This window comes from Augochlora pura, chromosome 4 (genome assembly GCF_028453695.1).
Source record: "Augochlora pura isolate Apur16 chromosome 4, APUR_v2.2.1, whole genome shotgun sequence".
Lineage (NCBI taxonomy): Eukaryota > Metazoa > Arthropoda > Insecta > Hymenoptera > Halictidae > Augochlora > Augochlora pura.
Genome location: NC_135775.1, coordinates 16,115,449 through 16,250,535, shown reverse-complemented (window position 1 = coordinate 16,250,535; position 135,087 = coordinate 16,115,449). Strand labels below are relative to the sequence as shown.

General features: G+C 30.9%; 10 protein-coding genes across 37 annotated transcripts; 9 read left to right on the top strand and 1 right to left on the bottom strand.

The window, feature by feature from the left end:
- Positions 1-9,273: 9,273 nt before the first annotated feature.
- Positions 9,274-10,857, top strand: LOC144468447 (dynein axonemal heavy chain 17-like). The gene is made up of 3 exons (XM_078177912.1): positions 9,274-9,399; positions 10,320-10,616; positions 10,693-10,857. The coding sequence occupies exons 1-3, from the start codon at positions 9,274-9,276 to the stop codon at positions 10,855-10,857; spliced, it is 588 nt and encodes a 195-aa protein (XP_078034038.1).
- A 3,304-nt stretch (positions 10,858-14,161) lies between these two features.
- LOC144468446 (dynein beta chain, ciliary-like) lies at positions 14,162-22,149 on the top strand. Its single transcript, XM_078177911.1, has 7 exons — positions 14,162-14,314; positions 15,259-15,366; positions 15,661-15,874; positions 17,785-17,937; positions 19,322-19,530; positions 21,241-21,549; positions 21,885-22,149. The coding sequence occupies exons 1-7, from the start codon at positions 14,162-14,164 to the stop codon at positions 22,122-22,124; spliced, it is 1,386 nt and encodes a 461-aa protein (XP_078034037.1). The 3' UTR covers positions 22,125-22,149.
- A 2,640-nt stretch (positions 22,150-24,789) lies between these two features.
- On the top strand, positions 24,790-26,924 carry LOC144468445 (dynein beta chain, ciliary-like). The gene is made up of 3 exons (XM_078177910.1): positions 24,790-24,947; positions 25,914-26,126; positions 26,646-26,924. The coding sequence occupies exons 1-3, from the start codon at positions 24,921-24,923 to the stop codon at positions 26,922-26,924; spliced, it is 519 nt and encodes a 172-aa protein (XP_078034036.1). The 5' UTR covers positions 24,790-24,920.
- A 6-nt stretch (positions 26,925-26,930) lies between these two features.
- LOC144469315 (dynein beta chain, ciliary-like) lies at positions 26,931-78,236 on the top strand. Of its 13 annotated transcripts, XM_078179423.1 has the most exons (58): positions 26,933-27,067; positions 27,539-27,657; positions 28,076-28,393; positions 28,842-28,896; positions 29,607-29,777; positions 31,043-31,118; positions 31,444-31,596; positions 32,182-32,277; positions 32,709-33,055; positions 34,684-34,840; positions 36,510-36,742; positions 37,013-37,302; positions 38,388-38,536; positions 42,734-42,979; positions 43,532-43,756; positions 44,646-44,847; positions 45,061-45,227; positions 46,178-46,590; positions 47,896-48,166; positions 48,582-48,844; positions 49,468-49,778; positions 50,329-50,444; positions 51,069-51,280; positions 51,918-52,121; positions 52,740-52,811; positions 53,026-53,241; positions 53,660-53,897; positions 58,011-58,203; positions 58,656-58,833; positions 59,059-59,187; positions 59,460-59,679; positions 60,116-60,277; positions 60,982-61,128; positions 61,350-61,511; positions 62,465-62,701; positions 62,879-63,100; positions 63,978-64,229; positions 64,811-64,937; positions 65,049-65,182; positions 66,050-66,287; positions 67,130-67,317; positions 67,798-67,967; positions 68,409-68,629; positions 69,102-69,378; positions 69,646-69,921; positions 70,429-70,834; positions 71,659-71,975; positions 72,350-72,482; positions 73,083-73,364; positions 73,715-73,921; positions 74,184-74,385; positions 74,741-74,872; positions 75,451-75,623; positions 76,424-76,534; positions 76,627-76,800; positions 76,960-77,108; positions 77,415-77,741; positions 78,143-78,236. In XM_078179423.1, the coding sequence occupies exons 1-57, from the start codon at positions 27,057-27,059 to the stop codon at positions 77,707-77,709; spliced, it is 11,445 nt and encodes a 3,814-aa protein (XP_078035549.1). In that variant the 5' UTR covers positions 26,933-27,056; the 3' UTR covers positions 77,710-77,741; positions 78,143-78,236. The 13 variants fall into 13 exon arrangements, with proteins under 13 accessions (XP_078035558.1, XP_078035549.1, XP_078035550.1 ...); XM_078179432.1 differs by lacking the exon at positions 78,143-78,236 and having other exon boundaries at positions 26,931-27,007; positions 77,415-77,845; XM_078179424.1 differs by lacking the exon at positions 78,143-78,236 and having other exon boundaries at positions 51,141-51,280; positions 77,415-77,845.
- A 121-nt stretch (positions 78,237-78,357) lies between these two features.
- LOC144469317 (tether containing UBX domain for GLUT4) lies at positions 78,358-82,816 on the top strand. Of its 2 annotated transcripts, XM_078179442.1 has the most exons (8): positions 78,358-78,454; positions 78,699-78,846; positions 78,934-78,989; positions 79,076-79,325; positions 80,457-80,801; positions 81,557-81,914; positions 82,357-82,522; positions 82,589-82,816. In XM_078179442.1, exons 2-8 carry the CDS (start codon positions 78,763-78,765, stop codon positions 82,737-82,739), a joined length of 1,410 nt encoding a protein of 469 aa, XP_078035568.1. In that variant the 5' UTR covers positions 78,358-78,454; positions 78,699-78,762; the 3' UTR covers positions 82,740-82,816. The 2 variants fall into 2 exon arrangements, with proteins under 2 accessions (XP_078035568.1, XP_078035567.1); XM_078179441.1 differs by lacking the exon at positions 78,358-78,454 and having other exon boundaries at positions 78,485-78,846.
- Positions 82,817-82,870: 54 nt separating this feature from the next.
- Positions 82,871-86,282, bottom strand: Ecd (ecdysoneless cell cycle regulator). Of its 4 annotated transcripts, none has more exons than XM_078179440.1 (6): positions 86,146-86,282; positions 85,095-85,361; positions 84,520-85,013; positions 83,948-84,446; positions 83,673-83,871; positions 82,872-83,599 (listed from the first exon to the last, which is right to left on the bottom strand). In XM_078179440.1, exons 2-6 carry the CDS (start codon positions 85,348-85,350, stop codon positions 83,185-83,187), a joined length of 1,863 nt encoding a protein of 620 aa, XP_078035566.1. In that variant the 5' UTR covers positions 85,351-85,361; positions 86,146-86,282; the 3' UTR covers positions 82,872-83,184. The 4 variants fall into 4 exon arrangements, with proteins under 4 accessions (XP_078035562.1, XP_078035566.1, XP_078035564.1 ...); XM_078179438.1 differs by lacking the exon at positions 86,146-86,282 and adding an exon at positions 85,586-85,805 and having other exon boundaries at positions 85,095-85,357; XM_078179437.1 differs by lacking the exon at positions 86,146-86,282 and adding an exon at positions 85,591-85,805.
- LOC144469318 (uncharacterized) lies at positions 85,819-90,412 on the top strand. Of its 3 annotated transcripts, none has more exons than XM_078179443.1 (3): positions 85,819-85,901; positions 87,780-88,108; positions 88,809-90,412. In XM_078179443.1, the coding sequence occupies exons 2-3, from the start codon at positions 88,031-88,033 to the stop codon at positions 89,880-89,882; spliced, it is 1,152 nt and encodes a 383-aa protein (XP_078035569.1). In that variant the 5' UTR covers positions 85,819-85,901; positions 87,780-88,030; the 3' UTR covers positions 89,883-90,412. The 3 variants fall into 3 exon arrangements, with proteins under 3 accessions (XP_078035569.1, XP_078035570.1, XP_078035571.1); XM_078179444.1 differs by having other exon boundaries at positions 85,877-86,003; XM_078179445.1 differs by lacking the exon at positions 85,819-85,901 and having other exon boundaries at positions 87,767-88,108.
- Positions 90,413-90,758: 346 nt separating this feature from the next.
- L(3)72ab (U5 small nuclear ribonucleoprotein l(3)72Ab) lies at positions 90,759-98,823 on the top strand. 2 transcript variants are annotated; one of them, XM_078178498.1, is made up of 7 exons: positions 90,759-90,905; positions 90,981-91,034; positions 91,198-91,361; positions 92,124-92,643; positions 92,728-92,974; positions 93,070-93,397; positions 93,491-98,823. In XM_078178498.1, the coding sequence occupies exons 2-7, from the start codon at positions 90,990-90,992 to the stop codon at positions 98,589-98,591; spliced, it is 6,405 nt and encodes a 2,134-aa protein (XP_078034624.1). In that variant the 5' UTR covers positions 90,759-90,905; positions 90,981-90,989; the 3' UTR covers positions 98,592-98,823. The 2 variants fall into 2 exon arrangements, with proteins under 2 accessions (XP_078034624.1, XP_078034625.1); XM_078178499.1 differs by lacking the exons at positions 90,759-90,905; positions 90,981-91,034; positions 91,198-91,361 and having other exon boundaries at positions 92,124-92,205; positions 92,282-92,643.
- A 4,389-nt stretch (positions 98,824-103,212) lies between these two features.
- LOC144468867 (uncharacterized) lies at positions 103,213-113,058 on the top strand. Of its 6 annotated transcripts, none has more exons than XM_078178645.1 (5): positions 103,213-103,605; positions 103,718-103,911; positions 107,524-108,358; positions 109,216-109,698; positions 112,739-113,058. In XM_078178645.1, exons 3-5 carry the CDS (start codon positions 108,063-108,065, stop codon positions 113,031-113,033), a joined length of 1,074 nt encoding a protein of 357 aa, XP_078034771.1. In that variant the 5' UTR covers positions 103,213-103,605; positions 103,718-103,911; positions 107,524-108,062; the 3' UTR covers positions 113,034-113,058. The 6 variants fall into 6 exon arrangements, with proteins under 6 accessions (XP_078034771.1, XP_078034774.1, XP_078034772.1 ...); XM_078178648.1 differs by lacking the exon at positions 103,213-103,605 and adding an exon at positions 104,840-104,892 and having other exon boundaries at positions 103,643-103,889; XM_078178646.1 differs by lacking the exon at positions 103,213-103,605 and adding an exon at positions 104,837-104,892 and having other exon boundaries at positions 103,643-103,911.
- Positions 113,059-119,364: 6,306 nt separating this feature from the next.
- LOC144468821 (uncharacterized) lies at positions 119,365-131,216 on the top strand. Of its 4 annotated transcripts, none has more exons than XM_078178571.1 (14): positions 119,365-119,455; positions 120,329-120,444; positions 121,079-121,194; positions 121,266-121,389; positions 121,457-121,673; positions 121,748-122,026; positions 122,114-122,364; positions 122,451-122,579; positions 123,460-124,550; positions 125,191-125,526; positions 125,599-125,730; positions 125,918-126,106; positions 126,183-126,328; positions 127,037-131,216. In XM_078178571.1, exons 2-14 carry the CDS (start codon positions 120,376-120,378, stop codon positions 127,150-127,152), a joined length of 3,195 nt encoding a protein of 1,064 aa, XP_078034697.1. In that variant the 5' UTR covers positions 119,365-119,455; positions 120,329-120,375; the 3' UTR covers positions 127,153-131,216. The 4 variants fall into 4 exon arrangements, with proteins under 4 accessions (XP_078034697.1, XP_078034699.1, XP_078034698.1 ...); XM_078178573.1 differs by lacking the exon at positions 119,365-119,455 and adding an exon at positions 119,757-119,778; XM_078178572.1 differs by lacking the exon at positions 119,365-119,455 and adding an exon at positions 119,818-120,036.
- The last annotated feature ends 3,871 nt before the right edge of the window (positions 131,217-135,087 follow it).

Sequence of the window (135,087 nt, the reverse complement as noted above, 5' to 3'; positions counted from 1 at the left end):
GGAAAACGATACGTAAATTTTAAGTGCACCTACCATTCAATCAATCTTTCGGAAGATCTTTCTGGTAAATTTTGTCTTTGACAAAAATTGTGACTTTCCTGTACGAAATAATTTAGGAAATGCTAAACGGAATGATTTTGTGCTTTTATTTACGAATAAAGATGATAATTAAAAAAAAATTCCACTTTTTTTTTAATCCATTCCATGATTGTTCAATTTAACAAAATGGGCGCAACAAAAGTTCATCACTATTAACATTTCATTTTAACAAGATATTCCAATATATTATAATATTCTAGAAATTTAAAATATTTCAGAAACGTAATCTCAATTAAAAATATTTCGAAAGCGCAATTTCAATACAAAATATTTCAGAAATTTTCAAGAAATTTCCGACAGAATCGTTTTTATAGAAAATTGAGGTGCTCTCGATTTTTTAATACACATTTTCTATTTAAAAATATTATAGAGAGTACTCAGACGAATTCAGTGACCTAGTGTACTATAACTTTGTACTTTGTGATAACGCTGAATTAATTTTGGGCACAATAAACAGGATTTGAAAAATCTATTTGTCAAGTTCAATATATATTTAAACATTTCTTTTGCTATAAAACGGTAATACTTCAATGACATCAAATCCGAAAGATTATTCGTTTTGGACGATTCTGTGATTCCATACGATGTTCTGAAGACAAAATTAGAAATTAAACGTTTCACACACCAATTATAGAATATTAGAAAACAAGTTTTAACAATGCCTTCTTATAGTAGTAATGTTACTTGAAGTATACTCGAAATATTTGATCTAGTTTCAAGTATGTTTTAGTCCCTACACAAATACTATACAATTTTAAACAATTCAAAGTTTAAGAACTGGAAAGGCTATAAAGTGTCATAAACATCTCACCTTTTTTTATATGGAAGTTTAAAAAATGTCTAGGAGGAACATATAAATTTTAAGTACAATTTTTGCATGTACAAACATTTAAATTATTTTAACTACTAATATTTAAAATATTTGAAATTATTATAATAAACATCATATAAATTCATTGTATTACGATAAAAATCGCAAAATATCAAAATAAATACATACTTTTGATTTTTACGAAGTAATATAAAAATTACTGCTTCTGGTGGTCTGTGAAAACAGTATAAACAAATAAATGACGATAGTATTTCGACGACTGGGGCAGCAGTTACGCTGGAATGTTGAACGATTGCTCGAATTCATATATTTTCACTGTGTAAATCTAACTCCCTCCAACATGATATAATTGCTTTTCATAAACAATAGATACCGGTTGAGTTAAAATAGATTCGTCTTGACCACATAAATTTGCACATGTTATACTGCATATTGCTAGTAATTATATTTCGGATTTATACGCAGAATAATAATTGACTACATAAATTGTAGAAAAACAGAGTTAAATAAAAATGTGTTATTTCCTTCAACAGTTTGAATAAATGAAAAATAATGCAACAACGTTCAGAAATTCTTTCTATGCAGTCACTGTTTTGTATTTCTTTTGCCTATAGTCACATATAAATGTGTACAAACAACAGTTACAAAACACCGATAAGCGTCCCTCATAATTTTGATGAAGAAGGGACGCTCTTCGGACCACTGTTCTTTGCGTGGACACGGTTCCACCGGTCCTGTCGGTTCCATCGATACATGAAAAGAGACTAGAACGAAAGAAAAGGAAAGACAAGGGACGTATCGCAACAGATCGTTCCGAGATTACAAGAAATCTCGATTACATCAAAGCTCGTTGGGTAAGCGGGCACGGATGCGCCGGTCAGAAATTCTCGCGATGGTTTCGAGTCGGTGTACCTGACTACCTGAGTCACGAGGGCGGTTGGCTCTCGTCTCGAGGATCACCGAATCGACGGGAACATGGTAAGGCCGCAACGACGACGACGACGACGACGACGACGACGACGACGACGACGACGACGACGACGACGACAACGACAAAGACAACGACGACGACGACGAAGACAACGACATCGGCGCGACGTTCCGAATCTGGTAAGGTTACGAGAGGACGTCCTTGATATCGGCCTGAATTCTTCCGGACGCATTCAAGCATTTTCTCCGTAACGTAATTCCAGAGGCGGGCAGGTAAGGCAGGCGAGCGAGAGAGCGAAAGAGCGAGCGACGTGAACAGAAGAGACAGGTAAAATGAAGACGAGCGAAAGTGTGCCCGGTAAGGTGGCCCTCACGGTGAAAGTCAAACTAATTACGAGACGGGCATGGGCACGTAAGGTGCCCGGAGAGCTAGCGTTGCAAAACAATCCTCTTCGCTACGAATATTAACCCGGAACACCTGCCGCTTTCCACTACCGCCTCGCTTCTGGCCGAATACCATCGCATCCTCGCTCTTCTTCGTTTTCCTCGACATCCTCTGCCGATGAATCTTCGCCCTAAATTGCCGCGCGTTTATCTTCCACCGCCGGTAACACGACTGCCACCGGCCGAACCAACGTATTCTAGCTTCTCTGGTTGCTGCGTGTCCAGTTACGCTGCGGGAGAATGTCCGCACAGTGGACGAAAACGCGAATAGGCTGACCAACCATTAGAAACGCTACACAAGCATTAACCTTTCGCACTCGAGACGAAACTCCAAGGAGTCATTAATCTAATGCGAAGCACGTGGAGTGTTAACTTTATTAGGGATTCCTTTGCAAAGATATTATTATACTTTTCGCAGTTTTTGAGATACCAAGGGCACTGTTCTGAAAAACATAGCTTTGAGGTAACAATTATATCGACAATAATATAAAGTCATTGCATCTATCAAATAACCATAATTTCGTTAATATTAGGAGTTCGCATATAAATTTTCAGGGATAAATTTTTAAAGCTATATCCTTCAAGAATACGCCAGAAAAGAAAATTGATTTTTTCAAAAGTTCACGCTAGAATATCTCCTTAGTAATTGCTATATCTTGTGTGAAAATAATTCTTATATTATCAAATTTATATGTACGGAAAATTTACATTTTACCCCTCTAATAAAGCTAACAATTAAGGGAAACTATTTAATAACTTCCCCAAGAGTTAATCATGAAATTAAAGCATTAACACATTACCAGTAAGGTATGCACACATGGGGTGACTGTTGTAATTATTAAAGAAATTCTTTTCCTTTAAATGTTGAAAAACTATCTCGAAGTAAAGTTAAAAAATAATTCAAAAATATAAATTGTTGTTTACTTGTACCTATCAGTTCGTACTATATTGAATTACTGAGAACTTCCTTCTATGGAAAATCTCTCCGCGTGGTCGTCATTCTTACAAATACCGTTTTATAGTCATTTGGTAGATTGTGCACGTTTAGTTTCTAACATTCTTGGTGCCATTTCGTCACGACGAATTACATCGAACGCTATGGAGATATTGTGTGTGCTTTTTTTTCAGTCGCACACAAGGTTAAGTAGACTTAAAGGACAGACGTGACAGTTAGGAGCGTGTTCTACCAGTTTCCGTGGATGGAAATGACTTAAATAGTACTTCATTAAATTCGTCTAGAAACACGCTATCGTGCTATGTGAACAAAAATGTATTCTAAAAATATAGCGTCGCGAGGTATTTGTGCAAAAATATTCGTCCGGAACGGCCAAATTAGAGTAAAGATGGACGTAAATCATATTTTCGTGATCATGAGAGACAAAGAGTGTTCTTGTTTAATAACCTATATATTGTTTACCGACCAAATTTATTTTTGAAGTAATTTACGGATAAGTTAATTTATAGAAACTTTATATATTATTTTACATGTCTTTTTAATATTAATTTATCTATTAATATTATTAATACATAAAGTAATTGGATAAGTGGCGAAAACTTATACGTTAATATATATTAACGACGATGTTTACATTTTGATATATTACATCCCCCTTTTGGAGAGGGTTGCACCACGATAATGCTTCGTCGTTCACTTCAATAATCGTTTAAACAGTTCACATTTACTTTGAGAAAGAGTTGTATAACTCAGATCATTTATGATAACATAAACTAATAAAATGACTCTGCACATATGAAGAAAAATTTTAGACGTTGATTCTATTTTTATCTCGAGAGATAAACTGACTGAAGAGGAGAGTATAGATTACACACTTGCGTACGTCCATCGACCTTGATTATATTCACGTTCTTGACATAAGAACATCAATGGCCTTGAAGAACCTTTCATATAAATCATAGTTTCCCAATCTTTTTGGCTCACAAGCCCCTTTCTAAAGCTTTTGTTCTCTGATCGATTATTCAACGCTACCTTTGAATAAATTATCTTCATTGTCAAAATATCTGAACATACCTAGTTTCATATTTTAATTTTTGAAAGTTAATAAAACATATTCATTAGTGTACATAGTTATGGATTCAAAGTAACTTTTACACTTGTACTGATATTTAAAGGACGACCAAAAATAATTATATTCGTATATTTCTATTCGCTGTTATTAATAATATTCTTGCTCAAATATCAAAAACAAAATATTAAATATGTAAAAGTATTCACATAAAAAAAATCATCGTCGCATTATTTACATCAAAGTATTCAGATTGGAAAATTAGTTTCAATCAAACTTAGTTATTCCAACGATCAATTTCATTAATTTGTTAATTTTAATCAGTTTGTATAATAAAGTTTACCGCAAATGTAAGATTAATTAATAAATTTTGTCATAATTCCCATGTATTTTTTAAAAGTAATTACAGAAATGATTCCAAAATTCTTCACACTTTGCTATTTTGTACTTTACATAACCAAATTGATGCTTATTTATAATCATATAATTTCAAAAGATGCATCTTTTTATAGCATCTAAAACCAGAAAATAAGAGCATTTTCAATCTGAAAAAGGAGACAAAAAGTAGGGTTACGTTAGGGTCGAAACGATGAGAAATAAATTGTGGTCCTTTATTTGAAAAGTATATTGTTTTCATGAAATAACAAACGTCTAATTTTGTTAGAAATAAAGTATTAATTCTGTTTGGTATTGCCATTAATTAATCAATAACTGTTAGGTATTACATGCATGAATTGCATATTAAAATTAAAGAGTAAAATATACGTTTCATACTTAATGACCTAATATATTTTTAAAATTTTATCTAAATAAGACTCATTTTCAAAAACTTTTTTTTATCTGTTCTTATTAGAAAGTATAATATGAGGACGTGTCTCAAAATAGTTGTACATAACTAAAAATAAAAAATTACATAACTTTTTCGAATCTACCTCTACCTCGCTATAAAAGTATTTTGTGGAAGTCTACTCAACAGCTGTCCATCTGTATCTATAATATGGCATAAGATAATTAAATTATCGATAAATGCGTGTTTATAAATTACACAATCAAGCCGTGATCGAATCCATTCACCTTGACCGTTTGCTACTACTTCTGATGGTAATAAAGGACAGCCGCGCAGAAATTCCCGATACTTTCGTCGTCGTTTGACTGTTTGCCTAGTCATTGATGTGATGTCTACGCTTCGAAAAGTGGTGATCCCCAAAAAGAATTTGACAACCATCTCTATGACTATATTAGCAAATATTGTTTCTCTTCAATTCTACCCGGGCGCCATTTTTACATTTTCAGAACATTCGAAGATCAATGTGTGCACTCTTATCAATCCTTCGCCGTAGATGTTGCTCCTGGTCTTTCGAGATCCATTATACCGTACATCGTCATTTATTTTCAGCACTCGCCTAGCTACTTAGAAAATTATTTTATATGGCAATTGCCCAGAACTTCTGATACTGTGGACCGAACAGTATTTAATTATACTCAAGTTTTTCTGACACGTAAAATTATGTTCACGGAAAAAGAATAAATATTAACAAAATAATGTTTAACATCTGTTTCTCCAATTCGTTTCTTAATTCTTAATATTTGTGTTATTGCGATATTAATGTAAGTAACAGAATGATTACTTGCAAAGCATTATTATGACAAAAATGAGTAATTCAAATTTAAAACGATGAACTTAAGATATCTATGTATTTTCAATTCGCTTAAGTCGTTAAAGAAAAGTATTTCTATCTGACTCCTCTTTCTTGCAATTGTCGAAAACCAGTTCTATTTTAGAGTACATTTTATGCATTTATGACAAAACTGAGTAGATTAAATGCAAAACAGTGAAACAATATAAGGAATTTGGAATTAATGTTTTAGTTTTTCTAATTTATTTAAATCAGTACAGGTAATTTTTTTATTATAATTTTGTTGTCTACTTATAGTAAGCAACAGTAGTAAAATTATCTTCAATCTTTAACTGGTACACTGGGATTATGGATGTGCCAAACATTGTTATTCTATTTTATATGGTAATGAAAGTTTAATTGTCCATGTTTTTACATTGTATATACTAGCTAAGAGTAAAATATAATTAACTGTTTATCTAATATTAGATTAACTCATTGTTTTGCACTTTGTGTCAAGTGGCAAAGTGTTTTAACTCTTTGCACTCGAATGGTGACTCTGAGGCACCACAAAAATTGTTCAATCACCTTTTAAAATAATTTTCATACTAACAAAGCGTAAGTTTAAAAAATTGTTAAAAGTGGAGCCATTGATATGAATCGCAAGAATCAATTTGATACGCATAAAAGTTTATTTCGTTAAATAGAATAGAAATAATATCAACCAGGAAAATGATTTCATATTTTCAGTAAAAATGGCTTCGAGTGCGAAGGGTTAAGTTATCTATAACTCCAGATATGGCAAGGCTTTTGCTTTTGTTTAATCCCGCCGCATCTTGTATTTTCAAAAACATTCTACGTTCTAACTGCGTAAACGGCAATCCACATCCGATAAGGATACTAAGAGCTATTACATAATTTAACGTTAGTCTTGCTGTCGGATCCTTTTCTTCCATTGCTGTTCGTAGTTGTAAGGAAGTACAGATGTACATTTTAGCGTATAGTCGTAAATGCTCTTACAAATGAGAATGGTTGACAGGTTGAGTGGTCTTTGTTGTATAGAGAAAGTATCGGTAGTACGCTGGCTATGTTAAGTATTTTAGCGTCAATTGATTACTTAATTTTCGGCTGCTTAAATCTCGAATACGCTAACACATTCTAATTATTTATTTACACCGTTGTTGAGTATTGAATCAAATATTAGTAAACGTAACATCGAACAGTTATGTATAAGTAGTTATTATAGAATAGCTATATTATAAAATTGTATAGAATATAATAATTATATTAGAAAAGAATAGTACAGAATATACTAGATAATTAGAATAGAATAGTATAGAAAATAATAGTTATATTAAACACCGGTGCGAATAACTATAGGCTCGAAGTAACTTCCATATTTTCTGTCATATGAAAACTAAAACTTAATAAGGCATTATTTTTATATATTTCTATATTACGATTAATAGATAATAGAAATATACGAATATAGCTTGTTTGGTGTCTGTTTAAATATCAATAGAAATGTGGAAATTACTTTATGATTATAATTATTCACAGCACCGTAGGTGATCTCCTTTAATTGAATCACTCTATTTATTTGGGAAGACCTGAACGAAACATTATATTTGTATATTTATACATTAGAAGTAATAGAAAATAAAAATATACAAATACAGTATTTTGTTAAGTTTTCGTCTAGATATCAGTAATAACGTAGATGGGATTAAACAATATATTATGAGTTTATAATTATGTCCACCGCTGTATAAGTTTGTTTAACTTATTATGTGACGCTATAAACGGTAATCTATCGCAGGAGAAGCCTAATATAGTAATACCATAATAAATTCATTATAACATTCTAGTCAGGTGTTCGGAAACTTTTTTTGATCCAGTGTACGTCGCACGCTGCATGCCATGTGCCGGATACAAATAGCTGCATTAACTGTGCACTTTCCATGCCGCGTGCCGGCGCGTCGACGTGTGAGGGCCGTATACAGGCAATTGCATTCGGCATCAATGTGTAGAAATAAAAAAAATGCTGCACCATTATGTGACATTATATAATCAAGATCAGTTCGATTATTACTCCATATTCAACATAATTAATTTTATAGCAGTGTAAGAAATCTATTCTTTTTCAGATTTAAAAAAAAAAACAAATTCATGAAAATGAGAACTTGCATAAAGATTCTCAGTCTATTTATAACGTAAAATATACATAGCGACAATGGAGAATATTGATACTAACTTTTGTAAACAATGGGTATATATTTGTGTCACTTGTGAAGTTAACAAGGAAGGACAAAAAATTGTATGCAGAATTTATTTTTATATCATAAAATATTACAATACATAGCTATAACAAATTGTTAATTAATACATTGTGAGATATCTTTTCGATTTTCTAACTGTTACTTATTATAAACAAGTTATGAGCTTGCATAAAATTAAAAACTTCCAGATTACAAGAAATAGTTGAAATTAATTATTAATTAATATATTGTACGATATGTTTTTGACTTTATAGTCGTCTATTACCATAACCAAGTAATATTTATTCATAGAGTTAAGATATCCCTATCGTGTCCTCAATTTCAAAGCATTCATATCACAATAAATAATTAAATGAAATAATTAAGTAATATTTTCTATTCTTACAAATAACGAAGCAAATACATAACTATCTTAAAAAATTATTTAAATGTTGACAAATTACTGAGGATTGTATTTTGAAAAATGCATGTAATATAAATGTAGTGTACAAGATGTGAATGTAGTCGATTATATATTATGAAATTGTAAACTGTTCTTTATCTATTCAGTATTTCGAAATTAATACGCCAATTAAGAGTGGGATAGTAATAATCGATATTAAAATAATAAATATTTAATATATAAGGAACGACGAGTATTTTTAATGGGACATATATGTATGGATTATGTGGACGTTGTAATTATATAAGTAGCGCTCGTAAGATCAATTAATTATCAGATTTTTTTGTAACATACATAGTTTCGAAAGAAGACATCATAAACACACATAAACATTTCTACAATAATAAAAATTAAGTTTGATAAAAAAAGCGGTCACGAATCGAATGACTATACATACATAGGTGCTATACATTCGATAAATATCATCTCAATTATGTCTCTGAACGTATCTGAGATCCTACGTATTGTATCGTCATTTTTTTCCGTAAATATATTTTATATATAAGTATATATAACATATATATAAATATATATGCAACATAGATTTAATCCCAAATGAATTTAAATGAAATAATAAATATTAATAAAGGAGGGACATGATATAAAAATGGCTGATAAAGATGAAAAGAAGGAGGAAGATGATCGGTTTGACTACATTTATAATTATCTTACGCTGTCAAGGAAATTGAAGGCTGACAAATGGCTGAAAATGCTATCAAACGTAGACTTTAAGGTATTTAACATGTTTCATGTAATTGTAGTAAATTATTACAAAACGAGAAAATATTTTTTTATATCTAATACTCCATAGCATCTTGCCTTTTATTACACACATACGTTGATTACGTTTACTAACCTTGAAAGTTCAAACAGCAATAGATAATTTTAAATCTTTTTCATAAAATATAAAAATGTTGTACCTATATATTTTACAAGTATTTTCTACATCCAATTATTTAAAAACAAATTGCAATTTCTTACTTGAATTGAAAACGTAGGATGTACATATACTTATTAAAATAAACTAGTCGTTGCTAGTCGTTATTAGTTGTTACATAATAACTGATGTTAATTCAATAACAGTAATTGTGAAAATGGAGATACTAAAAATCTGCGACATTAACCTCTCTCGATCATCTTATAGTTAGGTACAATTTTTAACATATGTTATCTACTGTACATATATTATGAATACAAAATTTAGCTTTTTCGTAAAGTATCGAGACATTTTTAATTCATTAAACTGTTTAAACAATCCCCCTAATTGAAGGTTTCGAACAGAATGCGTGTAATTCTTCTTAAACCAAAATTAAAATCTATTGCCACGTTATTAAAATTTTGTTATCAGATATTAAATTTTCTTCGAGAATTTCACGAACGACAATGAAATATTTGTCATAGTAGTTGTGAGAGAAATTGCAGAACGAAGACAATTACTTGTATCAATTTAAAATTTATACACGAGATTAAATATTTCGTTGATGAAATAGTATTCGATAACGTTTGGCTAAAAAATCATTTTGAATTTTGAGGAGCAACGCGTGAATAACAGGGACGCTATGGTTGTTATCTCACCGCGTTAGAATCACAAAAAATGTCGGTTCAAACGGATCTAGAATTGATCAGGTTCCTTTTACGGCCCCATTTACGTAGGATCTCATTAGCAAGTTTTTTGGTACACCGACGGAGATGATCCTTGTATTGCAAGTCACACCAGCTGGCCTCTTGACACCTTATCTAGAAATAACGCAATCCAAGAGAAAGCTAACGTACTTCTTAAAGAGGAAACCACAGCTAGTTACCGAGAATAATTATAAGGACTTGCTGATTCCGGGTGACATGGCTCCGAATCCGATCGAAGAATTGGCAGTTCTTGTGGAGGATGTTAGTAGCTTTTCATTCTTTACCCTAAGGCTGAATTTAATGTATTATGATCCGGGAATACAGCCAGTACGAAAAGTATTCGTATCTTTAACTTTTAACAAGTTGTCGATATTTAATACTGTTATCATTTTATTTTATTTAGAGATGGTATAATTTTGTAAAAAAGTGTCATACGATCATAAATGTGGACTCGCTTCAAAGTTTAAAAACCCTGTCTTTACAATCCGTTGTGATTTACTCGAAAATATTACAAATTGAATCATCTCCAAAAACATTGAGAAAACGTATGAATCATCCACAGATTTAAAAATTGAAACATCCCCCACATAACGTACCCTCGGAACTTAAAACACGATTTTTTTCGTCAAAGGGGTTGTTGTGAAGGGGAGACTTTGGTCTTCAAGTCTATGTTGAAATCAATCGCAAACAAATTTTGTCAATGCATTTACAGATGTTTCAATTCATTATATTTTCGAGAAGGGTTACACCCCCAGTTTCCCAACTGCTATATCATACAAGCACGTGTTACAAGAAAATAAATAGTGGCTGGCAAAAGTAAGAGCCTCAAGCTTTAAAATGAGTTCATTCTATTTTTTGCGAAATTATAGCAACCCTAAATGTCGATAATTTATCGAGAATAAAAAATTCAATGTACACGAGTACTTTTTACTCCGACTGTATGTCAAGCATTTATGGTGGTACAGTAGCATCGAGACTTTAAAAAATCTGGTTTTTTATTATCTATTTAAATAGATTATATCTAATTATTTCTAAATATTTTGAAATATTTTAAAGCTTTTTATACTAACATTACGCTTTTAAGAACAGTTTATATCATAACATTGAAACAGATTAATATTGTTACTCTAACGTGGAATATTACTCCTTATAAAGTTTACTTTTGATATTAATATTCAATTATTATAAAATTATTACAGAATTGGGAAACTTAACTATTCCAAAACTATGAAACAAAATTATTTCATGTGTAATTATAATAATTTTAGTTATATAAATTTGGTTATTTAGATTTGTGTTACATACATTCCTTAATGAAAAGCAGTTTGCTTTGGAACAATTGGTTTCCTTTATCGCTTCATAATGTCAATAATTACCAATATATACTGTAATTGCTACTGTAATAATTGCTGTCTTAATTAAATCGTAAATAGTTTTAAAGTTAGCTGGAAAAAGTATCGGTCCGTTCATAAAATCGAATGGAAGTAATCCAGTTCAGATAACATGATTGAATTTAGCTCTCCCGTACTACTGTACACCTTAATGAAAACTTAATTCTTTTAATTTTACTTTCATTAAACTTCGTACGTGTTAACGAGAGGTTAATTAACCCGAGGTTTGTTCGATTAAAATAAAACTACCGTTAAATGCGACACAGCTGATTAGCATACAAGGATAATCGCATAAAAACATAAATGGCGATCGTGAGAACAGTTATACTAATTAACGCGACATGATAACTTTTATTTCACTTTCTACGTAAAAATGTTGAAATGTGAAAACGTTTCGACAAGACTACCAGTTCTCTTTATAAATATCTATCTTGAAATCTACTTTTTATTATCTATTCTAATTTCGTTTTCAGATGTTTTCTAAAGATTTTATCCAACGCTTACCTGCAACAATGTCTCTCAGTGTTTATTTTTTAATTTTGTCTGCTTATTATTTTCGTCGTAGTATGAAAGTAATGTAAACCATTCCACAATCACTGACTACATTCGCGTTCGGTTGCACAGTTCAAATCGTGCAGGTTCATAAATTTTGACGCGCGAATTACAATTTTACTGTTCGATTATTCAATGTTATTTAACTTCGCGAATTACGAAAGAAAAAATATAGCACTGCCAAGTATAGTAACACTAGGTTTGTGTTGCATGCGTAAAATATGTATAATTTTAATGTTGATACGAAATTTTTCAGATTATTCAGTCGCTAATATAACTTAGTCTTTAATACAATTATTAACGATACTTCGTGGATATCTAACTATTTTTACAAAATTAATTTTGAACGTAGAAAACGTTAGAAATACAAGTTTGAATAGAATGGAAGTCATGCTATGTACATACGCGTGTCACTCACACATTTATCCACAAACGTCGTGAATATTTTACAATTTTTAATTTTATTGGATTGTTATTCGGTTTACGAAACGAGTACTTTGAACAATTCCTTTCTACAATTTATCTTTACTGCCGGAAAAAATGAAGCATTTCGCATGGGGGAAAGTAGCCAAATACGTGATTTTATGCCTAATACGGAATAATGCGATCCAAGAACCTGACAAATAAATATCTGTCAACCGGCTACAGACTCTTGCACTCTCTTCATTTGGCATCTCGCATATGTTGTAACTGACACGAGCGTGTTATTTCACTGCAGTTCGAATGCTTTTTCTGATACAAACTTTGACACGCGGACGCGTGATTTTAGACTGCGGGTCTTTATGCAAGATAGAAATGATCAAAGTCAATTCTAACCTGACAAAAATTAAATAAAATTATATTGTTTCTTTTAATAACTTTGATAACTTGAAAATAGCGTAATTTTTCGTACGTCTTTCCATTTTTCTATTTCAGCTATTCATCTCTACCATAAATGCATAAAATCTGCAATCTAGTGATTACTATAAACAGCTGTTTCTTCATTAATTTTGTCTCAATAATTACTTTTCTTTCCTAGTTTCTTTTATAAAATAAAAATACTATTGGACAGTGTGTTAATTTCTACGTCTTCTTGCATTTTAAAAATCTGCATACGTCATAAATGCACAAATATCCGCAGTCTAACCGTAACGTTTGCCTCTTCGAATAACAAATTATATGTCAGTAGAGTATTCAAAGGGGGCAAATTACTTTTTGTCCACCCAGTATAAGCATGGTGGCCTTTTTCCATAATGACTCTTTCGAAAACTGTCTTTGCCAGTTACGTTTTGCCAAGTCTGTTCGCGAAAGAGTCATTATGAATAAAGGCCGCTATGGAAAGGCGCATGGGAGAACCAGGTCTCAGAGATTTGCGCGACTAGTAGACCTGCTAATTGCTATGACGTGTTTCCACGTTTATAACATGTTAATTGCTATTAAGCACCGGAGTTAGAATGTTACAAGCCTACGCGTTTAACCATAACTCCGCAATAATAGAGCAACTTACAAAATCTTAATTTCGAGACTTAAAATTGAGAAAGTTGCAGCTGGTTGATCATTCATAATATGAACGATCAGTATTGCAATCATTAAAACTTGGAATTTGTTATTCCCGAAAATATGTTTTTCGAAACGATGCACCAATGATATCTCAAAGTCTAGGTTAACCAATTGCCTTCAACATTTAGGATCATATTCGGTACACTTATGCCTACAGCCTGCATTAAAAGCTACGCAAACTTTTGAATTTTTGACATCTTTTAAGCTCCCAATATCGGAAAATCAATAAAAAAGATCGATGATTAAATTTAGAAACTTTTTTATTTTATTTATTTTAGATATTTTAAATTAACCTTTTTTTCTTTTACTCCCCGGACGAGAGACGACCTTGCATCTCTCCGACAATTTCTGCCAGACCCAGCTGTAGTCGTCGAACTTCCTAACGGTGAAATGTCGGCCACCAGCGGAATCACTCAGATTACGTGCAAAACAAGCGGAGCTTGGGCAGCGCACCTTGAGCCCTGGGGGAGTGAAAACTACCCCTCGGGTGGTGCTAACAGGTCCGTGTGGAATTCGGTCGATATAAGAATCGGTTCTGGTATCGTAAAAAGTATTCTCGAGTTTGGAGCGTTCTTGTGCTTTATTTTAACGACAAATGCACAGTATCGCTCATCTCCTTTACTGCCTCGTATTGGTTGGTGAGCAATACTCAATTTATTTTGAAAAATGTTTCCCAGAGATTACAATGTTTTCCCGGGGGTATTTTCGAAACCTGAACTTATAGCTGCTAGAGATCCATTCGTTGAGCGCCGCGCGACCCAAATATGAGTGACACTAATTTCTGGCCAATCTTGAAAATTCATTTTTACTATAATATATTCGAACAAATTGAATTTGATTAGAATGTTTCGGATGCGAAAGAGTTCTAATGCCACCCTCTATGAAAAATATTAACATTCTAGTTTCGCTTTAATTATGTGAGGATTTTAGTGGTCGATTATCGGCACTGAACGTGTTAAGCACAAATAGAAATAATATAAATGGTTTCACTTGCAGGTTATGTAAACCATGTCCATTTCTGGGCCTAAGGGTTGAAATTAATAAATCTATCCATCTATATAAATTATTCTAAACACTAATAGATGTTGAAAGTAAATGAACAAGGGGAAAGTTCTTCATATTTTCAACACGCTCGCAATTTGTTACTAAACTATAAAGGAGTTTAAGACAGAACAAGTCGTTCTGAATTCTCTAATTGAAACAAGAATTCTCACATTTCTTGGGGAAACTCTCCTGTTGTATTGTGGCATCATAACACCAGAATACAGTCACGGTCTTCAAATTAGTCAAATTATGTACTAACAAGTTCTTACCCTAAGTACATATATACATAGTTCCATATGATATTTATCTATATTAGCTGATAACTTATGATAATTTCCTAACCCTCCATCGCGGACACTGCAGAATTCTAAATATTTTGTAAAATGTAGCAGGAAAAAGTAAATTCCGAAAGCTCTTAATTTTAAATTCTTTCATTCTTCCAGGCATATGTTCCTATTCTATCCAATCCAAAAAACCACATTGGCTGGCCAGAGGTTGCTCGAACAGACGTAAAAAAACAAATTTATAATCTACGAACTCTAATCTGGCAGGTAAATAAATTTTAATTGGTAGACGTCTTCGTGATATCGTATAGTAATTTCAAACGGTATTGTTCATTTGTCTACTTTCGTATGAATAAATACAGTTCCGTTACATTAAAACACATATTGGAATTGCATAAAGATATAATTACAATAAACGTTAAATTCCTTTATACGAGTTTCTTTTTTTGGAACAATTATAATGTACATAGAACACGATAATAAATTTTTATTCTTCTAACATCTTTTCGCTAAAACAAAACTGTTATTTTTCATTATTAAATAACGAAATGAATTATTCAGGTGAAAGGAAAAATAACAGGCCAGACCTTGCTTCCTATGCCAATGGGTATCGAGGATATTCTTCAACCAGAAAATTTATCTCCAACTAATCCTAAAACACTGGAGTTGAAAAGTAATATTGAAAAGATAGTAATTAAATGGGCGACTCAAATTAACGAGATCTTAAATGAGGAGTTCACCAAGAAGACGGGACCTCCTATACCAGAACAATCTGGTAATTATACTGATCCTTTTAAGATAATTGATCGTGAAAACGTACTAAACTTTCTCCGAGCAAATACAGAATGGCTCATAAATCACAAACTAACCGAAAACTGTTTGCGACTTAACCATTAAAATATGTAAGAAATAAAAAATTGATAACCGCCTTAAAATTGTTAGAACACGTTCGTTTCTTAAATTCGTATTCGTGTTAATTAGTTGACTATCGTGTGATTTTTCGACCCTTTTACATTTTATAGAGTCTACTACAGTATAGCAAAGAGTTTATAATACAAATGAAATTTTTAATATAAAAAGATTGTATCAGTCGTCTTTAACCCCTTAAGTCCAAATGACGAGTCTTAGCTGAAAACATTTTTTGTGTCAAATTCAAATTTAACGAACATATTGAATTATTTAAAGAGCATATTCTTCTAAACGTTAAAGGAAATTATTGCAGTATTTTAATATATTTTTAAATTTCGTTTTAAAACCGAATTCATATAGTTCGTAAATCAAAATAATTGTAATTATGTTAAGATTATTTTCCCCAATTTGATTCTAACTTAAAAAGGATATTTTCCAATTTTTATTTAATATTAGCATCGATTTATTAATCTTTTCTATTACAAATTAAATAATGCCCACATTTATAGAAATATATTTAAAAAAAAGGCAGAAATATTTTAGTTTTATTTTGTGACAAATTCTCGCATAGCGTCACGTTAAATTTAATTATCTGTACACGCAAGGGGTTAATTTACATGATTTAATTTGCACGATCATTTAAATTCTTATTTATACTAATAAGATTTTTTTTAAATCTTTTTTTATTTCCATTTCAATGTGGCCTTCGCTTGAAAAAAAAACGTGTCTCGTATGCAACAGCAGCAATGCGTTCTTCTTCCTGCGGAGAAAGGAAGGACCCATTCGTTTAACGTTCTGATTGAATTATTGTATAAATGGAACGTAACCCAGGCAGTGGCTCGCTACGAACATTTCACTGTTGCAACGCGACACGAAGAATACGAAAACATCCCAATCAATCAAGAAAAACTTTCTAATGATATCGTCACTGCTACATATTCACGGTGAATAGTACGAGAAACGACGTTCGAGTTCAGATTTGACGAAAATTGTGACACGCACCTTGACGGTCAATAATCGTTGACGTGAACGGAATATCCGACGTCAGTTCTCAACGCGTCAAAAAATTACTTAACGTCATAAAAGAATATAGGATGGGTTACTTAAGATTTTCACCTAAAGTATGCCCATCATTTTTAATGATCTGAGGAAATATGTAAGGAAAGAGATGTCTGACTTAAAGTGGCGATTATTACGATAGAAAAGATTTTTTGCTCGTCTGAATCGAACATTTCTTTTTTTACACATTTTCTGAGATCAATTAAAAAATAGCTCGGATATTTCAGGTGAGAATCTTTGATGACTTACTCTCTATTCTCATTTGTAATAGTTGTTAGACTGCGGATTTTATGTATTTAAAGTAAAAATATAGTAACGAAAGACAGGAAAAAAATTCTAAAATACTGTAGCACTGTTTTCACTGTACTAATATCCTTAAAAGAATAAACACATTTGTAATTAATTTCTGTTTGATAGAAGAGGTAATGGTAACTCTTACTGTGTATAAAGATCCGCAATCTAGTAATAGTAACTTTAAATATAATCCAGAATATGTATTCTATACAATAAGATGTAACAATTTTCACTAATTTAGAGGAATTTATTTATGTTCGATGAAAATGTCCTATGTCTTCTATTAATCGTAACAAGTTCAAAATCGTGAAACGATATCCTTAGTTCTTCGAGTGTCCTTATAGTTCTGTATCACGTCTGTTCGTATTAATAATGAATGCACAGTAATCGTTTTGATTTTGTTGAGTCAATCGATTGTTTCAGAGTTGAATTATTGGAGCATGAGACTGAATAATATGGAGTCGCTTTATCAACAATTGAAAGATCCGAGAGTGACCAGTATGCGCACATTTTTGGAAGAAATGGAAAGTCCTTATTCGGAGTATTTTACAAATTTGATCAAGCATGTGGCAGCATGTACGTAATGAACTCTATTATCTAATAATAGTTAGATCTTGATTTCTAAGTAATGTAAAAGAATTTTCCTCTTATAGTAATCTTATTATATTTTTAAAACATACGCGTATTCTGATTTAAATACGCACAAGATGTGTGTACGCAAGGTGGTGTACGTTTCACTGTATCATCTTATCATCGCAATTGGTTTCTTTATTAATATATAATTAAAGACAGGTGTGTTTCGTGATTTCCGTGTATGTATTATTATATTCGTACAGCTCTGATAAAATTTTGTTCATGCTACGTTTTGGCAGAGAATCTTTTAACTTCCAGAAATATTATTTGTAACATGCGAGAAAAACAATCTCTTTGGCAGTCATTTTCGTCATACATTCATAATTGTATCACAAATGGATAGATAGGATTCATCTGATTAAAATGCGTCCAAACACAATGTAAATGGAACTACATTCGTCGATAAGATTAATATGCAATGACATTCTAAAAAATGTTTCGTTTAATTAAATGAATCATTTTACATGGTACGTACGGGAAAAATATGCAAACTAAAAATTATCTATGTTAATTGTAAAGAATATATCATCATCATTCATCTAGTTGTAATAAGTTGAAAATAATATAACAATATCGTTGAATTGTTCTAACGTCCTTAATATTTTATATTTGAACTATTAATTTCTGTTGTAAGTGCTTCAAGTTAACAGTCCAGTAACATTTCATAATTCAAATATAATTAAATGTATTACCAGTAAGTAATATTTAACAAGACTGTTGAGACAAATGAGCATAATTAATAGTATAACTAATTTAATTATTAACATAATCAATATAATTAATATAGTTATCCAATAACTATTATAATTGATTACGTTAATTTTATTAAACATAGAGGTATTTCTTAACCAAAACATTCATAACACGAGTATTATAATATAGGATATTTTACACGTAACAGCCTAATAACTCACTTTCTTTATTTTCTTAGACAAGAGTACGACAATAAGTCGACTTTTAAGAATCTTTTCTGGAAGAACATAGTTTTAATTGGACGATGTTCGTCTTGTGGGTTCAAGGGGTCTTCTGCTAGGCGTTCCGGGGTTAATGAATCGTGTATAGATCATGCGCTAATTGTGAGGGGCAATACGATACCAAGAAACCGTCCCACAGTCTCGTGTATAAGATTAATCCGCGTGCGCGCAGCACTTTGCTTACGTAATGTTGATTGTACATTTTTTTTAAATGCTTCCTTAAAGTTACATCAACTGCTCGGTTATTAGCGACAGATAATATTTCGTCGCCTTCCGGTAGTATAAAGAAAAACAGCTCCGTGACACGTAGTTTCTAACGGGTTATTATTGTCGAACGACTTTTTCAATTTCAGCGCTACTCGAAACCAGGGACATTAATTTGTATCTGAAGCCGTTGGAGTACAATTTTCGGGACGTGGAAGCTTGCGAGTTTAAAGATTTGTCACTCAAATTGAAAACTCTGTTACATTGTGCCTGTTTAATGTGGGCGAACTCGAAATATTACAACCTCGAAAGAATGATTGCTCTGTTACAAGAAATTACGAATTTGCTGATATCTCAGGTATATGACTCTTAGTACGACAGGTGAGATCACTACGAAATCAAGGTATAATTATTTTATACGCGATAAAATATAGAGTGACCCAAATATATTACCAAGCGCTTGGAAAATGCAATTTCTGATATTACTCGAATCTTTTTCTTAGCGAAAGTATTCTTCACGGCTTTGTTAATTAGTTATTAACCAAATACGCGGACCAATCGGCGAACGAGTTCAGCGCATGAATAGCGGCGCGATGATGACTGCGAAGGCGGAGTTATAGCTGCACTTGATTTCTGATTGGTTCACTGTTTTCCATAATGATTCGTTAACAAAGTCAGGAGAACATTTTCGTTAATGAAAATGTTAATTCAAATCACTACAGGTAACACACTTTTCAGACTAACAACACCTATCAAGGTCATTATTCCAAAATAACTTTATTCTATAAATATTCGTATCTTTTTATAAATTCTATGTCTAATATTTCTAAGTACGTTATATTTGTAAATTATTTTTCATTTTTCATCTATCGTTCCTTACTTTGATGAAATTAAATTCTCATGTATTCAGAATAATTAAATTTAAAAAATTGAGATAATTATAGATCGAATATGAATATTGTAGAAGTATTTTGATTACGTATAATGTATTGCATTAAATGGTACAACTCGAACTAGCTCGCAGTACGTAAACATTTTATTTTATAAATGAAAAATACGAAAAGAAAAACAGAGAATTTAATGGATATATTTTATTTAATGTTTATTTACCACGTCACAATTAACTTTATATTAAATACTAGACGTATATGGGTGCGATAATAACAAAATAAAACTGGCGTACGTGAAAGTTGCCTAAAACGTAATAGACTTGGTTAACGATTTGCAGTTGACTTCGTTAATCGTAGGAATACAAATTGCCTGTTTGACTTGTAGAAAGCAGGCTTGCTTAATTTCTGCAATGTAACAATTATAATTTTTTAACATGATTGCTACAAACCGATTGCTTCGGTAGTGGCCTTCGGTAGTTTAAATTATTCATTAAGTTCAATATATCTTCTTTTGGAAATACGAACGAAAATAATGATAGATTCGATAAATATCATGATATGCAGCACAGTTTTGAATTACGACCTGCATTACATTAATTTGACTTTCGTTATGTAAAACGCACAATCGTGATCGTCACACATATTTGACGCTGGTCATGAATAAATTAAAACAGTGGGTTGCACTTATTCGATCATAACGTTCTGCTCTAGCGTGGTCTGGAAAACAATGCAATTTCGTGGTTAAAGTTACATTACTCTCTCCGTGTATGTACGTAACATTTATTTTTTTACAGTCGATTATTTACAGATATTTATCCTGAAAAGGGATATTTATTGCAATGAAAAATTATAATTTTATTGTCGAAGAAGAAATGTTTTAATACCTTTTACGAAATTCAGTATAATCAAAAATTTAGTTGATGTTAGCAACATTTTATTTTAACTCTGACTTATTGTTAGTTACAGCGGAAATTAAAAATACTTTTTAGAATTTTAATTTAACACTGTTGTTACCAAAGGAGTTGAAAGAAATCTTTAAAATTTTAATCACCTTCCTCAGTCGACTTTTCAACTTGTCTTATAACGTTTATAAAATTAATTTAGCAAGTATCGAAAGATTGACAATCTTTAATCTTGATTAAATTGTATTAAGAATCACTTTATCATAATATGTACATACATGGGAGAAGTGGAGAAATGTAACGTTACGAAACATCCCTTTGGACAAAGCAATTTACTATTATTCGTCGCAGTCAGTGAAGCATATAAATCCATCAACGTTATTCGAAGCAGACATCGAGGAAATTAAAGCAAGACTACTGGAAGTACCACCTGTTCTTGAGAACTATCAAGACACGTTTCGATATTTCAAGGAAAAAGTTGAGAATTATTTCAAGGGACCCAGTGAACCTGTGCTTTGGACGTTTCACGAGAAATTAGTTTTTGATAGGATTCACAAGTTTGAAAAAAGACTCAAGGAAGTCGAGGTCAGATAATATCTATTATTATTAATATTATATAAGAATATTTACAAAATTCCGTAAACTATACTATATTCCCAATAGAACATAATTTTACATTGGATATATTTCTTATTCAAATGTCAATATATATACGTATACTATTTTTATTAAAGGAATTAAAATCGCCATTTTTGCACATCCCTGAACCGAGTTTTTAATTTTGTTTTCAATAATTACAAAAATTTTATAAAAGGTACTAATTAATCGTTATTCTAGTAGACAAATCGAAGTCGAAAACGAATTTATATTTCAATTTATAGATTATATTGTACCGTATAATTTCTTTCTATACTTTGCAGTCGTTGTTCGACGTTGCGCAAGATTATTTGAAATTAGAACGAATAGAAATGGCGAGTTTAAAGGCGAGATCACTGCTTAATATGACTCTGGACATTTACGAAGAATTCAATAGAGCGTATCAATATTTCGCGGAGGTGCCTTATGAAATTCTTTCCCCCGACGAGACGCAATTCACTAACGATTTAGAAGACTTTTTCATGAAAGTAACTTATTTTTATTTTGAAAATATAGAATACTGACGAAACAAGTAACGAGGTTACGAAAATAAAAACGGTATTCGAAAATATTAATCGAAAGATTTTTTCATACGAAAGGTGGAGCAATTTGATCGGCGTCTGGCCAGAATTTTTGAAGAAGTATTAGTAGAATGTCACAATTTAGATTCGTACTTTAAATTTATCTGGATGATGGGCTCGATTGCAAACAGACCTCTGATAATGGCACAACTGTGGTGTCACTATGAGGAAGTGGTTCGCAGAATTGATGTTCATTTCAGTAAAGTGAAGGTAAGAAGTTATAATTTTACTTGTTTCGAATTGATAATCTTGAATATTTTTCTAACCATTTTCCAATTTTTTATTTTTATTTTACTGTGTATTATTTTTATCCTTTTCTATTTGTCATATATACTAAATAAAACAATATCGCAATATAAATAATGTGTTGTATACTTTACTGTAATATGTACTTTTAATTTAGTATATTTATTAATATAACAATTACTTAAGTTTAGTAATAAGTTAATAATAAGTTAAGTAAGTATGTATTTAATTCCTTAAATAAATTGAAAAATGTTCGTCAAAATTATATCATAGGTACCCTTTCCGCTCTAAACACTGTTTAAACATGTTTCTGCACTAACGATGTTAACATTTTCTCGGCAACTGTACATGAGTATTTATATGAAACTACAGAACAATATGTTTACCATAATTTCATACCATAATATCAACTTCAAATACATACGTGACAAACAGTGTAAATAATAAGAGAGATTAAAAGGAACTTAACTTTTTTAATGAAAAAATCATTGCTTTGATTAAATAACATCTTTCCTGCGATATTTATTGTTTTATCAACATTGATCACAGAGAGATCGACGACGGCTCCTCTGTTGTAGAAAATTTATTTAGCACTAACAGCTGTCATCCGTAAAAATTTACGTAAGAAGTGACACGTGACGTTAGAAGAACTAATTGCAAAATTGACTGAAACAAGATAACGAATGACTTCGGAGAAAAGTACCGAGTTTTCTTCCGGGGGATTATATGTACTTCCATGAATTGGTGGGCACACAATGCACGTCCGGTTCCCTCATTAGATTTCTATCGGTTTGCATAAATGTTTTCGTAATTACTCTATTATCGTCAAATGTCGTTTGCTATTATATACAACTTCCGAACTACAATTTAGGTTTTTCGGATGCAAGTAGTCCGTAATTGATTTTGCGAACTATTTCTACAGAGAAATATTACGTACACAGACGCACACTAAAATATTTGGATACCTTGAAAATGGGGGAACTTTATCAAACTAGACAAATATTTGTAAAAATTGCAATTGGTTGAAATGACATGGAAAAATTGGAATATAACGTTAATTAACTTTCTTTTAGTTTTCTATTCAGTTTCTGTTTTATTAATTACATTGCTTTAATTTCCTGAGAATTTGAGGAATTGATTTTCGGCACCGAACACCGAAAGATGTTAGGAATTATTCTATTTTTAACCGTAACATTTAAACGATCGTGTTACCACTTTGTTTATTAAAATAAAAAGAATATAAAAGATAATATGAATTCATGTACAATAATAATAATAGTAATAATGATAAGATAAAATAATATAAAAGAAATACATTTCTAAATAGAAATTTTGAAATATTTCTTAAGATGAACTTGCTAATAATTCGTTCTTTACTCTTTTGTGGAAGCTGATGTATGTAAGCCGTTGTCTTAAATTTGTCGGAAAGGAATTATGACCGTGTACGCTACACTCATTGTCGCATCATTACGCGCATTGTCGCGTGTGAAACATTCTTTGCAAGTTCCTCTGAATTCGAAGAATTACTGCTCGTGGTTTCGCACTGTACGTGTGACGTAAAAAAGTGTGTATCCCAACCGTGATGTCACGTCTTGCATGCACAACTCGATAACATGTAATTTCACAAGACGCGAACTGATGCGTGTCTATCTGTATCATCGTATTTATCATTCATTATAAGTGACAAAAACTGGGGATCATTACACAGCTATAGCGAACAGTTTGCAATTTATCGAATGCAACTTCGGTTAATATAATTGCAGGAAAAATAAAAAGAATTTCACGATATAGGACGTGTAAATTGCAGCCTAGATTATTACTTTACAATCATTGGTTGTCCAAGTAGCTACGTTGTGAATTTCTAGGTCATCACGTTACGGAACTGACCCTGTATATCAGAAAAGAACATATTTATCATCAGAGATATCAATTTAAAATTCATGGAAATATGCAAGATCTGTCCCAAGAATACCTGATTGCTTAGAAGGTCTTAAAAGTATATACTGCTTAGAAGAGTCCTTTGGGACTACCCATACTGATTACCAGTTCGTCGAAAATGTCAGGTCATTTCTGAAAAGAAAACCTTTTACATTGTGTTTCATAATGTCTTAAATACACTAATTTAGCTTAAGACTCGGCACCACCTTCCATCTCTCGATCCGACCATCCGACTGTTAACGGAAATCTGAAACCATTCGGGCAACAATAATACGCAGTAGACACATTGTACGATGACGGAGCGGGTCGAGCGATGAATTTGCACCAAGCTTCGCCAAAACCTTTATCGCACGTATCGAAAACAATACATGGCATTCTTCAGAACTAGCACCATGTGATTTTTGGTTATTCCCAAAACTGAGAAGACCGTTGAAAGGCCAAAAGTTCGACGGGGTTGTAACGATAAAACTAAACGTGACACAACAATTGCTGGCCACGAAAGAAAAGGACTTCCAAGACTGTTTCGAGAAGTGAATCGACTTCTGGAAGAAAATTATGGCATCAGAAGGGAACTATTACTTCGTAGGTGATGTTATGGATATGTTTCAAAATGCAAGCAGAATCGAATACTTTTGGGACAGACCTCGTATATTATTTATATTATATGAAAAATAAAAATTTCCACGCATTAACTGCAAGCTAAGTAAACTGCAGTCGGGAAAATAATAGAATAGTATTTTTAAATTCCTTGAACGTTTTCACTGTTTTGCATTTGGCCTTCTCATTTTTGTCATCAATGTCTGCAACAATGAAATTTTAATTTAATTTACATTTTACTTGCACATGCCTATCTCATCTCACGCATTCTGTGTTTTTAATTCTCTCTCCAAGTGAAGACTAATACGAAAATCTTATTTATATTGTATTATATCCTATTATATTATTTTTTATTATATTATAGTGCCTTACGTTACTCTATATTGTAGTACACTGTTTCGTTTAGACCCTAAACATTACTTATTTTCTTTTCTTTCTTTCTTTTCTTATTATTTAGTACGTTCCTTCTTTGGGAAATAAATCTTTATATACGTTTCTATTTGATGTTTATATTTTTCTTATCTTCCATTGTGAAAATATGCAAATCACTATGTTAATGGAAAATATTTAAAACAGGGAACATTATCTCATTAGAATGAAAATAAATTGAAGCAGTATTGTCTAAAGTTTGTATAATTTATATAAGCTGCCTATACAATGGCTGACAAGGATGAAACAAATTTTGCAACATCGTTAACATTTAAAATTTTATATTTTAACAAATATACTTCTTATTCAATTAAAAGCATATATTATAACGTAGTGTAAACACATTTTTATATTGCAATATTGTTTTATTTAGAAATTAATTAATTTGGAAATGATTGTTTTGTTTAGAACATAATGAAAATGTTTAAAAAATTTCTTTACATTAAATGAGGATTAGATGTTATTAATACGTTCTTCCTGATTATTTTGCTGAATGTTAAAAGAAATATTTTTGTTTCGTAGATCTTGTTCGATCAGAATTTCGTTAAAGGAGATCAACAAACGTTACGTGCAACTGTGAATCAATACTTTCCTCCTGTGGCTGGGTCTCTGTGTCTGTTAATGAAATTGCTTGAAAGAATCCGTTTTCCGGTCGAATTCGCGAAATTATGCGACCACCCTCTGATTACGGCGAAAATGGAAAGCGAGCTCAAAAGCAAATACCAAGAACTCGAAGTAATTAATATCAAATCTGGAGATCTATATTGTCTGCACTGTAGATAATATATTCATAATCTCGAGACGCCTAATTCCATTTATTAACGCATAAAAATCCATAAGAGCTAACGTTGGATAGTGCTATTAAAATGATTCTTTACAATGCAAATCATAACTGAAAAAAATGGTGCTATCAAGATTTTCTCTTTAATTTCAGTCTTCCATGTATTTTTTGGTTCCATTCTTTAATAAATTTGCAAGCTAGCAATAATAAACATTGCACCTTATATTCTTTATTCATTTTTTCTTTCTTGTAAATTATCTTATAAAAGTCTACCAATTAATAGTTAAAATAAGCTATACAATTTAGCATAAATGCAATTCAGTTATAACAAATTTAATTGCCTATGCTATTACGTAATACTTTATTACAGTAGTAATTCGTCAATATTAAAGCCGTCCATAAAATAATTGATGTAACATAAGAAGTAATAGATATTCAATAGTTAATGTAATTAATTTATTGATTTCTGTAAGTCGCTCATCGTCGAGAAGGAGATGGAAATTTTTAACGCGTGGGCAGAAACAGTACCGGAAATTCTTGAGACTCATTTGTCGAAACCATTGTTCAGAGTTGGGGAGGACAAGCTCTTGGAATTGAATTTCGATATCGAATTAACGAATTTGCTGAGGGAAATTCGCTACATGATCATAATGAAGAGAACTGATCTGTCAGAAGAGGCGATCAATTTTTTCGATCGTTCCGAGTTCTATTTCAGGAGCACTTACGATCTCAACTTGATTGTAAATTGGTAAGCGTTACGCTCCTATTCGCTAGTCTCTTCTAACGCAACAGTTCCTTCGGATTACTCGACGCGCAACTTTGTAGGATTTGTAACGTATGAAGCATCGAGAACCGAAACGCTTGTTTAACTAACTGTTTAAACAATGAAAACGAAGTAACGGATTTTTGCAAATACATGCGGATAATACGAGTTGAAACTTTCGATTAGAATGATTTAACTTTGAATCGTTGTCATAAAAAGAATTTATGCTGCAAATTCTTGATCCTGCAATTTCCTCTGGTCTAACATATAATAACGCAAGAAACGAAATAATTCTAAACGAAAGTTAAAATTTATATTTCTAATTCTGAAACAGAAACTATGTAATGTTGCTATGTAATGAAACTATGTAGTTGTAATTTTGCATCAAGCAAAATAATTGAATTATTCATTTTTCCACTCAGTTCTACATGGAAACATCATAAGTAGCCAATTTGACTTTTACATTTGGTTGAAATCTGAAAATTTAAACATCTGAGAAATTAATTAGTATACGACTGCTGCGTAGATACTGTAATATGTACTCTGGCTGATTCGTTACTTTGTATGTAAATATAGTTTGGCTACAAATTGATTGTCTTCCAGGTACAATAGAATACGGACCGAATCGGTTCCAGTAGAATATCAATTAATAGAGGAAGACGTCGAAGAAATTGACAACTTAATTAATTTTGGCCAAGAGAATTATGACTGGAATTCTCCAGGTATGTAAGTATTAGTGATTTATAACCAATAGTGCAATGTCTTAATTAGTTACTTGTACAAAGAGTGTATTCATTGTTTTTAAATTATTCTATGTTCCTAACTTTTTTACTATTCTATATGTTTTATTTATTATAATTTATTTATTCTGCATGTCTACTTATTTTTACCAAAAATGCATCAAATCCACAGTTTGTTTAGAATGCGACATGTAGAAATGTACATAAATAATTTTAATGGTTCCTCGCAGTCTCTTAGTTATCTCTATTTAATTTGTCTCTCGAATATATTTATCAAGTATCATTATAATTTTCAAATATGCAAACATTTAATTTCTTTTCTATTGCACGTTGTATCTTTTTATATCTACCAGAATCTAAATTCCCGAGATTGCACGTCTGAAAATTAAATACATTTTAGAGGTTAGGGAGTATGTGGACAATTTGTTGGCAATGGTAAAAAGGCTGCACATCCGATTGTTCCGAGCGCAGGACAATTTGAAAAATATTATGGACAGACTGTATCTGTGGGCGATGACGCCTGTACTTTATCGCAAAGACGCGAGGGACGAGAATTTATTGTTAATCGCGGACAAAGATGATAGATTTGAGGAGAGATTCACGGAGATCGGAGACACTGCCGATGAACTGGCTCGAATTTTGGAGGAAAATTATAAATTATTTTTCAACTTGATGCCAGAATCATATTATGAACTGGATGAAACAAACGGTAGCGATGGTAAACTATCATGGTATCATTGTTATGAAATGTTTATTTCTCTGCACAATTGTTTATAGAAATTCCGGCATGTTTTAAAAGCTCGTATTTAAGGTGGACATCTTAGGTATAGCGCCTTATTAAAATCAGGTAATAATCAAAAATTTTATATAAAAAAATTCATACGATTTGTTTTTTCTTCTCAATTTGTTTTTATCTAGTATGGGACAATGGTATGATATGTAACGACTAATACAATCTTTGAGTTCGGTACAAAGCCATCTCTACGCTAATTGCATGCGTAAGACCGTTGAAATTTGTTCGCAGCAAATGGTTTCCCTATTATTTCAGGTCATCGTTTTTTCAAATATATTCGACTTTTTCAATTTAATACATGAGTTGTCCGCCTTATATCAAATTCAGCAATGTGTTCTTCAAATTTGTATCTTCTTCCATGGCAAAACAACAGTTCAAATGTTGGAGTCGTCAGAGGTTTTGGATGAACTTGTGCCAGATTCGCCAAGGTGAAATGATTAGAACCTTTAAAAATGTAATCTTTTTTTAAAAAGTTAATTGATATGCAAGAACAATACTCTGCGTTGTATTTGTGTTAATTCATTAGGTATGAAATGCAAACTTTACTTTAGAATCTTACTGCAAAATCTATGTGTTTCATACTTAATGACCTAATATGATTATGAACAAAGTAATTTCATAGCTTTAAGAATTTTAATTTTTTTTTGACAACGCGAATAAATGTTAAAATAAAAAAGTTTTGCTTTTTTTGTAATTTTGAGATATGTGATATCTAAGCTCTCGTTATACGTAAATTTCGCGGTTATATAAACGAAAAATTAACACAATATTATATTTTTATATTTCTATATTCTATTATTTCTAAGATAGCAATATACAAATATGATGTTTCGTTAAGTTTTTTTTTTTTTAAATGTACGGGATGTCTCAGTTGAAAGAGGCCACCTACAGTGCTGTAAATAATTATAAATTCAAGATAACTTTTACATTTTTGTGGATATTTATATAAAATCAACAAAAAAGCTATATTTGTATATTTATTGTATTAGAAATAATAGAAAATAGAAATATAAAAATATAAGTTTTTGTTTAAATATCTCAAAAAGTGTAAAAGATCGCGGTGTTACAATTTCTAAGGAGCTCATTGTTTATTGTACCATATTTATGGACTAGAAATTATTATTTGATAATTATATAGTACCGAGCTGGAGATCGAAGATGAATTAGCAGGGGAGCAAGAGGAAGCGGTAGAGGAAGAGGAAGAAGTTGACGAAGAAACGCAAGCACTTCGACGTGAGAAATGGCAACCCTATCTCACTTACGTTGACAACTTAATTTCGAAGGGTCTCATTCAGGCTGTTTCCACAAGGTTATTTATTTTGATCCTAACTTGCGAAAATGCTGAACTTTTCGCGCTTTATTAGGAATAAAGTGATTATTTCAGAATTTATATTATAAAATAGAAAAACATTCTTATTTTTTCGTGCGATCAGGAACTTAAATAAAATAAAGCTAGATATATAATGTACAAATACATAATTGATATTGCAATTATAATTACAACTTGAAGATATATAATGTAGTGTACAGAATTAAAATATTTATTAATTAATTTATAAATATTAATAATTATGTGCTGCACTGACGTGTGTGATAATTATATAGATTGATACTTATTTTTCTGAATTTACAGTGTGAGAAACGTTCTTCAAACTGTATTAATCAAGCCAAGATAATAGGAGAAAGTAGCCTGAGGATATAATTTCCAATCCATAATCAATTAAAATTACCAATAACGTTTCAAACGTATCTCCTTTCTAATATTAATGGTTAGATTGAGTTTGATTTATGATTCGCAGTTAATGAAATTGGAGTGTTTTTTTTATTAGTTTAAAACATGAAATTATTGAATGCAATCCAACGCCATGGTCAGAATTTGCTGGACAATCATTTCAAATTTATTCTATACAGTATCTTTAACGAAACATAATTATGCCATGACAATATATTTATTGTCAATCAATATATTATAATTGTGGGAATTATAACATGAAAAATATAGTTTCAATTAGAAACGCGGAGACTGTACATAATTGTGTTTCTCTTCGCCAATAACTTGTCAAGTTAAAAATAGTTAAACTGATTGATTGATTCTATTTAATTGTACCTTCACTATTTTCAGAACCGATTTTAAACAGTCATAGACGAATACATGTAGACACTCTCTTTGAAGGAAATAACATTTTTTAAATTGGACCAAACAATTTCTATTTTTTGAAGATGATAGAAGCTTTCTAACTTTTTTATCTAAACACATGTCGAAAATTTAAAGAATACATTTTTTAAGATTAAGTTAGATTAAAAAGTTGAAGAGCGCGATTTTTATTCTTTTTCTCATTCGATCGAATTGTAACATTGAAACAAGTTTGTTACGCATTATCCAGCGAAATAGTCCTCCTATTATTAAAAAAATTTAATTCGTTTGTTCTAGTTCCAGAATAATTATTTCGTTTTAAAGGTGTCCGCATATATTCATCCACGACTATATTTCATCCGATGCTTGTTGCAGCAAGCAAAACTAAATTAAATCGCGAGAATGCAATTCCATAAAATTATTATTTTTTTCTGTTTCAGTATCTGTTACATATTAGATGAGACTGATCCCGAAGGCGACATGTATCCATTGTTCGAGATACAGCTACATTTAGAGGTACATGTATAGTCCTCACAGGACAAGAAGTCATCTTTTTATTTACATTTCCCCTCTTATTAACTGCGCCAGTGTTGCAACTATTGGTCGCTAAAGACTTCCGTCTTTCTTCGTCAGCGTTTACGACCAATACCTTTCGACTGATAGCTGCGGTAGTGGAGCAAATAGTAAGAGGGGGAATGTAACCACAAAGGTGCATTCTTGTTACGCGCGGACTATACTTTATGGACATTCGAAAGCTACGAAATTTTTGATTATTGTAATATCACTACTTCCAATTAACGTGAATGTGCACATTTAATTCTTTTCTGAACGAATCTGGAAGAATCCTAGCATCAACTTCCGACCACGAATTGAAATTGACGATCCTGATGGATTCTACCCCTTCTTCGAGAGCCTGTTGCTTGATATGATGAAAATGGGCATATTTATACCTCGTGTAAACCCGGAAATTGCAGAAGAACAAGAAAATTATGCGGTATACTATCTTAACCGTTAACCAATATTATAATTTTTATTAAAATAACTGGTATAATGTGCTCTTTATAAACCCTAAATGAAAAGCACAAAAAATGTATTCATCTAATTTTAAACAAACGGTCCGTTCACATTTACCATTAGCTAATATATAAAATAATAAAAGCATGGAACATTAAACTTTTATTACTAAATGGAACAGAGATAAGGTATTGAGGTCACTCGTGAAAATACAAACAAATTGTTGTCATATTTCACACTAAATTTACAGATCACTAAAATTAACTATTTTGAATTACATTATGAAAATATCTATTTAGACTTTCAGGTATTTTTCTCACTTTTTCAAAATTTCTTTATAATATAAGTAAAAATTTTAAGTTTAAATGTCGTTATTTCGGAAGACCCTTAATGTTAAGGAATAAACATAAGTAGATCTTCGTAACATTAGATATATTCATTGAATAATTGTGTCATTTACTTGACTATGTAATTTTCGTTGAAAATTTCATAGAAATTAAATTATATCTAAGAGGTGATGTAATTTTAGGTTTACCACATTTTTAATCAATCTTTGTTTTCGCAGACAGACGTGGCGGATGAATTTGGTATCAGTTTCATGTTAGAAGAAACGTGCAATAGAGTAAAAATGGCTTTAGCGGATCTTAAGGATCACGTTCAGGTAAAATAAATTAGTACACAATTTTTGCAGAAAGAGAAGTAATTTTTAATCTATATTGTTTAATAAAAATGATGATCCAGAAACCATAACTAATATTATATTGTGAAAGTCTAAATTTCATTGGACACTTTATAATTAATTTTGTATATTAAGTGAATGGGGCAAAATTTGTAACTAGACAGCGGATCTTTATGCAAAATAAAAATTGTCTGTCTCGATTACAATTAACAGAAGTCGAATAAAAATACACTTCCTCTTTTAATAAATTTAGTAAGTTGTAAATAATATGACAGTATTTTTAAAATCATCAACTATTTTCATTATCGCATTGCCCATGTGCTAATTTTTCTCATAAATAAATAATTCAGATATCTATCGACGACACTTAAAACTTTTATGACAAAATAAAACAATTTGTTAATTATTTGTAGATATACGAAGCGTTCTCTTGGCTGTGGACAGACAACAGACAGGAATATTTAGAATATTTCCTCCAGTATAGTCAGTTCGTAACGATCGAGGATAGAGAGATGATCGCTGAACATCCGGATTACATTCCGGAACATCTGAAACCGAAAAAACCTGATTTGGCAGATTTTAAGCTCGAAATTGATTATTTCATGGACTTATATCAGAAATGCGATGAAATACCGAACGAGTATATTGCTTCTCAGTGGTTGAGATTGGACGTGAAACCATTCAAGCAAACTCTCTTGAATATCGTTTGCAAGTGGGCCAACGTGTTGAAAGACTACCTGGTCAATCGTATCACTACCCAGTACGTTATTATTATAATTGTAGTTACAAATATTTTGGCTTGCAAATAATGCTGCATTTGTAATTATTCCAATCGTAATCAAAATAACAATATTAAACAATATTAATAATAAATAATAAATAGTTAGTAATATATAGTATAAAAATATTAATAATAAATAATGTTCATTATTCATTTAAGTAATATTTAATACTTTTTTTATGTTATTTTTGTTTGAATAACGATTGTGAAAATTTTCTCTCTCTCTCTCTCTCTCTCACTGTTGTAAATATTCTATAACACTATAAATTATAGATTTTATCTACTGGTAGGGCAAAATTTTATTCGAATAGTTCATAAAAGATAAAGGCTAATGAATAAAATTTCATTCGACAATATCAGATAAAAATTGATTTATACAGAAATTGAATCTCACAACAAAAATGGCGAGGAAGAAATTATTCCCATTACAATATACGTGTCTCTGAATTGAACAATTTATCGTTTTCGATATTTATAAAAAAAAAATACACATCACCTCGTAACAGAGTATGCGGGACACCCTGTATATTCACTAAAACAAATCAAGTTTAAATTATTTTCACTTTTGATATAATTATTAGACTGCATTTATAAAAAAAATAAATAGATGAAATATAAAATAGTGGAATGATTAATGAAAACTAACGACGCGAACGCAATAATTTTACCTTCCTAAAATTATTTAAGAAAGATAACAAATTGCACGTGTCCTTTATGTCTTGCAATCGACACAGACATTTGTTGTTTGACATAAAGAGCCGCAGCTTAATAATAATATTCAACTTTCAACATTTCAGGATAGCTTGAAACATTTTATCCGAAAATATCTTGTGTATCTAAGTCACACGCTGACCTTTAGCCGCAAGTAAAACCGATTTCACTCAAACTACTATGTGATCAAACGCCGCGCCGTTTGGCATCGTTTCCATATAGAATTGCGTAATCAAATAGACAAACCTGGATGTTTAATCACGAATAGTTATGCCGGCAACGTATCGAACTATGTTACGTCTTTTGCAAACAATACGATTAGTTTGGTCACGATTCGCTGGAACTCTCTACCACGATCAACTTTTCAAGCTATCTGTACGGTCGCAACCAAATGGTATAATTTCCGCATCCTGATTTCGTCGTAGAAAGTTTTACGACGATTTTATTGCACTCGAGGATTACATTTTGATAAAATTAACGGAGAGCGATCGTGTGCTTACGAAGATGAATACACAACAATAGAGACTTATAGAGACGTATAAATATTATTTGCTGTATTGTCTTTGCAGTGCGCAACTACGTTTTAAACATTTATTTATAGCTTTAAGGTTGAAAACCTAGTTCTAATAAATGAGTTGCACTCTCTAAGAGACCTTCGAGCAAATAATAGAGTTTTAGGGTTTATAATATTATGATCTACGTGCATCTAATAACTACACTGCGGATTTTTATGCAAAGTAAAATATTGTATATTAACTTTAATCACTTGCAATTAGTATGATAATGTGTTTAAGGTTGCTGAGTGTCTCTCTTTAAATTCATGTACACGCGTTTTCGCTAATGCTTAAAATTCGCAATCTATTAATTACCTTAATAACCCTGTCTGATCATTTCAGATTGCAAGAGTTATCAGAGTTTCTGCAAGCGGCAATGGAGAATTTCTCGCAATCAATTCAAGAAGATGATTACGAAGCACTTTTAGTGACTATCTCCTACTTGAAAGAAATCAGAGATCGGCAATTTGAGATAGAGGATATGTTTGATCCTATCAAGGTAACGCGATAATCATAAAATAACGATCATACAATTATATTGATATTTTCTTTGTGTTCAATTATACTGAATTTAATAATGGATAATTAATGTTATTCAAGTATTACACGGTCTGAGCAGCGCGAAAAAGTTGTCATTAAACTCGATATTACTCATTAAAAAATTATTACCTTTTGCATACTACGAAATTAAAATAAACAATTGGTTTGACTGAACTATTTTGTGTTGAAGGTACACATTAGTTTCAGCTTGATAATTGCAAATATTATAACTAAAAGTTATTGTAATTTTATTACTTTCTAGAATTCAGAAATTTCTTCCGGCAACATATTTCCAAAATTTAATTTATTATATTAGGTCTACAACTAAGTTCTCGCTGTTTTTTGTATGAAAACGCAACTTTATTGTGAAAAAATTGTTACAAATGACTCATTCAAAGTATTGCCCATCGCTAGCTACAACTTTTGTCCATCTTTCTGGCAGAGCTCGAATACCGTTGCGATAATAGTCTTCATCTTTTGAGGCTATCCACGAATCAAGTCATTTTTTGATGTCTTCATATGAGCGAAACTGCTGATCAGCCAGACTATGTGCCATCGAACGGAACAAGTAATAATCGGATGGCGCAATGTCTGGGGAATATGGCGAGTGGGGTAGGACTTCCTATTTGAGCGTTTCCACGTAGGTTTTAACGGGTTTGGCAACATGAGACCAAGCGCCGTCATGCAGTAGAATCACTTTTCGTGCCTCTGGAACCCAAGTTCCTTGCTTTTGAATCATTTCCAACGCATGCAGTCGCTTGCAAATGGCTTGCTGGGTAACTCCTAATACTGAAGCAAGTTGTTCCTGCGTTTGGCACGGATCCTCCTCAAGCAATACCTACAATTTAGCGTCTTCGAACGTTTTTGGCCTTCCTTCACGCGGGCGATCGTCAACATTGAAATCACCGTTTCTGAAGCGACGGAACCAATCACGGCACGTTGTTTCACTTAGAGCAGCATCTCCGTAAACTTTGTGGAGCTCTCAATGCGCTTCAGCCGCCGTTTTCTTCGAATGAAATAAGAAAATCAACACTTCCCGCAAATGACGATTATTTGGCTCAAAACCAGACATCTTTACACAATCAAAAGTGTATGACGCCAAAACAAATTCACTAACGTGTTAACGGGGGTTGTTTGCCAGATGTCTAAGCTTGGTTCATGAGGTTTTGGTTACGTCTAAATCGACCAGTACTTATTGCTGGAACCATCTATAGGCAAACAGCGAGAATTTAGTTGTAGACCTAATAACAATGTAACAAAAAGACACCATAAAATAAATATTACGTAAAAATGCAGTAAATCTGCTTCTTTTTGTTTGAACTTTTTTTTTTTTTTAACAGCAGTATGCATTTTCTACCACTTCATGCAATAGCTGAAGCTGAAGCGAGTTTAATACCCTAAATGTGTTTATAAAGATCTTTAATTAAAAAAGATCCACAGTTTTTTGATAACAATACAAATATTAGTAAAAGCTGACGTACAACGAATATTAATGTTGAAACTGTAAAATATGCCTATTCTTCATAACGTTAAAATATTTGAATATTAGAACGTCGAATCGACGACCCTACAAAATTAAATCTCATTCTTAATTATTATATTATCTCTAATTTGTTGTCGTATTCCAGAAAACAATAGAACTGCTGGAACAATATCAAGTAGTTATAAGTCCGAAAATTTTCGAGTGGCTGACAGAGCTACCCCATACTTGGGAGTCGTTGAAAAAACTATCTGCTCAAGTGAAACAGGTTGTGCAGCCTTTGATGACCCGTCAAATTGAACTTCTGAAGAAGAGACTGAGTTACTATGATTTCAAACAGCAACGTTTCCTCGACGAATTCCACAAAAATCCTGTCTTCGAGTAAATTTGCACTAACAGTATTCTATTAAATAATACTAATAATATTCTATCCAATAATACTAACAGTATTCCATTAAACAATCCTGACAGCATTCCTTTAAAGTAGTGCTAATAGTATTCTCTAGTATACTGATATTATTAAATAAAAATACTCGATACTAGTAGTATTAAATAACAATACTTGCAATTCGGTTTGACTTACTTCTGAAAAGATATTTTCAGAAAACATAGAATTATTCGTTTAACATAAAACATTTTAATCGCTGTTAGTCCCGAGTGTACCGATCCGTACGAGAAATTGAACAAAATTCGCGAAGGAGTCGTGCAATTTTTGGGCGAAGAGAAGAATTTGAAAGATCAGACGGTCATTTTTGAACAAGAAATGCCCGAATTTAAAGTGAACAAGCAAGTGCAGAAGGAAATGCAACTCTTGAAGACTTTATGGGATTACGTGAATGTAATTAGTACTAGCTTGAACGAATGGAAGAAAACTACGTGGAAGAAGCTGGACATCGAGTGGATGGACCAAGAGTGCAAAAAGATTCTCAGGGAATTAAGACGTGAGAATATTTCCAATTTCTTTCATATATTAATATACTAAATACTATGTAATTTTGATATGCCAAGTTACTTGGGTATTTGAAAAATACCAACTGTTATAAATATAGTCCCCACGCGACAAGAAGTCAACTTTGTATTCATGTATCCACTCTCTGTGCAATCATCTTAGTCACTTAACCCTTTGCGGTCGAATGGCGACTCTCAGGCGCCTCTAAAAATGATCAGGCCACGTTTTAAAATAATCTTTATCAGATTTACTATTATTTAAAAAATTGTTAAGAGCTATTATCTGTTACATAAGTCATAAAATTCAATTTTATAATGTATAAAATGCTCCAGGTTATATCAAATGGAAACGTGTAAGTCTGAAGAAATATTTTGGATTTCCAGTTAAAATGGCTCCGACTGCAAAGGGTTAAACCCTCTTAGCGATAGTTGCGGTAGTATGGCAGTTATTAAGAGGGGGAACGTAAACTCAAAGATGCCTTCTTGTCGCGTGAGGACTGTAGACGTAATAGTAACTCACGTTGGTCACTTTCAAAGTTCGGTAGCTTCAGTGTTAAAGGAATATCTTTGTACTTGTGTTGGCACATTTACATAGCATACATAGCAAAATATACACTTGAATATAACTAAATTTATTTTTAGTCATTCTTCAACTAGAAAAGTAAATCTGAATTTCCAAGTACCAAAGTTAAAGATATTTTAAACTATGATGTCGTTTATGTTATTGATTAGTTCGAATATTAAGATGTGTCAAAAGAAAAATTGAAAATTGATAATCAAACAAATACTTTAAACAATTAGGTGTTGTAAGTCAAAATTAGAACATCGGTCAATCATATCTAATACCCATTTAACATTGAAATGCTATAAAGAAAACTAATGTATTCGCCACTATTATTGCGTTTACTATGTTCAAATGACTGATCTATGATGTCGTAGATTGGTACCATAAAGTACAAATAAACACTAATAGACATTAAGCGTAATAACAGTGCATCTCGTACTTAACTCATAACAATGTTTTCATGTTGTAACCTAAATTTCATCATTGTATAATGCATCATACATGCTGCTACAGAATTGGACAAAGATGTACGTGGATGGAAACTATACACAGATATCGAAGCTCAAGTTCGTAATATGATGGCATCGCTAAGAGCAGTGTCAGAATTACAAAACCCAGCTATTAGAGACAGACATTGGAGAGAATTAATGGCTGAAACGAAGGTAATTAATTACATAATCTATCGAAGTTATATTATGTCGGCGAAAACGCCAGAATTTGTGATTATTATGATTCAATTAATTAAGAACCAAGTTTATTGACTTCAAAAGTTCGTAATTTGGGTTTAGCGAGCAAGACGATTTATTTAAATTGTTGCACTTTTGTTACAAAATTGTCATGTTTTTGGAAAGATAACCCAAGACAATTAATTCTAATATTAAGAAGGATTATGTTGTTCGAATTTGACGCTATTTAATCAAATGGGTAAAAACACACCCTTGCAAATATTAACTTGATACTACTGTTATAAAAAATATTAGAAAACATATTTGTACACAATTTAATGTAACACTATTTTAACCAAAAGTGACAAGAGACATTGCTAAAAATATGAATTTGTCATTGTCTACATCAAAGAGATCCAAAGCAACTTTTAGAATTCCAATTTGAAATTATTTTCTAAACATCTCCTATTTTACTTTATCTTTCAACTTCTTCCGCGACACTTACAAAATTAATTTTGTAAAAACACGAATCGAAAAAGTCGGTAAAAATGGTGTTAAATATCTCGGACTGTCCCAGATGATTATGAAGTCCCGTACGTAGTACAATTAATGTCCGAGTTCGCAGATTAAGTAATTGTAACATTTTCAAATAAATGCACGCGGTTGAACTTCGTTCTATCTTAAATCTCTGCCTCATTTTAGTTAAGTAGAACAAGCCGGGGGAAAAACCTTGGTTTTAATTACCCCACGAATGTAGAAAACACGAATTGCTTCGCCGTGTTGGTAGGCATCCGCGCAATCCCTAACAGTGTGTCTGTTTGCGCGTCAAATTTTCACAAGCGCGGATAAAACGAGTAACGTATGTAGAACAAAGTGAAACGAATGGGTAACCTAGTGTTTAGAAGAATAATGAGAAAGGTACGCGCGAGATAAACATGCAGGGATTTCTGCAACCTGCAATAAGAGCATATTAAAGAGTATGAAACGTCTAATAACTACGCAGAAAATTTCATTGTAATTTGTTATAACTTGTTTCACTACCGTTGACTAGTCTGTAAATGATTTTAACACTTAATTAACATTGCCAATTCAACCAGCAACGCAAACTGAGATTAGTTTATCGAGCCGTTTATCTTGAAAATGATCTAAGTATATTTTTTAAAAAGCTAGTTACTTTAATAATTGCATTTCTACATTCATATTTATTATTTTAACAATTTCTTTTCCGGAAACTCTCTAGAACGCAACAAACCTTAAAAACCTAACCATGGCATCAATAGGTTACAGATTTTATGCATTTATGGCAAAATTGGGTTATTATAATTTAAAATCGTATAAAAATTAAAAACTTTTAGAAACGTCGATGTATTATTTCTAATCTGCTAAGATGATTAAAAGAAGAATGAAGTTGCCCCTTGATTTCCTTGATTACTTGATTAGATTTTATTACTTGCAATTGATGGAAACGATTTTTATTTTGTATTTCAAAATTTATTAAAACGTAAACTCCTTAAATATCTGAGTTCAATAAACAACTCAATTCTTCCCGTGCAACCACAAACTTCTGTCTACGGGTATGATGTTACAGGATACCCACGTGGAAACCAATTGTTGGTTACTTTTAGTTATTTGCGAGGACGCAGACCGAAACTACACTTTACTTCCTAATTAATGCAAGTATTCCGTAATTTGCATGCATTAGTCCGTGATTGTTTCCATCGACAATGCAAATAATCTTGCTGGGAAATAATTAGCGTGATTAATGAAGGCAATAATTTTCTAACAAAGCGTAATTACATGAGGCGAGGCACGGCGTTGTGCTTGTAAGTACAACATGAGAGCAAAACGGCAATCAGGCGTGTGGAAGTTAGAATTATCTCCTCGAAGATAGAAACGAGAACATGATGTAACAGTGAAAGAAGTGTTAATGAATGTATAACAGAAACTTTTACTAACAGCTCTACGAATATTGGCAGACTTATACAGTACGCCACAAAAGCATGTACAAACACGTAGTACTTATATTCGTTACATGAACACATGACAAAATATTATTTACTAGTTTGCAAGTAGAACTTTGTTATCGTCGTATTATAACAGTTAAAAGTAATTCAAGTTTTTCTCAAATAGTTTTTATGAATTATATTCATCCACTGTCGTGATTTAGGTACAATGTATGCAAATAAGTGAGCACATCTTTACAGACTTTTATCTAAAATAAAGAAGCGCCAAAAGCTATGAGAAACACAGATAACACACCATAAAATGCAAAATTTGGATTTGTTTAATATTAATATTTTAAAATCAAAGACTATGCAAATTATATGTATATATGGTATTATAAATTATTATTTCTTACTGTATTTTACTATCATTTCTGTACATCCCCTTATCCCGTTAGAATCGTTAGAATTCTTCGTTCCTATTACAAGTTTAAATAGTCGCATAATAGTTTTTGTTACCATTGAACCGAATTCACGAAATTATTCAACTTGTCTGGAATCATACTGGATTTCCTCGATGGTCTGCTATTACTAATTAAACGTTTGAGTACCTAATAACTTCGTAAGTCTCTTGTCTTTCGTTCATCTTTAGCGGACCATACCTTACAATTAGCGTTCACACTTGTTAATGCATACTGGTTCATACTCGTTAATACGTGTAAATTACTTCGAAATCGTGGATCATGTAAAACAAGTTGAAAGCATTTCCTTCGTCATTCTTACGTAGATTACAATAACATAAATAAATAATTTACTGTTTGTAATTGTTAATGTCTCTTAAAAATCAACTTATACTCGAGATAATATATTGTTTCTATATGATGGAAAAACAAAAAAATACGAGCTTAAAACGATACTTTTTGAAAACCTTCAGCTGATACTTTTGAAACTACAAGCATTGTGTCGTTTTGATCTCACACTATGTGAAAAAATGTGGAATTCCAATTTGAAGAACGCAATCTGATCATCGAACGACCTTGAATATTATAAATGTTGTATTTGCATTATCGTAACCTACATAACAACAATTAGAAAAGTCTTCCTCAATCTTATTTGTTTTATTTATTTTTTACCTTTAGCTTACATCTGTAACGTTTACATAAATATTGCTATTGTTCCCATAATATTACCTTGTGCTCTCTTTATATTTACCCACAATTGTTGCATAGTCTTGAACCATCCTCGAACTCTGCGCATGCAACGCTTTTAAGCAAGAACGTACGTATTCCGCTGAATTTAAATCGAGGAATTGCGGAGGATACGTAAGGACTTTCGACTGTAGTATGTTAATCATTGCAGTGTACTTGCTGTTTTACATTTCGACTCATTACCGCGCTAAAAATTAGCTTCCGACACGCCTTTGCTTTATCTTCTAAATTACATTCTAGACGGGTTTCTAAATCTCTTGTGTAAAGTTTTACGTAACACCATACAATGGCATCAGAAGTAGAATGTTTGATGTGAAATAGACATCTGAGGTAATTAATTTTGTATCTAAATCAATACTTATTGCATAAATGTGTGCGTTTAGAAAATACTTGCATCATATGTTCCAAAAATCACTTAGAAATGTTTGATTAGCATATATAGATTGTATTTTTTAGTTGCACGTTTCCTTCTTAAATACTGTATTATTTTGAATGTTGCTAAAAACAAAACTGTTTATTAACAATTATATTAATAGCAATTAGTAAGAAATGATTCACTAAAAAAATGTTTCCGAAAAAATCAAACTTCATAGAATTTAGATTTAAAGGAGGAACACTTCAGGAAATATTACGATGATTTTTATGCATAATTCGATATAAATTATTTCTGTTTAAAATCGTACAACAGTTGAAAACAAATTAATATCCAATGTAAAAATAAGTTAAACAAGTACTATTTTTGAAACAATTGTTTATGATTTACACCATTTCGATTTCGTTTTCTCGAAAACGAGTTTATTCAGCAAACTACTTTATTTATAACACAAATCTGTACGAACAATTTTTCCTAAGATTTATCTATACTAAAACTTGTAGACACGCTTTGTGTATAATTAGAAAAATTGTCTAAAAATTGGAGAAAATCGGACATTTAAAATTCAAAACGTAAGAAAGGCGAAACGTTCGGGACAAAAATGAGAATTAAATAAAGTATTGATATCAAGTAAAAATACCAAATGAAATTAATAAATATTTTACGGCAGGTTGTATTCAGCATGTCCGACAATACTACGCTGGAAGACTTGCTGAAACTGGAATTACACAAATACGAGGAGGAAGTAAAGAACATTGTGGCCAAATCGGTAAAAGAAATGGCAATGGAAAAAGTTCTGAAAGAACTTCACGACACTTGGAGCACTCTTGAATTTGGCAAAGATTTACATGATCGCACGAAACTGAATGTTCTTAGGATCGATGAAGAAGCTGTAGAAATTCTTGAAGATAATCAGGTGATTCATGTTTTCCCTTCCTAAATCACAAAAGAGAAAATATAACATATTTCGAGTAAATAGAATTCTATAAGGTTGTCATTTATAAAGTCAAAAATATACATGATTCAACTATGCAATGTAGGTACAGTGGCTTACAAAAGTATTTCAGCATCTTTCAGAAGGTGGTAAATTTTTTACAATTAAACAAAAATACTCGAATTCTTTTACGCGACGTAATCAGTACCTGCTTACTGTGTTCGAAGATATTTTCAGAAATTACAATTAGTTAGAACAAGGAAAACAAATAAGAAAATAATTAATTTCGTAGATCTGATTAACTCATATGCATTCTAAAAATGTCATAAGCCGCTATACATAAAAACTTAAATTATCGGATATTTTGCATAGCACTATAAATAATCGTTTTTCGATTATAATTCCAATTCACATTAGCTTCTGTTGTTATTTCCATCTTTTTGTTACTTCAGTTATTTATCTATCTATCTATTATACATTTAATTTACTTTGGAAGCGAAACGTATTGAGATTGTTTCCAACGAATTTGAATAGGTACAACTACAAAATATGTTGGGATCGAAATTTGTGGGATACTTCCTGGACGAGATTCTGGACTGGCAAAGGAAGTTAAGTAACGCGGACGCCATAATTAATGCCTGGTTCGAAGTTCAGAGAGCGTGGATGCATCTTGAAAGTATTTTTATTGGCTCGGAAGATATCAGAAGTCAACTCCCGGAAGAGTCGAAGCGGTTTGAAAAAATCGACAGAGACTTCAAAGTACTTTTTCTAACTTTACTAAATAGTACTTGTATTGTTATATAATTGACGTAAGTAAAAAATTACGGTTTTGAAGGAAACGAGTTTGAATGCTTCGAATTGTTAATACAACGTAACAATATCTCATTAAAATTTAAAAGCTGGTAGAATGAAATGTCGAATCTTGTACAATTTATAAATGCTCGTTTATCCTTGTTACATGTAATAGAACATAATTAGAGAATATGAAATAAGGTATTTCATATGTGAATTTTTAATACGATCATTATTACATCTGTCACCATTTGTACTCTACATCTTTTATAGTTTCATTATTTTATTCTGTGGGATTCGGAAATATCCAAAAAGATAAAAATGAGAAACAACTACAGTTTGAAACATAAGATATGAAATAGCCAAGTATTATTGACTATATTATTTACCAGTGAAAGTTAAGAAACCTTATTTTGTATTTTTTATTCATCTTATTTCTTTTAAATTTAAAACAAAAATATATTTTTATTATTTCTTTTTATTTGTTGTACGCTATAAACGAAACAATATTATAATGTAAAAGATATGTCATGTGCCTCAGTGTAATATATACATTTAATTTGATACGATGTATAATTATTAAAATGTAAAATTTTACTGAAACGTTTACGATATGTAAACTTAATAATACTGTTGCATTTTATGGGATAAATCAAAATAAATAATGGCATTCAAGATGTTACGAAATCTGCATTAAATAAAGTCGTTTCAGTCAAATAATTTTTCTTACATATCGTAAAGCGTGATATATTTTTACCATGAGTATTTCATGTTTTCTGGTATAAATATTGCTGCAAACAAACATATATATTACCATTAAACTATAAAATTAAACGTACCGATTGTCGACTTTAAGGAGCTGCTAAGAGAAATGATGAGCAATTTGAATATAGTGAAAGCGACTAATCGTCCAAAACTATTGGAGAAGCTGGAAGAATTGCAGATCCAATTGAATATCTGCGAGAAAGCCCTAGCAGATTACTTGGAAACAAAAAGATTAATTTATCCAAGGTTCTATTTCATTTCCTCGGCTGACCTACTAGACATTCTGAGCAATGGTTAGAAAGCATTATCTCTTTATTGTTTGTACTATCGAACTTTGCGACGATATCTTCTTCTTGATGATTTCTTTATCTATCATTTATTACTTTATTAGTAATTTTAAAAAGGAAATCGTTGCAATTGTTTCGCCTTTTAAAAGAAAGAAATGGTTACAAATTCTCTGTCCATGAATAAATATTTCACGGCTGAGGAATTCTTTATGTTTCTAGGTAACAACCCCGAACTGGTGTGCAGGCACTTGTCAAAATTATACGATTCTATTGCAAATTTATCATGGAAAATGGACGGTGGTAAACCGACGAAGACTGCTTTAGTAATGGTTGCTAAAGACGGCGAACATATGCCGATTCATGGGCCTTGTGATTGCAGTGGAAAGGTAATTCTGTTAAATATTAATTTCACGGGTTCAAGAAATCATTGTCCGAGAAGATTATCAAAAATGTTTCTGCCATGATGCCAATAATATCACTTTCGAAAGGACATTGAATAGAAAATATGTTGATAACATATCATGGCTCTTTTGAACGGTTTGCTTTCACTTTTGCGACTCTTATGCAACAATGTATGTTCTGTTTTTCGTGACTCACCCTGTATAGAAAAAAGACATTATACATTACAAGCAGTATATACAAATACTATATATTCTCGTTTAAATGAATAAGAGTAACTGGTAGCCATCCAAAGCAAAAGGCAAGGTCCACGATAAAATTAAATAGAAACAAATAATAACAACATAGTATCCTCTTCGTAACTGTTAATAAGATCTCTACCATAACCGACAAAATTCTATCTTAGCTGGGCACTCGAACACGATATAATCATGATTACAATTACTTGTGTAACAAACAATTCAGATTTCAAACGCCAGTTTATTACACAAGTAACCGTAATTGTTATCATATCGCGCTTGGTGTTATTTTAAGCAAGAAAACAAGACGAACACGATGGTTAAAGTTTCATCGATAAAAAATAAAAAATTAGAAATATTAATTTTTAACATTCTTTAAATTTCATTGAATTTAATCCCTATCCTCTACGGCGAAACAGTAGTTCCTCCACCGTAACTGTCACTCAACGAATCCCGAATAGGACAATTATGGAGAGAATACTGTAATACAAGCTTCTAAATAATTTGTTCTTGAAAAGTAATTTAATGTTCCATAAGAATATAAGAATACAAGATGTCCCAAAAATGGTATCTCTCATTTCCAGATTGTTAGACATTTTTGGGACACCCTGTGTAAGAATTCCACGAAAATATAAAAATACATACTGTAGCACAAGCTTCCGAATGATTTGTTTCTGAAAAATGATTTAACGTTCCAGGTGGAAAACTGGTTAAACAACGTGACAGATGCCATGAAGAGAACCGTCCGCCATCACATGTCCCAAGCAGTGGGTAACTACGACGAAAAACCGAGAGAACAATGGATATTTGATCACTTGGCTCAACCGGCGCTCACTGGAAGCCAAATATGGTGGACAACCGAAGTGAACATGGCCTTCATGAGACTCGAGGAGGGTTTCGAAAATGCGTTCAAAGATTATCAGCGGAAGCAGATCAACCAACTTAATGCTCTGATTACGATACTCTGCGGAGATTTGGATCCGAGCGACAGAATGAAAATAATGACTATCTGCACCATCGACGTGCACGCTAGGGACGTCGTCGGGAAGATGATCACGATGAAGGCGGAAAATTCGTCCAGCTTCCAATGGCAATCACAACTCAGACATAGGTGTGGGAAGATTAAGTGATATATGGGGTTGGGGAATAAGTTCGTAGCGTTTTTATATTTTCTTTTATTTTACAACAATTTGTTGCTGTTTGACAAAGTGTATAATATTCATTCGATAGAGCTGATTCTGCTCTACAAAACCGTGTTAATAGTTGTAACAATAAATTAATCCATTATTTATTATTTATAATTTATTTTTTTTATTAGGTGAATGTAATAAATAAATAAAGGAATAATGTAATTTCCGTCCTTGCAAACGTCAAGGAACGTTTTTTTTCGCCAAACTCTTGGAATCTGCAAGCGGACAGCTCGAATAGTTATTATGGTCGCCGACCGTGTGTCGCTATAGCCTCAAAAGTAATAACAGATTAAATGACTCAAGAAGACGATTAGCACAGTTTTGTAGAGCAGAAATAGCTCTATCGAATGAATATTATTCACTTTGTCAAACAGCAACAAATCGTTGTAAAATGAAAGAAAATGTAAAAACGCTACGAACTTATTCCCCAATCCAATAGTTTGGTAATTTAAAAGTTTCCTCGCCTTACCGAGCTTAAAACTAGTTGATTTCAAATGTTCATTTTAAGATTGTTCATATTGTAAGGATTCCTTCATGGTAAACGATTGAATGAATTTCTTAATTTGAGCAGACATTATAGAACAAGTGAATAAAGATCTAAATAAATTCAGTCATCGTCATTCTTGCAAAATAGCATCTATATGAAATTAAGATAACAATTAAAATTTTCTATGGAGAAAAAGACAAATTCTGAAAAGAGCCATTCATTGCTTGTATGTATCTACGAGCACAAACAAATGAAAAACGTAAATTTTACCATACTATCGGAAAAAACGTACAAAACTTCACAAAATTGATCGCGACGATTGTTAATTACTAAGCTCGTAATAATCGTTTCTACAATAATTTTCGATCCTTCCAGAGCTTGTACAACGTGAAATGATAATATTGTTTTCGATATTTAAAAGTTAGCAAAAGCATGAAGTTTTGTTGCCGACTGTACGTTCCTCCGTACAGATATGTATTGGGTGGTTACGATAATTAATGCCAGTCTAACGTGAGATACGGTATGTTACGTACCTCCGCGTCTCGCATTTCCTGCTGTTAAAACATACTGCATGGAGCGTAACAACCAGAACGACGCTGTACATTTAATCTGTATTTATTTATTATCATTCAATTACTTGCTTAAATTGTACGTTACAAATTGCTGACACTTATAAAACCCAGCTAACAGCTCTGCGGATGCTTCCACTTACAGTAATTTTCGGTCGAATAATTTACAGATGGGACGATAAGGCACACGACTGTTTCGCTGATATATGCGACGCAACGTTTCGATACAGTCACGAATATTTGGGAAACGTTCCCCGATTGGTAATAACGCCGCTAACCGACAGATGTTACATCACGTTGACGCAGTCGTTGCATCTTGTAATGGGCGGGGCGCCGGCTGGCCCTGCGGGAACAGGGAAAACAGAAACCACCAAAGATTTAGGACGAGCACTCGGCCAGATGGTGTACGTGTTCAATTGTTCCGAGCAAATGGATTACAAGGTGAAATTATAAAATTTTGAGAGAAACGTTGAAGACAGTATTCGTTTACTTGCAACGATTACATTAATTTAAGGGTGTTTTAATCAGGGACCAAACGAACAGTTATTTCAAAACGTAACCGAATAACAAGAACAAATTCATTATTTATGTTCGAGTTGTTAATCACGGAATGTAAAAGAAATTGTTCGAAAAACCCCTTGATTAAACGATTTCAATTTTTGATTACAAATTACAGCTGCGAATGAGAATTACAAATAATTCCTTTCTCTACGATTGCACTCCTTTGTCCTCAACATTTTGATTAGCACACCTCGACAATTTCATAAAATTAAAGCACTTTATTTTTAAAGGGGTTATTTTCAGTAATCTGACAGTAATTCACAAATCAACGACTTCGTTTGTTATACCTTTGCAGTCCTGCGGAAATATTTATAAGGGCCTTGCTCAGGTCGGAGCGTGGGGTTGTTTCGATGAATTTAACCGCATTTCCGTGGAAGTACTTTCTGTAGTTGCTGTACAGGTGAAATCGGTCTTAGATGGAATAAAAAGTGGTAAATCAACGTTTCTATTCTTTGGAGAAGAATTGAATCTTATCCCGACCGTTGGCATGTTCATCACGATGAATCCAGGATATGCTGGACGAACAGAATTGCCAGAAAACTTGAAAACCTTGTTCCGGTATTATATATTTATTCTTGCGATTGCATAAAATTACATCTTTCACGTGCCTTTCAAATGTTGCAAATTTTTGAGAAAAAACTGGAACTCGATGAAACAATAAACTGCTTACTAGAATATACAGGGTGTTCCATATAACTCAGCCACCTTCAATAACATATTATTTATATTTTAAATTTTAAAAGGCTACTGAAACACAAAATTCTATAAACATATATGCCAGATATTCTCGTAAATAACATTATTTTCCTATGGTATTTTATTATGATATATTATTAAAACCAGTCGAACACTAAATTCTGTAAAGACGTATGGTATCGATCACCCCATGGATAACACGAATTTCTTCTGGTATTCTTAAAAATTTAAATATGCAAATGCAACCTTTAACTATTCATAAATGTTTACGTTTCACATATTTCACCTTATTTTTGACAAACTGGCGAATGATAATTATGTAAAAGGCTAGTGATCGTTATTTGTATAATAATTTCATTGAAGACTAAGAAAAATACTTACAGCTGATAATAAAAAGATAACTATATTGTTAATAATAATATAAGGTGAAGTAATAATAATATAATAATAAAGTAATATAAAGATAACAATAATTTTCTCTACAGACCTTGCGCGATGGTGGTTCCGGATTTCGACTTGATCTGCGAAATCATGTTAGTGGCGGAAGGTTTCCAAGAAGCCCGGTTATTAGCAAGAAAATTCATAACACTGTATCAGCTTTGTCGGGAATTGTTGTCGAAGCAAGACCATTACGATTGGGGTTTAAGGGCGATTAAGTCGGTCTTGGTCGTTGCTGGGAAATTAAAGAGAGACGATCCTCAAAGACCCGAAGATCAAGTGCTGATGAGAGCTCTCAGAGACTTCAATATTCCGAAAATCGTGACGGACGATGTGCCCGTTTTCATGGGACTTATCGGTAAGTGTATCTTGCAATTGTTTTGAAATATTCTTTGAAGTATTGTATTATTCTATTTCATAATTATTTGCATGCCTGTGATCACTTTTGAGACAACGTTATTTGAAATATTATTTATTTCAAACATTTCAAATAATTGTAAAATACATCTTGGAATACGATAATTTAATGATCAACTCATAGTTTAATTTAGACTGATATCCTCGTTAACAATGTCAGTCATTAAAGAAAAGAGACATTTTCGTCTGCTTTAAAATTAACTTAAAGAATTTTTACTTGCCACAGAGATCCGCAATATAGTCATTAATTACATTCAAAGCACTAAATTCTTTATTATAACAAAAAGAAACGATTTAAACAAGGATTATTCATCGCTACAAGATTGGATTTATTAAACATGTCAGTTTTACTCGTTCCATAGTCCTAGCGTTAAATAAAATGAAATTAACCGTGGGCTGTTCGCAGTTCCAGTAGAAATGTCTGCCTCATGTTATTCTAGTACATGGAACTCCCGCAAAGGATACTTGCTTCTTTATTATCGACTTTCTAGGTGATTTATTTCCTGCTTTGGACGTACCCCGGAAAAGGGATTTAGAATTCGAGCTAACGGTCAAAGAGTCAGCTGTCGATTTGAAATTGCAGCCGGAGGATGGGTTCATACTAAAAGTAAGACGGCTGTAACAGCCGATTTGTTAACCCTAGTTTCACTACGTATTTGATTCGTTAGTTTCACTGAATCTTTCCATCAAACTGATACTTTTGAGTAACGAAACTTAATTCAAATTATTATAGAATAATTTATATTAATTCATTATTTTAAACTATTCTAATTTAAAATTCTTATATATTAAAATTTGTATAGCCTTCTATCGAAATTGCACTTTTGTATAAATTTTACTAAAACTACCAACCTAATTTTTTATAAAAAGATTTATATTACTTTGTTTTCTAAAATATTTTAGTGTAATCATCTTTTAAACACTCTATATCACATTTAATTTTAATTTAGTCTATCAATTTATCTAATTTTTAAAAAATATCTTTTTATACAATATTTATCAATTGTCGTTATCTTGCAAGCTCTGAATAAAACGAAACCTTGGTTGTAATGTTAAATAAATAAAGATTACGTTAATTTTGAAGTATAAAATTTTACGCTAATTTAAAAACGTAAAAGTTTAAGTTAAATTATTAACCCGTGCGTAATCCTTTTGTTTTCTTTATGTTTGTGTATACAGTTCGTAGCGCGAATGCTACGAATAAAAACTAAAGCTCCACTTTACAAATTAGGTGGTTCAATTGGAAGAACTGCTTCACGTTCGACATTCTGTTTTCATTGTCGGTTTCGCTGGGACCGGGAAGACGGAAGTTTGGAAAACGTTGAATCGAACTTATTTCAATCAGAAATTGAAACCGTATTACAACGACCTGAATCCGAAAGCCGTAACCAACGACGAATTGTTTGGAATTATTAATCCGGCTACACGAGAATGGAAAGACGGGTTCGGCACTTTCTAAACTTGGTTAAACAATTACGAACATTTATTTATGATTCGTTATTGTCAATACATTTTTCGATGAACTTTTAAAACTGCAGTAGAGACCGTCATATCCTAACATTTATTTTTAGAATATTCTGATATTCAACGTTTTATTATCTAATTATTGTATTATTTAGATACGATATCACTAAACCGTGGATCTTCGTGCAAAATAAATTGTTTCGATGTTTAGTGTAAGATCAAACTATATTTCTCAGTTTAATCATGTCAATTATTTAAATTTTTTTATTCATAGTTTTATATTTCACATACATGTTTTTGCTATAAATTCAGTAAAATCCACAATCTAATTATCAGCTAGTAGAAAACGTGAATGAAATTCTTAGATGGTGGAATGTTTTAGTGTCAGGATATTACGAAAATAGACGTTCGGATAAGAGAAGTTCTACCATATATCAGTGTGCGATAATATTGTTCCCTTTAAAAAAATTTTCGGTATATTATTTAAAATTCAGATTTGGGAAATATAGAAATCATATTCCTATTGATCTCTTTAGCAGCGTGAATATAACTCACACTTGTGTATAGTGTTCACTGAAAGAAATTAGATGGTTAATCGTTCTATCATTATTTCCAGATTGTTTTCAGTGATAATGAGAGATCAAGCAAACATGACTGGAAACGATCCAAAATGGATCATTTTTGATGGTGACATAGATCCCATGTGGATCGAATCATTAAATACTGTTATGGACGACAATAAAGTATTAACGTTAGCTAGTAACGAACGAATCGCATTAACGCCACATATGAGACTTCTCTTTGAAATCTCTAATCTACGGTAACAATTCTTCTTCTTCTTCTCATTTTACCAATCGATAAACTGTTATAATTTTTGCGTTATATATAATTTCATATTAGCAAAGTTTCTGGAACGCAATAATCCTTAGAAAAAAAACCATACCACCATGTTATCAGTCAGCAATATTTTTTGATTTATTAAAGCGCAAAATTCTTCAATATTGAATCTTAAAATAAATGGACTTAGGCCAGTTTCAAAATGAACGGTTCAATTAATCAAACATAATTTTGCAAATTTTAATTTTAATTTATTTGCATTTAAAAAATTGTAAAACCTGATAACAAAATCGTATGTATATGTAGTTTCACATTTTTGTATAAAATAGAACTGAAAATGTTCGTGTCAAATCTTTTGAGAGAACCACCCATTGCACTATGATTTCTTTCACTGCTACGTTGATTAACACTACTTCGTACTTAATCATTCTCCTAGATTTTGATAATGAGAGAAACAAATTTTGTTTCGATTTCAAAGACGCAAATAATATTTTTATTTCGTATATTATGCTTGAAATATTCATCGCGAGTTTGACTCATTATAATGAAAGAAGTTAAATTAATTTTCTCGTTTTGTTAAAGTTCTTGTTTGTTTATACAGAACAGCTACGCCAGCCACGGTGTCCAGAGCCGGAATTCTTTATATAAATCCCCAAGATATCGGTTGGTACCCGTGAGTAATTAATTGTTTATTACTTTAATAAAATCATCATTTATGAATTAACATTTGTTGCAAATCCAAGTATATTATTAAGAGATGACCCTAGTATTTTTTAAAAAACCATAGCATTTGTCAACTCAAAACTATACATTCTTTCGAGTTCACTTGTATTATAATATACTATCACATATATGTATTAATGGTGAACGTTTTACAATTAACGTAGATTCGCGATTAGCTGGATAGAAACGAGAGAAGCTTCCGAAAGGGCAAATCTGACGATATTATTCGACAAATATGTCCCGCCGCTGGTAGAAGTGATGAAGAACAGATTTAAAAAAATCACCCCCTTACCAGACATTTGTCACGTGGAAATGCTTTGCAATTTGTTAGATTGTTTTCTGACACCGGAGAGCGTGCCACCGGACTGTCCGAAAGAATGGTACGAACAAAATTTATAACTATAGTTTACCGGAAAATATGCAGATAAATTTTTATCAAATTTTTTAATTGTTTGGAATAACAAGAAGAATATAAACAGTTACGTTCTTTTTACTTTTTTTTATCTAAACTTGGAACGAGAATTTTAACATCGAAATGGATAAACTTTTTGACGTGCTATGCTTATTGAAAAATGTAAAAATCTACAGATTTCGTACAATCGTCGATCAACCCTTTCCACAGGTTAAAACTTCAAACGCTAGGATTCCTTTTCATCGGAATGTCGATTCAACAACATTAACCGATTTTAAACGAGTTAACAAAACGTATTGTTTAGTTTTCGTTCCGCGTTTGTCAAGAAGTTAATTTCATAATCTAACGAAACTAATCTTCTTTCATGTTCTATGACTATGACATAGGCACGAATTGTACTTTGTGTTCGCTTGCATTTGGGCATTTGGATCCGCGACGTTCCAAGATCAGTTGGTTGACTGGCGAAATGAATTCAATAAATGGTGGCAAGTTGAATTTAAAACGGTCAAATTTCCACCCGGTGGAAACATATTTAATTATTTCATCGAGGACGAGACAAAGAAACTTCTACCATGGACCGAAAAAGTGAAACCTTTCGAGTTAGATGCTGATATACCCCTACAGGTTGGTTTGAACAATTTTTCTGAAAGTACATAGTTACGTAAAATAACTGTAATTATTGTAACGCAGCAAGGCATTCTTCATGTGCCCAGTCATTACAACCGCAACATTGTGCCATAAGGTTCATAACCTTATCTCCTTATGCTTTTATATTGGCTTTTCTAATTTTTGTACTAGGTAATCTAAACGCTTGATTGTAATATTAACTTATAGCAATTTTAAAATTAAATAACCTAACAAGTATAGGTACTTATTTAGATTATAGGATGAAGAAAATTAATGCCTTACTTGGTCCCTGACTGCACCTTCAAGCTTCAATTATGAATCATTATTTATAATATGCTTTTTAATATAAAGGAGCTATCAGTATTTTTTTATGATACATGAAATTAGAGATTTCAAACAAGAAGGAGCTCTTACATCACAATTTTGATGCAGTAAGGAATTAGCATCAAAATTAGCATAGAATTTATCATCGAATTAGCATCAGCATTCTAGGTATCGAAAAGCTATTTTCTTCATTATGCAGATGTATATTTTCTATTTACCTAAGTATGATAGACGAGTGTGTTCCAAGTGTCAGTTTACATTATATATCTGTATCGTGTAATAATATCTCTTATATAATTTGAGATATGTAACTTGTTCCAACCATCATCGGTTTTCCCTACACCTATTAAACGCGATAGCTTTACCCCAGTGAAATGTGTGCAACAATTAATTTTCAGAGCCTAGATAGTTGAATACAAATTTTGGTACATTACATCCAAATGGACCCGAACCTTGTCGTCCGATTATAAATCAGTATTGTTTATACATAATTTGCCAGAAACTCTAAAATTAGTATCAGAGTTGGTTCACTTGTTCATCAAAATGAAACGAGGAAATGTAGGATAAAAATGTTTAAAAATTGAAAAGAGGTAATTTCGACTTGAAAACTTACAATATTTTGTTGGATTCGTTCAACGATTTTTCTTGTCAGATGTTATTCCGTCTAATTATGTGCTCCATCCTAGAAGTGCTACTTACTTTCAAGACATTTCGCTATAAGGCGAAGTTATATAACTTGCAACCGTCTTACATGTAAGGCATTTCCATTTCAATCTTTTTCCTTCATTTTCTAAAATCTTGCCGACTTTATACGCTTCATTTGGTTCACCTTAAAGCATTTCTGTCTCATCTTACAAAACTTTCGCTTTCTCCAAGTTCGTTGCTCGCTCCCACGCTCTTTTCCCCACCAACTTTCTCGTTCCACCGCATGCCCATATACGTGCACACGTATGGACATACATGTATATACTAATGTAATCTACATGTTACTAGTACAGTCCTTATTCTCAATTTGATATTCATTTTTCAACAAGATTGCCGCGGTAATATTTTCTCTCGAACAAAATTTCGTATTTCTCTTTGACTTTGACTTTCTACTATTATCAATAAACATTCGTTATAATTTTTTTATTGTTTTATTTCTCTGCATTAAAGTTTGTTCAAGTTAGAATCAAAATTTAGAATACACTGCATCTAAAAATTCGTTTTCATTTATAAAGTATTGCTACAAGTAGTTAATGTGGAGTCAATTGTAATGACTTATTTTTGTATTGCATGTATTATTAATTAGAACATTGTAACTCACTATCGTCAATTTTCGAACAATAATTTTAAGTAGCGCATTTTACTTTGGATTATTAATTGTACGTTTAATTCAATTTTAATGAATTCATTATGCAACGCAGTATGACCTTGACAAGAGATTTCTTACCTAGTCAAGAATGAATATGTATGGTTTAGGTCATAATAAATTGGATCTGATTTTAAATATTATATCACGATACCGATACACTACAATCTCATTTATTATTATAGAAAGTAACTATCACACAACCACAATAACTTAAAAAGAATGACTTTGTAGAACATTATTTATTTTATTTATCCTTCAAGCAGATAACCTAAGTTGTTATTAATGATACAAGAAAATGCGTAAGGAAAAAAATGCTTCATATCCTGTATAAGATAAAAATATAAAAACAAAGCACAGACTAATTTCCTATTCGCATTCTCACTAAGATAATGTAAGATGAAGAATAGCAATTTCACATACATGCATCGCTTAAACACTTCGTTAACCCCTTGTCAAACCATTGTCTTCACAGTCACGATGATTGATTTTCGATTGTAAGGATAACTCGGAAGAAGATGAAAATTATATTTATTACAAGCCTACATTTACTTGAATGCTTAAATAGCAGTGGTACGACAAGAGAATTTCATTCCAATTTCAAAAATCAGAACAACGTTCGTACTCAACAGGTTTATTAAATGTCTCTATTACGAGTTATACTCGTCGGAGTACGGCAAGGGGTTAAATACACCAATCGTTTGTAACCAGAAATAAACATGAAGCTACATAACGATGAGATAAAAATTAAGAAAATAATACGAGAAAAAATCTTTAATTGCTTTGAAACTTCCGCCTTGATACACATCCTCCTACATCGTCATCACTAAACGTCGGATCTTTGTGCAAAATAAAAACTGTCTAACTTAATTATGAGATACGCAATTCATATAAAAATGTCTTTCCTCTTTCAATGATTTTGATAAGTTATACATAACATAAAAATATTCTCAAATTCTTTTCCTGTTTCTCCGGCTTTTGGTTTTGACCTAGACAGTTTTATCAAGAGTGCATAAAATCTGCAGTATAGTCATTACGATTCCAGTGAATCCCCGAGCTTATAACAGTGATATTCAGTTCCTGTTATTCAGACTTCGAATACTTTTGATCTGTCCTTTGACCTCGGATCCTTAGAATTCGTAATTTTTCCAGCATCTCGATAACAAATATCTGTGTATCGTAAACCCACGCATCTGCCATATTCGGTCCTCCGAACAGTTCCTTGAATTCCGATGCAAGGACTTTCGCACCCTGACCTGCTCATTCCACGGACTATGATCGCGTGAGCGGCAGATAGGTTTTCCCAGGAATCATCTCGTATGTCTTCCGCTTTTAGTTGCCGCATATTAGCAAGAATTAATCTGCTTCCGTTAACCTCTCTTGCACTATGATGTCGTGTCTTCTTACGAACACTTCGGACGTAATCCACTAAATATAGATATTATTTGATTCTTTTACATCAAAATGAACACTTCGCAACATTGCTTGTGATAGCACTTTCTGAGGGAATTAATATGAACATAGTCATTTATATTTTAAGAAAACTCTGTTAAATATGAATGACATTTACTTCTGTTACGTTAAGATAAAACTCACAATTAAATAATTTATCTAAAACAGTTTTCAATGGTACTTAAATCCAGTTAAAAGGTTGAATATTTTGGATGGATAATATTAACAATAAAACCGTGTTAACCAGAGCACTATTCTATCATTTGTTATTCTACCGCTCTTATTCGTTTCAGACCATACTTTTTAATAATGGGGCTGTAGATTATATACATTTATGAAGAAATGAATAAATAAAATATAAAATACTGCAAAGATTGAAAGAATTTTATTATTCTATTAATCTATTATCATATTTATGTTAGTCTATTATATTAGACTATCAATAATAAGCAAATATTATTATTAATCTGTTAAGTGAAATATTATTTTATTTATTTATCTATATCCTTTATATTATAAAACTGAATTAGTTTTTCGCCATGAAAAAGAGTTTGTAGTTTTTTATTTTATTTGTATGTAACAGAAATACGTTCAACTAAATGTTAATAGTTAACTTTAAAATTGTTCATTAAAGCAAATTCTGCTGTAAATATTATTCATTGCCAATTAACCAGATGACATCGATTCTGAGTCATCATATTATATGTATATAGTGTGTCGAGAGTAGCTAAGGCATATCAGTATTAATTGTAATTCTTACAATCTTTATTATTTTTTTTTTTTAAGGTTGAAATAACAATTCAATATAGTATCTTTATGAACAAAATGGTGTAGAAAATCAAGCCCAAATTATTTTCTTAACGTTTTGTACATGAGCGGTATTTTATGTAATACGTAAACTGATATATCATCAGTCGCTTTAACATTTTATGAACATTCCCGTGAACTTTTAACCTTTTAAAAAACAGACTTTCGTTCCACAGTCCACTCTCGTACCGACCGGGGATACGTCATACCTACACTTTTTCCTGGACATACTCATTAAGAAAAAAGTACCAGTGATGTTGATAGGTGCAGCTGGTTCGGGGAAAAGCGTAATCGTTGCTGAGAAATTGGGCTCCCTTCCCGATGATTACAGCATTGCTAACGTGCCTCTTAATTACTACACCACTTCTGGTAATTGTTGCTTCCTTTACTTTGATGTTAGCTTCTTCTAAAATAAACATGCAATCAAATCTTTCGATTTGATTTACTATGTTTTCGATTATATTATTCATAGTTCTGTTTATATTTTCTTTTTCCTTTGTACTATAATTCATTTTAAACAAATACTTCATAATGTAAGGAGCATTATTAATTTTTCTTAACTCATTACTAGACTGCTGACTTTTATGCATCTATGGCAAAAATGACAAGCTGAAATATAAAATTCTGCGATATAAATTGTATTTATAGCAATACTAACATTTGTAGATTTATATCTATAGTTTTTCATTAGCAACTTTTTGTATCTATTCGTATATGGTGAATATGTATATACTGTTAAAATGTGAAAGCAATTTTCATGTTTACGGTAAATATTAATTATTATAGTCGATCAGAAAATAATTGAATACAATTTATTTAAGAAATGTTACAAAGAAGCATGGAAAAATATTTGGAGAAAAAGACTGGCAGAAATTATGGACCACCGGGTATGAAAAAGCTAATATACTTTATCGACGACATGAACATGCCAGAGGTCGATACTTATGGCACCGTCCAGCCTCATACCCTTATTCGGCAACACATTGATTACACTCACTGGTATACACAAAATGTTTTCTTCTCGTTCATTTTACTAGTTCGCTATGAAATTAGCATAAACTATACCAAACTATTATTTATCCACAAATTATAATAAATTATTATATTACTATTAAACTATATTAAATTCATATTTTACTGGTAAATTATAAGTTATTATCTTATTCGTAAATTATATTAAATGACTAAACTATACTAAATCACTTAATTATTTCAAAACTTAAGGTACGACAGACTGAAACTATCTTTAAAGGAAATTCACAATACGCAGTATGTGTCCTGTATGAATCCCACGGCTGGTAGTTTCACGATAAATCCTCGTCTGCAGAGACACTTCGCAGTTTTCGCAGTCAGGTGAATTCCATATACGAAAAATAATTATACTTACAATTTTGCTTTGGTTATGCATAACACAATTTATATACCATCCTTATTATACTAGATATATACATATACTATAGACATACGATTGAGAAATTACAGAAACTTTTTTATAGACGGAATAGTCTAAGAATTAATAATTAATTAATTAGCCTATATGTTTACACAAACCTTTTTTTATTCTGTTGTAGACAATAGCAACAACAACAGTAAAAATAATAAGCTGTGTATATTAATACTTGCAGCTTTCCATCTGAAGATAACTTAATAAGGATCTATAGTCAGATATTGGAACAGCATATAACAAATCCTTTCAATAAATTCAACCCGTCCTTGGCAAATAATACAGAACCTTTAATGTCGGCAGCGTTATTTTGTCACAATAAAATATCAAGCACATTTTTGCCGACCGCAGTTAAATTCCATTATGTATTCAATCTACGAGACCTTTCAAACATATTTCAAGTAAGACTTTATGATCAATATTTAATAACAATATAACAGTAGCATTGCTTATGTCTTTTTTTTCATTCGTTAAGTAGTGGTTTCTTTGTATGTGTTTACATTTTTATTTCCATAAAATAGTCGGTCATGACCAGGCAGTGGATTTTGCGCATTTGTTAAAATGTTTAAATCAAATACAAAACAGTAAAATAAAAGTACGAATTATGATATATAAAATTGTAAAATATTATTCAGAAATATTAATTATATATAATAATAATGCTAATGCATTATTTTCAACTCGACAAAGTAATTCAAGAATGAATGAAATGTCTGCGTAGCTTCGACATCTCGCGAATAATGCAGGCAATTTTTTTTTTTGTATAAAAAGTCCTCAGTCTAGTCGCGACGCTATGAAAACTGTTATCACTAAAACTTTAACGTAATCATTTTTAAGGGCATACTTTTCGCTAACGGTGAGGCAGTGCCTTCGTTCAGCAATTTAATACGCTTGTATGTTCACGAAGCAACAAGAGTGTACTCCGATAAATTAGTAAATGCTGATGACAAGAACACGTTTCAAGAATTATTGAAAGGCTCTCTTCGTAAATTCATATCCGTAAGTCTTCCGATCGATAGAACATTAAAACGTTGTACATATATACTAACAGAAAAGAAACAAAAGCTTTGCGATCACTACTTTCAAATGATCAATAAACGAAAATAATTGTACAAGAAGTTAATTCATACATTCATACTAAAATTACGGATACAATTAATTCAATAATATGCGGGTTGTGACAATAACTTCTATGTTCGCCTAAAATATTTAAATTATTTGAAATAATATAAAATAATGTTAGGTGAACAGTTTTTACGTGGGCGAATTAATAGAGGAAACTTTAAGGTCATCATTATCTTTTAAATAGAACAATAAAGAAGATATTCAAACTGGATATAATTATTGTCCCAGCCTGTACGTACAGGATGTCTCATTTTCTTTCGAACAAATGCTAAAATATAAAGTCCAACAAATGCTTTATTAAAAAATGATAAGAAAAATGATAATTAGGAATATTTATGTCTATATGTTAACTTCATTTCCGCTACAAAAAAAATCAATGATGTAGTAAACATACTTTGCATAGGTAAATGCAGGTGAGAGAAATATCACTAACATTATTTCTATGTTAGACAAACATCAGTCCATTGTTATTTCGTATTTTTCTCATAATTGTTTCAATAAAACATGGTTAATCTAGGTTTAAATGACATTTTTTTTCTTGTTAACATTTTATATCTTTACATTAATTTTAATTTCAGGAACTGGATGAAACTACTATCTTCACTGAGCCAATAATATTTTGTCATTTCGCTGAAGGAATAGGTGAGCCGAAGTATATGCCAATAAAAGATTGGCCACAGCTAACAAAACTATTAGACGAGGCTTTACATAATTACAATGATCTGGTAAATATAACAGTTGTAATTACGACTCAATATTCCAACGCAATAGCACTGTTGTATGATTTTCAAATTATTTAAACTATTTAAGAAGGGAATACATAAAAATCAGTGGTATATTAATTATTAATTTAGATCATAAAGATTCTTAAGGAAAACTTAATTAATTAAATTAGTCGGATGCAAAGCTTTGCTGTCAGATTTCTTTGGTTTCTATATTTAAATAGGTAGCGGCGATGAATTTAATATTATTCGAAGACGCTATGTATCAAGTATGTCAAATAAATCGCATTTTGGAGTCACCAAGAGGAAATGCACTTTTGGTAGGAGTTGGTGGAAGCGGCAAACAGTCTCTTTCCAGTCTTGCGTCTTTCATCTCAACGTTAGAGGTACTTTAATTTAATTAAGCATAATATTCTAAAGCTGCTAGCTATCTCAGGTCATACACTCCCCTTCAAAAGTATTAGGATTTTCTTACATGCATATATATGTAATTATAATTATAACATATGTATGTAATTATATATTGTTATACATTTCGAAAACGTATCGTGAAGAATGGACTTGTTTTCCTGAAAAAATGCAGTAAATAGTTAAACTAATTACATAAGTAATAAACAATTCTAACTTAAAGTATACTCCTGACAATACGATGCAATACTACTTAATACTAAACATAAAACAGTACCTAAACTGGACAAAAAATTACAATTTATACTAAATCAACAGTTATCCTAATACTTTTGGTTCCTTTCAAATGAATATTTTAGAAAACGTAAAACAACTTTAATACGTTGCGTGACTTATCGATCACACGTAGGTGACATTAATTTTTATATTTTTAACTGAAATTCATCTTTACTGTAATGTATTGAACAAAGACTTCAACTAATATTTTCTACAAATTTCAAATTTATAATTTATAATTTATAATTAAACGACTGTAATAATGTAAACATTTTAGCATGTCAAATGCATGTCAATTGATAAATATATTCATTTCGATGTTGATTCACGTGTCATGCAAAACGTGCACTTTAAATGTATGCAAGAATTTTAGTAAAATACCATATATCACAGTTATCGATTTGCATTTTTATGAATGTTTATCAAATATGCAAATTTTGTATATAAATTGAAGAATATTCATGGCAATAGTTATTTCAGATTTATTTCCTACATTTATAAGTTACTACTACACATAAAACACATGTTGTCTGTAAAATATGGAATGTCGTTGTTCAAAATGGTATAATGACGTAAAAGTTAACTTGCAAAGTTTCACAAATTAAACATCAGTATCGTAGTGCGCCACGTTTAATTAACGTCTGTTTGTATGCAGGTGTTCCAAATGCAATTAAAAACGGGATATTCGATGAACGACATGCGAACTGATTTAGCAGGATTGTACTTGAGAGCTGGATTAAAATCGATTGGAATCACTTTCTTAATGACCGATTCGCACGTTGCCGATGAAAGATTCTTGGTTCTGATAAATGACATGTTGGCCTTTGGTGAAATTTCCGAATTATTCGCAGACGATGAAGTCGATAATATCGTGAATGGCGTAAGAAATGAGGTAACGCGGAATCTTTATAAAGATACAAACGTCCGGATTCCTTTTTCAATAAATATTATCGATCCTATGACAACACTTATTTCTATCTTTATCTCCAGCTTTCTATTTTCTCGTATTGTTCTTGTTCTTGTACGGTGGATATTTTTTAAAAATGTTGACATTTAGTTAACGATTTAGGTGAAGCAAACCGGCATGTTGGACACCAACGAGAATTGCTGGAAATTTTTCATCGATCGTGTTCGAATCCGATTAAAATGTGTACTATGTTTTTCACCCGTTGGATCAACTTTACGGAACAGAGCCAGACAGTTTCCAGCAATCGTGAACAATACATCGATCAATTGGGTCCAAAGTTGGCCACTGGAAGCTCTGAAATCGGTTTCAGCTAGATTCCTAGAAGTAAGAATATCTTTTCAGATATAATAGCGTAAGTAAATGTAGAATTTTATATCCTTGACATTCAAGGTATACTAAACGATCGAATCGATTGTCCCTTGAAATGAAGAAACGATCTAACAAAATTGAGCTAATAAAATTCAGACTTCCGTATTTAAACTGTTCACATTCTCGTGATTGACATGAGCACTTGTTCCTTTAAAATTAATTTTATAAATAAACATTCTATACGATTAGATTTTCAGTGATCATATATTTTATTATCCTGTAATTTATTATATTTTTATTCATTATTTCTTGTGATTCCAGACTACGGATTTTGTGCATTTATATACAATACAAAAAATATTTAAAGAATATAAAACTACTATGGCGTTACTTTTTACACCAATAACATAATAAAAGAAAACAGGAAATGTTTATGTATCTTCTATATTCTACAATTAATACAGACAGTTTTTATTTTATAATTTGTATTTATTAATAATGATAATAATAATAGATAAGATAACATGATCGCGTTTGTTGATTTATAATTTGATTATATTACTATAGTAGCATATTATTCTCCTGTTCCATTGAATTCTTAACATATTATTCGAATTCCGTTCCCATATTATTTAAAGTAACAATTCATGTGCTGGATTTCCTGTATGTTAATATTGCTCCTCGACACTCAATTCATTATGCGAACCGGAAGACGCTCTGCATTCTGTAACGATCCAAACTTACAAAGTGATTCGCTTCCTCAATTACATTTTTTACATGACAGTATCATGAAATAATTTCTCATTTAATTTCTTCCAACAGCAGATTAAGATTAAAATTTAATCAAACAGATCATTTCATCGTTGATTCAATCGACGTTTCCCGATTACAGGGATTAGAAGAACTTCCAAAAGAGTATAAAAATTCAGCGTCACAGTTTATGTCGTTCGTGCATACCAGCGTCAACGATATCTCCACGCTGTATCTGCAAAATGAGAGAAGATACAATTATACTACACCGAAATCCTTCCTGGAACAAATTGCTTTGTACACGAAATTACTTATAGAGCGAACGTACGATCTGAAAGCGATGATAGAACGATTAAAAAGTGGTCTGGACAAGCTGGAATCCTGTGCTAGTCAGGTATAAATAAATTTTCCAAACTAACCGCATACAATTACACATCTACTCTTTCAACCTAGCCACTAAGTCTGAATTACATCATCCGAACGTCGGCATTCGTACCATTGCCATAATTTCGATTACAACGTAGATTCAATGCATTTATAATAAAAAGAATATTTTAAATACAATACGGTAACAATGTTAGAAGAATTTAAAATTAATTAATTTAAGAATATAAAATTCATTAATTTAGGCATTTTTTGGGACAACTTGTACATTTATTTGCTTATCTGCGTATTTGTTGTCACGTTAAAACCACATCTTTTTTCTTGCAATTAGATAAGTCATCTTCTACATTGTACATCTTAAAAATAAATATCTCCCTTGTCTTTTTATTTTTAAATTTTTAGTTTTCGAAAAATTTTTATAGACATTGTCAAGTAAGCTAGCCTTTGACGTATCTCAGCAAAATGCGAGTCGTATGGTTGAATTTCAAAGAACTTGTTTACTTAGTACATCATATGTATAAGGTGCATAACAAAGATTACACAATTTGACAAATTATTGTGTGGTAAAATTAGTTTCTGTTCGATTGACAGGTAGGCGATTTAAGAGTTGTGCTAGCAGTCCAGGAAGTAGAATTGAAGAAGAAAAATGAAATCGCGGACAAGATTCTTACCGAAGTCCGATTCGAAAATACTAAAGCTGAAGCTGAAAAAGCCATTGGTACGGATTCAGTTTTTTACTTGCGATACCAATTGGTACCGCCACTTTTCCAATTAATAATAAACATTCATTGAAACAGTATCAGTGAAATGAAATATCGTTTGTATGTAGTGTCCGAGGAGGAAGCAAAAATCGCAGAAATAAAAGAAGTTGTGGCGGAAAGGCAGAAACGTTGTGACGAAGATTTAGCAAAAGCGGAACCAGCTGTTCGGCAAGCTGAAGCTGCCCTCGATACTCTGAATAAGGTGAACAAATTTTTAACTAACACAGTTTATGTATTTTTATCAATAACTAGATTGCGAATCTTTATGTAAATTCCCTTAATTAAAACAGTTCATTTATACGTTTCCAAAAGATCCGCAGTCTAATAACAATAATGTTATTAGACAATATTTGATTTATACTTACTTTATTTAATATTAAAAATTTTTGGTATAGAATATGTTATAAAATAAATAATAAAACTTAGAGACAAAATTATTTAAATTTAAATAAGTATTGAGGACCAATTTAAATTTATTTAAAAAATTGCAACTCATTTTTTTATCTATTGCATTACGACAATATTTCGTTAATCTCGAAAATAACACAGATAAATAGAACATAATTTTTTCTGCATAAAAATAATTATAAACATTTAATTAGATGTGAGTTGTAAATCAGCTTTATTAGCATCTAGTGTTTGTAAAAATTAATTGAATTCATATATTGAAATTAATTATAATATTTATTCACGAAGATAAATATTTCGACATCGAAAATTATGCAAAGAAATATTCGACCACATAAATTTTCAATTCATTTAACGAAGAAGTAAAGAATTATTTGTTTTAAATTCACAATAGTTGATACAATCTATGTCAATAAAGTTTTCAGTATGTATATAAGTTATTGTATATAATATATAACTAGTCCCTTTAACATTAAAAACAAATTCAAGTCCTTTATTCTATATATAATTTATAATATATTATAATTATTATATAATTTTTATTCTATATATATATAATTATGTTTCGAATTAATGTGTATTCTCGTTTCGCATTGCGAGTTTGCATAAGATGCGCAAAACACAGCGTTCCCACTTGGTTAAAGTAATGGGAACTTTATAGAACAATCTAACTGAATTGAAATCCTTTGGGACACCGCCGGACACGGTAGCAATGGTGGCGCAAGCTGTACTCGTCTTGTTCGCTCCCAGGGGACAGATCCCTAAGGATAGAAGTTGGAAAGCGTGTAAAGCAATGATGGGAAGCGTTGACACGTTTCTCTCGCAGCTTCGAAATTATGACAAGGAGAACATTCATGCCGAAGTTGTCAAAGCCATTCAACCTTACATCAATAATAAAGGTAAGGCGAATAGATTCATATTCTTTTGGATTGTATGCATTTATGACAAAAAAGGGTATTTATAATTTTAAAGAGAAAAAAGAAGAATTCAATTCCACTCCGCCTGTTATTATTATTTATTTTAAAAAAAGAGTAGTAGTAGGTAATTTTTATTTCGCATAAAAATCTACAGACATGTGATTAATAAATAGATCGCTGATCGTTATACATAGTAATCATTGTCTTGATTGATTGTAAAACGTAGAAACCAAACACAACTTCTTTTCTTTAATAATTTTCATGAGGGATAAGGCAACAAGATTTTTGGATTCGTTCCGTTTCTTTATCATTTTAAATTACTCATTGTTGCCATAAATGCATAAAATCCACAGTCAATTTATAATACTTATGATATGCTACCGTAATTGAGAGTTTATAATTATATATTAATTATATATTAATTTATTTACGCTATAAGACAATTCGTTTGAACTACGATGTCAGAACTTTATGTTTCATTGTAACGAATTTTACATATATGTACATCTATCATAAACGAGGTATAGTATAGTATTTATACATCTAAATTTTTTATCCTCATTTTTAGGTACTAATTATTTTACAATTAATTTATTTACAATAAATATTAATTATAATAGTAACTAGAATAATATATGCACATTCGCCATTTCTTAAAAATATTTAAGTGATAAATGAATCATGATATATTAACAGCTAAGAATAATATTCACGGTTAACAAAAAATAAACTTGAACATATAAACTTACTGAGACATTTAAAATTAAGATAAAGAAATAGCTACTCTAGAATTGTGAATAATCTATTTAATTAAATTTTTCTAGAATTCGATCCAGAGATTATTTATTCAAAATCCCAAGCAGCCGCTGGTCTCTGCAGTTGGGTTAGAAATATTATGGTTTTTCATTACATCAATGAAACTGTGAAACCGTTAAGGGCTGCGCTTGCACAAGCTAATTCTGAGCTTAAATCTGCGATGGACCATCTGAACTCTTTACGAGCACGACTGGCGGTATATTATTATACATACTTACAAGATTATCCATTTATTGCGTCAAAAGATCAAATTCGAAAATTAATTGAAATTTCAAAAATATTAGCGCCACAATTCAAAGATTTTAAATCTTTTCGAATCACTAGTTCAAAAATAAATTTTTAAAAAAATTAAATTCTTGCCGAAGAATGTTTTATTTTGAAATTAAGAATTTTATCTTCGACAAGAAAATATTTTGTAATTATAGCTTATAATAATTCGACTCGATTAAATTGTTTCAATTGATTTTAGATGTTTATTGAGAATTTTGCCTTCTTCGCTGATTTTGATGAAATATGTTGTTAAGGTCATTAAAATCGAGGAGATAGGCAACCTTTTAAGTGTCTGACGCACGTTACCGTTAAATCGTCTGTAAATATAACGTGCTTACAAATAATTACGAAAAAGTCATAATTTTTCGAAATAATAGAACAATTCAGCACATCAATTACATTGTAGGAACTACAAAAAGTACTCGACGTTTTGGGAGAACGGATGAATACAGCTTTGCAAGAGAAACAGAAATGCCAGGATGAAGCGGATGCCACTGCCTTAACTATTGATCTTGCAAACAGATTGGTTAATGGATTAGCATCCGAAAAAATTCGTTGGACTGAAACCGTAGAAACGTTAGTAATTTTTTGTCATCTTCTAAACAACAATATACAGAGTTTTCAAAAAGTCATGGCAATAGCATAAAGCGAATGAGCGAAACTGGATGTTGTCCGCTTGTTGGCACGACCGCTTCACGCGAACCAAGCTCGCCTCTCATTGGACAATGTTTTTCGTTAATAACTCAAAAACAAAGCCACGGATTACATTTACGCTAAAGAAAAAGTTACTTCAAATGGTCTCAGGAATCCCACGACTCCCGATTTCGATTGACTTTTAAAACAGCCTGTATATACTAAATAAATTTTGGATTACATTTATTGTTAATAATTCGTTGTAAAATCCGAATAATAACTACAAGTTTAATTTTAACAAATAAAGCTATTAGATAACTGTAATTATTAAAATAAATTATAAATTATACAATATTTAAAGATTAATCAATTTGATATATTTAGGTTGACAAATTCAGGAGTGACTGTGCCGGGTGATATTCTCCTTGTGACAGCATTCCTTTCATATATGGGGTGTTTTACACGAAAGTACAGATATGACTTGATGTATGACAATTGGTTACCATTCTTGGAGAATTTAGATGTAAAGATACCAAGGACTCCAGACTTGGATATTTTAGGATTACTGTCCGACGATGCACAAATTGCCGAATGGAATAATCAAGGTGACTTAAAATGTTTACGAGAATGAAAGTATAGCGTTGCGACTAAGAAAAGGGTTAAATTCACATAATCTTGCTTATTTCCGGGATATACATGTATGCAATAAACGCATATGGTACAATTAATTATACTTTAAATACATACTTTAGACTTCTACAATGTAATTTTAATATTAAGGTTGTGTTATATAACTTCACAACCCCAAAATACTTTTAAATTATACAACTCATTAGAAATTGAGTTCTAAGGGAAGAAGATGATGTCGTATTCATTTTTTTTTTATACATTGTGTAGTTTTCGAAATTTCAAGACTCTTTTCCCTTTCTTTAAAGAAGAAGGTATATTTTTTCAAATCGTATTACGTTGTTGTAATTATAATTCGAAATTATGCGGTTCCTGCTTATATCGAGGATTTAACAAACATTAACTAGTTTTAATAAGCAGTAAATTTGAACATATAACGCGTTGTTTAAGGGCTTCCAACCGATAAGATGTCTTCTGAGAACGCAACGATTTTAATGAATTCCTCAAGATGGCCGCTTATGATAGATCCGCAGCTGCAAGGATTGAAATGGATCAAAAACCGTTATGGGGACGACTTGAAAGTGCTCAGATTAACTCAACACAATTACTTGAGTGTCATTGAGATCGCGATCGCAAATGGAGGAACCGTTCTCATTGAAAACATTATGGAAGGAATTGATCCTGTATTGGATCCTGTCATTAAACGAGATTTGATAAAGAAAGGAAGGTATATTGTTAATTAATGTTCTTAAATGAAAATAATTTATATAGACTAACAATATCAGATTTGTCATTCTCAAATTGTCAACAATTACTATTTAAGTAACATTTTATAATATTTTATGTAGATTTTATAATATTTTAAAAATTTTTTGGTGAATCATAACGTTGTATGTAATAAAATTTGTTTAATTCCCCTTATATTTCTTAAGGAATGGTTATCTACTATTGGAATAATAGATAACATTATTCCGTTCAATATTCTTTTTTAAAGGGCTATAAAAATTTGGGACAAAGAAATCGATTACGATCACAATTTCCGGCTGATTCTGCAGACGAAATTGGCCAATCCTCATTATAAACCCGAGATACAGGCACAGACTACGCTAATCAATTTCACCGTCACAAAGGACGGTTTGGAAGAGCAACTGTTAGGTGATGTCGTTAAAGCTGAGAGGCCCGATTTAGAATCCAAAAAGGCAGAACTGACCACGCAACAAAATACATTTAAAATTACGTTAAAAGTTTTGGAGGACGACCTTTTGCACAGGTATTGCTTGTTTGAAACATTCTATTCCATTTATCTGTTAGCATATCTTGCAAACACTTTTTTCTCAAGTTTCCTAATGATTTAATAATCTTTTTACTACCCGGCTAACGGAGACTGCTCAATTTCTGACAACTAATTGAAATTTTCACACGTTCCAGTAAGGTAAAAAAGTTCTATAGAAGAACTAAAAAAATATTCATAAATACTATAATTAACTCAAGAGCTATTCGCACTGTCTTATTTTATTCACAGTTCATTATAAATAATTAACTGTATTTCTCAATAAAAATGAAAACTTATACTATTACAACACTTTCTTCACAGATTATGGCTTTTCATCACTTTACCTTGACAGAAACAATGTTACTCTATGTTTGTATTTCCCCCTTTACTAGCTGCGACATTCCGACAGCTAGTATGAGGGAAAATATGTGGATACTTGTGGTGTGAGGATTATAGCTCAGTCATTTTATACTTCTAATCGATAAAATATCATTCTTCTTAAAGATTATCAACAGCAGGACCAAATATTTTAAGTGACGTCGACCTAGTAATAAACCTCGAAACGACAAAGAAAACTGCCGCAGAAATTCAAATAAAGGTTGCAGAAGCTAAAGTGACCTCTGTGAAAATAGATGAGGCTCGAGAAATTTACCGTATAGTGGCAACCAGAGCCAGCCTCTTATACTTCGTCTTAAATGATCTGAGCAAAATCAACATGCTGTATCAATTCTCCCTAAAAGCTTTCAGTGTCGTTTTTCAAAATGCCATTCGATTTGCTGAAGAAGCAGAAACGTTGCCGACTCGTGTCGTCAATTTGATCGACAGCATCACCTATTTGGTTTTCATTTACACGAGCAGAGGATTATTTGAAAATGACAAACTGACTTTCCTTTGTCATATGACAATTCAGGTAATATACATTAGCTAATGCACACTAATTTATTTACATTCTTATGACGGATTTCTGCTCATCGTCTCAGATTATAGCTGTGCGTTTTTACTATAAGCACGTTAACAGTCTGATAATCGTTGTATCATAAATGTTATCGTTAACAATTGTACAATTTATTTCACAATCTTTCTTACCGTTTATTTTTTTAAAAATGCACTTTTTTATACCAGAAATGTACTTTGTCAAATATTAAATTCATACCATGTATGAAATTTCATTTATTGACATTTTCATTTATTAATTATTTATTCTTTATTATTGCTTACATTTAGCAAAGAAAAAGATGCTGGCAAATAACGTTTGAACATTCTATAAATTATTATGTTATAAATTATAAATTAAGAACCCAGTATGGAAACTGACATCGTTTAAAAGTAATATATGGGATGAATTAATATTGTTGTAACTCCAGGAAATTCCTGAGGTCAATTAAAGAAACTGTTTTCTTAGCGAAAAAACAATCCGCGGTTTTATTTACAAGTTATAAATGAAACAATTTATGTCGGATCCGAAATAATAAGCAGTTTAACCGTAACAGACGTTTCAAAAATTTGTTAAAATTTTCATGCGATGAAAAAATTAAGTTTATCATACACATACAAGAATTTATAAAGATTAACAGCAAGTAACCTCATCGAAGTACCTAAATGATACTTTAATATAAATAACTCTGAATTCGATCAAAATTAAACGTAGAAATCAGTAATACAGAATGCTTGAATTGTAATGACATCGAAGCAACGTGATTCTATTGTGCTACAACATGATTAAAACATTTTCAGATTTTTATGCAATCTGAAGAAATAACGCAATCCGAGCTCGATTTTCTTCTACGATTTCCATACATGATCGATCTAATCAGTCCTGTAGATTTTCTGACAAATATTGGTTGGGGCGGTATCAAATATTTGAGCCAAATGGATGACTTTCGAAATTTAGAGAAAGACATTGAAGGTGCAGCGAAGAGATGGAAAAAATTCGCCGAATCAGAAACGCCGGAACGCGAGAATTTTCCTCAGGACTGGAAAAATAAAACTGCTCTGCAACGACTGTGCATTATGAGATGCCTCAGACTAGATCGAATGACTTACGCGCTCAGGTTTGTTTATTAACAATAATGCACAACGATATGTAGTTGGATTTTTAGTGAATCTTTTTAATGTTGTCCGTATCATATATATTATTATCTTTTTTATCTTCTTTTTTTATGAATTATTTAAAAGAATTTAACAGTTGTTCAAATTGTATATACATATCTCAATTGTTTAAATTAACTCTAATTATCTACAGTAGAGTAATTAATAGATTGCGGATTTTCTGCACTCGTGATAAAAATGGGTATTTAAAACGACAAACAGTTGTAAGATTAAAAATATTTGCAACAGTTGCAGACCATTGTTATTTTGCATAAAGATCCGCAGTCTAACGATTAATATGTTCATGAACGAAGACCGAACTAAAGATTTGTTGTAGGTGCTTCGTGGAGGAAAAACTGGGCTCAAAATTTGTAGAATCTAGATCTCCACCTTTCAACAAATCTTTTGAGGAAACGAGCTCAATTACACCTGTATTCTTTATTCTTTCACCAGGTGTCGATCCCCTGAAGGTAAATAATTTGACAAATATTACATACGTTATGGCATTTCAAAATCTTTTAAATATTTCTGAATAAATTGTGCTAAAACATTCTTTTGTCCATTAATAGAAGCATTTGAACATTTGTTGAATCAGGAATTAGCATATTAGAAAATATATTTCTGACGAAAAAAACGAAATCCAGCCAAATATGGTTAAACAAATATACATGGTGTTTCTAATAAATCGAACTTCTAAATTATTTCTGTTAGTATTGAAGCTAGAATAACTAACTAGAATGACGGAAATAATTTGGATGTTCTTCACTATTAATTATTAATTAATTAATTTATTTATTTATTGCTATTGCAGTTACACAACGGGTAATGATAATATTCGGACATCTTTTAAAACGCGATAACTTTTCTCAAATTGTACCAAATCACTAGAAGTTTTTGAAAATGTTAGATTGATGACTTTTTTCGTTTATGTTGTAATTTACGCAATTGTAATTTCTGTAAAATTCGGTTTATGTACGGGGTCTGTCGAAAAAGTATCCGAGCTCTATACACTTACACACTTCATTAACCCATAGAGTTTACTAATCCATACCAACCATGCGAATCTTTAGGATGTAGAAAAATTGGGAAAACAATTGGGTTTCACATTCGAGGGCAGAAATTTCCATAACGTTTCACTGGGTCAAGGACAAGAACCAGTAGCCGAGGAAGCGATGACTATTTCGGCGAACGAAGGACACTGGGTGATTCTGCAAAACGTTCATTTAGTGAAGAAATGGTTGCCTACGTTGGAAAAGAGAATGGAGCAATTAGCAGAAAATCCTCACGACGATTATCGATTGTTTATTAGTGCTGAACCTAGCCCAGATCCTCGGGAATCGCTGATACCACAGGTAATCTACCCACAAGTTTCAAAATAATGTGGAACATTCGCAAAATTACTATTTCAAGAAAAATATTCTGTTGAAATATATTTATATACAGTGATTTGCATAATTACAGACTCAAAGTAACTATTACATTGTTATTAATATCTAAATGAAAACTTAACAAAATATCATATTAATACTAATTATTATTTCTAATATGGAAATATACAAATACAATGTTTCGTTCAGTTTTGTTTAAATATCGCTAAATATATGAAAGTTACTTTGATAGTTTTACTATAATTATTCACACCTTGTATATTTTCGTTGAAAACAGTACATCCGCTTTTTTAATAATTGTTTAATACGTTAAGGGAATTCTTGAATCCGCTATAAAAATCACAAACGAACCACCTTCGGGAATCCAGGCAAACATCCACAAAGCATTGGACAATTTCAGTCAAGAAACTTTAGACTCCTGCAGCAAGGAAACCGAGTTCAAAACTATATTATTTGCTCTGTGTTATTATCATGCTGTGCTTGCTGAACGCAGAAAATTCGGTGCCCAGGGATGGAATAGGGTACCAATTTTTTGGATAATTTAATAATAACATATTAATTGTTAATGATACATCGGTCGCATGCGGATGACACTAATCTGTGACTGGTGTTAGAAATTCATTTTTATTATGATATATTTGAATAAATTTAATTTATTATTATTGTTCTTTATTAAGTATTAGTATTATAGAACATATGTGCAACACAATTTGTTTATTTATTATAAAATTTACGACTCAGAATGGAACCACATACTCTATATTTATTCTCTCCCTTTTCTAGTCTTATCCATTCAATGTTGGCGATTTGACAATCAGTGTATCGGTGTTGTTCAATTATTTAGAGAACAGTATCAAAGTGCCATGGGAAGATCTTCGTTATTTATTTGGTGAAATAATGTATGGCGGTCACATAACAGACGATTGGGACAGACGATTATGTAGGACCTATTTATTGGTGTACCTGAAACCGGAATTAGTCGAAGGTAATTAATAATCATTACGAAAATATGATGATGTTATTCCATTTAAAACAACGAAGTTGATCTTCGTATCTCCTCTACGAGTAACAATATTGCTCATCGTTTTACATCATTGTCGATGAGTAATTTAATTTACGTTCGTATTTTTTAGTTTATGTTTTTACGTTCGGAGCGCCGAACAAATATTAAAAAATATTTTATTTCCAATTGTTCTCATTATCAAAAAGGACTAAGAAACAAATTTGTTTTATATAACAAATAGTTATATAACGCAAATAATATCATGTAGCATTCGTTATTGTAAGCGGCAATATTTTAAACAAAGATTACTCGAAATTATTATTTTTCTTACACTTAGGTGAATTATACCTAGCTCCAGAGTTTTTAGTGCCGCCTAATAGTGATTACGCAGCATACCATCAATATGTAGATGATTTTATACCTAGTGAAAGCCCAGTTCTTTATGGTCTACACCCGAACGCCGAAATTGGTAATGGATCAACACCCCTTAGACCTTAATTCTCAAATATCAGCTCTAAAAAAATCCCACGATATTGAAACTATGAAATCAATGAAACCGAAACCAAAAAGTTAACATTTACCATAGCAAATATTAGTTAAATTATTCTATATTCTAAAAATCCGAGTAACTTACACTTTACCGACCGATCATTTGGCCGTAAACATTTCTGTTATATAGGGTAATTAAATCTACTGACATTTTTATATTTTCATAATATTAGCATTAGACAACATTTATTTTATCTGTTTTATTTATTTGATTAATCTCGAAAGGTATATATTTAAATAATAAATAAGAACTTTTTAAATATATAAAAATATTTTTATATATTTAATATATATAATAACATTTATATATGTATTATAACAATATTAGAGCCTACGGTAATACAATCTAACACTTTTATTTCAATAATAGACAATAAATTATTGTTTGCCATGACAACCGATTCACAGACTACCGATCAGAAGAAAAAACTGATTTATAGGCTGCCAGTTGGTAAAGTGTTAATAGACAGGACATTTATATTTCTTTAATGCAACTAGGATTTCTAACATCAACCGCCGAAAACTTGTTTAAAACGTTACTGGAGATGCTGTCGCAAAGTGCAGGCGATACAGAAGGAGATATGTCGAAGGAGGACAGAATGAAAACTATTTTGGAAGATTTATTAGATAAATTGCCAGAAGAGTTTAACATGTCAGAACTTTATGGCAAGGTAACAAAGCATTTCACTTTGTACATGTAGTTTTATAAGTGTTCAACGACGTGTAAATTCTTACCTTAATACATTAAGTGCCAAACATCAACCTGGGAAGTCTCTATAAAATCAGAGTATTTTAATCATAAAACTTTATCATAAACAAATGTATCATAATGAAAACGTCCTTAACTCTTTTGCATTCTAAAAATCATAGTAAAGTTAATTTTATTTAGATATATCACAATCAAAATAGATTTCTACATATGGTCAAAGATAAAAGCATGTAAAACACATTACATCTTCCGTATAAATAATGCTTTTCAGTTGAAATATTTTTACAGTATATGTTAACGGTATTGCAGAAATAAGGGTATGGATTTCACGCTCTAATTATTTTTTCGTAACAATTTTTTTCTTATGTAAAAAATATGTTTAATCGTAAAAAATTCTATTAAAATACATATCTATTAAATCTTGTTTTAAAAATTATTTGAAGCTATTTTTTACATAACGAAATCAAATAATTAATAATAATAAATAAACTTAATAAGTAGAAATTGCATGGCTTCCAAGACATACAGTATCGTAATCAGTTGTATATTATCTTGTTGTATTATCGAGAAACAAAGGCCCCCTTGAATTTTTTAAATATAATGATTAATATTTGTTCCCGAATTCGGACAAAGTGTTGAATTTTATATATAAAAAATTATTATGTCAAATGAATTCCAAAATACATAGTTACTCTAATATTAGCAAAATTTTTTTAATCATCCTGTAGCATATATCCGAAATAATATATTAAAAAATGTTAGGTTGAAGATCGTACGCCGTACGTCACAGTAGCACTACAAGAATGTGAACGAATGAACATATTATGCGAAGAACTTAAAAGATCCCTTCGAGAATTGGATTTAGGCTTGAAAGTAATGAACAAATGAATTTATGCTAAATGTTCGATATTATTTAAAAGCAATAACTTTAGTGATGAAATATTATGAAATTTATTTGATGACAGGGAGAGTTAACAATTAATGCTGAAATGGAAGATTTACAAAATTTCATAATGATAGACGCCGTTCCTCCATCTTGGACAAAACGAGCATACCCTTCAAGTTTAGGATTAAATAGTTGGTTCGCCGATATGTTAAACAGATTAAATGATTTGTCCAATTGGACATCAGATTTTAGCGTAAGTTATTTTTTCAACCAATGACAAAATATCTAGAGCCGAATGCTATAATAATAAGTTAATCTATTTTATTGTAACATCAGTTTCGTTTTTTTTCATGATAAAAACAAATGATATACTGTAAAATTACCTAGAAGTAAAGAAATAATTAACTTTTAGCTTCCTAGTTCAGTATGGTTGGGTGGTTTCTTCAATCCACAATCGTTTCTAACTGCAATCATGCAACAAACCGCACGCAAGAACGAATGGCCATTGGACAAGATGTGTCTATATTGCGAAGTTCTGAGAAAGAACAAGGAAGAAATCACGTAATTATTCACAATTTTGCTTATTCGAATTTATTTTCTCTCGCATAGTATCCTATTATTAATTTAAACAAACAGAGTATGCAAAGACATAAGAATAAATCATGGCGCAAAAAAAGAATATTTAATTATTTTATATCATACAATTTTTTATATTTTTTATTTTAAGAGTATCCAAATAATTATTTATTTGTAATTACTCCAAAATATTCATTCAAATAAAAATTCAGTTGAACAGTGCCCAACTTCGATATAATCAGATTTCTTTCATATCAAATGATCATTGAAATTGTTTAATTGATATCATAGATCAGCACCAAGAGAAGGGGCATACATAAATGGATTATATATGGATGGTGCACGATGGGATATGCAAACAGCGAGTATCATGGATTCTCGGTTCAAAGAATTATATCCATTAATGCCAGTCGTTTATGTACGAGCAATCACGCAGGATAAGCAAGATCTGAGAAATATGTATGAATGTCCTCTATACAAAACGCGATCTCGTGGCCCAACTTATGTGTGGACTTTTAATTTGAAAACTAAGGAGAAAGCAGAAAAATGGATTCTTGCTGGAGTAGCCATTTTATTGCAAATATAAATATATTACAATAATTAATGGTTTTAACTGAAGTAAATGTTATTTACTTACTCATGGAGATAATAAAAATATTAGGAAATTAGAAGAGTATATAAGTGTCGTATTCTTGATTATTATAGCTTCAATAACATTGATAAACTAACGTTACGGCCTGATTGTAAATTGTACAACATTTTCTGTCTTGATCTCGTTCTTATATCCGTCTTCGCTATCGCTTAAAACGCGCTCGAGAATTTAGTTTTTTAAAGCGTTTGTGAATAAAATAATCGCTATTTCATTTTAATTGACATATACAATAGCTCTATAGATAATATCAGGAATAAGTACGTTCACGGTTTTAAGTTGGAAATTTTTTTGAGATTTTTAAAATCGGCTTGTCTTTTTTAATCTCTTTTTATTAAAATAGCATTACAACAATGTAATCGCATTGCAGTAATTTACCTTCCGAGTTTTAATGCAGCAGCAAGAAAGAAAAACAAAAATCAAAGAAAAGACAAACTAAAATGAAAATGCTAGACGAACCAGTTAAGCATTGCATTGAAGTGCATAATAACTTCAAAAGTAAATGCAGAATAGAACTGAATGTATGCAAATGTGGCATATAAATTTGGAAGTTATAGCGTTCACGTAACTTTGCATCACAATAAAAATAGATGGTAAATATTAATAATTTTACGAGATGAAAAGTGCAAATCGAATATCGTGCTGCGTGCTGCCTGTGAACACTCATCATAGAGCCCGCTAGGTTCGTCTCTCTTGATCATCTCCGTTCTCTTTCTAAAGCAACTGCGCGAAGTTGAATGCGCATTAAAGTAATGGGGGATAAAAATGCTTACAATAAGGAAGTCGAAATGCTTACAATGGTGAAGCGTAACTCTATACTCTATATTTCATGTCTGTTATTTTAAAGCGATATTGAATTGTATTGAATATTCACATATAAGATACCACCACTGGTGACTTTCAATAATTGAGCCGGTTTGAAACAGGGAACAGAGATTCTGATCTCTAATGTTGATTTCTATTAACAGTTGAAATTTATACATTTATATTATGGCTTCAAAAAGTGTTACTGTACTTACGCCAAATAATCGCAGACAAAATGTTAAAGTTACACCAAATACTACAATCTTTCAAGTATGTTATCTGTAAATGTTTTAATAGTGACATATCACATATAACCAATACCAATTCCTTATGTTCAACCAAAATTATTATTTTTAGATTTTGGAGGAAATATGCAAAAAGCATGGATATAATGTAGATGATTATGATGTAAAGTAAATATTGTCTACCGAACTAATTAATATTAAATATAGAATTATAAAACACGTAAATTAACTATAATATTTCATTTACTTTTCAGATACCGTAATCGGGTATTAGATATTAATACAATATTAAGATTCACTTCAATACCAAACAATGCATTACTAGAAATGGCACCGTGTACTAAAGCACGTCCTAAATCAATTGTCACAATCTGCCTACAATCAGAAACTGGCGAACAAACAATAAAGGAATTTACGCCTGATATAACGTTAGCAGAACTTTTATTACAAGTATATCCTGATCGAGATCTTGATAAAACAGCTTTAACATATATTCATCGTGAGGTAAGAAAATATTTTTTACTCAACTTACTGCATGATTTTTCTTATTCACGTATATTTACATAATTTTTATCTATGTTAATTAAATATCAATATGCATATATTCGTAATTTATAAATTTTGTTCACAATACTATATAAATGAAAATCTTATTAGAATTGATCTAATTTCACTTACATTGATTTATTAGTTTTGTCTGCAAAAGTTATTTAATACTTTATTATTTACATTTTAATCTAAATTATTACTATCTTTAAATTAACGTAAATTAACTAAAACTTATACCTAATCTTCAAGCACCCTTTTTTCCTCTCTTTATTTTTAATATCATCTTTTTGTTTTACTCATTCTACTGCCTAACCACTGCTTTCCTCATTTACAATTACATTTATTGTTAGATCCCTTTTTAGCTCAATACACTCCTTTGTTTTTCTCTTATTATTCACTCAGAAATCATAATTTAAAATAGCTGTGACAAATATGTGTATATAAAATACATTTGCAATGTGTACTAGAAAATTGCAAACTTATTAATACTAGGATAAAATGTGTTTTAAAAATTCAACATTCGTTCACTATTACATACACATTTCTGTAACTTCTTATTTTGAAATATAAAATAAAATATAACAAATTATACTTCGTTGTTATTGTTTGTAACCTGGAGATTTATAAAGCCATATATTCTTCATATGTGTATATTAAAAATTGTACTTAATTTCTAAAATTATGATCACATTATGTATCAGAAATTATAAATACTAAAACACTGATATGTCAATGTAAGAAAATAATGATCTATTATATATTGTGATTAAGGTAAATTATACTACTTAATCATTGTAGCTTCTTTTGTCAAAATGTAGCTACACTTTGATTTATGTATTTTTATTCATATTTAAGTTGAGTACTGGTCTAGTTTCTTAAATAAAATTGGCTCATATTATAATCTTTGTAGTTTTCAATATATGATTAGTATTTTAATACTTTTAATGCTCATATAAGTGAGTTAAATATACATATTATAAAACAGAGATTTTTGATTTTTTAATATATATTACACATGTTCTTCTTACATATGTCTCTTTAGTGTACATTCAAAATCATGACTTCTATTATAGTATTAAATTTCAGGTTTTCGGAACACAAGCTTTGAAGGAAACAACTTTAAAGTTGTTAGGACTTACAAATGGTAAAGCTGTATTACGATTATTATATCGAAATCCTAAAGAAATAAATACTTCAACTTGTAAGAATGCTGAAACAAGTAATCAAAATATTAAAATCGAATCATCTATGAAAGTTAATACAATAGTGCAGTCTGAAGTTGTGGAGAATGTCAATACTAATAAAAGTGAAGAAAGTGAAGCTTCTACAGCAAGAGAAAATGAGTTAACATCGTCAACAAGTGCAAGTAATCCCACCGATAGTAATATAGTCATCAAAGCTGAAGAAATGGATCCCCATGAAATACACTTTGTAAGTTTTTTTTTAATATAATGCATATAGAATATTGAAGATCATCATTGTTGGAATACCTTAATCAAATATTATTATCCAATATAAAATTATAATAAATACAATTTAATTGTGAAATAGATGATTAAACTTTGGTAGTTTATTTTGCTACTTTTAAAGCTGAAGAAACTCACTTAAGTATTGAAGAAATGATTGTAGTTTGACTTAAAAAGATTATTAAAAATGACTTTGACAAAAAGAAAAAATTATTGAGCTGTTATAGAGTAATCTTAAATGCTAAGAATGGTGAAAATGAACAGTAACATATAATATATAATAGCGTTTATAATAGTGTTTCGCAGTCAATAATTTTATTTTTCATTTAAAGTGTTTGAGTAATCTTATTTTGAAAGCAACTGTTACTAAAAAGCTGTCCTTTTTTTTCATTCAAGATAATTACAAATATAAATACCTTTATAAAAGAAAAAGAAAATCACGAAAACTGTGGACAAAGTAATAGAAACAGAACAGGAATTAGATTAGTATAAAATATTGATTTAACAAACAGTTATTACAAATTAGTAAATAGGTATAAAAACCTTCCATACATTACAGATTAACAATGCAAAACATTCCTACCTATGATGGTAATTTTTGTCATTTAGTAACTAAGTAAAACAACAAGTCATAATGTAACTCACAAAAATTCCTTCATACATTTAAATATCAGTTTCTGTACTATATGTTATAACAGTGTTCATAATTTTTCATTACAGTTAGGTGAAAGGAATGCTTTGGTATTTAATCAGGCTATGGTTCAAGCATTATCTAGAGACGAATTCCCTGACAGTTTCTATGATGTAAACATTAATGACGCAAAAATATTACTACGAGATGCTAAACGTCGTAGAGAAGAGTTAGAAGAAGCTCCTCTTTTAACAAATGACCAACGCGAAGCAAATCACGAGAAAGTGATGTCAACTAAATTAAACAAGTACTGCCAAACACTAATTCGTGTACAGTTTCCAGACCAGTTTGTGCTTCAAGGTATATTCCAGCCAACGGAAACAGTACAAATGATACATGATTTTATACAAAAATATTTGGATGATCCAATTAGTGATTTTACAATTTGTAAGTCAAACTTTTATTTAACGATTTTATAATTTATTTATATTACAACGTAATATATGAAACATAATATATAATAAAAATATACTTTATGTGGATAATATAAATAGAATTTTTTTCAATTGTAATATAAAATATGTTAATTCTTACAATTACAATATTTTTACTCTTCTGCTTACATATTGTAATGATAAATGTCTGTGATACAAAGAATTATTCGTTTTTTTACTATTTTACGATTATTATATTACCTTTAATGCGACTATTATTTAATTATTTTAAGATGAAATAATGGAATTTTTCTTGCTTTCTTTATATTTAAGGATATTTGTATTTATATTTATTACTCTTGACACATTAATATATCTGTACTAACATGTAAGACATCTATTCTAGGATAGTTGTACTTTTTTTTATGAATAATAACTATTTCATTTTTTAATAGTTACTGCACCTCCGAAACATATTTTGGATCCTAGTAAACGTTTAATTGATGAGTATTTGGTTCCTTCTGCTATAGTCTATTATTCTGGATCATCACACTTAAATGCAGAAATTAAAGAAAAAATTGTAGATCCTAAAGAAATTGAAATTCAAGTTAACAAATTTAGGTAAGCAATCAATAATCTATATATTACAAAATAGATTTTATTGATTATACGAATCTACTTTTTCAGAATGTCGATGCTGAATCCAAAAAATGAAACAATTAGAGAAGACATTATTTCAACTAATGCAAAAAGCGAATCTAATCCTACAGCTAATATCTCTACAGCATCAATGACTTCTAAAGCGACAAAATTGCATAATTTATTATTCAAGAAGTGAGACAATGTTATCATATAAGGATTCTTTATTAATTTGTATGTACATAACTATACATGAATAAATGCATTTTTACATTACTATTACTGAATTATGTGATTCAATATACTTTTACAAGCTAAACATTAACATAAAACTAAATTGCGTGTATAAAAGAATGTTAGTTGTGTTAATTTCTAAAAATACAAAGTGTGATATATAATGAAAGAAGTATAATTTGTTGACTTTAAGAATAATTCTGGAACTATAATTTTGTGGTATAATTTTATAATAATTACTCTTATTTTGTAATATTATATCTACATGCAGATATGAATAATTGTGTTTATAGAATTTATTAATAGATATTTTTTCTCAACTGACGGATAGCTTTAGTTTATCTTGAACTGGTCAACAAAGAAACTTTAGACGTGTTAACACTTATTAATATACTTCATAATCGATATCATTAACTTTGTAAATCAGGGGGTATAGTAGTAGGTGATTGCAACTGTAAATGCATAAATCGACGAACAGGACCGCCAATAATGTTTCCAGCTGGTCCTGAACCACCTGCTTCTTCTTTAATACTTTTCATTAAGTTTTCTTCTATTCTATCAGATCTTGTCTCAAATCTTTCATCTTTAACCATTTCAGATTTTAATTCTGAATTTAATAGGCGCATATACTTATCCATTTCACCACCTTTATCTTCATCATCTTCACCGAGAGACCCTTCTGAGCTTCCTTCAAACTCTCCTTCACTTCCTGGAACAACTAAATCTAATATACCTTGCAGTGCAGAATCAAATATATCTGAATCAAATTCAATTTTTCCATTATCTTCTGGATCATGCAACATATCAGCTTCTACAGAACGATCCCTAAAAAAACATAACAATTACAATTTGTATAAAGAATTAGGTAATTGAATTTGAAATGCAAATAATAACGTACTCTAAAAGTTGTACACCATCAATATCGCTGGTGTGATTGAAAAACGATTGTACTTTCTCCCGAAGACTTAGTGGTTCTTGCTTCTGATTTTTATTTTTAACATTTCCCCATTGTTCATTTAAAAATGTTTCTAATTGTGCTGGATCTACGTTTAACCAACTGTCACTATCAGCAGGACTTAATGCAGCTTCGTCTTGTACTATATATGAAATATATAGTATAACAATAATCGAATGTTAATAAGATCATATTAATATTAATGATAAAGGAATTACCATGCAGATCAATATCATTAGACTGTATGCTTTCCCATGCTTCTAAAACTTTCTCTGCGTCACTTTTAACATTATTAGTAACAGAATTAAATGAATGTAAATGTTGTAAATAATAATCTTTTGCTGTGTTTAGAAGCTTCTCATACTCTTGACTGCCTTTTAATAGATCTCTAAAGTAGCCACTAGCTTCTAAACGTGCTAAATATGCATTCAGAGCATATTCATTGATTTTTGATTTATCAGAATCATTGACAGTTTCTTTTACTCTATGTCTACGTTGTTCATGTGCATGAGCAACTAGCATTTCTAAACCACACGCTATCTTCACACCAAGGATATGTGCATTGTACTTTGAACAGTTTGTTGGTGGTATATTCCAGCCTGTTCGTGGATCTCCTGTATATCGACAATGCATTGCCATTGCATATAAACATTTAGTCATTTTTACATTAACCATAATTCGCTGTTCAGGAGGAAAATATCTCATAGCACGACAGACCTGTAATACACACAACGTATTAGAACATTTAGAACAATTTATGTTGGTCTAAGCTAAAATATTGAGTTATTACTTTTCTTTCAAGTGGATCAGAATGGCAAATGGTTCTAATAGCTGGTGCAACAAGCCTTGGTTCTTGATGAAGCATTGAGACTGCCTTTTCTGGCAGAAAGACTCTAGTTTTGTGATGTCTTTTCTCAATTTCATTTGGGTAACTATTAATTCGTTTTTGTAAAGCATTCTGTATGGTTTCAGATGCTTTAGATAGATATGAATTTTGTTGTACGTTGTTTAATAAGTCAAGAAATGTCTTATATTTTTCACGAACTATATGTAACTCCCCATTATGAATATATACACGATTTTCACATGATTCAGGATTAGCCCATGAAGGTAGAACATTTGCGGTCTCAATTAATAAAAATTCTCCATCAGAATCTACTACTTTAGCAATTAGTCCATCAAACTTCTGTGTAAGTTTATATATAAGAAATACGATAAACCATTCATCGCTTATATCCTCATCAAAGTGCAATGATATGTAAATATGGGGTAATATATCACATTCTAAAAAAGATAAATATAAAAATATTACATTAAAATAGTTGTTAGATCCATGAAATACTTAAACTTAATTCAATACTTCACCTTCAACAGTTGATGAATTATCTACCAGCTTTTCTAATAATAATGCTTGCTTTGTTCTAGGACGCAATATTAAACTGTCACTGTGCCAAATATAGCCATCGATAAATGGTGCAATTTCTTCATTGTATTTTTGAATTTCTTGTGAAAGTATTTCTTCTGTTATTGTCTCTGGAGGTTGTGTATAACAAATTGTTGGGTATAGGAAGCATTCAAGAAAATCATCTTCTCTTACTTTAGTTATCTTTGTATGTGCCATAGTTTTGCTACCTAACATTTTCAGCATATTAAATATTAAAACTTTTGTTCACATTCTTCATTTTATCTTTTATTTTGAAACAGTAAGCAGTATTCACAAATGTAAAAGGATGAATATTAGATATATATTTATAAACATTGGTAACTAATAAAAAAAAATGAAGTAAAAAGGCTTTTTATGTAAGTTCCTCTAAAATATAATTATCCAAGATTTCTATAAATAATGTATAAAACACTTAACTGTGTTTATTAAAATGAATTAGTGTTTTTTAAACACAATCATAGTGCAACTATGCGTCAAGACACGTTAAAACTCCTTCAAATTGTTCAGAACTAAAGTTCTGCATACACATGGCTTACTTTCTGACCTAGTGAATGCGCAAGGCGCGAAAGAGGTAGGTACCAAATAGAGCTACGATGTTTGATTGGTACATTGACCGAAGCAAACACCGCCGAGTACAAAATGTACACAGTTATTCTCAACTCTTGCTTCTTAACAAACGTTCGAAGGAACAGTATTTTTCATCAATCTATAGAAGCGTGCTTTGTGACGTAAGTCAGATGTTTTGTCAATAATAAACTTCTTTGAATTTTGAATTTCAATTACAGTGATGTAATTGTGACTAAATATAAGTGCTGACACAGAAATGATGAGTATGTAATATGAACGGAATGTTCCATTAATTTACAAATAAACAGTGCTATTAAGTACTTTCATTAATAGATATTTAGTTAGTGACATTAAAATCCTTATTTCTCTACATAATAAATGATCATACTATTTTTATGTACTTACCTTTTTAGAACATATGGCAAATATTTTATAGTATTTTATCGTAATGTAGTTTTTATATTAACGAATATTTAAAATTAGATGGTTTCGTTTAAAAGAGAGTTCATTCAGAAAACATACAACGTTCGAATACTTATATCAAGAACTGGTTTTAGCCTTCTTTCAAGCTACATTTATCTAAACTTTTTTAATTTATTTTTATCGATTTACAATGTATACTTTACGTATAAATCTATACTATTTCATAAAAACCAGCAACGCATATGTTGAAGCGTGATTATTCTTCGTACAATGCTCTATGTATAGTAAAGTTTGTAAGATAGTTTTATAGGATAACATTTCCAGTAATGCAGGTATGTACGTATGACCTATATTATACATAGGTTACGTTGTTACATCATACATACATGTTATTGATTAGCTTTAATGAGCTTTATCTTTGATAAAATTGTATAGTTGTACCTCGCCATATTGTCAGGGGCAAAGGGTTCAGAAATTTGAGGAATGGTACAGAAACAGCTTTTCTCTGATTGGTTGATGCTCCACAATTAAGCAATGCTGCATTCTCAGTAACTGATTTGTAATGCGCATGCGTCCGTAACTAGTTTCTCTATGAATATAGCATCGAGTAAATTAGAAATTATGCACATAAACATATTACTATATGAAATTTTTATATATATATACATGAATATATAAATTTTGTCTTAAATGTGTAAAGACATATATTCAATTGATAAAATGTATTCAGTTCTCAAAATATGTATGTTTGTCAAATATCATTTTCTGTCATGTCACTTTTCAAATATTACCACGCTTTTCAATATTTCCAATTTAAATCGCTTGCTGTTATTTAAATATAACGTGTTAAAATCACTTGATTTAAAAAATACAAATGAATGTCTATATAAAATTAATCGAAATACTGAACGAGTTATTATAACGACGAAATGAAATCTGAGAATTTAGTTAAAATGTTTTGTAAGCGAAACACATAAAAAGAAAAGATTGTAATTTAGAAATATGATATCTACGTTAGACTAATCGAATAAAATGAATTTAACTAATGATAGTAAATTTTACGGACGATACTGTTTTTATTAATATTGGAAACTTTGAAAAGAAATTGTTCTAAAACTATTTAACATATGTTTTTTTATTATTCAAGGTTGAAATGAAATAGCAAAATTGCACTTTATTTAATATAAGAAATCAAAATTCCGAGTATTTGTATTTAGTGAAATAATACATGACAAAGTATAATCTTTTTAAATACTCTTTAGTCTCTTATTAATCTACGTTCTTGCATATATTTATATGTAGAAATATACAAAATATTATTATACCACAATATAAAATATATAGATTAAGAAAAATTTAAATTGCTGCATTATACAAAAGTTGCAATTTTCTATGATAATTTAAGTTACTTTGAAGTACTGTTATTATAGTTATAATAATTAATCGAAATATTTACAATATGAATCCTGGATAAATAATAAACGTATGTCTGTGTTTAAGTACGTAATACCAATTAGTATAGCTTAAAATATCAAAGTAATAAAATGTACTAATTTTAAAACATCTAAGCAATACTAGTTAGATATTTAAGTTGCTCATTGTTTAATTTCTTAAAGGTGCAATAATTTCAAGAAACCGTAAATAGTATAATTAAAATAAAAATGCATTATGCAAGAAAAATCACACATAAAGGAGATTCATGGTGGGGAATGGAGACGAATGAGACGGGCCGAATCCGCATTCTAAGTTCATCTTCACTTTCACTTTAACTAGCTCAATGAAGAATGCACAGATCCCAAAGTACACTAGTAACATCAATACATTAGTGCAAGATTATATTTGATGTATAATATAATTTACTGTCACGATGATTTATTTAAATAGAATACCTCAAATATCTTTCTTATATACATTTCTTTCTATATACACCAGTTCGGAAATATCAGTAAGTATTACGACGTATAGAATTTTATCAAACACAATACGATTTGTCACAGAAATATAAATTAATTTATTATCTTAAAAAGTCAATTTTTATTATTTTCGAATCTATCTCTTCTTAATTTATATAATAGTAAAAACGAGTTCTCTCGGTATCTTTCGTGACTTTTCTTTCCATATCAAAATGCGTATAACAATGTACTTCTGTAATTTAAAATTATAAAAAGTTACATATTAAAGTTTTTCTGATTTTGTATTATTGGAAATTTCAGTATTTACTATTTAATAAGATTAATATCAAAATAAATAATTATCGTATTTAATGATTTTTTAATAAAATTAATTTTATTAAATCTTCACATTTGTGTAAATTTTATTATAAAAACATTAAATATTTCCTTTGTTCATATATATTTTTATCAATCATAAATAAGTATTTATATATTTCCAAAAATTGTGAATTAGCATTTTTAATTTTATACTTTCATTAATATATAGAAAAGGAATTGAAATGCACTAATCTCAAATCAAATTAAAGCAAATGAATATTTATTGCATTTTCTATAATTTTAAGTATCTTACTTTAAAAAAATCCTACTACGTTGTAATAAATATAACAAATAATAATATAAAATAATAGTAAATTATTATTAAAGTATAATAGCACATATATCATGCAATATTTATCTATGTACATTTTACAGAAAATTGTTACTGCCATTAAAACAAATTTTTCTTGCTTGGATAAAGCTGCTGGATTTTATGCTGATATTGATGCCAGATGTAAGATATATCATACTTGTGATGAATATGGAAACAAATTTACGTATCGTTGTCCAGAAGAAACTGCTTTTCGACAAGATGCTTTAATATGTGATCATGCACATCTTGTTAACTGTGAAGAAACTATTCCCTTTTATATGGAAAACATAAAAAAGAAGCAAAACAATTCTTCTTGCATCAATGGATCAACGGGTGATAGTAATTGTCAATACTTTTATCAATCATCAAGAGACACGCAAACAAGAGCAACACATAATGTTATGCAACATGGATTTACATTGAACTTGCATAGGTTTCTAAAAAATTTTAATGAGACAAATCTCAGCAAAGACAATACAATGAAATTTTTATCTCCACAAATTGAAAAATCTCAGAATCAACAAATTCAATTGAGGACAAATAAAAATATTTCTAGAGGAAGTCAAATTTTTAACAACAACAATAAATTTAATGAAATGAAAGACTCTATTCAAGAAGATTATTTCAATAAGAAAACAAATATTACATTGCATAATTTTCTGCGATTACCAACATATACATTTCCTGGAAATATGCAACATCAACCAAATAACACAAGTAATAACCAGACTACAAAAACTCCTTCACATGTTTCAAAACTGTCTTTTGACAATAATAGAAATAATCCTTATACAGAAACTTTGAATTCTATACAAAAAAGAACAAAAATATCTTCAACTGGAATTGGTGCTACTATATCTAACACAACTACAGAGATACCTATTTATGCTCTAACTTTATCTTTAAAACCATTGATACCAAGGGAATTAGAATATGATCCTTACTATCCACAATCAACATCAACAGAATCATATTATACACCGAGTCACAGTAACAAGAAAGTGCCTTATGCCAAATCTTTTACTCAAAATACATGGTCTAATACACACATTGAGCTCCCACCAGTTTTACCAGATTTGCGATTATTGGAAGACATTGTTGATCGCAGAAAGCTATTTTATATTCCTAGGATTTAATTAGATACAAATATTTTCTCTCACTTTTGTAATAACCAGATTATCCAGAATTGTCATTTTCATGTACTTTTATAAAATTACAATACTTTTTGAATCAAGTCAATAATAGGCTTCAGATTTTTTATCTAATAATTTACAAAGTTGTGTCATGTGTTACGAAATTTAAACAAACGCCACATTTCTCCTCTTTTGTCAATTAAGTAGTAGATTTGTAATAATGTAAAATGTAAAAATAAATAAAAAATTTAGTAACATACTGCAAAAGAAATAATTGAAATAGAAGTGGAAATTTTTATTTGTTGATGTTGAAAAGCTATATCTTTAGCAGTTCAATATTTTGTGTAGAAACATGTGTTTTTCTTCGATCTTTTTCCTTATAAATACGCGCATCGCACTAATTTATACGAAAGTAATTATAAACTGTTTAAATATATATATCATTTGATTTTTCGCATTCACGTTTATTTCATATGTGTATATGTAACCATGAACGTTAGTAGTTTTATCCCGGCTAGCCATTGAACTTTGAATGATTACATTAAATATTAAACTAATGGAAACCCTTATTCCCCGTGATTTTTACTTTACAGATGAAACTTTTTATTGATATAATGTTTGTAGTATATAACAGTGTTTCAAATTGCATAATTTTGTTAAGTCTATAAAATTTCTTTTCACGATATTTTTTCAAATAGGGAAATATATTCTATATGCTACAGTTCAATTAATGCGTTCGTCTAAGATTAAGTACGCATGCGTACACAAGTGCATATACCATGAAGGCAGCTTTAAAACTATACTATACATAAAATATTGATAAAATATGCTCGATGTCAGCTCTGTGTACATATTGTATTCATGGATATTACATGCAGTTACATGTTACATTTATATGCTCCTTCGTAAGTGTTTAGTACACTGTAGCGTATAAACAAATGGAAACATAATACTTATGAAAGTATACAATCGAGTGCAAAATTTAGGAGACGCTGCATATTATTTGTGTTGAACTTTTATGGAAAGGTAAAATAATTTCAGATATACATATATGGGAAATTACTTTTTTCATAAGTTTTATAGCTAATTTTCTGTGTACAGAAAGCGATCATGGCTGATGCTGCAGCGAGGCAATTGCAATATGAATATAAAGCTGTAAGTATGATTGCATATATCTTTACATTAAAGTATTTGAATCCATTCGATGTGTTAACATATTTCGCGTTATTGTATTCAATACAGTAGTAAATGAATCACTATTACTGTTATTAATTATGTCATTCTACATTGCATATGTTGTATGTGATTGCTTTTTCAGAACTCTAATCTTGTTTTACAAGCCGATGTAAGATTAATAGAACGACGTAGTAGAGATGAAGCTACCGGCGAGGTTATGTCCCTTGTGGGAAAACTTGATGGAACACGAATGGGTGATAGAGCACAACGTACTAAGCCAGGAAAAGCAGAAGAACGAAAAGTCAAGTAAATATTGAAGTTTTGAATCAACTTTCAATACTACAATGAGATATATGTATATATGTCAATCTTACACATCGTTCAAGTTCTTATTATACCTACAGTATTTGGGTCAATTTCATGTAAAGATAAAGATTAAATGTTCTTAATATATAAATAATGATATATTACAACCATACACACATGCTTTGGAATATTGCTATGAACCATTTAAACAAACTATATGCTATAAAGATTAGTCACTTTATGTAGACTTAACAGATATATCTTAGATACATATTTCTACAGATGTTCATACGTAGATGAAAGCAGTTTAAAAATACTGTGACAATAATCAAAGTAAGTATGGTTAATGCACTTACAATAACATGGTTCATTTATTTTATTTTGTATTAAAATCGTATTAAATGAAACAGAAATAATGCAAATTATGAGAATGTGTTTTTTGTTAGTAACTTATTTAAGGACCATGTTATAAAATTGGATTAACTGTGTTAAAATGATATTACAGGAGATTTGTCACAATTTGGTAGTGTTATATCAAAACTGTGTTTCCAGAATGCCATATTGTAAGAAAGTTTAGTGTATAAGGATCTTTTGTTTAAAAGTATATAAAAATTTAATTTGAGAACATATTCTTCATATACTTTTAATAAAAGTTAATACATTCTAAATAAATAAAATTATTGATTATAAATAAATTTCCATTTTAGGTCAATTTAACTTGAACAGTACACAATGACTAAAGTAAATTTTTGTATTTAATAGGCGTCAGAAGCGGGATGAAGCACAGTATGATTTTGCAAGAATGAAGGGTGCGACATTGCTATCTGAAGGAGTAGATGAAATGGTTGGTATCGTTTACCGTCCAAAAACACAAGAGACACGACAAACATATGAAGTTTTACTAAGTTTTATTCAAGAAGCTTTAGGAGATCAACCACGAGATATCTTATGTGGTGCTGCTGATGAAGTACTAGCAGTATTGAAAAATGACAAACTTAAAGAAAAAGAGAAAAAGAAGGAGACCGAATTGCTGTTAGGTATGTTAGCTGAAGAAAGATTTGCTCTGCTAGTAAACCTTGGGAAAAAAATAACGGATTTTGGGAGTGATGAGAAAAACACTACTAATGAAGAGAACATTGATGAAACATATGGAATTAACGTACAATTCGAAGAAAGTAGTGAAGAAGATGATGAAGATGTTTATGGGGAGATAAGAGAAAATGATGATGAGGGCGATGAAGGTGAAGAAGCTAATGATGATAGAGCTATTCATGCAGAAAATGTAACTATAAAATACATTATTATCATTTTTACAAAGAAACTCAAAAATAGAAATCTGAATTTATTTGATTGAATATACTTTCAGTTAGGCAGTGCTGAAGAAATGAAAAAAGAAAAACCACTGCATCCACTAGATATAGATGCATATTGGTTGCAAAGAAGATTGAGCAGGATTTATGATGATGCAATGGTTTCACAAGCAAGAGCTGCAGAAGTATTAGCAGTTTTGAAAGATGCCGGTGATGATCGTGACTGCGAAAATCAATTAGTACTTTTATTGGGCTATGATTGTTTTGATTTTATCAAACAACTGAAAAAATATAGACATACAAGTAAGAAATGTTTATAATAAAATATTAACTTTTTCATAAATAGTATCAAATTTATTACAATACGTGACTAATTTGTTTCATTTTATTAATTACAGTTGCCTACTGCACTATGTTGGCATCATCACAGTCCGAATCGGAGCGGCAAAAAATTCGAAATAAAATGAACGATGAACCTATATTAGCAAAAATTCTGCGACAATTAGATACAGGTAAAGGTGACGATGATGCCGATGAAACAATGGAAGCAAGAGCACAACGCAAAAGAAGAGAAGAAAATGAAGATACTGGAGGTCCTGGAGGTCAGGTTCAGGGTACACGAAATCTAATAGACTTGGAAGATCTTATATTCGCACAAGGAAGTCATTTTATGGCAAATAAACGCTGTCAGTTACCTGATGGGAGTTTCAGAAAACAACGGAAAGGGTACATATTACGAAAATTTGTTTAAATTATTTTTGGAAAGTTAACAACAACGTTATTATTGTTATTTCTTAACGTTATACATATTATTTCTAGATACGAAGAGGTTCATGTTCCAGCATTGAAGCCAAAAGCGTTTTCAGACAGTGAGAAACTTCATCCCATTGAACAATTACCGAAATACGTACAACCAGCGTTTGAAGGTTTTAAAACATTAAATCGGATTCAAAGCCGTTTGTATCAAACAGCATTAGAGAGTGATGAAAATTTACTATTGTGCGCACCAACAGGTGCAGGTAAAACTAATGTTGCTCTTTTATGCATGATGCGTGAAATTGGTAAACATATAAATGCAGATGGTACAATTAACAGCGACGAGTTTAAAATAATTTATGTTGCGCCAATGCGTTCATTGGTGCAAGAAATGGTTGGAACATTTGGTAAACGGTTATCTACATACAACTTAACTGTGTCCGAGTTGACTGGTGATCATCAATTAACACGGGAACAAATAGCTGCAACACAAGTTATAGTGTGCACTCCTGAAAAATGGGATATTATAACAAGAAAAGGTGGTGAAAAAACTTTTACTTCGTTGGTTAGATTGATCATTATTGATGAAATTCACTTATTACACGATGAAAGAGGTCCTGTCTTGGAAGCTTTGGTGGCTAGAACAATTAGAAATATTGAAACAACACAGGAAGATGTCAGATTGATTGGTCTTTCAGCTACATTACCTAATTATCAAGATGTGGCAACATTTTTACGTATAAAACCAGAAACAGGTTTATTTTATTTTGACAACAGTTTTAGACCTGTTGCTTTGGAACAACAATACATAGGTATTACAGAGAAAAAAGCACTGAAACGATTTCAAGTAATGAATGAAATTGTCTATGAGAAAACAATGGAACATGCAGGTAGAAATCAAGTTCTAATTTTTGTACATTCGCGAAAAGAAACAGGAAAAACAGCACGTGCTATTAGAGATATGTGTTTGGAAAAAGATACATTGGGGCAATTCCTTAGAGAAGGATCCGCATCTATGGAGGTGTTACGGACAGAAGCTGAACAAGTAAAAAATCAAGAACTTAAAGATTTGTTACCTTATGGATTTGCTATTCATCATGCAGGTATGACAAGAGTAGATCGAACACTAGTTGAGGATCTTTTTGCTGATAAACATATACAAGTTCTAGTATCCACTGCAACGTTAGCTTGGGGAGTTAATTTACCAGCACATACAGTTATTATTAAAGGAACTCAGGTTTATAATCCAGAAAAAGGTAGATGGGTTGAATTAGGTGCTCTAGATGTACTCCAAATGCTAGGCAGAGCTGGTCGCCCGCAATACGACACGAAAGGTGAAGGCATTCTTATCACAAATCACAGTGAACTTCAGTATTATTTATCTCTCCTGAATCAGCAACTGCCCATCGAGTCACAGTTAATCAGTAAAATGTCAGACATGCTAAATGCTGAAATAGTTTTGGGTACTATACAAAACATTAGAGATGCTGTTACTTGGTTGGGATATACTTATTTGTACATAAGAATGCTTCGTTGTCCAAATCTATATGGTATAAGCCATGATAAGTTAAAAGATGATCCATTACTTGAATTGCACAGAGCAGATCTTATTCATTCTGCAGCAGTAGGATTGGACCGCAGTGGTCTAATTAAATATGATCGTAAATCAGGAAATTTCCAAGCCACTGAATTGGGACGCATAGCATCACATTATTACTGCACGCATGACACAATGTCTACGTACAATCAGTTATTAAAACGTACATTAAGCGAAATTGAATTGTTCCGAGTGTTTTCATTATCTGGCGAATTTAAGCATATAAATGTTCGAGAAGAAGAAAAATTGGAATTACAGAAGTTGATGGAAAGAGTACCTATTCCAGTGAAAGAAAGCATAGAAGAACCAAGTGCAAAAGTTAATGTACTTTTACAAGCATACATTTCTCAGCTAAAGCTGGAAGGATTTGCGCTTATGTCAGATATGGTCTTTGTTACACAGTCTGCATCAAGATTAATGAGAGCAATTTTTGAAATCGTTTTGTTCCGTGGGTGGGCACAACTAGCTGATAAATGTTTGTCATTGTGCAAAATGATAGATAGAAGGATGTGGCAGTCAATGTCCCCTCTGAGACAATTCCGTAAAATGCCGGAAGAAATTGTTAAAAAGATAGAAAAGAAGAATTTTCCATGGGAAAGATTATATGATCTCGGACCAAATGAAATTGGAGAATTAATTCGTGTACCGAAGTTGGGCAAAACTATTCATAAATACATTCATCAGTTTCCGAAGTTAGAATTGTCGACACATATTCAACCGATAACGCGATCTACACTAAGAGTAGAACTAACTATTACACCCGATTTTCAGTGGGATGAAAAGGTACATGGTGCTTCAGAGGCATTTTGGATTTTAGTTGAAGACGTAGATTCCGAAGTAATACTTCATCACGAATATTTTCTATTGAAAGCAAAATACGCAATAGACGAACACTTGATCAAATTTTTCGTACCTGTGTTTGAGCCCCTACCACCGCAATACTTCTTACGGGTTGTATCTGATAGATGGATTGGAGCAGAAACTCAATTGCCTGTCAGTTTTCGTCATTTGATTCTTCCAGAAAAGAATTTACCACCGACTGAATTGCTGGATTTACAACCGCTTCCAATTACCGCATTACGTAATTCCAAATTTGAAAGTATCTATACTGATAAATTTCCGCAATTTAATCCAATTCAAACACAAGTATTCAATGCTGTTTATAATTCAGATGACAATGTTTTTGTCGGAGCACCTACAGGCTCAGGAAAGACAACAGTAGCTGAATTTGCGGTGTTACGTTTACTCGTTCAGAACTCGGAAGGTAGATGCGTGTACATGGTTAGCAAGGAAGCATTAGCAGAATTAGTTTATGCTGATTGGTCGGTAAAGTTCAGTCAACTTTTGGGAAGAAAAGTAGTTTTACTGACTGGTGAAACAGGAACGGATCTTAAGTTGCTTGCAAAAGGACAAATTATAATCACAACAGCAGATAAATGGGACGTCCTATCACGAAGATGGAAACAGAGAAAGAATGTGCAAAATATTCAACTTTTTATTGTTGATGAGCTTCAGTTGATTGGTGGCGAAGAAGGGCCTGTATTAGAAATAGCATGTTCGAGGGCTCGTTACATATCTTCTCAGTTGGATAAACCAACTAGAATCATTGCATTATCAGCTTCACTAGCAGATGCTAAAGACGTAGCTCAATGGTTAGGTGCACCCGCCGCAGCAACTTTCAATTTCCACCCGTCTGTTAGACCTGTACCTTTAGAGTTGCATGTACAAGGAATAAATATTACTCATAATGCATCAAGATTGGCTGCTATGGCAAAACCAGTGTACAATGCGATACTGCGTTATGCTTCTCATAAGCCAGTTATTGTTTTTGTGCCTACCCGCCGTCAAGCTAGATTAACAGCCATTGATTTATTGACTTTTACTGCAGCAGAAGGTCAACCTTCTCGATTCTTCCACGCAGAAGAAGCGGATATTAAACCATTCTTAGATAGGATGACTGATAAGACATTAAAAGAAACACTTTCACAAGGAGCTGCTTATCTTCATGAAGGATTATCTGCGGATGATCGACGCCTAGTTGAACAACTGTTTGATAGTGGCGCTATCCAAATAGCTATTGTTACAAGAGATCTTTGTTGGGATTTGTCTATAAACTGTCATCTTGTAGTTGTAATGGATACTCAGTGCTACAATGGAAAGACACATGCCTACGAAGATTATCCTATTACGGATGTCCTGCAAATGGTAGCTCGAGCAAATCGCCCATTAGAGGATGATGACGCGAAATGTGTTCTTCTTTGTCAGAGTTCAAAGAAAGATTTCTTCAAGAAATTTTTGAATGAACCTTTGCCTGTAGAAAGCCATTTAGATCATAGATTGCACGATCACTTTAATGCGGAGATAGTAACAAAAACGATTGAAAATAAACAGGATGCAGTTGACTACCTTACATGGACCTTCTTATATAGACGACTTACACAAAATCCTAATTATTACGGATTGCAAGGTGTTACACATAGACACTTATCTGATCATTTATCTGAATTAGTTGAAAGTACTTTAAGTGATTTGGAACAAGCTAAATGTGTTGCTGTAGAAGATGAAATGGACACTTTGCCTCTAAATCTTGGAATGATTGCAGCTTATTATTATATCAATTACGCAACGATTGAATTATTCAGCCTTTCTCTAAATAATAAAACCAAAATCAGAGGCTTACTGGAAATTATTTCAGCAGCTGCAGAATATGAAACAGTACCAGTTAGACAGCGGGAAGAAAATTTGTTAAGAAGCTTGGCAGCACGGCTTCCACATGCTCCACAAGCCACGAGAATGGCGGATCCTCATGTAAAAGCACAACTTCTGTTGCAGGCTCATTTGTCTCGCATACAACTTGGTCCAGAACTCCAAAAAGATACGGAATTGGTCTTAAGCAAAGCTGTTAGATTAATACAAGCTTGTGTTGATGTTCTTAGTTCATCTGGTTGGTTGGCACCCGCAGTTGCAGCTATGGAACTGGCACAAATGGTCACCCAAGCAATGTGGTCTAAAGACTCTTATTTAAAACAATTGCCACACTTTACTTCTGAGACAATTAAACGTTGCACTGATAAGGGAGTAGAAACTGTATTTGATGTAATGGAACTAGAGGACGATGATAGGAATCGTCTTCTACAATTGTCTGAAACACAAATGGCAGATGTTGCCAAATTCTGTAATCGTTATCCTAATATAGAAATGTCCTATGAAGTTCAAGACAAAGATAAATTACGCAGTGGTGGCACAGTGAATGTTATTGTTCAGCTTGAAAGAGAAGATGAAGTTACGGGACCAGTCGTTGCACCATTCTTTCCACAGAAGCGTGAAGAGGGATGGTGGGTGGTTATTGGTGATCCAAAAACTAATTCTTTGCTGTCTATAAAGAGATTAACACTTCAACAAAAAGCAAAGGTTAAACTTGATTTTGTAGCACCTGCTCCTGGACAACATTCCTATACTTTGTATTTTATGAGCGATGCTTACTTAGGATGCGATCAGGAATATAAATTCACAATAAATATAGGAGAATACGAGTCGGATGCAAGTTCAGAATCAGAGTCAGATTAAAAATCTAAACTCATGTATTTCGACTACTGTGTCATTACAATGCCCGAAGTAATTTTCTTGATTTTTGACATAATTGACATAGTTTTATAATTAATTATAAATGTAACAACATTAGTGACAGCATATATATTGAGAGTAGACGATAATATAATAAATACAACCAATTATTTAGGTAAAAAGTAGTTATTTTTCACCATTTGTAAGCAGAATCAATACACATTCTTTTTCACAATTTACTGTGTTATTATTACTAATCATTACATTTGAAAAGCAAATTTTGAAAACAAAGAATGTATAATTTTAGTTACAACATCAGAAATGTGTATTTAAGAATATCATTAATTTTAAAATACATGTGTTAATTGTGCAAGTGCAAATCTTTAGAAAAACAGTAAACAAAGGTGTATGTAGTCAATAATTACTACTTTATCTTTATAATATTTGTAAATACAGTTTTCATGTAAATAAAGAGTACACTCAAATTGATGCGAAATGTTAATTTAGAAAGTCATATTCTTCATACTATTTGTAATACGAATAAGAAAAATATGCATATTACCTGTGCCGAATTAAGTATTCGCGATCAAATTCTTTGAAACTTTTTATATTGCTAATCCTATTTCATAGTACATGTATAGGTATATGTTTGTTGAACAATTATTTCAGTTTAAAATTTATATCAAAACATCACATTTATTAACTGTAAAATTTTATCAGGCCGATACATACAAAATAATCGATTTTTAGCAATGCCTTTAAGCAAGTACAATTTTTTTCAACAAAGTTTATTACTTAAATAAGTTTCATTGAAAGTAACATATTCTTCAACAAATTACTTCATTAACGAATGGTTCATTTATGTATTACATTTTGACCACATAGTGTCATTGCTGATAATCACATTAACGGAGAGTAAGATAAACTTTATCTTCAAGTAAGATTAAGTTGCCAAAGGCTAGCTTTCGATCTTTAAAATAATTAATTTGATTGATAAAAATGTTTCAAAGTATAGGTATTAAAAAGAGTAATATACTTTGATACTTTATACATGACAATCTACTACTATATGTACATATGAGATCCTTGCAAGTGATACATTTATTTTTATGGTTACATTTAATAGAGTACAAAAGAATATTATATTACAATTATACTAGTCAAACAAATGTTATCTAACAATAAGTGTACACATGTCAGAAAAATCATTTTTTAAAGAAAGAACTAAATGAAGAACTCCACACCGATTCCGATAAGAAATCTTCGTTGATAGTAATAATTGCAAACATGAATCATATATTGTGAATTGCTTACAATATGCTTAACAAGTAATACGTATTTGGTATACAGAGAGAGTTTTTTGTACCTTTTATGCACAAAGCTGGAAAACAATAAGTATTCTATTTGTTTGAAACAAACAATTTAGAACTGACAACCATTGGAAAAATAAATTTTCGCACAAACTAGTTACTACAGCATTGACGGTTTTAAGATACACTGTCTCTGTTAAAAGTTATACTTACATAAAATTATCTAAAACTTTCAACTATAAAACAGTTAAAATGATTCGTGTTCTTATCTTGTCTACTATTGAAAATTGAAAAATTCAATCAACAGATCAAAATTAAAATTTACTTACGAAATTTGAATCAAAAATTATTCTGTTGAGTGATTATGTAAATATTTATCAATTCAAAGTGTAATTTTATTTTATGTAAATATTACGTACTAAACAGTCACGCATATACAATGACTATCAATAATTAAAGAATACCTATACTTCTTTTTTAAAAATAATTATGAGCAAGATAATATTTATAAGAATTAAAGGAAATTATATTTATAACTACAAAAAATAAATTATGCGTTTGTGATGTACTTCAGTTATATATACTGTATAAAAGTAGATTACTTCTACGCTATTAAAAATACAAAACAGTTATTTAATTATTAATATTAAATTTTACGGGGGGCAAACTTATTAACATACTTTTATTTCACCTTTTTTAATATTCTAACTGAGTGAAGAGCTATACCATCATGCTAAAATATGAACAAGTTCTCCTCAATTTTGAGATAGTACCGTATTTCTTTTCTATAATTAATTTCAAGGTTTTATGTAAAATTGTGTTCATCAATATTGAACGTATACTTTTCATGAAGGCCTGAGGGTATAACGGTATACCAGGTAACAAGGTATAATGACCAGGGACCATGGGCCCGGGCACTTTAAGAAGTGCGGACTAAGAACACATCAACCACTTCGTATCCAGTAGAAGGAGACAGGTCCAGTACAATTAAAGTCCATCTCTATTTAAAAATTGTTTATATGCTCAGCAGCTGCAGATGCTACTTCCAGGTATATATCATACACATACCCTCCAAGACGTCGTCAGTGTTGTCCAAATCAGGGACCTAGAAGAAGTAGTCGCGAACGCTGTCATCTGAAAATAATGCTGCGCTAAGAACCCCGCGTACTTAAACCCGCTAGTCCCTGCATACCTGATCGCGCCGTGGAACCAAAAGATATATAGACGTTTATAGCAAAACAATGCAGCTACGTGCATTGTGTCTTGGAACCATCAGTAATACCGTTTCTCGAAAATACGGGTGAAAGACCCACGCTGTAGTTACCCAAGACCCAGAGCACATGGCTTTCGGCATAAACCCTCGCCATATAATCCTCAACAATAGTCGAGGTCATCGTTCTGTCATTGTTTAATTTGATGTTTAGAAAATTTCACGTTCACAAAATTGTGTATTCCCGTCAACTGAACGGTTTTAGTTTTTCGTCAATCGATAAGGGTATAATAAAATTTCTCCAACTGGACAATTTGAAAAGAGGAAGTTTATAAACCTTTTAAATACTAATAAACATTAACGAATTTTCGAAAGAAATTTTGTCGAATACAAAACGTTATCTAAATACATAGATTTTACTATATAATTCGATAGAAATATATACATGTTATTGTATCATAAATTTATAATATATTCTATATAAAAATTTAAATATCATAATATTACACAACATATTTTTAATTAGTTTGGTCCGCACACATACATACTACGTATAAAATACACGTTTTTGAATAGTTTTCGAAAAAGATAGTACCAAATTTACTGAAATAAGAAGTATTAAAGGCTGTGTACATTGGATTCAAAGGTATAGCGTGAGAAACATTCGACAACTAAGCCCCTTATTTATAGCATATCATCCCTCAGCCTGTCAGACCCATCATTGTCTCCATGTATGCATTTGTTTTCAATGAACAATGTTCCTCCTGCGGTGTTTAATGATCCAATCTAGACTGCCATTGGAAAGTTTCGTTCCATTTTCTTTTGCGATTTTATATGCACAACGTTATAAAACTTATTCCACATCAAATGTTCATTTTAATTGCTGCTTTTCTATTAAATAGAAATAACAAGTAATTTAACAAGAAATGCATGGTCTCACTTATAAAATTAAATTTGACCATTATATCTTGACAAAAGAGATTCACCTTATATTTTCACATAGGAAGGTCACTGCCAAACAAAACGTATTGTTAAAGAGGTACATATGTAGGTACACGGAAGAATTACTATCGACGAAATGTATATGTCATCAGTAGAGTCAAACCGCCAACGTCTTCCGCTTTTATTACTGTACATCGATTTTACAATGGTCTTAAAAATAACCCATATCTGACTTATTGTTAGGCCTAACTCAGTCAGTCTACCTGTTAACTGCATGACAATCACAAAATGGTGGTTCAAAAATAATTCGTCTAAAGATATATGAAAAAATTGGTTTCAGTCTTTACTTATAATTTGAACACTGATTTCAGAATTAAAATCGTGCGTATATAAAAAGAAATAAATAGGCATAAAACATATTCAGTATTTCTGTTTTTTCTTAATTATAAAACTGGGTGCAATATTGCCAAGTTAAAGGTGAACATACAAGTTAAAGGTGAAACAATGCAAAAAATGTTTTAAATATATTTTGACAGTGGAAGTATTTTGTTTTATACAAATGTATAACTTTTTGCAATATAAAAATTGCTTAAGTTAATGATAATTATTAGAAGATAAATGAAAATGCATTTATTCTATTAATCACAATAAATCAGAACAATATACATTTCCAAATTTTACGAATAACAGTTTCTTTTTCTGTGATGTGATTAATATTTCCTTGAGAGAAATCTGATAAACAGATTTTAATATTATACGATAAATCTTTTCAATAGTATAAATTATTGTAACCTTGAAATAATCATGGATATGTTTACTGTGATTTGTTAAAGTCCGACTTATAAAATAAAGCATATTTGAAATCATTTTAATCTCACAAGTGAAAGAAAATTTTTTTCTTGAAACTATATATTTCTCTGTACAATTTTTAAGTTATTAGAAACATATCTTCTTGTAACTGAAATTGATTATTATTACTCCGAATTATTGTAAGTATCGCATACTTAATTATTCTTGCAGTAAATTACCGCGTTAATGTCTCATTTAATTATGGCGGCTATGGGTACAAAATGGTGACTATTCGTATAGAAATCGTTGTCGCGTATATTGCATGGTATTGAATTTAAAATCGCGTAGATTTTTGTTAAATCAAGCGATTTTAAGAATTTGGCAGAAATTATTTAGATTCTCCAGAATTACAACGAAAGTCATCGTGTTTTTGCGACGGTAAAAGAATATATTAAAACTTTGCCTGCTAACTAGAATGTGTTCTACATTGTGCGGAAGCATTCAAAGTTTAAATAATAGCGCGTTCAGGTACTAAAAGACTTCTATTGTAATATAAAACGCGTAAAATGTTAAATGACGTTTATTTTGATTATAACCTATTTCTGTAATGATAAGTATAAATGATTTGTATGTACGCATGCAATGATAAATTCTATTATTGAATGGATGGAAGTATTTCATAAAAAACAAGAAGACAACATAAAAAATTATTGATATTGAAAATTTATTTGACATTCCTCGTTGACAGAGTTCACGAGCTACACAGGTACCTTTACTTGTTTTTATTGATCGACGCCTGTGCAATAAGCGACCTCGACGTATCTACCCTAGCCTATGAGAAGTAATCATCGGTTAATATATCGTTTCCTAACATTTAGAATTTTAACCTTATCCTCCATCCGATCATGTAACGTACAGTGATTGCATCTGTTTATTAAAAATTGAACAAAAATACTGGACGGAAATATAGGAGGACAAAGAGGTCGTTGAAGTACCTGTGACGTGAAACGACAGCAGTACATATTCGAAGCAATAATAACTTCAATCAATGTAATAATTCGACTTTATTCAAGTAAGACGCATTAAGTAGTGAATGTTGTAAGGCAGGAAATGCACACTTGAAAATTGATCGTGTGAGATAATGTTTCAATAAAATAATGCATGTATATTTTTGTTATATTATTTTTGAATGATGACATGTAATCCATGATTATAGTACTGTCATTGAATATCATACTTTTAGTACACATATAAATCTTCCCTTTTTTTATGTTGTTGTAAATACCATGTAAGTGTCAAATTATCATATCACTGTGCATCAATATTATTTAAAAATAATATTATAAACAAAGATTTACCACTCAGGTAGTGAGCATCAAATTCAAAGTAAACCATTTTATCTTTGCAAATAGTTGTAACATATGAAAGCTGAAATTGAAATTGCTAGTACGATACAAATATATAGAAATAAAATAAATTTAGCAGTTCAATAAATTGTTACCGTTATCCATTATCTAAATTGCATTAGAAGTTATAGATTTCTGTGTATCCATTATAATACTGGGTTTATATTTATCTTAGTTCATTAGTTATAGATGAATGAAGTTTACCTAGTTCATTTTTTGTACGCACTTTACATGAACTAAAGTTAAAGATCTTAGCTAGACTATATTAGAAGCTTGTTAATCACAAGTTGCAGCTCAATTAGAATTATCTATTTTTTTTTAATGTGTGTGATTGTATAAATGAATGAATAAAAAACAAATTATATGAGCTATATGTCTTTTTAAAGTGTTATCAGAGTTCCAACTATTACATACTATCTGCTACAATATTACAATAGATTTTTTTCTTGATTTCGAAGTCACCAATATTAATGTTATATGACAATGTAGTACAGTGTAGCTATAATACACCAAATTTAAAAATATAAACTGTTGTATTAGCATTTATATTTACATTATGAAAATTACACAACTAATGCTTTTTTGTTTTAGCAGAAAATTGTTCAGCGTGTGTAGTCTACAATCAGAGCAGTATTTATCTTGCAAAAGTAATTACTTTTTTCTGTGACTTTGCTAGTGAAAATGAGAGTATATCTAAGAATGCATTTATAGTAAAAATTTCATTGAAAGATGGGTTATATACGTTACAATTTATTTAAGCATTATAGTATAATTTTATCGCATTATAATTTCAACTAACTTTATTAATTCAGTGAAGTATATAAAGTAATCAGTCTAAAGCATCAGAAACAGTTAATTGTTTTAACATTTTTAATATAAAAGACAACACAGATGAATGAAGACTACATTTATCATATTTTAGTTTATGATTTGTATTATTATAATAGTGATTTTGAATTATCTTTACTGTAACATATCACCTGACTGTATAGTTTTTTAGAAGAGTTTGTACATTCGTTTATGATACTGTTTAATGAAATGTTTATAGTTTCCGTAATGTAACTTTAAATTTAGTCTGTTTATAAAAATCTTGTAGTATACTAGTTGTAAAAGCAAAGTTAGTTTTAACATATTCAAAGTTCTTAGTTCTTCTTTAGACTGTAAGCAACCTGAAAGAGATTTCTATCAGTAAGTGTGCATTGCTATACTTGTGCTATTCACGAGCACGAAGCTGCGTCTCTAACAAAAGATGATTAAGGTTTTGTAATGGACAAATGAATTATGAACCATGTAGAATCATAGCAGAATTGTAATATATAAAATTCGATAAAATTTGTTGGAATACGTCGATCGTCTAAAAGAAGAGTGATATGATGAAAATAATCGTAACTTCGTAAAAGAACGAAATGATTTCAATTTTCATTGTGGAAAAACTTCCCGCGTTTTTTGAAAACTTTGTAACAGAACTTTCATTTTGAAATAAATTACTAAATTTTTTAATTTATATTTAAGTATTTCGAAAGTGTATTGTTTGTATTTATTATTAAAAATTTATTCTTTACGTTATTATTATTTTTCTATCTATTTGTTTCTTTTTGTTTTCAATGTACAAATAATATGTATACAAGGTGTCCTAAGTTTTACATGTCAAATAAATCTTACAAGTAAAAATAAAGTATTGTACAAACGTATCTAGCTACTTGAATGACTTAATTAGGAAATCACAAGCACAAAACAATAGTAAACATCATTTTCTTCTTTGTACAACAATTTAATAACATACACCCCGTGTACATAATATTTTATATGAATATACAAAAGTTTTTCACCTTAAACAGACAACCTAATTATGTTCTCTAACTAATCTTATAAATAATGTTTCTCAAAGCTGAAATTACACCCACAAATAACATACTAATTTTTAAATTACAAATTAGATTGTAAAATTATTCAACAATTTAAAAAAAAAGAATTAAATATGATTTTTTTTCGCTTCACTATTTAAAACCATCCAAATTACACAAGATACATTTCTCGTACAATAATAACTAGAGAAGATAATAAAGTGCATTGTTTTAGACGGAATATATTATGCAGTATAGTTCATCACGGATTAGTTAGCATAATCGGATCTTAAGTGATTATATATATAAAAGTAAAGTGATAAAAAATAGAAATTTTTAAAAAACGAATTGAAAAATTTGTTGCGTACATAGACCTGCTTACACGAAGATGCTTGTATTACGAGGCGTGTCGGATACATATTGACGGTACATTAATTATCAGAAAAAAGATGGAAGGCATGAATAGACATTTCTACATATTCCTGCACAGTAGCGCATGTTGTTGAATTCTTCTTAATTTTAGTTTTCCGAAAATTAAATCTCAAATAAAAAAAATTTCATTCTTTTTATCAAATTATTTTTACATATAAAGTTACCTTCTGCACTCTAACGCTTTCTATTCACCATCACATTGTATATTTATATTGTGTATTTATATTCATCCTTTAACATATGATTTTTTTCATTGTGCACATTAATGATGAATTTTTAATAAACTCCATTATTTTATTTTATTTATTTCTTTTATTTTGTGTGTTGACGCATGTAAGGAAAGTATACCTTAATAGTTCTTTAATTTTCGAATGTAGATATGTAAGAAAAATTTATTTCTGTTTGTACTATCTTAAAGGATAGGGTTCCGAAATAAACTTAGATTTTTCGAGATATATTTCTAAAGTTAATGAAGTTCTTATTGTTGAAAATATTGGAAAGCATTTTGTTTTGGATTTGTAAAACTCAATGCGCTAATACAAATCTTGTAATTCGTTTCTTGATATCTTTTATACTTTTTGAATTATGAAATACGAAAGTTTAGGAGGCACCTGTTCTTTAAAAACCATAGTTCAAATATTGTAGTAGTTGTCAACATGTAATACCTGGTATTATATACATAAAAGTTAAAAATGTAATTAAAAATATCTAACACATTATATTGCACTTTTTAAACGGTTATAAACAATATTTATAATAACTATAAATAGCTATATATAATATATTTCACATTCTTCAACGTCGAGGATAGTAGGAGATTTGTTTGAAAACCAAACGAGTACCATAAATTTATAAGCAAAATGACGATACTACTTATAGTTCAGAGACACGTGTAAAACAATTTATATTACGTAGATTATTCCTAGTTCTGCATACATCAAGATTGCACAATATTGATTTAATTAGATATTGATAACATTACGGTATTTATTATCTTTTCAGGTATATCAAGCAGGCAATGGACGTGTAAATTATGTTACAACGTGCCGAAACATGAGTATCACGACGCTTCAAAGTTCCAGTATGTCGTACGCAATTCGTATGAATTGTTTGACAAAATGAATAACAACAGAGTTAGAAACATGATTATTGATCTACTGTGAAGCACGAAATTTAATCAACCGAATTATAACGATTTAAATTGAACAATGATTTTCTGTTATTTCGGTAAATTCTTAATTCAATGGTTCATTCAAAATAAGTGGGACAAAGTAAACCTTCGCAATTTCTTTTGTAATCCATTACAAGTAACAACGGTCGATCTCGAGTTTATAAAATATATTAGTATTTTTGGAAGTACTTAACTGTCGTACGTTTTTCTTAAAAGCCTAGAAGTCTTAAGTTAAATCAAAAATCCAATTACTGAATTCCAGTATTATTTCAAATAAAAGAGAATGATTATCAATTGTGATATTCGGTATAAAAAATCTCTGCGTTCTTATGAGTAAAAATCTCGGTAGTGAAAAGTGAACCAATTCAAAATGTCCGAGGGCGAAGGAAAACGGTCTTCGCCGATACCAGTGGTGGCTCATATACAATGTTGCAATAGTGTAACTAATACACAATGTCCTGCACTTCAAGTAACTCCACGAATGTTAAGATCACCGAGTCATGAAAGTGTCACAACAGACCTTTCTCTATTTAGTGTTTCCTCGATAGCAAGCGAATTAAGGGGCGCTGGTAATAGGCTGGTTACCTTCAAGTCTTACACCGACGTGCATCTCACCGGTCGAGGTCCATCACCGAAACCAGATTTCCGTCAAATTCAAACTACTAGGTGTGTACCCAATGCGAATACGTTTGCTATATTTCGTTTATAAATCCTTTTTCACTCAAATACAATAACGTTCTCTTGAATTTGAGAAAATTGTTACGTTTTTGAAGGATTACTTGCTTTTTCCATCACTAATTGTATCAAACGTAGCCATACCCCAGTAGACAAATAAAGAGAATAGACCCACCTACAATAACGGAAACGAACATACTTCAGAAATCATGCAATTAAACTCCGAAAAGTTACTTTTGTCTTACTTTTTCAATTGTAGAACCAGTGGTTTAGGAACTATTTTTATAATCTTAATCAGTCAAGATCACAAAAATAGTCGCGTCGATACTCAGTTTAATCGAAGAAATTTTAGTTTTTCTTTGCTACTGTAATTATAAAGATAAAATAACAATTACTAACAATGGAAGTTCCTTTATTACATCGTATCCTCTTCGAATCAACTTTGTAAAATTTAGATTTCTGTAAATTTTTGTAAATAACGTAATTTATATAAATGTAAAAGAATTTCGATTTTTGACCTTAAATTATTAAAACTGAGATCAATGTTAGAGGAAATTACTTGTGACAATATCCACTAATCTTAGTATGAAGAATTTCGTTAAGATGGTCTTCAAATACATAATTAAGTGGCACCCTGTACAATAAAGGCTAATGCAGTACAGTAGTTACAATATTCTAGTATCCAAACGTTTTATTATCTAATCATTGTGTTACTTAGATACGTTATCGCCGAGTAGAAAACTTGAATGAAATTTTTAGATAATAGAACTTTCGGTATCAGGATATTACAAAAATAAGCCTTCAGATAAAAAGAGAGTCTTTACTGTATGTGATTTGGTATGCTTTAGGCCTGCAGATATACCAGAAATTCTTTGGTTCGAAGAAGAAAACGAACTGATTCGTAGTTGCGGGTTGCTCTCGTCTGCGCTTGGCATTCGCAAAAGCTTCAGTACAAGTGATGTCTCTCAGTTACCAAGTCCGGATGCTTTGGACACGGGTGCACTGCGAACAGCAGTCTCAGCCTTGACCTTAGACACTGCCCAACGAAGTACTTTGCTTTTGGAGCATACCAGACTCGATCATGCTTCGAGGTCTTGTAGCACATGGGTCGCAGTTGGTGAACCCGTAGCTATTACATCGCAGCTTCCCAGTCCTCACGGAGGGGCTGCACAGGAACAACAACGTCAGCAAAATTTGTCTACTCAGTCAGCTGCATCCCAATCGGCGCCACAACCACCGCCTGCGCCACCACTACCTTCAGTACCTTTCACAGGAGCAGATCTGGTCAGATCCGTGAATAAAAAAGTTCGTCAAAATTACATACGTCGAAGGTAAATGCACAACTTTTATTGTTACTCTATGTACGGAATGTTTCGAAACTCTTAAATCTGATGGTAACACAAATTCACATTACCTAGTTTGAAGACATACTACTTTCTACGTAGGGTGGTCCACCTAATGGTAGCAATTAATATCTTCTTTGGTTGTGATAATACAAGAAATATTTTGTACATCATTTTAATGGTATCAAAAGACGAATATACAGTAAATGATATTTGTGTACCAAGTTTTAAGGTTTGATTTTAATTTTGTGAGTTAAAGAGTATTTTAAAATTCCTTTATAATAGACAAGAGAGAAAAAGATACACTATATTGTTTATATCATTACAACTGAACAAGATATTTAGGTAGCTACACTTAGGTGGATCACCTTATATAAATGATGTTCGATCGCGTTTAGTAGAATTTAGGAGGAGGTGTTTCAGCTTACAAGCAAAATTCAGGCAACAATCGAGATAATGAAATTACAATGAAGATATTGTTTCCAAACCATTATATATAGCAAAGACCAAAAGTAACAGTAATTAAAAATATTTTTGTAAAGAAGATTAGTAACATAAAAGCGTTTATTGCATTTTTAATTACAATTAACATAAACAATAATAGTTATGAATAGACTGTGTATTTTATGCATTTATAGCAAAAATGGATAAACGAAATACAGAACAGTGAAAGGTAAAGAAAAAAATTTAAATACTGCAGCAACACTTTTACTGTATTAACATCATTAAAAAATGAAATACATTTTTATTTAATTTCTGTTTGATACGAGAGATGATGACATTCTTTTTTCTATTTTGCATAACAATCCGCAGTTTAGTTATGAACAACGGAAACAAAATTTCGGTCGCCTATAAGTATTACTTATAACTATAGATGTTTGAAGCAAAATAATTGTTATTCAACGACTTTTTTTATATTAATCGTATATGTTGTAGTTCCTGACACATGTATAGAGCTGTCACTTGAAAACGAAGGAAGGAAACAGCATTTTCATCTATTTTAAATTTCATTCTATTTTGGTTTATAGAATCATTCATTTTGCTATCTACCATACTTAATCGCAACACTTCCTATACGTGGAAAGTAAAAAGAGAGCATGCAGGATCACTTTAATCTCATAACTAAATTAAATACTGATATATACATAATAACATAAATAATGGTATAGTATAGTCATCTTAAATAACATTGATCAACTCCAATTTTCTGTATTGGTAACCAGTAGATGATACTTATATACATACATTGATGTGTTTAACACAACTCCAAAAAACATCATTCTGGATTTCGTTGAAAACTACAATTTTTAATTTTAAGAATTTAGTCTATTGTAACCGTAATTTAGATGCCGAATCTTCTTTCGAAACCTACTGTAAAAATTTTAAGATTCACACTTTGTTTTCGAAATCTTCAATTATAAGCTTTATGCTGCTTGTATCGCGATATAATTATTATTCAAATTTCATTTATGAAAAGACCTGTATTCTTTTTAAATATTATTCCATAATGCGTTTGAGAAGAAGAATAACTTGCAAAACTTAAGATTAAATGGTTTTCGACGTGTTAACGAAAAAGAAACAGGCAGAATTCTATCTAAGTAAAATACAGCGCTTGATAGACACTGATATTTCTGTTTTCTGCGAATTTTGTACCAATAACCGTATGCAGGTTGATCAGGTAAGTACGCTGACAGTAGTATACTAACAAGCAACTATTAATTTTCTTGAATAACAGCAATGAGCAAAGTTTTTAAAGAGTCGTTAATTTAGTTCAACAACGGGTTAAACAACGCGTAGTTGTGGTATAACAAGTGGTATAAAAATCAAGAATTATTTATCAGCCCAATAATTGATTTCACAGATCGCCTTGACGTTGGAGTTTCAATAGATCTTTTTTTCTAATTTCATAAACCGTGAGTACATGCGAACCGCAATTCTGAGCAAGTATCGTAACAGTCGTAGGAGATCTAATAATTTTTCACAGTGTATTTTTCACGTTTAATTAGTTACTGCCATAGTTTTAGAATCACTTATTTTATATTTCGTACTGCAATTGAGTAGAAAAATACTAAATATATTCTAAAAAGAAAAAAATAGTTTCTTTTGGTTTCTTTTTATAGATTACGCTTCGTTGGTTGCAATTGGACACATTATGGTACCATAATCGAATTTTAGGGTTTTTATAAGACGACAGTAAAAACGATCTGGCAATATCACATATAATAATCAAATTACATATTACATTAAAAACAATTGAAATATTGACTGTGATCAAGTTCTTTTATTTACTTACATTAAAAAAAAACACGTCGATGATATTAAAATTACAGAAGGTATTGACTTTGAGAAAAATATTTAGTTTATCATGACATTGGTCCCATCAAACGAAGCAATGTTTACTTCAACGTTCGTTTATACTATCAAAAACAAGTGAATTATTCAAAGTGATCGAGTAATTTTATTAACCCTGTATACGGAAGAAGAATTGCCAGATTCAAGAGGAACGTCAATGAAGTCGGACCTATATCACAATCATTCACTAGCTTTACATTAATTTGTAAATAAATAATTGAGCTTTAGTTTATAAACAAAATGTGTTTACCAGCGTGAAGAATTAGGAGCTTCCGTAGTGTCACCGAAAATCGTAACAGTATTTTTCAGCAAAGTTAGTCATACTTTACATTAGTTTTTCAACCGATCATATTAAGCCTTGTCATTAGAGGGCATGTTGACCGTTAGAATACGTAGCAATTTTTATAAACTTGGAAACGGAATTTTTCATTTTCTAGTCAAACGAAATCACCGGATAAACTGGACTTTTTCGTAACTTTCTAACGTGTAACATTGCTTGCTAGTAATTTCAAATGCGATGGGTCATTTCGCTAAGTAAAATGTACATGCTAAGCATTTTCGAATTCTACGCAAAATGGAATCGCGTATCCGTTGGACGATGTTTGTTTGAGGTAGAGAAAGTATTATAATGAGATACGAACATCGAATATTGATAGAACGCCCTTATGATTTTCAGATTATTGACAACTTATCGCGCGTTGGAACGGCTTTCGCAGAGCGAGTTTAACCTGGATCAATTAGAAGCTGCGGCAAGTGCGGCTCAAACTTCCAGCAGTACCTTGCTAGTTCCTGGTACATCGACTATTACCGGAATTGCTCTATTGGGACGAAAAGAACGGAACCATGCTCTGACCATCAAAGACGTGGAAAGAGAACGTGGGAATCAATTGTCGAAATATGAAAGGAATATGATGATCTTCAATTGGCTGCACACTCTTGATGATACTGCTACTGTTGATAGTGTTGAATAAATTAAATCAAATATTTATTATTAAATCTTTAATCAAATAATTTATTACGTAAAGGTGTGTAACCCTTTCGTTATGCAGGACAGTAACAAGATGTGTACAGTAAGTCACGAGAAACAGATGTAACTGTTATTAACTGAAAAATTCAAAAGTCATGTACAGAACGTTAATTATTATATGGGATGACATATTATAGTACATTTAAAACGAATTGAATTCCTTCGGTTTGTTGCTATGGTATACGAATTGACGGCGATAATGGGAAGTAATTCGTCCAGCTTAAAGTCTTGAAACTGCTGAAATATTAGCGTTCTGTTTAAACGCGTTTGAACGTATATATTTATACAACGAAATCTTCGAACAGATTCGGACACCGTCCAAAACAAACTTGCAAGCGCGTTTGATCAGCTCCAGAATGATGAGCCTCCGTCTCTTCGAAAAACACATCGACTACCAAGCAAGTTCCAGAGGCTCGCACATTTGACTGTACTTAAATCTTTTTTACGATCTTCGGTGAAAGTTGTAATTCTATCACGAGCTTGCAAGCTTTTCTGTTCGAACCCATTGGAACTCTTCGTTGTGTACGTATATAAAATTGCGGAGGGAAAGGAAGATTCAGGCAAGCGGGATTTCAACTTAAGTCTCGACTTAACTATCACGACTACCCTGCTCTCCAGACTTTTTCTAGCTATTTAAACGTCGCGTGTCATATCAAAAAATCCGGAGGAGAAGTGCCAAGTAGCGCGAACGCGCTTCTTTCGTTTCATATCGAAAAGTGCCAAGACCGCGCTGTTTTACATGTTTATATAGTAACTACCGGGAACTGTGTGCGATATAGCATCTGCGAGGATTACGTGAACAAAACTGTCAACCTAGTTCTTAAGGTTCTGCAGAGAGGCAGTGAGCTTGGATTCCTTGACGTTATTTCATTCAGACGCGTTTGAACCTCGTTCTAAGTGACCTTAACGCTATTGCAAGCTACTTGTAAGCTGTTCGCAGTACATAAACAAATTTGTAACAACAGTTGAATAATTCCAAGAAAAACACATTCTTCAGTGATCGCATTGTTTCGAAAGTATTTACATTTTTACAATTTTAAAGATCGATATTGCGGAAACTGGAGGGCGGATAACACGGACAAGGAAAATCTTCCAATTATTGCATTCGAATATTATCAAGAAATTGTAGAACTTATAAAAACAGTAGACAAATTTTCCTCTGACTTGCTCACGAAAATTGAACAATCTTGGTATTGATCTCCGTTAAGTTCCAAGTCTGCCGAATATAATTGTTTTTAATACTTGCAACTTAATTTATAATTTTATATATAAAATATAATATTTTTTAAACTCACAACTTTGGGTAGATAAAACTGATGTTAAAAATGTTAATATAATTTTTCTTCATCTTTAAATTATCTTCTCCATAAAAAGAACGATCTTGACGTGTTTCCGTTGGGAGCATATGATTTTTGGTTCACACATTTTGCCTCCAGTATAGCGAGTACCTTATGAGAATACCTTATCGAGTCATTAAGATAGGCGAATTACTTTATATTATGGAATTACAGTAAAATACAGTATTATGTCACTCTAAAAACTATTAATAATAAATTTTAATCGCGGAAGGTAAACTTACGTTCTACACATGTTTCATACAATTCAGTCCAAAAGTATGACGAAGTCTTCTGTTTTTTGAGACTCGCTGAAATATAACATGAGTGTAGTAAGGTTACGCAATTTTTGTAAAATAAATCTTAAATGATTTAAGTTAGATGATGAGAAGTTCGTTGTAAGTGAAAGATAATTTGACCTTCAATTTAGCATAGTATTACGTATTCTTACATTGACTCTAAGTAATTTTATTCCGTAAATTTTCGGTTGTTACGAGTTATAATTAATTATAATTATTCACATACATGTAACGATGAACTATAATTGATTATAACTTTTCTTACTTATAGTACGTAGCGTAAGAACAGGATGCATAGCAAAAGTGTATTTGACTCTATTTTGTGCATCCTACTGCACAAGGTGATTGTATACTCATCATAGCGCGGTACAGTCCGACTCTAATTGGACTGCTGGTCGATTTTCCATATGGAATAAGCCGCTGCTTGTTAATAACTAACTATTACAAAGCTCGTTGCCATTTGTGTAATTTAGATGTGGTTTAACGTTAATAGATAGTCGATTTGTAATAACATACAAAATTTAATATAATAATTACATACATACAAGCAATACCAGCCTTCTAGAATGTGTTACAACGTGTTTTCTGTGATGTGTGCTCGTGGTCTCTAACTAAACAAAGTATGGTGTGGAATGTGAGATATGTTTTTAACATGAATATTCATATTTTCCTATCAATATATTGTATTTGATGATAGGGCATGGAGGTCGTAAAATATTTAACGATTATATTTTTCTGTGGCTATGATTCTACATGTACTGCATAGAGTATTGGGAAAAGAAAGATTCTTAATTTCTCTTCCAACGTCATTACCTAGGATTTTTGAAATTGATTTGATGGTGCACGCTGTATCGTAATAGCGCAGGAGATAATGTCTAAGAAACATGCAGGTTTTACTGACCAATATGTAACTTTAAACTGTGACGTTTAAACGGTGCTGATTTGATACTTTTCCTTACATGGTCATTGATGGTATACTATGGTTATAGTTAGTATAATATGGAATTGCAAGTATATGGAGCCTGTCCTAACGATCCTAAAATGTGTAATCAGGACAGGCTCTCGAAACTGAAAATGATTTTAATAAAACTTTGTTAGATTGCAGACCAAATTATACTATACATAAACAAATTTTTTTTTCGTGAACTGACAAATGAAGTTAACAAAAAAAATGTTTGCCTATTTCTGTCTTTTTTTTTATGTGTCATATAATTTACACAACGAAGCTAGGTTGAGCTTTAGCAAAGAAACCCGGAATTACGAATTTTATTTTTGACACTTGACCATAGCAAGTCATTGGGTGGCTATAATCCTGTGTTCCTATAAACCCTAACGTAAGGCTGAATGTCTATTAGGTGCCATACTTAATTTCTTTCATTCGTATCAGTTATAATATGAAATATGTATTTCTTTTATAAGCGCCAAACAGTCGCAAGTACTATAAAATCAATCGTTTTGTTAGAAATGTGAATCTGAAATGGCAAATGGTAAGGTGGGTCATTAACAAAGTTCAGTTATCCTATCTGGTAGGGACTTCCCTTTGCACCGTCCTTCCTTACGCAGGTAGCGATTATATTGGCCACCGTTTCAGTCGTATCCTTCAACTAAATTATAGCAGCTAGAACTTTGGACACTTCTGTTCTAAATCGAACTCTCCCCTTTTAAATTTTATATAGTAGTAGTATTGAAAGACTAATTCTACTGTATTATTCGAACGGTTCAGTTTACCGTACCAAGTACAGTAGTAGGAACAACGATTCAAGCGATAAAGGCACATGAGCAGTTTATAATTAGTTGCCTCAGCAGATCTACCGTGCAGAAGTGGGTTGTTGGCCAGTTACAGCAATGCATACTGCGCATCTGGGATCAGTATCGAATGCAAATTAAATACTTTTTTGTATGATTGTAAGAAGATTTTATATTTTCATATCTTTGTCGCAAGATCTTTTTACTAATAATCGATTACATTGAAAAATAATACGTATCTTTTATTAGTTTTATTATACTCGAGGGTGATAGGGAACTTCAAAGGAATAGCTTTTTAATACAACATTCATGTTTTTTTGCCATAAGACCTGGTCAGGTACGCGGAGTATTTGGTGGGGTCGTAAAAGGTTCTGAAACGCAGGTAGGTAGCGAATGACGCGACGGTCAGCATTTGCAAGAAGCTTTTGAGTCGGAAAACGCGGGAGCATGTATACATAGAAACCTGTAGGAGACCAGGAATTACTCTACATATAAATGAATCTTTAAGCGAATTGTTATATGTTGCTTTGGTGTACAAGAACACCGTGACAATTAGGTGAATACCGCTGTTCTTCCGTGCTTCATTTTGGAAGGATATCACCCTTTGTACAGTTTTAATTTACAATTTAAAGTTGTAGCGTTGTTTCGCATAATTGGTATCAGAATTCACCACACGGTGTACAGTCTGCATAACAAGTTAGCGTACCATATTTACAGTGTTCTGGCCAGGGTTATCACAAATTGTCAGAAGTAGGGAAAACATGTTAGAGATAGTGATAACATAGTATTAGTAGAGAGCAGATGAACGCTATAGTAAATTTTCCTGGGTAAGGTGATGTTGTGTATGTAATCTCATATGAGGCTATGTGGTGTCATATTATCTCTACGTCTAGAAAAATTTCTAGCACCCCTGCTTCCGATCATTTTGACTGCGACAGTTCTCCCTTGTGAGGTAATTCCCCTCAAGGTTTTACTTATGCTATTCAAAATAGATAAATAGGTTGCTATGGTGCGTTTTTAGCTAAAACTGAAAAATACTGCTCCCGAATATTGACTCTTCTGAATTTCTTCCATTCTTTAAATGCCATCTTCAAGTTTTGATTGAAATATATAGTTTTACAATTATGATCATGATTGTTTATGATGTGCATTGTATACGTACACTTAAATACATAGGACGAATATGCAGTTGAATACGACACGTGCGCATTTGATACGCGCAAATAAGAGATGTTATGAACAAATTATAATATTATTGAAGAATCATTTTCATCACAAAAACCTTTACAATTCATTCGTGAATTGTGAATACGGGGTCCGATGCTCGGCTACTTTTTATTCCAGCTGCCAAAAGTTAGTCGAAGATTTCTTCGAGATTATTGAATAAAATTTGTTCATCAATAAAACGTTTTTTTTAAGTATTCGAGTATCCATGGATTAGAAATACGTATTTTTAGAGAAACTACTCTACTAGGCAATGACTAAAATGCTTTCTCTAATTTTGCTATTGCTTAGAATGATAAAAAATATTGTCTTTTCAATTTTTAATCTAAGCTTATAATGGAGATTTAACAAATGCTTTTTTCATTATAACTTATTTTCGTCGGGAAGATTGTAGTTGTGTTACAATTTTTTAAAATTTCGACAAATAATTGCCAAAAATCTGCAGTTTTTTAAAATTTTCTGACGCTTGTAGCTTGTTAGTATACATATAAATTACCAAAATCTACATAACACGTTTTCTAAATAGACTAATCTTCCTATCATCTAAAAACAATTCAAATCATGTAGTCGAGTTTTGAAAAAGTTATATGCATCGTTTTTCAAGTGGTCTGAAGTATATGGTCGTCAGTGTATATCGATACGTTTTTCTAGTCAAATTAGATTAAGATTAGTTATTATAACTGATTGTTTCCGCTTTGAGTCAAAACAGTTGTATCTTTCATACAAATAACCGTAGATGTGCTGATATAAGCATGAATATCTTTATTAAATTCTACGGTAAAACAACAATTTGTGCAAGAGAAATTTATATTAAAATTTCGTTACCGCTTTCTGAATCCTTCTGGATCACTGTAACTATGTAGAGCTGGAAAGAAGTCCCACGAGACGTCAAAAAGCAAGCGCAGATCATACCTGAAATTTTACCAGATTCGTTGACATTGTTTCAACCAATAGCAAAGCTCTTTCACAAGATTTATTTCCAGCAATTTGCAGGCTTCCATAAATAGCAATCAGTATACCTGGAAATTTGTTATTGCTATTGCTGAATATGTAGACAATGTTTAGTCAAAGAGAAACCCAAATTGTGGTCGATCTGTCTCACTCTAATTCAGGTTCGATCAAATAAGTCTCAAGACCCCGTACCTGTGTCCAATTTTTCTATTAATTTTCTTCTTATATGTAATTTTATTTATTTATTATTATTTACTCTAATTTAATATGAAAAAGATTTTTAAAATAAGGTATACACAATAGTAATAACGTCATTTATTATATTTTATGCATAAAGATGTTTATAATTGATAGTAATATGTAGTTAAATATATATTAGACAGTATTGTATTATTGAAAGTGCGTATTGAGAAAAATGAGAGAAACAAACATCAACCAATCTGTATTCATTAGAAAGAGACAGGTCAACCATAATTAGAGCTTACCAGGTTTGTCCACCGGGTGAAAGGTTTTGCATTGTTCACCCGATAGACGCGCTGCGCATGCGTCGTGGAACGTAATTACATCGCATGCCTACACTGGACTGCCAGTTCTGAGACTACCTTCGTGCAGTGGAAGTTGAAGGATATACTGAAGTTTCACATCTGGTAAATTTTTCATCTGTGGTTTATGCGTACGTTGATGTACAAAGAAATAGTGTAAGACGCGTGCGCGTTTTCCATGTGTATAACAGTACGCGTGGTGTGAAGAAACCGGGAAAAGTATGTATAAACGTGTCGATCACGTGTGATGCGGATGCTTGTATATGTTAAGTAAGTACAACAATATTAAGTTATACATATAACAATTGTTTGTGATTCTATCAATTTTCAAGATTGCATGAACAAACTTTACTTCTATATGAAAATAATCGTCTACATATTCAATTATCTGTCGACCGACATATGTCCAGTGACACATGCTGCTCACGTTGCGTGGCATTGTACAAAAAATCTGTCAAAGAATAATATAATACGATTCATAATGTCTCTAAAATAGTTGAAAAATATATTGATTGTTGTCCTACTATGGTCTATGGTTTTGAACAATTCATTAAAATATTTGGAGGCGTGGCGTGTGTAGCAACTATATATGAGTATGCTTTCTTTACACACGTGTTGGATACACGTGCACATAGTGTAATCTGTGTATGCACAAGTATATGTGTGTCGCGTGCAGGCGTGAATTGTCCCTATAAGAACAAACTCGACATGTGCATTTAAAATAGTATAAAAACTGTTAACATCAAAAATAATTTTGTAAACTAAACCTTTGTCAGAACGTTACATTGTATCGCGCCTGTCAGATTGTGGTTATGCGACAAGTTCTTTTCTTACAATCCAATAAAATAACGGTATCTCATGTCTTTGTCGGTCTTTGGCATTTTCACATTTGTAGTGAGTAATGTGGATAAATTTCAAGTTTTACATTAAAATACATCTAACTTTAGTCATGGGGTCTTCGATAGTGCATAAATGTTTAGAAATTAAATGATAATTTGTAGGCAGTATTAATTTCAATACCTGTATACCGAGATTTGTGTCACATTACCATTGTTTCGAACATAACCTTAAAGAAACGCGTGGCCGCTTCATATCACTTTGACAAATTTTCTTCTTATTGTTTTTGTACATTTACAATTACAGGCTGATAATACAGGATAACCAATTGAGTAAACGCTTGAAGTTGTATCATGGAAACAGGATTTTTAAATTTTCATGATGAAGAACACTTTTCGGATTTTTCATTGCCTCTGGAACAGGTAGTGTGTTTATTATATTTTCATCAAAACCAAATAGTTTGATGTTTGTAGATAGAACGGTTATGGTTTTGTTTATAAATGTAATCATTTTTAATGTCAATGTTAATAATATAAACTTATAAAAATAAATATTTAATATATTAAGTACTATTTTAATCACTTCATTAGATACTTATAATTTAGACACTTTTATCAGATTAGTTTGAACAATCTTCTTGAGTGCATTGTTCTTTTATGAAATAATTAATACTAGAATACAATTGAACGGTTTCTTCAATTTTTCATATAGTACATAGTTAAAAATACATTTTATATTTGATCACATCTGTATTAAAAATTATATAGTAATACAATTTTTTTTAAATAGGTATAATACATATTCATTTACTGTTTGTATAATTTCTATAGTATTAATAAAATTGATGTGTACATAATTGGAATGATGTGGTTTAAAAGCTTTAAAATGTCAATTGAACCATAGAATTGTTAAATATACATATATTTTATATTTCTTTGACTAATCGTAATCATTGAAATAATGAAAGAATGAAATAATTTTAATTAAGAGGAGATATTTGTAATAAATTAATAAGATTATAATTATAATGCAATGAAATATATTGCTTCTTTGTAGCATTTGATGGAAAAACCGCAAGATTTATTAATGCACATAGTAGAAAATGATTTCGATTATATGGAAACCCATCTTGATATTGCAAATTCTGATAGTTTATGGAGTAATGAACATGAGTAAGTAAAGTCGTTTTCTCTTGGCTTATATTTCAAGAACAAATGACATTAAGAAATTGAATGTATTTTAGACGCACAGAAGATGTGGAAGAAATGTCAATTGCAGAAATTCCCACTATATCTAAAATGGATAATATTAAGGAAGATTTTGCAAAAGTTCTTACAGACTGGCAAGAACATATTGGATACTTGCAGGTCTTACTAATTTTTTAGCTACATTATGTGCTATTTATAGAAAGATTTCACAAAATTCCTTTTTCAGACCAGTGACATTGATGAATATATGGATATCATAGGGTTAAATATGAATAATACTGATAGGAAAAGTATTTGCAATTCAGAAACTGTATTTCAAGATGAACAGGTGGCACAGACCTTAGAACCTGAATGCTATAAAGCAAAACAAGTGGAACTGAAGAGAGAATGTCTTCAGAACAGTAAACATATACATGAACCAAGCAGTAGTAATAAAAATACAGGTTTATTTATATTCAATTATTATTTTACTTTCAAAATTATTTTTGCCTTTATAATATAATTTTATATTTTTTAGAGAATTTAGTAGAACAGAATCCATATCACAAAATAGCTGATGCTATTAAAAGTTGTGATAAACGCCTAGATGTAGAATATAAACAAGGTTATTTATACTCTAAAAGCAGTCAAAGCAAGGTAAAAAAGAATATACCTAAGTCTGACAGTATAGGAATTAATATCACTGCAAATATGCTAACAAAACAAAAGAAGAGAAAAAAAGAAAAGACTGTAATTCCAAATAAAGATATGAAAAGTAGTAATCATAACAATAAATCTCATACAAATCAATTAGCAGGTAATAAATCAACTTGCAGTATTTTAAGATAATTGAGATCAATGAACTTGTAAGAATGTACTATAATGAATTTATAATTATTATTAGTCCTGGAAGCTGGAAGTGTTGAAAGTTTACTAGAAAAATTTGAAGCTTCCGAAAATAGTATAGTATCGTCTGATTCATCTAGCAAAAGTAATACAGATTCTGATCAAGATCCAAGTTTAAACTGTTCTAAAAAACAGCAACTTATTAAGGAACCTGGATCCGCTACTTCTAAAAAGTCATTATCACAAGTTTCGAGTTTTCATAAGAATATTAGAAATGCGCTATCCAAAGAAGTAATAGAAAAGATAAAGGTGAATATACGAAAATATAACCTTTTCGTGAAATACATTTTTGTTTAAAATAAATACTCATTAATAATGTGGGGAATTTATGATAGACATCTGGACGTAAGAAACTTATTTCAATAATACCAACAATGCCAAGTATACAGAGTAATGCTCGTACTAATGGAACCCGTATGCAAGATGCTGCTGCCACACTTTCTCGAAATAAGCTTTTAAAAATAGTGAGTATAATTGTGATTATATGTTTATAAAATTTAAATTCATCTTTGTATTTTAAGACTAAACAACGTTTGCTGATCATAACAAAATTAGTATTTCAACTTTTAAGCAAAAAATACAATACTTGTTTTTCTTTTGTAGAATAAATTAAACTTATATTTATTTAGGAAACATAAAGATGTATTTGATTTACTTGATTCATTAAGCTTTAATGATATCATCAATGTATTAATACTGAAACAATAGTTATTAAGTTTTGTTGATACTTTCAGTTTGATTTTGAAATAATAATCTCCATACATTTTATAAAAATTTAAGGATTTGTAACAACGAGAACATAGCTCCTATTTTACGTATTTTCTCTTATATTTTATTTCATAAAATGAAATGTGATTAAAAAAATTAGTTAAAATCTATTAATAAGAACAGTGGTTTTGTATTAAATAATATAACATGTTTATTACAACTTTTCATATTTTATCATAAGAATGGAACATTATTAATTCTATATATATTTCGTAATCCTTGCACTCACATGTATATCCTCTAACTAATCTTTATAATCATCAATCATTTTTGTTTTACTTTGGTACAAAAAGACGGCGGTTCTAATGTTTCAATTATACTCATTAGGGCAGTGAAAAGATGTAGATCTTATTTTTAGTATAATGAATATTGAATATCGAATAGTTTTTTTAATTGCATTTTGTTGATTTACTCAAATTAATCAAAGGTGGAACTATCTGTTTATTACAGTAGTCCTATCAGGTATTAATGTATGTAGTTTATAAAAGTAAAGCTATTACTCTTTTTTCATTTCTGTAGCACATGGGGAAGTTAATTTCACATGAAGTTTAATAACTATTTATTTCATTATAATAGGTAACAAATAATACTAAAACTAGAACTGTTGACGGTGGACTAGTTCAATTGGATCATGATTATTGTACTAGCGCTACTTCATCCATGAGTGATAGCAATAGTGAATATGAAAAGCAATCAAGTGACAGTGAAAAGACGACGCCAGTTAAAGATGGTGATCGACAAGGAACCGAATGTCACGTCATGGTTACAAAATCAACAATAGTACGTAATGAAAACAAAATTTTAATGCAGCAAAGGGGACTCTGCATTGAGAGTAGTGCAAAGAAAGATGGTATATCAGAATTAAATGAAATAAATCGTGATCGTGAAGAACAAGTAGGGACTGCAGTGTTTAACAGTGTTCAAGTAAACACATGTACAAAACAACAGATTGAAGTTGAAAGTCTACAAGAAACAGAAAGTTCTCAATGTGTCAATGTGTCAAACAAAACGATAAATTCTATTAACCAATGCCGAAATGAGTCTTCAAGTCATTCAACACCTGAAATAAAAATACGTTCAGCTTTAGCAACAAGTATTTTGCAATTGCAACGTGGTGCTTTAAATAAAACAAAATGCATGAATGGAGAGGTTCAGAAAACAAAACAAATGATTTCTGTACTGAAGAAACCACTTAATGTGCAACCGTCAAGTGTTGTAATAAGTAACACTTGTGAAAATGCAGTAATTATTAATAATGATTCAAATGATCAGAAACAATGTATTATTATCCAAAATACTGACGAGAAACTTACACAAGAAGAAGATAGAAAGCCACCCCGCAAAAAATTGAATTTAGCAGAATACAGAAGTAGAAGAGAGCAAAATCGTAGTGATAATAGTAGAACAAATTCACCAATACAACCTATGACATTGGTATATATTCATCATGTTTCTACAACAACCGAACCTATTAAAGACGACTTCGGTAGTCTTAATTGGTCTGAAAGAGAGATTGTATCGATTTTAAAGCCAAAAGGAGATGTAGATGAAGAAAAAGTTCACCCCAAACCAACAACTTGCGACGTGGGAATACAAACCTATGAAACTGTGTTTGAATTTCCTCCAAAAACTTTAATTGATGTTGACGATAGGGATGAGGAAAAGAGGTAAATAATATTATAAACATTTTCCAATAGTTTAAAATGATGTGTATGCATAATTTAAGCGATTTCAATATACGATTTCAATGATAACAATTGAGATAAATTTTTGTCATGTTAATCCTCATTGTCACACTTAAACCGTTTTTGTGTTTCTCATTTTTTTACCAGTTTTTATGGAAAAATGTACAGTGATAATTTTTTATTTAAATATGGGCTTTTAAACTTCCATACTGACTTTCCAATTGTTCTCTATGGTGCTTAAGAACATCTGTCATTTGGAAACATGAATGGATAAGATAATTATTTATACATATTATTCTTCGGTATTTATATATATTTTTGCGATTAAAATTCATCGCTGAAGTTAAAATGATATGTTCCAGTATTTATATGTATGTAAATTACTGCTGAAAATTATACGGATACTTGCTATTTTTTAATAGATAGAATTTGTAAATGTGAAATTTAATGAAGTTGTTGTGCAAAATTATATTGTGACAGTAATACAGCTTGCAGTGATTGATTGAAGCTATCATGCTGTAGTGCATATTCAAATAGCAGCGATTAATTGATGAATTAGTTCTCAATGATGTAAAATTTCTTATTATGAAATAAAGATTTTAAATAATTTAATTATTTTCAGAGAAAAACAGGTTGTGAACAAAAACCAACGATCCTACAGGAAGCACAGAATTAGTTCTAGTTCAAGTCGATCTAGATCGAGAAGTAAAAGTAAAAGTAGGAGTAAAAGCAGAAGCCGAAGTAGTAGAAGTAGAAGCAGATCTCGTAAACGCAGCATTACTCGTCATCGAAGAATAAGCCATCGGCGTAGCTCTGTCAGTTCAAGTAGTAGTTGGTCATCTCGTTCACGTTCAAACACTAGATCTACTTTCAGTTCAGAATCGACATACTCGCGATCACGTTCTAGATCGTCCAGATCAAGGTCTCAGTGTTCTTCAAGATATTCTAGTTGTTCAAGGTACGTGTTTACCATAATCCATATAAAAAAGATAAATTCTTTAATTAAAGGTTTCTGAAATCTGCTTTATAGATCTTCAACTCGTTCTAATTTTGGTAGAAGCAAATGGCCAGAACGACGAAGAAAAGAAAGGCGCTATCACAAAAGTTACGATAGACACAGACCACGCTCATCAAACAGTTACAGTTATAGGGACTGGAGAAGGTGCATATTATACTAAAGGCCTTTTAATTCAATAAGTCTAGAAAAGCGCAGTATTTTGAAATTCATCAATTTATTATGCTTCATACTAACATTCGGTCATATCAATAACGTTATTTAAATACGATTGTTAAACTCGTTTAATAAACTATTAAGACTTAGATTATCAGTACAGTTTTAATTGTATTAGATCTCCGTCGAGTTCTTACCACAAAGCATACGATGCCTGGTACGATAGAGAAAAGCAAAGACAAGTAGAAGAACGACGGGTAATTTATGTTGGACGATTAGAAGAAGGAATTTCGAAAACTGATTTACGAAGAAGATTCGAATCCTTTGGACCTGTTGTAGATATTAGCGTACATTTCCGTGAACATGGGTAAATATTTTAGTCCCATTTATTCCTTAATGTAAACAAATACAATGAAATCTCTAATAACTGCGTTTCATCGTAGGGATAATTATGGTTTTGTAACGTTTGCTTACAAAAATGATGCATATGAAGCTGTCGAACATGGTAACGATGATCCATCTTTACCTAGATATGATTTGTGTTTTGGAGGACGCCGAGCATTTTGTAAAGTGAAATATGCTGATCTTGGTAAGGAGTTTTATTTATATTGAATTTAAAATATAATTCATTTACACGTGAATATTATACCGAGGCCATATGTAGAAAGTAATTCATTGGTTTAATCAGTGATGCATATATCTAAGGTTTGTTTTCTGTTACCAAAGAAATCTAAAGATTTTTATTTGGATAAATTTGTTATTTTCCAAGGTAGAAGTTCTATTAAGTAGCTTTTGCATATATATGCAATTAAGGTAGTAATAATCATCATAATTGTGAAATTTAGACACTTATGTTCTACATTTTTTCAGTTACTATTTTTATTAACAATCAGCGAATATAATAGTTAAGTAGTTTTAAAGAAAATATTATCGCAAAAGTCGCTGAGAATAATAGAATATATCAAAGCCAAAGTAATTTTGTTTAAATGGAACTCCACATTTGTTATTCACAATATGATGGTGTTTTTTTTTTTAGACAAATGTACAGAATATTTCATATATTACATAGTATTTCATATCGTGGAATGTGATAAACGACGAGGAATGATTTTCAAATTTGTGTTCAACAGAAATATGTTAAAATTTGTTGGATTGTGTAATTGATAAGACTGCAATCTTTTTATAGATGTATTTAATTACAATCAATATGATGCATGCAATTGCAATTCAGTATTATTGGGTTTGTGTCAAGGATATGAGAAATAGCATAAATTTAATTGTATTTTGCTTTTAACAGATGGCATGGCAAGTGGTTCCCCTGGCAGTGGGCACTTACCACCAATGAATGAAGATAACACGTTCGATCTTTTATTAAAAGAAGCAAAAGCTAAATTACGCAAAAGGAAGGTTTGACATATGTACTACTTATTAGTTGTAAATGTAATTTAAAATTTAGTACAGATGTCATTAATGATTATATCCAATGCAAAAATAAGCAAAATAATGTGCTGGTATTTTTTACCAGTCCGATATGTAGTGAGAATTATGACGTGATTATTGTAGAATATGCATTACCATTGCAATGATTTTATGGTATTTGTAAAGGAATATAGAACGTGACAGCTTCATATTTCGAAGTAATCGACATCAACATTATTAAATTGTACAGGATATCTCACTTAAGTCTACGATATTTTCGATAATAATGGAAGTATTAAATTTCATTCTGTATGAAAGTCTGGTTAGTTAACAGTGTATAATTGTAATATCATTAATTCAAAGTTTCTCCTCATTTATAGTAATAAGTTATTGAAGTCATTACCACATTAATTATGCAACCACAAAAAACATAAGTTTTTCAAACAGAAATAAATTGTATTTCAAAAGTGTTCTGTATGAATGAGATATAAATATATATACATACTAGAGGGTAACCATCTTAATCTTTCACATTGTTATCTTCAAAATTGCTAATTATTTAATACAATGTTTCAGATATAATTATTTATATATAGAAGAAATATAGTACACTTGAAAAATGCAGTAGACGTCCATCTAAATTAATTCTGTTTGATTGTTATAAATGGTTTTAGAATCTTAGATTGTAGATAAAAACAGCAGACATTGTGGAGAGACTATTCTAGAACTGTTAATTAGAGTGTTTAAGATATCTTCTCAGAGTTGAAAACTGTGTACGTCGATTTTTATTAACTACGAGTATATTATTTTATAAGTCCTCTTGAAAAGATTCCAAGAAAGTCGCTATTTGTTTCATTGAACTCAAGTCGTTTTTTGTAAATCATATTCTGATTAATTGGATTTCATTCCATGATTTACAGAGACAATTTTATAAATAATCATGACATTTGAAAATGTTTTATGTTATTTTCGGAGAACCATACATCATATTTAAATAAATATAAAAATAATATGAATAATTAAAACTAGAATAGGTTGTGTACCAAATAATGTTCTTGCAGTGTGTAGTAGAACTATTATTTTAGAGCTAAATTGAACAAGGCTCAAGTATATGTTTTTATCCCTATGTGTTAGATTGATACAATGATATATATACATATATAGATTATTGTAAATGCATCGCACCGTATCACTTAGAAAATTAATGTGTACTTGAGATGTTGGTTGTATTTTCACTCTAAATAAAACCGCAAAGCTCGCTAATGGATTAAGCAAGTTTTTACTGAAACATTTTATTAAATCACTAATAGTTTCAAATATAATTGTGTGGAAAGATTAAATTTGGGCCCTGTGTATATTGTTTAAAACGAAACTTTCATATAGGAAAGTAAATGTATTTCACTACTTCAAAGATGCTGTGCATCAATAACGTTGTGTGTACTAAATACAGTGGTGTTCGTTTAGTGGTTGCAAGTTTAACATTTTTTATGGCGACCTTATTTATAAGGTAACCGAATTCTACAAATATTAACTATTTTCTTTCTTTAGCTTGTTAAAATTTGAATAGTTTTTAGCGATAAATAGTGATATGAGAATGAGGGATAGAGTGTAGGAATAACAATTTGAAGTTTATTTAATCAGATAAACAGCAGTCAAAGAGTTTGTTGCAAATAGAATATAATTACTAACCGGATACCACTGTACACATGTAACACACAATAACACCAGGATACGTATACAGTCAGTCAAATATTCTTGTGTCAATATGAAATCAATTAAGCGAAAACAAAATTAATAATACACTTACCTACTTTACGTCTACAGTAAAAGATTATTTATTATAATTTTTCTAAGAATGGTTCAGCTATTTCTAGTATGTGAAACTAAATGCATGGCACATTACACATGTATTTATATCTAGTTTGCGACATTTTGTTATATTTTCAGCTTTAGATTTGATTTCATATTCGTATTCATACTCCCTGTCCACAAATTACAGCTCGCTACTTAATTATATATTTTAAATCGATGATTAAACTGTCATTTTTTACCTGAATGTCGTTTACTTATAATATTACATCCTTAACAAAAATTTTCTATAGAAAGTAGTAACACAATAATTCACTCTTACGGTAATTAATGTCAGTAATATAGTTACTATACGTGCATCTGTTTTTCTGCATTCAATTAATCTTTGTCTAAATATCCATTCATGTTTAAATAAGCCAGTTGGGCACGGGAACCTTTCCTTTTTTCTTCTTCGTGTGCATTTGTTAACCCTAGCCAATACCAATGATTATAATCGCCTGACAAAAATGGAATTCAATGCATAATGGCAAATTATAATTAGTCAGGATTTGATTTTAACTGTTCATATAATGATTACAATGAAATAATACGAATATTATTAATTTTAATACAGAATAATTTTATACCAGATAGTATTTAGCATTTTTATAAGAATAAGAAGGCAAGTGTTTCTGAATTACTACTCCCTAAACATATCTTACATTTATATCTATTTACTTTATATGTGCATCCAAGTCGATAAACTTCTCTTTTTTAATTCATTTGTATCATCATACAGTCAAGGAAATTAATACATTTGCGATCAGAGTCATGTATGTATGCCGATCAGAATTTTGTTTCTTATTAGATCTGATTAGTTCCTGCATGTCATTATCTAAAATCATAACATATAGCATGACATTTGACGAATACATAACATTTTTGTGGTGACATCTTTTTCATGTTTAATACAAGAACACGTTCATTTTATACGTAGAATGTTATAATTATGAAGACTGTTACCGAATCAAACGCTGATAATGGCTTTGTTTTCTTGGCAGTGATGAAACATTTATGTACATATATGTATAAGCTTCATAAACCAATGCACTGATCATACAGTTATTTCTGTCGGCATTTTTCAATATTCTACAATATCGTGACAATTCCCCAAGAAATGGTTCTTATAAAGTATTAAATTAACTGGATAAGAACTCATGGCATACCTAATAATTGCAATTTCGAAATTCAATATTGTAGAAAAATGAATATTTTTTAATTGAAGCGCACTTCATAATGTGTCATGAAACTTAAAGACTCCAAAGTCGTCGAATTTTACTATCAAAATGGGACACAATGTTGATCCATGATCTTCATTGGAACCTGGGCCGAACAAAGGTCCTTTTGCGTACGATGTACTTTTGATATATTCATATGAGCTAGTAATGGTGTAAGTATAAGTTAACGAAAACAATGATTGTATTACGTTTGTGAAAATGTTATTCAAATTTAATTTACGCCTAATGAAATGAGGGCAACATATAAACGTTATATAAAATCAGATGGTAAGCAATTAATTATCGAGATATATTTAGCATTAAAATAGGTATACATTTGGATATGATTGTCTCAGAGCTTCCATTATACTTTTCGTTCCTTTCGTCTGTGGGTAGGGATACAATATGGTATAAGGTAGATGAACAGTTCCTAAAGTATGGCCAGCGGTCAACTATTGAAGCATTATATGTAGAATATTTCGATTATACAATGGATAGGAAACTGTCACTAATTATTAGTTGCTTGACATTAGCGTTTTATATTCCACAAGGTGCTAACATTGATTAACCGGCTGCGATAGCAATTCAAGAAGTTTAAGAATTAGTAACATAGATCCACTTATTTTATGGAACGTTCCAACCGCAAGTCTGAATATCCGATACTGTCAAAAATGCTCTATTATACGAGCGTACCGTGCTCGAATGCTCTTATCAGCTACTGAAGTGTAGAGAATACTTAACTATAAACGGACATTCTTTTGTAACGAGATTACGTATTTTAAAATAAGTTAGAGATTCCGGTTCAAGTTTTATTTTCCAAATTATAAAAGAATTGTATTCGATGTGAATCAGTTGTATTCGACGTGTGAATTTCTGGCAAACATATTCATACTTGACATAATCAAAAGAAATACGAACATACGTTACGTTATGCGACAATAAACGTTTACTTATGAAAATTCATCGGGGGATATTAAAATATCGAAAACTGGATGTTCAAGTGAATACTGTGAATAACATTTTTAATAATGATTTTATTCCCAAAAATCTATGTCTCGTGATTGTCACGTTTACAAGGGTTTACTACAGCATAGTCAGATTTCAACTTAGGGACGTATAAATAATTACACGTGCTCATAAAATTGAACTTTATTTGACGAATGTAACTGAAAATATGGGGTTCGACAAAAAAGTAGGACTGTGCCTGGGACTCGATTGAACGGATTTAGATAATTAACTAGAATGTCTTCGAAAGTATATTCTGCGATGAAATCACGAGATATGTGTCGAAGAAAAATAATAATGTAATTAAAAACCGAATGTTTTATTCGTATATTGATAACGTGTAATTTTTCCTATTTTTTTATATGATTGTTTGTGATTTGGAAGTAAACTTTTTAATTCTTTCAAAAAATTAAATTACTTTCTATTTCGATATGCATGACAAATTAATTGATCTAATAATTTCTTATAATTCCTTGGTAATTCAATTCTGGACAATTCCTGTCATGGAATCGATAACAAAATGTTTTATTACTCTATGAAAATAATTTGTCATAATTTTAACACTATGTATGGCCGTATGAGCCTATAGTACACAAATATTTTTCTACACTTATTTCTCTTTACATGTATTATTATTTCTTTGTTACAAGGTATAATAATTTGTTCTTCTCATTTCGCTATTTTTGACACCAACCGAAATTATTAAATTTTACAGATTTGAACACATAGTAATGTAAGAATTGTGACAAATCTAAGTCAATTTTTTTCGTATCAAATTGTTTACCTCGAAAATACTTCTTTCATTTGATTTTTCATTTAATACTGTATAATTTCAAGAATAGAACGACCGACCAGCTATCAGCTGCGTCGAACATACATTTTTGTTTATTTGAAAATTATTGAAGTCACATGTTCAAAACTAGCGCGAATCCTCCAACCGGTATTTCAAAAAAACTGATATTTTTATCTATCTTCTTTATTTGTAATCAATTTTGTTAATTGTTGCTGTGAGCATTATTTTTACGTATTTTAATGATGAAATTCTCACATTATTTTGAATTTAAACTGTATTGAACACGTTTAACAACGCGTGACAGCGACGTATTGAGTGTCGGTTACATTCGCAGATAATATAAGCAAGGCAAAAGATTTTTCTCACTTTTGATTATTTTTTATTAAACTTAATCATAGATAGACCATAGTAGTCGTTTTATTTTTCTGATTAAGGTAGCACCAAGCACGATGTAATTATTTTCCCCAACATTCGAAATATTACAAAGAATTTAGTACTGTCTTCTATAACTGTAACTCTGCAGACCCGAAGATTTTGCAGTTATGAAGAAAATACTGTACTCTTCTGTCATTTACATGTTGTCTTCTTTCTCTCTCTTTTCCACATCTTTCCATTCTATTTTCTATTCTTTATTTCGTTAGTCATTTTCGTTTAGTTTGTCTAAAATGCATCTTTTAACTTTCATCGACCAGTCTTCTATTTACACGTTCACACAACCTGCTCGTACGGGCCTTATCTACGTAGACGCTAAGATATTATTTTCTCCTTCTCTATTCCATAGCTCTGTACCACTTTTTATGTCGACCCATCTCAATCTAGCCCTAATACTATTTCTTTCGTAATATTTCCAATTAATCCTTTCTCATAAAATCTCATTTTTCCTCCTATTGTAGACCTTCTCGGTTTTTTTCTAGATCCAATCTTCCCCCATTATTCCTCATTATCTGATTCTTCATTTAGCCTTTCACTTTTTCTCATCCCTGCTGCCTGACCTATCTTTTTACTTTCACTTTTATATTTTCTTTTTGAATTCATTACTGGACTGCAAATTTCTATGAAAGATACGAATTGTCGATATTTATAACAACGGATAGTTCTACTAATTTTTGCAACAGACGCGTAAAATCCATATTGTATTTGTTACAATATATTTTTCAACTTTTACACATTTTTTGTCTCCTTCTATTTCCATAATTTTGCATTAAATATTACCACGGTATTCATTGATCTTTCAAATATCATCAACTATTTTTCATATTTATCGTCAAATCTTTTTCCGTCAACTTTTCTTATTTCGATTGTGGTAATTATTGCTGTCTTTGCTGTGTCTGTTCGCTAATTTTTCTTTGATATTTTATATAAAAGTGCACAAATTCTATCGTCACTGTCAGTTGATTTCTATCTTATTTATATCATGCCCTTATAATTTCTGATTTATCTAGAGTTGATCGTAACTGTTCTTTCGCCAATATTTATTCAATACCTTGATCGTGTTTCGTATTCTCACACAAGTACATTCGTTAAAAAAATATGTGAAATAATTGTAAAAATAATTGTATGTGAAATAATGTACCGTACATTAGGATAATGTAAAATAAAAACTATAGAGGAAGAAAATCTATAGTCATGCCAAATTGAGGACCCTGAAATGTAAACCTTTTGTTCGTGTAAAAGTTAACTCGGTTTAATTATTGGTCTTAGAGTCGATATTTCACTTCTACCAATTGAAACAGTTTATAACAAATACGTATCGACATGCCATATATTTCACATTACATTGATATTTGAGTTCTACAACCGATTTTCTTAAGTTCATCAAAAGAGGGGAGTTAGCTGTAAAGTGCCCTTGTTAACAGGAATTCGGAGTAACTGTCACGTAAAATTCTAACTAGAGAATAAATTGAATTTAAATTTTAAATTGTAAAATAGTTTTAAGAATTACACATATTTTAGTTATAATATCAATGTTCAATTTTGTAAAGACAAAATAAAATGATATATTCATCATGTTTGTTTACGACGATTCAACATTCAAATATTTGCAAACGAAGGTAAATTTCGTTCATGAAACGTTTTTTTCCTTACTTTATCTAATCCTTCTTTCACTTTCTTACTTGCCCCTTACCCTTTATATTTCTTTAGTATTAGTCAATAATTTCTAATTATAACTTGTTTTTTGTTTTTTATGTACACAATCTTTTTATTTAATAATTTTTTTATGTTCTAATCAAAATATCTTAAAAAATATACTATTTTAAATGATTGTCTCTTGAATATTTTTACATTGAATTACATTTTGAAAATGAAAATAAGAATTAGAAGTTAGAAATTGTAGATGTCAAAAATTCCGACTTATTTATAAAACAATATAAGCCAAGAAGATTTTGGGGCTACGATGATTACTTTCCTAAAATTGTTGTTGTTTACTATTTTTACTAATTTGTTTATACTGTTAAGTACTTCGTTTAAAATAATACATCCATAATTGTGTCTCTCAATTATGATTATAGCATGATTTCTTGTAGCATGATTATACAAAATAAGCGGTTGGGTAAACTGAAACTACAAGTTTCTAAATAAGTTGTACGATTTTTTTCCGAAATTGTAACAGCTTGAATACTGAAAAAATTTTTAACAATTCGTGGAATCTGCACATTAAACGAACTTCGTTAAAATGTTCAGTAAAATATATAATCAACATTATCGATTACATTTACAACGGTGATGGATTTCAAAAAATCAAACCTGGTATGTCAATGTCTATATCAAACCCTGTGCACACGTCATGCGGAAGACCATTAACTTTTCAAACCGGACAGACAGATTTAACTAAACAATTGTTTTAACCTCCACTGTCAAAGAAAAATAATATCGTTCCATAATGTTAATATAAAAATGAAACATTAATTCAGGTAATGAAGTTCCAACAGCACTTCCACTTTTGCGCCACTAATTTATAGCTATTTTTAACAGAAATTGCAAAAATGAAAAGCAAATTTTCATGAACAATAGTATAAATGTAACGACCGGAACACAAATGGCAGAATACGCTTGTTATATAAAAGT

Excerpts from the sequence above, each read along its gene's own strand:
- LOC144468447 (XM_078177912.1), top strand. The coding sequence starts at position 9,274 with ATGGCTGATAAAGATGAAAAGAAGGAGGAAGATGATCGGTTTGACTAC. Across the intron at positions 9,400-10,319 it reads TATCAAACGTAGACTTTAAG|GATCTCATTAGCAAGTTTTT; the intron begins GTATTTAACATG and ends CCATTTACGTAG. Across the intron at positions 10,617-10,692 it reads ATGATCCGGGAATACAGCCA|AGATGGTATAATTTTGTAAA; the intron begins GTACGAAAAGTA and ends TATTTTATTTAG.
- LOC144468446 (XM_078177911.1), top strand. The coding sequence starts at position 14,162 with ATGTCGGCCACCAGCGGAATCACTCAGATTACGTGCAAAACAAGCGGA. Across the intron at positions 15,875-17,784 it reads TCCTATACCAGAACAATCTG|AGTTGAATTATTGGAGCATG; the intron begins GTAATTATACTG and ends CGATTGTTTCAG. Across the intron at positions 21,550-21,884 it reads AAAGACTCAAGGAAGTCGAG|TCGTTGTTCGACGTTGCGCA; the intron begins GTCAGATAATAT and ends TATACTTTGCAG.
- LOC144468821 (XM_078178571.1), top strand. The coding sequence starts at position 120,376 with ATGGAAACAGGATTTTTAAATTTTCATGATGAAGAACACTTTTCGGAT. Across the intron at positions 121,195-121,265 it reads TTATGGAGTAATGAACATGA|ACGCACAGAAGATGTGGAAG; the intron begins GTAAGTAAAGTC and ends AATGTATTTTAG. Across the intron at positions 126,107-126,182 it reads GTACATTTCCGTGAACATGG|GGATAATTATGGTTTTGTAA; the intron begins GTAAATATTTTA and ends GTTTCATCGTAG.
- LOC144468867 (XM_078178645.1), top strand. The coding sequence starts at position 108,063 with ATGTCCGAGGGCGAAGGAAAACGGTCTTCGCCGATACCAGTGGTGGCT. Across the intron at positions 108,359-109,215 it reads CGTCAAATTCAAACTACTAG|GCCTGCAGATATACCAGAAA; the intron begins GTGTGTACCCAA and ends GGTATGCTTTAG. Across the intron at positions 109,699-112,738 it reads CAAAATTACATACGTCGAAG|ATTATTGACAACTTATCGCG; the intron begins GTAAATGCACAA and ends TATGATTTTCAG.
- Ecd (XM_078179436.1), bottom strand. The coding sequence starts at position 85,377 with ATGCTGAAAATGTTAGGTAGCAAAACTATGGCACATACAAAGATAACT. Across the intron at positions 84,447-84,519 it reads CTGATCCACTTGAAAGAAAA|GTCTGTCGTGCTATGAGATA; the intron begins GTAATAACTCAA and ends TGTGTATTACAG. Across the intron at positions 83,600-83,672 it reads GATGGTGTACAACTTTTAGA|GGATCGTTCTGTAGAAGCTG; the intron begins GTACGTTATTAT and ends ATGTTTTTTTAG.
- LOC144469318 (XM_078179443.1), top strand. The coding sequence starts at position 88,031 with ATGATTTATTTAAATAGAATACCTCAAATATCTTTCTTATATACATTT. Across the intron at positions 88,109-88,808 it reads ACACCAGTTCGGAAATATCA|AAAATTGTTACTGCCATTAA; the intron begins GTAAGTATTACG and ends TACATTTTACAG.
- LOC144469315 (XM_078179423.1), top strand. Across the intron at positions 59,188-59,459 it reads TTCGCAGTTTTCGCAGTCAG|CTTTCCATCTGAAGATAACT; the intron begins GTGAATTCCATA and ends TAATACTTGCAG. Across the intron at positions 76,801-76,959 it reads ATTGGACATCAGATTTTAGC|CTTCCTAGTTCAGTATGGTT; the intron begins GTAAGTTATTTT and ends ATTAACTTTTAG.
- LOC144468445 (XM_078177910.1), top strand. The coding sequence starts at position 24,921 with ATGGCATCAGAAGGGAACTATTACTTC. Across the intron at positions 24,948-25,913 it reads CAGAAGGGAACTATTACTTC|ATCTTGTTCGATCAGAATTT; the intron begins GTAGGTGATGTT and ends TTTGTTTCGTAG. Across the intron at positions 26,127-26,645 it reads GCAAATACCAAGAACTCGAA|TCGCTCATCGTCGAGAAGGA; the intron begins GTAATTAATATC and ends GATTTCTGTAAG.
- LOC144469317 (XM_078179442.1), top strand. The coding sequence starts at position 78,763 with ATGGCTTCAAAAAGTGTTACTGTACTTACGCCAAATAATCGCAGACAA. Across the intron at positions 79,326-80,456 it reads TAACATATATTCATCGTGAG|GTTTTCGGAACACAAGCTTT; the intron begins GTAAGAAAATAT and ends ATTAAATTTCAG. Across the intron at positions 82,523-82,588 it reads ATTCAAGTTAACAAATTTAG|AATGTCGATGCTGAATCCAA; the intron begins GTAAGCAATCAA and ends CTACTTTTTCAG.